The sequence below is a fragment of the Pleuronectes platessa genome, chromosome 13 (assembly GCF_947347685.1).
Source record: "Pleuronectes platessa chromosome 13, fPlePla1.1, whole genome shotgun sequence".
NCBI classification, from domain to species: Eukaryota; Metazoa; Chordata; class Actinopteri; order Pleuronectiformes; family Pleuronectidae; genus Pleuronectes; species Pleuronectes platessa.
In genome coordinates this window covers 22539085-22660980 of record NC_070638.1, presented here as the reverse complement: position 1 = coordinate 22660980, position 121896 = coordinate 22539085, and the positions used below count along the sequence as shown (strand labels likewise).

Sequence of the window (121896 nt, the reverse complement as noted above, 5' to 3'; positions counted from 1 at the left end):
TTTGATTAGTGTGTGACCCGTTCTATCTCCGGAGCCAGAGCTGCCACATAATGCACCAACTTTACTGAAAAAGTCTGAACAAGACTTGTTTTATTAATGCTGAACACACTCCATAACTTAACAGAGTGTATTCGAGTCCCCATGTGTGGACACACTGCTCGTTCTCATGTCTCAGCAGAAGTGTAGAAAGAACAGAACAGCTGGGAGGAAGGAGTGAAGAGAAAGAAGTGAGAGCAGAGAGACAGAACTGAACAGAGTGAGAGAAGTTTATTGACAGGTTGACAGTGAGACAGATGAGAGCAGAGGTCTGAAGCTACTATAAACAAAACAAACACACTGTTTTACTTTGCCTCCTTGGTAGAAAAGACGTTTTTAATTTGTGCTGATCTGAAATCTAATGACAGAAAAACAAACATCATAAAAACTGAAGTGAAGAAATTAAAACAACACCCTTCAACAAATAAATGAAATCAATCCCAAAAATAACCTCTGCAGCTGCAAGAAAGAACCACAGAGAAGTACAAAATTTGAAACACTAGAGGGGACCTCAGGTTTCGGTGCATCTCTGCATGATAAATAAGCTCACGGTGTCTGACTGGGAAGAGGAGGTTCTATTTATAAAATAAAATATTCTGCTTCTACAGGTTTACAACCAAGGTTAAACAAACATTGTCTGTAAAATTCATTGTTTGAAGACACAAAATAATCAACAGTAAAATTAGACCACAGACTAAAGGCGCATGTCCTTTGGTCATAACAGGTCTCCTTCCAAAAGAAGAGACCAAGACCAGAACCTCATATTTAAACCTTGTCTAAACAGAGAGCATGAACGCGCACCCTGTGTGTGTTTCTGTGTGTGTGTGTGTGTGTGTGAGGGAGAGAGAGAGTGCGCTCACAGCTACGGTTTAAAAAAAAAGAGAGGGATAGGATTTAGAACATTTTAGCTCCACCTTTGAGTCATCATTGTCAGTGTCAAAGTTATTTTGGAAGGAAAATTTGGGGAACAACGAATTGTCCTCAAAGCATCGAACTTTCCAGAATGCGTCTAAACATCCCAATAGAACAGCTACGACAAGGCATCATATAAATGTCCTCAGAGTGATTGTTTACAGTCACAGAATATCCTTAATCAAATTGGAAATTGCACCAAATACAGAATTAGTAGTTTATTCTACCTGATTTGAGGATTTATAAGTGCTAGCGTCCTCAAATTTCGGTTGCGTCTGAATATCATTTTAAGTGATTGTGTGTTGCAGAAAGCGGTTTTATTGTAGGTTCTCAAAATCCCTTGAAACATCACTACCTTCAAAATCCCTTGAAGGTAGTGATGTAAATAGCTCTTTGCAGATGGGAGGAGAGGATTGTGTGAATCCCACTTCAGTGAAAACACCACCTTCTTCTTTATACTTGTAATTTGGGGAAAATGTCCGAGGTTACGTTTGGAGGAATGATCCGCATAAAGAGGGTGTGTGTGTCAGTAACCCTGCCGTCAAAAACACACCTTTAAATTAAACAAAGGGGAAGAGGAGTTCAATAATTAATGACTTCATTAATTATACAAGAGGTTTGTGATGGAGCAAAGTTGGTGTTAGCCTGGGAAGAGAAAAAAGGTTTGGATCGTAAAACAATGTACAGAAAATAATCATTAATGGCAGAACTCAAAATTTGTTCAAGAAGACAAAATCTGCTGCCATGTTGACCGGTGAAAGAGAGTCCAAGTCCTTTTCATTACACACCAACCCTCACTGCTGGGTGTGGTCTGAAGTGCCACACCCAGCAGTGATGTCACGTCATAAGGACACACCCAAAGGTATACATTTACATCACAACAGCGAGGTGAAACGTTAAACCTCTGGAGATAAAGATCCTCAGAAGCTGCTCTTAAAGATGCTGTGAAGAAAAAAGCAGGGATTTGGACATTTAACAAATTGCCTATGGGCCAGGCGTAAATGCTACTTCCATTGGTCAGGAGTTTACTTTGTGTAATTTGGGTTTTCTGAATATTTCAACTGTAACTGAAAATTTGATTTCACTTGATGTGTAATATTATAATACTTGTTTTAAGGTTTAGGTGCAGTGCAAATAAACGGAACACATGGATAAGTGGAAAACAGTGGGGACTTCCTCACTCGTCAGGGATCTTGAAGTTGGGTGTGAAAGTTAGATGGTGGACTTTGAAAAGGAAACTTTTAGATGGTGATTCCCTCCCATGTCATAGTTGTGAAGATCCATCAGTGCTTGGATCGCCTCCTCAACTGACGTCATCTGGATCAAGGCCATCTTACGGTCCCTGGTGAAGGAAGAGCCGGACAAACAGCTGAGTTTTGTTTAAATATAATGTTTAGATTTTTTATCTGTGAGCATTCGCTTTGTTCAGTTTCTACTAAGGTCATTCCAGTGCATAACAAGGCAATTATACGAACAATGCACAGAAGAATAGGAGGGATAATAATAATTTGGTTTAAGAGAACATCTCTTTTACAATCTTAAAATCGTAAAAAAATATATATATTAGTTTATAAATTAAACATGTTTTTTGAGTCTTAACCAGCTTTATATGAAACTGAACTGGTCCTTACTGGAAGAACTTGAAGGCCTTGACAGTTCCTCCACTGTTAGAGAACAGAAGACGAAGATCATCCTCTCCAACACCATCCCTGAGCATTCAAAAAACAAACTGCTTATAGTATTGAAGCGAAGCAGCATGAAATCAAATGGACTGGTACGGTATTTGGCCGTACCAGTGTGAGTCTGAGTGTGAGAAAAAGGAAATCATTTGATGAACATGTGTACTGTTAAAATACCGGACATTGGAGAGATGAAGTGTCGAAGAGGGAGGAAAGATATTCTGGAAGTTCTTGGATCCTGGCTTCTTAAAGCGGTGGAGTGGAGAGCCAGAAAAATCTGTAGAAGAAAACAAAACAAAACAGACATAAGCTATATTATATAACATTATTATAATGAGTGAAATGTTATTGATGGAATATCATTAATATTCTGTTACTGTTATTAAACCCCAGACCTTAGAACTGTTTATTATTGCTGCTTTAACCCATACAAGGTGGAACAAACTTGGGATGAGAAAAAACTATCTCTCCTTAATTATCTGTCTCTGTGTGAGCGAGTAGGGGCAGGGCCAGCCTGTGACATGCATGCAAGTGTAAACTGTAAACGATGGGGTCACAAACAGTAAAGGAAAACCTTAAAAAAATCAATCTCGCCATTTTATGACTTGATATCAGTTAATTCTAATGAGAGCGGGAGGCTTCATTGTAAGTGAGTAAGTGAAACGTTTAATTACTCATCTAAGAGGCTTCTGCAATTCAGGGTCTCTAATCTTTTGTCACAATAACTTGTGTTTTAGTCCATAACTCTGGTAAAATGTCACTGTGTCACTTTGAAACAACTGAACAGGTTCACACCACCACCGACTGTGTGGTCTTCTTCTCTGGGTTTACTAGCGGTCCCTATTAAAACCTCTAGCTTTGCTCTGCTTTACTTTATTAAAATAAAATGTGGCAACAGCAGTACTCTCACCTTTAGTTAGTAGTTGATCATCCAGGCCTTCTCTGGGTAAAGCCACAGTTTGATGTTTTGACAATGTCACTCTCATCACTTTACCAAACACCTTCTGACCATTCAAATGGCTCATAGCTACAGGTGAGAGAAAAAGATAAGCAAGAGAAGGTAAGACGTCTAGAAGCCAGACCGTATTTGCTGATACAGTGCACCAGGTTGATTTATCATATCTCATCCATTTTATATATATCCACCTTAGATGGCCTACAGCCATCATGTTGAGCCCAGCATTGTAGGCAATGCAATTAGTTACCCTCAAACAGAAGCACCTTTGTTTTTGGAACTGGAAACCACACTCAGCAGCAGTAACGATGAAGTTAGGAAGCTGCAGGTGAACATTTTCTACATCGTATGCCTAATGTCATCATATAACATGATGTATTACTGTCTACATAGGCCAATATCGTTAAACTGAACAGACACCTTTCACATACATATATCTATATAACTGGGACCTGCAAGTGACGTCATCTGGACTTGAACAACCACTTCTGATTTGGGGAAAATAACAATTCAATACCAGTAAGGGATATGCATCATTCTCATTCAAAACTCACACAGCTGAGCCTGGTTGCCGTCAGACAGCTGGATCAGAGCACTGTCCTTTTTGTTGTAGAGGATCTTCACCCTCTGCACGTCGCCATAGACACCTGAAGGTAGAGAGAGCGCGAGAGAGAGAGGCAGACCGAGAGAGGGAGAGAGCGAGCAAGAGAGAGCAGGGTAGAGCAGAAGGTGAGGAAGAGGACAGAATAGACAGAGCAGGAGAGATGAAGCCGACGAAGATAAAAAAAAGGAGGTGTGAAGGATGGAAGGAAAAAAGTTAGTGCCAGAAAGACAAAAGAAAAGTTGGACTCTTCCGATTTGACTTCCACTAGAAACTCATTCAACTCTTCTGTGTAACCAAGTTGTCAGATTGGTGAGAAACGACAAGACACCTCAGCTTTACCACTGACACACGCCTGAAGCTGTTTGATGAGGATAGCCAGTCTGATTAGATGATTAAAAGTGTGAAACTACAGGACGGTGTAGGAGAAGGGTCATCTTTCACTAAACCTTCTCAGAGGAATGTACTAACCTCAGACAAAACATAATGCATGAGGAAACATGCACAGTAAATCACAAACCATAAAAATTCCTACTTCCACCTAAATATGTAAATATTGCTGTGCAGAAATTCCCAAATTTGATATCTCAGTGATTGTTGAGCAAGAGTATTTTTTGCATCAGTTTAGTGAATCTGGCATTTTACAAACAGTTTGAATTATTAAACCACTATCAGAACCAACTCCTTCTTCTTCTTCTTCCTCCTCCTTTGTTGTTTATTTAACAATTAAATCCCAATATCTTTCTGCCCTTGAATTAATTCTGTTGCTGTGCCTATTGATGTGGCTGTTTATTATAAAAAATATATTACAGCAGCTTTTATTGTGAGGTAGCTGTGAAAGTGCAGACCTGGCACTCAGTCTCTAAACTCAGTATCTGTTCAAATCAGTTTAATGCTACATCCATGCTAGTAAGTTGTTGTTTAAAATTGCCTCAACTCTGCTACAGATACATTCGCCACCCACACAAATCTGGAGCTTAAGAGACAATAAAAGCTTTGGAAACGCTGACGGCTCAGTTTTGATTTGAAAACTCGGGGGCTGCGTTTTAGTCTGAACGGGACGAAATTGAGACTTTGGAAATGATGTCACTCACAACCGCTTGCTGTTTGGGTCTTTTCGGTCACGAACAGCGTAGCCTGCGCTGTTTCGTCAGGCTCCTATCACATGACGCGGAGGAAAACAACCGGCATGCACATGCCCAGTGTATGCGAGTGGTCACGTGATATGAGTTTTCAGACGAGTTAGTATAGATGTGGAGTCGGGGAGTGATAAAGAGCCAACAGGGTTTTGTGGACAGGGATTGTTTTAGTTTGAAAAGGCCGTTTTCAAACTAAAACATAGTAGCATGGATGTTGCCTGAGTCTAGATCTGGAGTTTTCACAGCAAGTTCTCAGATTCTTTAAGATAAGGGAACTGAAGAAAGATTTCCAGAGCTATGACAAGCTTTTAATGATGCAGCTTGTTCAAATTTACAACATGCCAGAAGTAGAGGCTCCAATCCAATCTAACATCAATTGCACCTCAAGAAACACAATATGTAATGGAATATTGATTGAAAGCCCACCCTAGTAGCTGTGAATCTGATTTAACTTTTATGGGATTGGATTTAACAACACATAAATGATTTTGGTGTAATTGTTTTCATCCGTTAAGTGTAAAGCTGAGCAGACACATTATCTCTTCGACTTTAAAATGTAGAGTAGACAGAAGTAGATTTAACTCTGTAATGTACAATATGATCAAGGGAGGCTCGGAGACACACAGATACAGAGGAATAAGCGAGTCCACGACATCACTGTAGAAAGTGAACAAAATTGGATTAACAGAGAGAGATATACAGATAGAATAGTAGAGGTTGAACATACCGAAGAGGGTAAAGAGACTTTGAGGCGTGACCATCTTTAGAGAGAGAGACCGCAGAGCAGAGGAGAGGAAGAGGAGGAGCAGAGGAGGAGGAAGAAGGAGAGACGAAGGTAGAGATCAGACCGCCCAGCGTTGGACAAGGGGGGACGTGGTGGTTTCCGAGATGATGAGGAGTGGAGCAAAGATGGAAAATATCGGGGGGATTTGAGGAGTGGGTCATAACAGCAAAGCCAAAGTCAGGTTAGACCAGAATAAGAACAGTGAAGAGGGAGGAGAGGAAGTGGAGATGAAAGAAATTTCAGTAAATTGTGGTATATATACATTGGTAGTGTACAGTATTTAAGATATATGGATGGTAAAATGGAGAGAAAATGAGTAAAGGGAGGAGTAAAGGTAAGGGGGTCGGGTGGGGGAGGGAGAGAGGAGGAAAGGAGGACAAAACCAAAGCAGAGGTCAGTAAACAGCATCAGTGGGACATCAACGGAGTTTGAATGATGCTGGATTGTTTCCACACACACACACACACCTTCCAGTTTTGTTAACCCACATGCACAGACGCGCACGCATATACACACAAACACAATCACACTCCCTGCTGGATGCAATTATCAGTGAGGAAAATAAAAGAATGAGAGGAAGGTAGAAAATAATACATTAAAGAATGGATGGATGAAGTCTACAGGAATCTGAAGTTACCGCCACGCGGATGCACGTCTCACACCAGCCAGTCAAGCTGCAGGAAACACGGCCACAATATCTCCTTCTGTTCCTGAGTTATTGTGTTAAATAATGACCAGGAACATGATGTTGCAGATAATTATGATGCCACAGACGCACTGCTGTTGACCATATGGATATAAAATGTCATATGTCACTGTGTCCTATGCAAATGTTGTCTTTGAAATCACTTCATCGAAAGGCATTATGTAAGGTCACAGTGACTTTGACATGTGATTCCCCAAATCATTCCTTATGGACCGCTGAAAATCTGAGCCAGATTTTCACCAGCCATCTGAGCCAGATGTATCCATTTTCCATCATTCCTGATATATTGCATACCAAGAATGTGAAGTCATAGTCCCCATGACCACCTAAATTGACAGTGGCTGGCACATAGGTCCAATAAATAAGTTAATGAAAGACTGAGTGACAAGAGATATGGAAGCAGAAGAGGGCAGATGGAGAACTAGATCACATGTATCAAAAATCATAAACATCTGGACTTCCAAGATTCTTGTCATAAGTGTCACAGTGAAAAAGTTACAAAGGAAATGTGTTCCATTTGCACCTAGAGAGGTTTAGACAAAAGGGTCTGCAAAGCATGAAATATAAAGCATGTCTATGACCACTGCCACATCACACATGGACTGAACCATTTTGTCATGTCACGTTTAAATAAACTGAAACAATATAGTGATCATCATTACCAGATATTTCATTGAAAAGTTTCACTTAGGTCTTGGTCTTTATCAACACCGTCAAACTGGAATAAGCGAGATTAGTCTGTGTTTGGGGTTTCTAATGCTATGTGACCTAGAATAGGGTTCTGTATGAAAATGATTCAAATGTGCCACGGATGGAGGTCTGTCGATCTAAGGTCACAACTGAGAGGAAGACAAAGTAAATGAAAACCAACCCTTTGAGAGGAGTGGGTGATCCGGCCAAAAGATCACAAACTTTTTGAATAGAATCATGATTCACATCGTGAATCACAACTCTCCCCAAATATTTAGTTGAAGTCATATGATCACATGATGAGTTGTGCATTTGGTAACCTGGACACAAGCCAATCACTTCAACTCAAAAGGCCCAACTTGCAAATGTCTGTATCCTGCTACTGCTGTGATTTTACCCTGAAAGTCCACACTGGAATTTGTATGCATGTTTCGGCCGCTTTAACGTTTTGTTAACGTTTCTTTTAAGCCTAGGCTGCAGAACAAGGAGAACTGTGGCTAGCTGCAGATCGGGGGCAAGCTGTTTAACAACTGTAGGCTTTTTAGTGGCAAGTAATCTTTTAAAACTGATCAAGCACATTTTAATGACTCAATCTCTAAAATGAATCTGAAAAGTAGATTTGTTAAGATTGTCTTTGATCGAAAAATCTGATTGTCCACGTCTACTATCGGATTTAACTCTCACCACACTACTGATGGATCTTTAGAGAGATATATGTATGACGTTCCCATGACAGTCAGGATAAACGTGCTGCCACAAGACTCTCACAGAAGGGGGAATAGCTTTGAAACCCACCAATACAATATGAAGCCCCTCTTCTCAGGGGTGTGAGAGGGATAAAGACAGACAGAGAGAAGTGCTCGGATAGAAGGATGGAACATACAGAGACAGGTACAGTAAGTTTAGAGATAAAGATGACGGAGTAAGTTACAGTTCAATAAGAGAATAAAATGAAAACAAACAAGAGAAACCGAAATCCAACATAAAATCACAAAGCTATATGTAAAGGTTTGGCCACTGGGCAAATGTTCTGAAATATTTTGTTGATTTCTGAAGTGAAAAGAAGTAAATGATATACTCCAATAAGGAACAGATACTAAAAACTACCATTTATCCACCTTTAAATGTGTAGTAAAACTACAATTTGTTTTAACATTAATTCTGCACATCTGGGCTCCCTATTAAGGTGGTCTTGGTAACCACCTTTTATGATTTGTGTTATTCCATATCCACAGTCACAGTATAGCTTTAATCCATTTTAAACTTGGCCACACTATCACAATTAGTTTTCAGTGGTGTTTGTTCAATAGCTGTAATGAGTACCTCAACAAAGAGCTTTCAAATGCTCCTTCACATTCAAATTATATTGATGGTTAGTTTACCTCGTCATTTAAGTTGGAGGCTAACAGGACTCCTGACACTCCGGACCCAGAGAGAGCAACGCGACCTGCAGCTGCTGCTGCAGCGGCTGCAGCACTCAGAGGACTCATGGCTCCTTTTAGGAAAACACAAGATCAGAGAGATGCGAGATTAACTGCGATAGCGCAAAAAACACTACAGCTTCATGAAAAGATATATTAATATCTACAGGTAAACTGGCGAAGTTGAAATTGGTAGCAGTAGATAATTCTAGGGGGAAGGAATGGTCAGTATAGCTGCTTTAGTAATTTCAGTAGTGTGTATTATGTGCACTGTATTGTAGAGGACATTCAGTCTAAGCTGAGCATGAAGTTGGCAAACTCTTTTCTCCTTCCCGTCTACCACAACTATGTGGATAATGCACTCTCCCACTATAATTCAAAGCTGAATCTCATACAAGAAGCTGGGAAGCTTTCAGAGCAGATGATCTGTCATGTCACTGTGCAGGGAAACTGATATGTTTTGAATGCTTGGTTACTTAATTATAATGAAATGAATAATAATTTAAAAAAAATTGAATCATTTGAACAGCATTCACTTCAAGTAAAATCCACACATAATTATAATTCTGCGCAGAATGAAAGCGCCAGAGGAGGAGGAGTAAGTGTAATGTTAAAGGTTTTAAAGATTCTTTCAACTTTGTCATTTTTTATCAAACACCTTAATATAATTCATTAAGGCCAACAACTTCCATTGGACAAGTATAAAATATAAGAATGAATGACATTTAAATGTCATGGAATGACTAATTTCAGTCCAGTATCTGCCTGATACTTTGATAAAGCTGTAATATCAACCAACCACTATGGCCCTGGTACAATAAGACAATTACAAGGACATGAAAGACTGCAGCAGGATGGATAACAGCAGAGGAGGTAAAAAAGTAAATTTTGAAAAAAGAAAAGATTAGTACCTCCACCCTGTGAAAGGGAGAGAGAAGATGAGTAACCTCCTCCACTCGAGTAGGAAGCTAGGGCTCCAGATGGGGTACCTACAAGACAATAAAAAGTTCAATCATAAATACTCATCTAACCTTCAATTAAAAGATACCAGTCATCGCAAGAAACCAAACTGACCTGAGTAAGTATAATAACAGCAGTATTATATGAGTATTAAACATGATGAGTTGAGATCTAACCAACAGTGCACATGCAGTGGCTTTACAAAGGGGTCAGAGCCCACAAAAACAATTAGACACTTGCACTCCAATGGATAAAACTACCATTCATTTACCATTCACTCAATAACGAATAATAAAAAAGTGAACAACCTGTCCTTAGAACTGTTCATTTTATAAAAAAAATAAAAGCTCAAATCTCTCATTAACAATAAGCATTATGAAACTTTGCAGTGAGGTCATTTGCATCCTCTTTGCTTTATTCATTTTAAAGCCCTATGAGACAAATTGTGATTTTGTGAATATGGGCTATACAAATACAATTTGATTGATTGAATTATCACTGTGATGGGTCTACAATTGTACTGTACACAACTTGTTAGAGAAGTTTAGAAAAGCTACACACTTCACTGAGATGAGGCGCAACAACTTGCACAACAAGAGGACTTCACTGAGGACAGCAGGGACAAAACTATGACGACAAATCAGTTATAAGTGGAAGTCTGTTGCAAGTGTTTAGAAACAAAAATAAATCACTGTACATGAACTTCAAAGCCATCAAGCACAATATAGATTATATATATAAAAAAAATAAAAATATTTGCATTCGGCTATGTTTACCCGTTTTTCAGAGAGGAAACTGTTGAATCAAAGGCATCTACACCGTCCACTTAGTTATCTCATTTAGTATCTTTTAAATTGTTTAATGACTCCTACAACAGATGATAGCTTGTGACAGTTTGCTACAGGAACAGTTTGTCAGTTAACACAGCACCAGAAGCCATGGGGAAAGTGCCCATAAAAGGAGTGGCCCATGAGTGGCCTGGCAGACATCTGCACAACGCAGTGTCTGGCTGTTGTAGGATTTCTCTTTTGGAGCCTTTGAAATATAAACAATATGCATTACAAAGGTGATCTATATAAAATAAATGGCAGATTTCTCAATTGATGACATCCATGTTTTAAGTGCACATATCACTAAATTAATGTGAGGCTGATATGTGGAAACAGGAAACATGCCAGTGCAAAATTAGCTGGTAGCATCTGGGAATCCAGTCAGCCTGTCATCCTGAATTATAATCAGATACTGAACAGCAATACACAGAAAAAGGAGGAAATAAAAAGAACTGACATTTATCAAACTCTATAATTAATATTTTACTGGTAAGTTTGATGTTCACTTTCAATTTGGTATCTGGAGATGTTCAGAGCCCCTTTCATGATATTATGAGGCTGATAATCAAAGTGTGGCATAGTTAAAAAAAGTTCCTGGAAATGCCAGGAACAGTGCACCATGCCAATGTAAATCTAGGTGTTGGTTTTACTGAAAATTTGCTTTATTTCTTAATTTATAACACTAAAATTAAACATATGAACTATAATGGCAATGTGGCAATAGATTATCTAACCCACCTGCTGTGCACACCTTTAATTGTAAATCAACTCACACATGTTTTTTTCATGCTGCGCCACTTCTGATGAAGACTCACTGTTCAAGGGGCATTAAGTTCCAGCTACCCTCCTTGTTCACTGATTTGAGGGGAACATTTATAACAATAAACCTTTCATTCGAATGCACCAAAATAGCAGAAGTTAAAAGTTGAGTATTGGTTAGGATGGTGCTGAGTCAAACAGGAGTGTATATCCAGGGTGAACTGTCTTTGGCTTTAAATTGACTGTTTCATCTTAGCCTTTGAGCACAACTGCTAAGAAAGACTTTGAATGGGGACACAGATGTAACTGTAAAGTAGTATAGATACCCTGTGGGAAGATATGGAATTGTGGGATGAAGACAGGTCAACACATGGGTGTATTTACCCAAGAGTGAATGATCCTTGTTGGTTGTCTCTCCGTCCCCAGTTGGAAGGTCAGGTCTGGTGTAATCTCGACTCTTATCATTGTTGTATTTGACATTGAGGTTGACCAGTTTACTGAAATCTATCCGCAGAGTGCAACAAGAATTGTAGATGTTCTGTCCATCCAAAGACTGTGGGAGTGAAAGAGACAAAGGGAATCATAATGACTGATAATGTATTTTTAGGTCCACACTGATATTAATGAATTAAATATCTGCAAAAACCGGCACATTAAGACAGAAGATGCCAATTCATTGAGATTAAATCTAAACAGTAAATCACATGTTATACACCAGACAGGATTGAAATGTATAAGCTGCTTGCACTCAGGGACATGAAGGACAATGGGGATGTGAAAAAGTTTATATAAAAAAACAACTTATCATTAACCTTATTACACTGTTACTGTAGCATGCCCTCTTACATTCACATACATATGCACCTTGTTAAATGCTCAGAAGTCATAATAATGTAATGCAATCAAAGAAACATAACAGTTATTTAACAACTTTAATTGGTATAAGTAAGATCTTACCAGTTTAGCTTGCTGTGCATTGACAGGGTCACTGAACTGAAGAAGAGCTTGAAACTGGTTGTTCTTGGTGAAGGTTATAATCTTCATTACGGTGCCAAATTTGCTGAAGATCTGCAAGAGTCACATTAATCAATCAAACACACACCCTGAAAATATGCAGCATAAGTCAATAAACTGTAAAGTGCCCTGTCTCACCCTGTCGGATGGTCTGCTACCATTCATTTCTATCACCCATCTCTACTCCATCACTGTTCATTTTGTGATTTGGTCATTTTGAGTAAAGACAACTTTTGTAAAGTTTACACCGACCCTACCATGCTGAAATGCAGCTAAAGCAAATTGCAGTGGGTTGATTGACAACATTCGACTCAGCTCAGGATCTTGTCATCTTAAGATCAACTCAACAACTTTTCTGGAGCAGTCCTAAAAACAACTCCCATTTCCGGTCTCCTTTTCCCCCCTTAAAAATCAGTTTTGCTTCAATTATGATTTTTTTGTACCAAAGAAGATCAACATCATCAATCTGACTAGTAGATTTATGTTAAGTGTTCAGGTTTTACCTGTTGGAGAACATCCAGTGTCACAGGATAAAACATGTTGTCAATAATAATTCGCAGGACAGGGCTGGGGGGTGGAGCAAGGTCCAGAACTCCTGGGTCAGAAGATGGAGAACTTCCATCCTGAACTGCTGTCACTGCCTGCAGTACTGCCTGGGCCCTCTGGGTGGAATGACACAAATATGGACACATGATGAGGAAAAGGCATTAAATCTGAATCAGTCTAACCATCTTGTTCGGTAGAAACATATTGTCCACGTGTCTCTGTATGTGTGTATACCTGGTTTAGAGCAGAATCTGTTTTCAGCTCCTTATGGTTGGAGTACTGGATGAAGACAGGTGTGTTCCTGACCTAAAAACAGTGAGAACAGTTAGTAAACTCATAAAATAAGAATAATGTGCAACATGAATTGAGGATGATTCAGACATGTGGTATAAGAATAATGTGCAACATGAATTGAGGATGATTCAGACCTGTGGTGTGACAGCTGTATAGTAGTTCACCATCGTAATGGCTGCTTCCTCTGTACCCAACTCCAGAAACGCCTGGAAAAACACAACAAAAGTTTCAATGAACGAATCAGCTCCAGGACAATGCATCACTTGCTAATCTTGTTCAAGAAAGGAGAATATTAGGAGTGGGAATCTCTAGGCACCACACGATTCAATGATGAAATTCTTTGATCCATCTCAATGCATGTGCGACTGTCCTAACCCTGAATTGCGGTGGTTATAATTATGCAGCAACAGTACAATGCTAAAACCATGAACGTAGCATGAATCGATTATGTTCCGTCTCCGCATCGATGCAGAGTTGTCCACGTTTGCATTGCAGAAACAATTAATTTCCACACCTAATATTATTCATTTAAAAATTCAACACTGTTGTGATTACTTCAGTGTTATTCTATCATTTTCAAATCATCTCAATTGATTGGCAGACAGTCTAGACTTTCGTTATAGTGTACCTGGTTTTTCCCCTTGAGCATCAGAATGTTGGTGACCTTTCCAAAGGGGAGGCCCAAAGCAATGACTTCCGTCTCTGACACTTCACTGGGAAGTTTCCTTATGTGGAGAACTCTGGAGGGAGGTGATTCATCTAAGCGCTGTTTCTTACTGTCACTGCCATTCGCTGAATATGGACAAACAAAGACAAAAAACAAAACACCACAAGTCACTCTCTGGGGAATCTAAGGACAAGTGGATCAGTCTAAGTAAAGCAGTTCACATCTTGCATCAGAATGCTTGGATCGCACTTCCCTGCTCTATAAACATACGATCTATGCTGTTTGCAAAGACCAAATGCATTGCGGCTGCTTTTAGGGACCGTTCTGTTCAGATCCTAACAGCTTGTGATGAGTGTTGGTGTTTATTGTTAAAGTGTCAAGTGAGTGCAGGCTAGCAGGAGTGAGGACATCTAGACAGGAGACATTGACACGGTACAAGGAAACCGTTGCTTCTGCTCTGATCCTGATGCAGCGGCCTGTAAACATTCACCCTAGTACACTAGGACTTATTAGTCTTAGGGTTGTCGTTATAATATTCTGGTTTTTCAGGTCCCTGGTCTGTGCTGGTACGTCATTCACCCCTCTTGATTAATTATGACATATTACTACATTACAGAGGTTAAACAACAATAATGCACTTAAGTTGTCTAACATGTCCAAAGGTAGTCTTTTTTAAATGTTACCATGATCACACTTCCTGACCACTTCCTATTACCTAAATATATTGTGGATTAATGCTTCAAGTAATGCGGTTTGTGTTTTCTGCTCCAATCAGGGTTAAGGTGGAGCTTACCAGTCATGGAGCTGGGACTGCTACCATACATGTTGAGCTCATCTGAGCCTCTCTGCAAAGTTAAGAGAAAGAAAAACAGGAAAACTGTTATTTTTCAGCATAACAAATACACATAAAATAGCAAACAAAAGACAAAATTATAAATTAATCATTTTACTTTTAGCTTAATGACACTGTGGTTAACATCCAGCTCTTTAGTGGGTTATCTTCTAACTTTACATCTAACACTTATATCATATTGTTTTTACCTGCCACCAACTTTACATCCAGTCCATGGTTAAACAATATAATGCAGACAACGCAAATGTATGTGTTCATGTAAAATTAGTAAAGCAAAATTTGAAAACTTGCCTTCACACCAACCGCGACATCTCTGCCAATGGAAAGAATACATTGAGATGAAAAAAGGAAGAGAAGGAAAATGGTAAGAGCAAAACCTGGATGAAAATGTATCATAATACTTCAACCCAGCTAAGGCTTAAATAAAAACAAAAACACAATGCAGGTGTTAAAATGCTTATTTGTTTAGATCCTCGGTTCCCAAACTGGGGTACATGTACCCCAAGGGGTACGCGAAGTGGTTCAGGGGGTACGTGGGGAGAACATTTTATCTGCGTTTTCAAAGTGAAAAAGCCCATTACATTTTCAAACTGAGCTATAAATAATCGCGCAATATTAAATAGTCTGAATAGCCAACTCGCATTGCCAAAAATACCCATATTAGGCAAAATAATTACACTGCCAAAAAAAGTTACAGGTAGGTTAGTGACCGTTAGTCAAAACTAGGGATGGGCATAATTAATCGACAATCGATTAATTGATCCTTAAGAATTTCGTAGATGACATTATTTTGTCATCTACGATTATTATAAGTCCTGAAATCCCTGACAATTTCAAAGTTTCAAGTGTTATAGGCTGTATACGTGCGTCGGGGGGGGGTTAGTAGCTGGAGATTGAATGTCTGAAGGGGTACGAGACTGTAAAAAGTTTGGGAACCACTGGTTTAGATGACTGGTTCTATACGTACATAGAAGCACATACAGCCATTTAACCATTTTGCAGATACAAGAATTCAGAAATGTTTCAGAAAATGTCATAACATTGGTATTTATTTAACTCATATCTGCATCCTTCTGGTGGGGTCCTCAATAATGGTGGTAAAATTGTCTCTTAATAAAGAAATTGAAAAAATTTAATTTAGGATCGCAAAGCAACCAACATGAGCCTCAACCCAAATCACCAACTTTCAAAATGATTACAGCAAACTGCTACAATGTAAAATATTTTTAAAAAGTGGTTTAAATCCAAAATCTCAACATGTATAACCTGTCTTATTGTTTGAGAGTCATAAGCCTATTTTCCTCTGACCAACACCCACTATGAACAAATATTCTTCTGTTGGTCTGATAAACTGTCAGTCAAATCCTGCAAGGAACTCTGGGAAGTGAACCAGAACTCTGATATCGTTAGCATTCTTTAGTTACTGCTGACCACCGATACTTGTCTGGAAAATAAGTTAGCATATGCAGTACTGGCAGTTACCTTTCCCCCAACCAACTCCCCAAATCCATAGGGAAATTGCAGACACCCAAATGATCAACGACAGTCATACCAGCACTGCTCCTGTTGAGCCTGAAACATCTATTTGCATTACTGGCTTTATTCCCATCAAGCACCTACATCACCAAGGAACCTGTAACACACCCTCTGCTGACAAGTTTGGTTTGAAAAGGTGCGGCAGAAAAAGCGCTGTATAAATTCAAACAATTTACCATTTAGAAATATCTATCCGCACCCGTTATATTGGTTAACAGCATAACTCACAAATGTGTCTGGATTTTGTTTCAAATATGAATGTTCTGCTGAATCCAATTGGAATATGAACTATATGCCATTTATATTTTTGTTATTGTTACCTGTTCAACATTGACATATCTTTCTTTTAAATTTAATTTGTTCACTTAATTCTTTTTTTAAAGGTTACCAAAAATTACAAGTCTTGATTAGGATTTTTTATCTGTGTCATCCTCTTCATACACCAACTGTAATCATTTGAGGTCCTTGCAACAGTAAGAGGCGTGCTTTGGCTTTCGCTGCAGTTTGCCAATTTGCATTTTAAGGTGTAGGTAGTCAGCATAGCTCTTCGCATTGGAGTTTCTAACTTACACATGGCCAAAATGATGATCCTTCAATGGGTTAAAGACAAAGCCAACTGGACCCCAAAATCATGGACCATCAGGGAGGATTAAAAAAAAGCAGTAAGGTGAACATTCTTATCTGCCAGAAGTCCTGATGGGCATCTGCTTCATTTGAAGGCCCCTTTTCATTACCATGTTATTTGACTGATCCCTTACATTATCCTATTAAACAGGTGTTATAGTTAGCATGAGGAAGACAGTTTGGGTCGATGCCAATTTGGAAAAGAAGTTTGATCCCTAGTAGCACACATGGTGTTGAGTACATGTCCCACACCTGAAGAGACCTTAAGCAGCAGGTGTTCAAAAATTAAATGTGCATGCAGAGGGATCAAGTCTGTAGTCAGCTAGAAGTAGATCTGGTGGTGTATCATGATAGGGGAGAAGTGTGACAAGGGTCAGGCAGCCTGCACTGCATAAACAGCAGTCAACTAGTGGGCACTAGCAGAAATGCTATTTCCTTTATGGGGAGCAGCTTTAGTGTGCACCAATTCACATTTATTACATAGACTGTGGCCGCCCACTACTGTCTACCACAAACGCACAATGATCCACACTTCTCATAATGTCATTGCTTCTTTGTAGAGCTGTGTGCAGTGCCTTTTGCTCTGTTGTTGCATGCTCTCACTCTCAGTGGCCTGTCAAAATATCCCAAAAATGTTTACCATCCTCAGCAAGCAGGCAGAATTCAGCATAATATTGGTAGATACAGTTTTTTCTGTGCACATTGGCACAACAGGCATATGCACAGTTCTCAGCAGGAAGGCACAAGAGCCCTCTCTGTGCATCGGGTGCACATGGAATTATGCATGCATGTTCACAGGGAAATGGTGACAACCAACATAACTCGAATTCAGAATTATAAATGTAACTTTATATGTATAACTTGAGGCCTTTCGCTGGTTTGCTGGTATGTGCAAAGGACACTGCATCAACTGCAAACATTGCTGGCATTTGTCCTCGCCATATCTCACAGCCATTGCAGAAACTGTGCCATTATTGATAACAGATAAAGTACAACAATAATAAAACAAAGAGACTGGTATGCCCACCATTCATAAAAACAACAAGTCACAAGAGTCTTGATTTGCACAGATCCTAACAGAAGAGCAGCTGTCCGTGGAGCATTTTTCCATTTACCATGATCACAAAAAATCGAAAAACAGAGAAGCACAAAAGACTAAATATGACCCTACTATTTTGACTGGATACAATTTCACAGTTCTTTGCAATTTTAGCAACCAACACAATAATCGCAAACACAATCAATAACACATTGTGACAAATACACAATGCAGCATTCTCTTATCAGTTTGCTTTCCAATGCACATCAAACACTATATTGGAATTAACCTGCTTTAAACAACCCCTCACAAACTGGAGCATGAACAATATATACAGTAACAGCTAAATGTATAGTTAAACATTGAAACCTTGTCATCTATCTCAAGTTGTATAACCTCACATGCTGCTGCTGCTCTCTGCAGATTTCCAAACCAACGCTGTAAACAACATTCGCAGGTTGCGCGCAACATAGATTTGCTTCAGACAAAGGATCTTTACGAATTGACAGGTGCATAAACCACGTCGGCCATTATTTGGTCTATTTATAACACATGGGGCTGGTAGATGGTCCTAGCATCAATAACTGCTAAAACTGTGGCAGTGTTTCAAGCAAGATTTAATAAATATTAGTCTCACAGGCACTCTCGTTAGCATTCGTTGTACGGACAACAGAAGGTGATACAGTGCTAACTGTGTCACAATGTTTTGCCATCTCGTACATAGGCAAACTTAGAGGACAAAATGATGTGTGAAACGAGTAATGCTCCTTGGTAAATGTTAACGTCTCTGGGAGCACAGCAGCAATGAACCACCACGTTTATTGGTTGGGGCTCGGTATTGCTCGGTAGCTAATGTCAGTATCAAGGTTCGCGTCAGAGCTAACAGTTAGCATATGCTAAACTGAGTACGGTAAACAGCTGGTTGTGTCTCTGTCACACGCACAGATGAGAACAGTGCACATAGGTACTGGTGAAGTGAACACAGTTACCCGTCCATTGCAGCTCTTTGTCCTCTTCTGTCTGATAATATTTCAGCCCTTCTCGATGTACAGTGCGAGCAAAATGGGCGTTCTTCTTCTTCTCGTCTGGTGCCGGCCGCTGGAAACTGACAGTGACGTCAGGTGTATTACCGCCACCTACTGCCTAGGAAAGCAGATTCACGTGTCCTCTTCTTCGTACTCATTGTTCATTCAATTAATTCGAATTTATGATCATAAATCCCCTAGCCTCTGTAACCATGTCTTTCCACTGTTAATGGCCCAAATGGGATTTCCCTCCCATTGATTTGCTTCACCCACCCTGTTTCTGCCTCATTTGGTTTCATGATCCCAATTCCGATGCCACCCATGGTTGGTTGTTGACTAGAAACTTGTGCTGACAAAACTGGTACATATTCACGGATACTAGAGTGAGCATTAACAATAAATGATCTTGTGATACACATATTTAAGGCATATACATTATTTTTATTGCACCTACAATGACTCAAATAGTTTCACTTGAAAGAATAATAAATAAATAAACTGAAATAAATAAACTGCAAATCAATGAGGAAAAAACTATTATTGTTGAGATCATTCTTGACCATGAGGACTGTGAGTGTCAGGGGAATCCTCAGAGAAATGGGTAAAGTGCTAAGTTGCTCCTGAATGTCTCAGAATCCACTGCCAAAAGTTTGATGAAGGACATGAGTCAAAAACATTAAAAACATGTGAAAACTAAATTATCAGCTACTGTAAGGCCGGGATCATAGGTCCTTATAAATCTTACTTTTAAAAATGTATAGTGTATGCTGGAACCTCCATTTAAGCCGAGAATCTGATCATCTTTAATCAGATAGTGTATCCAAACTATTTTGGTTGAGTAAATCAGCATTTTCCCAAAGCTCAGAATAATGAGGCATTTGAAGCCATTACTTTAAGAGTTTATAGTTAAGTGACTTATAGTATAAAGCAATAGATATTCTTCAAAGATATCTGGAAGCACGTTAAGGCTCCAGAGTTTCTGGTTTTAATACAGAGCAACCAACAAATTGAGAGTGAAATCTATGGCAATAAATAAATATATGACAACAATTATAGCTAAATTTCATTTGAACAATGATGATCTAATCCTGACATATTTGCTTTTACACTTTTGTTCAGTCACAGGAGCTTAGACTAACATGAAGAGACTCTATTATGATTGGAAATAAAAACTCAACTTTCTGATGTCTTTAATTAGGAAAAAATATCCTGACAATGTTTATATTTCCCTTGATTATTGATGCACCTCATCATTAGGTCACATATAAAAAAAGCAGTACAAGCTGTTTGCTTAGTGTTTTTTGTTGTTTACATCTGTTGAAATGTTAAGTCATGAATAATAATAACACATATAAATGAGCGAGATGGTTTAAGAGGAGTAAGAAGAAGAAGAAGAGGTGCTACCCCTCTGGAACCCTCATGGCGACCTTTGGTTGTGGGGTCTTTTGTGACCTTTAATTGCATTGTTATATTGTTGTTGTTTCTTTTCTTTGTGCAGGTGACAATTAGAAAAGGTCCATTATAACTCCATTCAGTCAGTTAATGATTGTATGTTATGCTTTTGTTATTTGTGATTAGAGGTTTGATGTGTTGATGTGTGATGAGGTTGTAGATTTGGCCTCCTATGTCCAATTTACTTGTTTACTAAACTTAGATTAAGGTACTGTCAATCCCCTTTATCACACATGGTCCATGTGATTTTGGGTACTATTTTACCTTCATGTAAGGGGACGTTTGGGCCATGACAGTACTTTGGGCTCTACTGAGTGGTATTGTCGTTTTCCATGATTTCAAATATGATATCTATCTATTTTTCTGTTGAATTGAATTGTTGAAAGGTGTACTATGTGTTGGTTGTTTTATGATTGAATAAAACCTGAAACATGTCCCCCATTGGACTCCTGGTCCTGTTTGTGTCTGATAACTGGAAGAATCATATTGGCTTGTGTTCCTCTGTACAGATGGTTTGCTGCATCAGAAAACTTTTATTTAAATCACAAACTACACTGTATTAAAGATGCATTTCCTTTTACATCAGTACACTTCATATACAGTAGAAGTAAATTTGGTTTGAAATAGGCAATCATCACAACAAACACAAAGGAAAGTAGGATACCAACAAAGAAGGAATTACAATTGATAAAGTAATCTAAATCAGAAGTGAAGTTAAATTATTGAAAAATTTGTTTTGAGGCCTTTATGGTGACTATTTAACTCAAAAATGTTGTTTGCCTCTTTCTAGATAGCTAGAATTATTAAAATAAAATCACATGGTCACATGGAGGTGAAATAAGATAACAGGAAATTTACTCTCTCTCTCTCTCTCTCGCTCTGATACCCATATTGGGCGTCATCTTTCTGTCACTTTACATCATCCAAATGATAAATTAGATTAACAGGAAAAAATGTCTCAAACTGAAAATTTCTTAGCCATAAAACCCAATATTGGAATTGTCTGATCTCCATTGTTAAATATAAAGTTTGGATTTTTCTTAGATGGTACTAATGGGTACACCTCTCTTAGGTTGATAGGGTGTTTTCCTGGTAACCATCTTGATGCAGTCTATGATTGGACAGACGCTGAGGCACAGATTGCAGCCCGTACAGCTGTCATTCACAAACGGAAGGTGGGTATCTGGATCGAACGTTATGGCCTGCATGGGAGAAAATGGGTATTACAGGAATTAAGCATTCTTAAACATGCTGAAGGAAAGAGACAAAAATCCTCATGTAGCAGGCAGACACACATACCTGGTATCCTGAGTCATTGCAGGTCATGTAACATTTACCACAGTTGATACACATCTCTTCGTCTATCAGAGCCTGGACCTGAGAATACAGTTGAGGGTCAGGGTTGGGATCAGTTTACTTTCATATTTATTATCTCTTATATAAATATATATATTTACTACTCCATTTCTCTAACCAACCATACGGTAACATTTAGATACAGAAGACTCTAATATTTTTTACAAGAAAATAATTCGTCTACAATATAGAGAGCTTCTATTAGTATTACTGTAGAAGTATTTTACATATTTTGACTAAAACTGTAGCCTTAACATTGTGCTCTGATATAAAACTTAAAAGTCAGTGTGTCTGCATCACAAAGACAAAATAAGGTTGTGCTGCCTCTCTGTCTTTTCTAAAATTGTTCACACTGTGGTCATCTCGTCAAAATAAACTTTATTTAAAAGTACACTTCATGGCCGGCCAATGGATCTGCACAGTGTGAGCATAAAATGTTCTGTTTCACACAAATATGTGAGTTTAAATGTAAAAGATGCTTTATATTTTAAATATATATTGCAACCATATATTAGACAAACCTATCTCTGGTAGAGGTTCCCTTTACTGTGGGGATGACAGATCAATAACTAAAGGTGGACGACGTGTCCCCACTTTCTCCCACTGTACAATAATGAAGCCAAAATATTCCAGATACAGGTGCTGCCATCTTATACTGATGCCCCTATTTGGAGCCTTAGTCTGCACAGTGAAGGTGTGGTGTTGAGATCCTGCCGATACATGTGCTCAACAAATCACAAGTCAGTCTCAGATGTCAATCATGACGTGTCACCCTGTTTTCTAAAGCATCTCATATCTAATTATAACAAAATACTTGAACATACACCAGTGTGACATAACTACTTAATATTTGAGAAAGATTTATTCAACATGTACTAACATCATCATGATTTGTGATTTGGGAGCTATCATGTTGTCCATCTTTATAAATGTACATCTTTGTAGATGGTCTATGCTAAAGATGATTACTACTGTACATCATAAGCTCACACATTTCTATCTTATGATCATGAGAAGTCAGTTTTGGTTGTTGAGATATCAAGAATGTAAGAATACTAACTTATCCCTTCAGTTAATTTTAATGGCGACAAACTCACTTCAGATACACCTTTTTAATTCTTAGAACATAAGGAAGCCATTATATGTGAGATATAAACAGTCATACCTGCTCTATGTTGTCAAGGTCCTGGTATGCTCCAATGTACCGCAGCGCTCTGGCTATCACATCCTACAAACACAGCCATTACCACACACGAGCCCACACACACATACAAAGCACACACAAAGCACAGACGTTTACCCGCTTAGAAACATATTTCACAGAACAAAGCATTTAGATTAATATGATGAATGTGTATGTCTGTGTGTTTGTATGTATGTTTGCATGTTTGACGCTTCCAATAAGTGCATTCAACCATGAGGGTAAAAACCCAGAACAGCAAGAATCGTATAAGCTCATAAAAAAAGCCAAAGCCACCTTGACAGCAGGGACGGGTCTTTTGGGCGAGTCAACCCGAGGGACGTGGGTTTCCCCAACATCAGTTTGAACAGCGTTTCTGAGCTGTTTCTTGTAGTCAGCAAGGGCTTCTTCCTTCTGCTGGAGGTACGGACCAAAGCTGGGGAGGCTCTATACACACAAACAAACAAACCATCACACAAAAAACAACTGTTTAGAGGACAGATTAAATTTAAACTAAAAAGACAAGCGGTTTTTCGTGTTGCATGCATATTCAGCACCAAACAACCAATTACCTACTTCTGTACAGTTGTGGTTAAAATATTAATATTATAACAGTATAATTACAGAAATAGAAACATTCAGTAAATAGCGATACCTGTCCAACCAGTTCTTCTAGTCTGGGAACTGGTTTTCCTTTCTGGTGTCTCTCTGTTGGAGGGGACTGACCGTCCCAGTCCTTCAGCTCCATGCTCTTGAGGTACAACAAGGCCTTCAGACCTGGATTCATAAAATTACAGTGTTGTCATGATCTTATCCCGAACATATCTCACATATCTCACACATACACCAGAACCTTTTCAGGTTGGCGGTTAGTTCAGTAGGATTGAGAGCACTCAGTGTGTGTGAACATCTTAACACCTGGAAAATGTTATAACAGCTCTGTGAAGAGTGAGTAGCTTTACTTCTAGAACTCTGGTAGATATACTGGGCTCATCATTAAAGAATAAAGTGATTTTTCAAAAATACTAAAAAAAATGTTTTCCTTGAAGGTTAAATACCTAAAAAAAATTGCATTTTTGATAATTTTTCGCTTTGGGGTTAAATATATTGGGTAAGCTTGATGTTTTTTCACCAAAAATGATATATAGTATAGATAGATACATACCTACGCAGTAATCCTCAATAACTGTGAAATCCTGGTTCTGAACTGCGCTGCACACCTGTTGTAATGAGACACAGGGGGACAGATATGTGTTAACAAGAAACACACACGAGTGGATTTTATTTTTTATGAAAGGAATTGTAATGTTGTAAATACATATTGAGCCATTTGTATTATTTGGAGAACTGGAGCTTGTTGCTTCATTCTTGTCACTGCTCCAATTAAACCTATGTGTTACTTCTAAGCACGAGTGCTGTTTTGCAGAACTTAAAAAGAATACAATTTTTCATGTCCATCACAACATGGCCACTACTTCATTGTCATAATTATTGGATATTCTAAATCAGGAATGTTGTTTCCCTTTGAATTTAAATATAGTAACTTATACAAATTGCTAAGGACAACAAAATTTAACAAATATAAAGATAGCTGTCAGGATAAATATATAATGAATGGGATGGCTTAAATAATAGTACTTAACACATTGAATTCAAATATTGTAAAAAAGATAAACAATATTAGCTCTCTGTATATCAACATATTTTTCTTTACTTAACAAACTGCCTTATATTGATGCTCCCTGCACTGAATCATCAAAGCAGTAACAGTGATGTAAGTATCACCTGTAACACTGACGCTCCAGCGTGGAGAAACTGTAGTCCAGTCTCTGCTGAGTCAATGCCCCCAGTGGCCAAAATAGGGAAACCAGGAATTGCTCTGCCGATCGCTGATACCGCTTTAAGAGCTATGGGTCTGATGGCGTTTCCTGCACACAATAAGGAAAGTGCTCAATGTTTTGTAGTATCACCTATGATGCAGTATGAATATCATGTGTCAGGATAATCTGAAAGACAGTATTAGTTTATTTTCATGTCATGGACTTCTCCCAATCTGTGGTTTCAATTCGTTTAAATATTTTGTGAAGATCAGGACACTGAGCAATGATGGGTTTTTTAATTGGTCACTATTTCAAGTTTGAGTCAAAGTTATCTTCAATCACTACATGGTAAAACAATCAGAAACCTTTCCTTCATGAAGCTTTTAACCTGCAGCCACTAAGTGAAGGTATGGGTCTGTAGTGTGTACTGTGTATTTACTTGTCATCAATCCATAGGTACAGGTGTCACTGTACACCAACTGTCAATGAATCAATAAAACTGTATTTGTATAGCCCATATTCACAAATCACATTTTGTCACATAGGGCTTAAAACTGTATCTGTAAACGAGAGGGTTTTTATATTATTTTCTGTGGCTCTGGACTGAGCCGTGAGGGTAGATTTGGTTATTGTCTGCATGACCACAAATGTGTACCAGAAAGCCTGTGTTACAAGATTGTAAACATGGCTGTTTACCAGGCTGAGAGGCTCTGATGAAAGATGCTCAATAAGGGAGATTTACAAGCTCAACCACCATAATGGAGTAAATGTCAACACATCATAAACTCTGCTTTCATTTAGATAAATCCCCCTTTACTCTTTCCTTTTCCAGTCTTCCTGTACATTTATTGGCAGTGCTCTACAAAGATGTGTTCCCTTCACAGTAGTGATGATAGTGACAATAACAATAACAATTTCAAGGTATTGTATGTATGATTGTGTTTTTTTATGTGTCTTTACCTGACACGCCTCCATACGTGGTGCGTTTTCCCATTCCAACACTTGGCCAAGGCGAGCCATCTGCCTTCAGTCCCATCATACCTGACACTGTGTTGGTAGCAGTGACTCCATCTGCTCCACCTATGAAAGGACACAACAGTAACAACAGTCAAAATGTGTGCTAGACTCTCTTTACATACCTATATTGTTGAAGTGAATTAATATTCAATAAAAGAAATAGCAGAAATGACATAGAGGGAAGAAACAGAAGCTTGTGAGTGTGCTGAGGTGTGTTTACCTTCATGAGCAGCTTTGGCAATGTCAACAACGTTAGTCACGTTTGGTGTCAGTTTGGCAAAGAACGGAATGGGAGAGGCTTCACGTACCCAGCGACAGATGTTACGCACCATCACCGGGTCCTAATGACAAACACACATATCAAACAACAGGCTGTAAGTCTGTATGTGTATGTGTATGTGTGTGTGTGTGTGTGTGTGTGTGTGTGTGTGTGTGTGTGTGTCTGAGTGTGTGTGTGCATGCCCGCACCTGTCCACAGGCAAGTCCCATCCCTCTCTCTCCCATCCCATGAGGACAGGACAGATTCAGCTCCAGTGCATCTGCTCCTGAAGCCTAAACATAAAATAAATCTTTTTTTGTCTTTTTTTTACTAACTACACACTTGAAACATTTGATACACTGTTTAATTACACCATAATTATACCCTGTGTGCTCTCTGAGTGACATTATATTATCGGATAGTCGTTGATCTCACCACTGCCATCTTAGTTATTTCTGTCCAGTCTTCCTTGTTGTAACTGCACATTATACTGGAAATCACCACCTGGCAGAGAGACGGGGAGAGATTCATTTTCAAATGCTCACCACCACCCAGGCAACAACAGCAAATGTGATGTCACTGACATTGTTGGGGAAGTCCCTCTTCAGCTCAGCCACTGACTGACACCAGTAGGCTGCTGTCTTCTCACTGATGAGCTCAATGTTGAGGAAGGAGCCCTGGCCTGGTCCGTACACATGACCTGAGGTGGTGCCACGCACGATACGAGGAGACACGTTGGTCACCAGGTCCTGCAGAGACATGGGTTAAGTACGATGATGTAAAATGCTCTTTGACAAGCATTTAAAGGCCTCTTTAAAATACCTACAGTAGGTAAACTGATATTGAGCATAATGGAGGGAATATCCATGTTCTTTTGCTGATGGTGAAAGAAACATCTAACAAATCTCCTATAGGGTCTTTTATAAAAATCTACTTCTGGTTAAAAAAATAAACACCAAACATATCATTTTTGTGCACTTCCAAAAAATTTGATTGTAGTTTATCTCTACCTTGTCCAGTCCAAAAGTCTTGGTCAGAGCGAAACCCCATCCTTGTTCAAAAGCTCTTCTGATCATGGCTGTGCTGGTGGTGGGAGGAGCGGAGGCCAGTCCAAATGGGTTGGGAAACTTTATTCCACAAACCTCTACACTGATGTCCACCATATCGATAGCACTGAAGAACAGTGGTAGCTTTGGGACTGGGTCCACCGTCTGTCCATGCTGGGACTACAGGAGGAAGGGAGTGGAGGGCAGATTTTTAAATAACTAAAATTACATTTGGTCTATTTAGGTGTGATTTCACCTCCCATTATTCATGAACGTACTACTCAGACTTTACAAAAACAAACTCCATCTACTCTTTGTGTGATGCATTCACGTCCTCCTATGATGCATCTGTCATAAAAATCAACTACTGAACCAAATTTGACTCATGTCTTAAAAGTCGTAGTGGGTATGTTTACAACATGTAATCAATGTAAACATACCCAAGTGCAATATTAAATGGTCAATGGACTGCATTTATATAGCACTGTTCAAATCTTAGTGACCACTCAATGGACTTAACACCACAGGTCTCTCTCTCTCCCACTGACTCTCTGATTAGTGAACAATCTACTTTACCTGTTGAGCCACAGTCAAATGTCACGTATCAATCAGAAAAGGCCAAAGGCTCATGGCCTCACAGCTGCTGTTGTTGTGATTGTTATTATTATTATTCTTGTTGTTGCTGTTATCATTATACCTATAAATATCACGCATATAATTTATATTTTAACAGTTAGTCTTACAGAACTGAAATAGTCGTCAAATGTTTGTTTGCTTGCTGTGAGAACTGGGTTTCTCTATGTTGTTGTAAGGTCTTGATGAATGCATATTGTGTTATTTGGTGCTTTACCAATAAAAATGAATTGAAGTTGTCACCCTCATCAAGGCTTCAAACTCATAATAGCAGCTGAGATGCAGCACTATGATCAACTGACATCCCTGAGTCCTTCATTTTAGCTGAGATAGTGACAATGACAAGGATGCAGGTTGAAGTGTAACTGAGCAGGAAGACGGACGGGTGGAAGGACTGCTTGCTCTCATATTTCATGCTTAATCTCCAGAACTTGCACATTGTAGCTTTGATGATTTTAAATATTTGACAAAGACAAAATCTCCACTTGTACAGTACCTGTATGTATCTGTGAATGTGCCATGAGGCCTGTTTGCCATCGTTCACTGATTCCACTGAGGTGTTTGCCAAACCAGCGATGTCTCCACCCGCAAACACCCAGGGCTCACTGGTCTGCATGGTGTCTGTGTTGACCTCTGGAGTGCCCCAGCGGGTCATCTTCACAGGAGCCATGGCATCAGTCACTTTAAGCAGTCCAAACACAGATTAGTTTAACATGTGATAGCATGTTGGAAACCCCTTCAACAACATCTGAAAGTTCAATGACTCAGTATCTCATATGTAACAATGAAATGTATACTATCGCAGACATTCAATCAAAAAGGCAAACTGATGATCAGTTGGTGTCTTAGTCACCTGATTGGTTCATTACCTTGCTGCTCATTCAACATGGAACCAAAGGCACTGATGATGTAATCGGCCTTCAGCCTGACAACCTGGTCCTCATCTTCCAGCCAATCTCCTTCCTCGTTCTGCTCGGTGCGACACAACTGTAACCCGGCAACCCGGCCATTCTTCATGATGACCTCACGAGGAGAGAGGAAGGGCAGGAACTCACACTGCTCTTCCTTAGCCAGCTCCATCTGACAGGAGTAAAAAAAGAACACATACATTTAGTAATCTCCATGTATCCATCTGTTTATGGATCTGTCCATCCCACAGTCATACCTCTTCAGGAACAGCCCTGATGTTGGTGAATCCCTTTCTGAAGCAGACGTACACTCTCTTGGCTCCACAGCGTAGGGCAGAGGTGGCGCAGTCAAACGCAGTGTCTCCAGCACCCAAAACGATCACTATGCCTCTTAACTCCGGCAGAGAGCTACGACAATGGCACATACCTAGACAGAGGGAGACCGAGCCAGAGACAAATAGAAACACACATTCATGAGCGCTTCAAACTGTTTCTAGGAGGCAGTTTTTGCCATTTGTCAGATGATAAATAATGCCCCTTAACCTTTGTATGTATTTGGTGTAGTTGGATGTGAAACACGATTTATAATCTTTCTATGGTTTTGTGTCAATGGGATCAAATGACTCATTATGGCAGAGGCATCTAGAAATTTAGCCAGACTAAGAATGTGAAGTAAGGTGGGGCTGTATCACTCCTGTACATTTCAACCAACCCATTTCCTGTTTAATTTTCTCATTACATTACATGTCATTTAGCTGACGCTTTTGTCCAAAGCGACTTACATTTTTAGTACACTCAACATTTATGAAGGGCCAATTAGGGGTTCAGTATCTTGCCAAGGACACTTCGGCATGCAGATGGGGAAGAGCGGGGTTTGAACCGGCAGCCTTCATGTTGGAGAACACCCACTCTACCACCTAGGCCACACCGCCTTAATTAATACAAATTTATGTAAAATAGCTCTAGTGATGTCACCAGAAAATAATTGTGTGCCTGAGTGAGTGCGTTTGTTCTTGAGTACCTGTGAGAGCCAGAACTGAATATGAATAGTTGAGTTGTTAACGTGACTAATGATCTAATTATTATAATAATGATGCTCATTTCTGGAGAAAAAAAGCTTAAATGGTGCATTTATGCTTTACAATATGTGTACATGGAGACTGGTAATATCACCCACTGTGCTAGAAGAACATTGTAGCAGTAGTTAAAAGAAATAAGAAGAAAGTTAGATCCGATTATAGTGGAGGAGAAAAACCTCACGTTTTGACCATGTTCCATAATTTGTAGGCCTAATATATTGTTAATAACACTTTTTGCACCATGTTCTTTTTACTGTTTTACTGTCAGTTTTTATAACTTTTATTATTTATAAATCTTTTAATTTACAGGTTCAATTCAGAACTGCACAGCTGGCACCTGATTTATGTCCTGTCCCTGCAAGTATTACTGAATATTGTTATATAAGTCAAAGCATCTTACCTGACTGGCTTTCTAAGGGATATCTTTGTTTCAAGTTGACTTACCTGTCTTGCTTGCTAAAGCCACCATGGGCAGAAAGTCTTTGGAGGTGAAGAAGCCTTGATCCATGGTCAAATCCTTAAAGATTGCAGCTCTGTTGGCCTGAGGGAGACCTGAAGTCACACACACAAAAAAAACCTTACATAGATGTATACAAATGCACCGAGACACAGAAAAGCGACATATTGGAAGAAAATTGTTTTTGTTACAGTGACAATGTAATTGTTAAGGGGAGCTGTCTAATAGTTAAAATAATCCAATAGACCTTTGCAACTAGATTTGCAAGTGGCACTCACCAATGCCAATAAAGACAGCTTTATATCCTTCCTCCTTCAGGGACGTCAGAGTCATTCCGTTCACACCGAGACCCTTCTCGCATACCACCTGTACACATACACACACACATATTAACAACTGTGAGCTTGAGTCAGTAATACTGTCTTATTGCTAATATTTAATACATTTAACACAACAGTGTTGGGTCTCTACAGTTATAATTTTTCTTCATTTGATCACAGTATAAGCAATCTAAATATTCTTTAACATTTAAGGTCACTAGATTAAATGGAAGATGTGAAGTATAAAGTATTGCTTGTGGTGTAACTATGGATATTTATTTTTATAAATGATTTTTCTACCAAATCTTTAGTTTATCTGCTTGTATTACTTTATATACTGAGGCCATTATGACTATTTATAATCAAGAAATGTAGTGCAATTTTTAAAGATAAACAACCAACAGAGGACCTGATAATAGCTATTGCATCATATATTTCACTTTTTATGTAAAATAATGAACACTGCTACATAATTTCAGAAATATGCATCTGAACAGTGTGTGACTTCATACCTTGACTCCCAGATCTTGCATCAGATCTACTTCAAACTGGACAACCTCATAGGGAAGTCGGAACTGGGGGATTTCTGCTGAGCTGCATGGAAGAGCAAATATATATATTTGAACATTTGACCATTTTTATATGTCTCTCTTCTGGATTTTCCACAATGTAAATTCATAAGGCCAATTTGCGACGTCTCAAAAACAATACGTTTTGACTCAACACTCCCCAATTAATCCACTAATTAATTTGCTAATATTTTAGTATTGTTGTTTTGTTTTTTATTGTAGTTAATTAGCTTTATTTTAACCCCTGCTTTGTATATAATCTGTTCAGATATACCGTAGACAGATAATTATACCTTACCTCAGCCCTCCAATGTATTTCTGTCTCTCGAATATAGTAATATTTTCATATCCCAGACGGGCCAGGAAGGTAGCACAGCTGATTGATGCTGGGCCACAGCCAATCAGAGCAATGGGGCTGTGGTAAGACTCTGGCATCTCATCAGGCAGTGGGAGCTCAGGATTCCTGACCTGAGGGATGCCCATCTTACTGAATACCTGGGAAAAAATTAGACACATACATTTGAAATAATACCCTTGTCAATCTCTTTAATACACTGGATTCATGTCATAGCTGACTTGAGGCTATGTAATGAACAGTGGACACTGTGGTCAGCACTGGCAAGAAAAAAAGTTGCTATAGAAAGTTAAAAAGTTGTATAATGTTGCTTTAAAGTTTACATTATGTGTTCTACATAATTCTAAAACTCTGAGCCAAGGGCAAATAATTTACGAGAGATAAAAAACCTGATGTGTATATGTTTAGATGATAGTGTAAGAGTTGTGTAATGGTGTGTATTATGCCAATTAATAGATATTTGGTTGTCAAAAACATAATCACATATACGAACTGGACAGTCAATGGGTATTTGAGATAATGATGAACCAATTGTAAATGGCAGAAACTGACATTAGCTGAGTCATTTGAGTGGTTGGTTGTTATAAACTACCCCCGCAGAGATGATATTAGAAGTAAAATTCCAGAAACAGCTAATCACATGTTTTGTACCTCAGTGGCAAATTGCTGTAACCCCCCGATGTTGATAGGTCCTTCCTCAGATGCATACAGGTTACAGCCTCCTACACAGAGATCTGATGTGGGACAAACCATTCCACAGGTCAAACCCAGGGGGTTGTCAGATAGGATGACCCGAGCTGCGCCATAATAGTTCTGGTACACACACACACACACACACACACACACACACACACACGATTAGCATGTTCATCATTATTCTTTCTTTATTGGATTATTTTTTGCAACCATCATTCATGCAGGCAACAGTGTATGAAAGTATTTGATTACCTTATTAGAGATGCTTGTAATGAATGACTTGATGTCCAGGTTAGTAGGGCAGCTCTTCTGACAGGGAGCATCGACACATTTTAGACACCTAAACACATATTTTACTATTATTGGACAGTTTAAAGAAGTAGCTGGGATTAAAATATCTTGTTTCGATTCAGAAAAGGAATCAAAAACTATTGATGCAGAATGCATTCAATTGGCTGACATCCAAAGCACCGTTAGACAAGTGACCACACGAAAGCGTCATTACAGTAGGAGACCTTAAACTAGGTAATACCTGTTCAATAAAACAAAGTATAGGAGACCACCTAAAGAAGTCCTTGTATGTTCTGATCAGATACGTTCGAGTGTAAGAAACGTATGTAGAGAAACTGTTCTCTTCAAGAGGAATGTGATTATAGAAAGCTCTGATGGTGTTTGGTAGCTTTTTTCACCATCAAGGAACCCGAAACATCTAGACTGTGGCTTGTGTGTAGAGATGGCAGTTGGATTAAATGAGCTTAAAAGTTTAAGAAAAAATCACCAAAGTGATAAAAAGAATCCCAAAATATGGGTTTGAAAAATGATTATTGAAGTACAGCAATGTTAAAACATTTTGAGAGGCTGCAGAGGAACAGATCATCTTGAAAAAGGCTAAATAAAATCATATGCAAACATGATTATGTCTAACAGGTGTAATGTTTACTATGTTCACCATCTTAGTTGTTGAGGTATGGAATGCTGCTGTACGGCTAAAAACCCCAACTGTACTTTCTTTACCAGGCAATCAGGTTGAGCTGATAGACAACGCACTTGTCCATCAGTGATGGCTGACAGTCCCCCTGATGTTGAACCCAACTTTGTGACACCCCCTCCTCCCCGTAGCCATCATCATCACGATGTTTCACTACATTGTCCTTTACAAATTCAGTTGACATTGTGCAATTGTGTTACGAATAATACTATAATTCATTCTCACCTTAGTGCTTCTCGTAGAGCTCCGCGCTCGCTCAGTGTTGTGTGTTTGATGTCATCAAAGTTGTTCTCCAATGTCACACAAGACTGAGAGAAAGAAGAGAGGAGATAAAACAACAATGAAGACAATCATGTAGAATGATGAAACTGGGTAAAAAGGAGAGAAAATGCTATTTACTATATCATACAACCAAATTCTGGCTGTGTGTCTTTTTTGTGGTATATCTTACGTCACAGTTTCTCTCAGGGTTTCTTTTCCAGTGTTTCTTTTCTTTCTTCTTATCTGCTGTGGACATGATGTGAGCATGAGTGTTCACCCTGGGATTCAGAGCCAGGAGGCTCTGTAAGAAATTATGTAAAATAGATCAACACATCAGTAAAAATAGACAGAACTTTAACTCATGATTCTTAGACCCCCATCAAAAACGACCCAAGAAAACATACAACACCTAAAACGTTTCATTATGAAAGCCAAGAGCCGCCATGGTTACAACTTTATTTTTTATCTTGTTGTAACAAGATCATTAGTTGAGTATGTTGTTATTTTAGGATAGCAAAGCTATATTATTATGATAACGATACATTTCTCATTTTAAAAACAACTTTGCCAGATTCTCAAAACAAAAACGAAACAAACCACCAACTTGGAAATTGACCTCCATTGTTATGATTCCAAAAATGTTTGTTATCATCATGATGTTCACGTTAAGGAAGGTGAAGTTTATGTGTCTGTCAAACATGCCCCATCTTCGTATATCCTCATTTGGTCCATTTGGGATTTGGGAATATAAACATATATAACAAACACCACCTCTAACATTATGTAAATATCTGTGTATTGCTAATATCTTGTTAAGTCCATAAATCTAGTTAAGCAAATTGTATCCTTTTGCTAACTTGAGTTTTTAGAATTGTGGATTATGAATGGAAACTTTGCATTCATAATCCACTTTGCTCTCCACCTGTGAGCCACTGCTGTCATCTGTCTTGAAACATGGGAATCTGCTGGCAAAAACACTGATACCATGGAACATTCTAGGAAGGTTGCTTGTTTGAATGGTTTGTTGGGGTCAAAATGATAAGATAATGATGAGCTGCAGGGTCGATGCACTGACGTTATGTGACCATGTTGGATGAATATGTAACAGCTTTATAGTTTAAAATTACATAAAAGAGGTATAGCATAATATTTTGTCACGTTATTATAATTCTTTCTATATAGAAAAAATAGGGTTTTCTAAACATACAGATTTGAATGCATACTTTCATAACCTGTGTTGATAGAAAAAATGTCACATCTCTACACATGCATTTCTTCACTCTGACCGTACGTTACTGATCTACAGCTTCTTACGCATGGCACAAAACACGTGGCTTGTTACAAAAGACCATTAGACCACATCGGGTCAACATAACATGACGTTTTATCCTTTTAATCCTCATTGCTACAACACGTTAAAGTGGCAGACTAGCATATTTATCAAGACAGATCAGTATAGTAAAGGAAAGTAAGTTTGCGTGATCACTTGTAGGTCTCACAAAACACTTCTACTCCTCAGTTCTGGTTGTAAAAGCTGCTGTCAGGAAGATGTATTGTTGAAACCTAGCCATATAATGTGCGGCCCAACCAGGCTTATGAGCATACACCTTAAGACCCTTTAATATTCACTTTGTTACTAATATATTTGACTGTATTCATGCAGCTCATTTAATGATTTTATTATTTTCACTTACAGAGGAATGTATAATATTTCTTGTGATGTAATAGGCCTCTAGAGAAGTTTATACATTAAAGAAGTCATAGGACTATATCAACCCACCAAAGCACTACGCTCCCAGAACTCAGGCTTACTTGTCGTCCCCAAAGTCTCTAAAATCAGAGTAGAAGCCAGAGCTTGCAGCCATCAAGCTCCTCTCTTGTGGACTCATCTCCCAGTTTCAGTTCGGGAAGCAGACACCATCTGTACGTTTAAGAGTAAAACCTTTTTTTTCCTTTTCCTTGTCGGGGGGCACATGACACGTGGAGCTTCTCTTTCCTCTTATCCCTCTTTGTCACATTAATGTCTCATCAATACATGTTACTGACTTGAATCCTTCCCTGGAGTCCTCTTGATTTATCATTAGCAGATCCAAGATCACTACTGCAGCACAGCTTGGATCATGATGGTGGATTGTAGATCGTGATCATGGTGGCAGCTAGCATGAATCGTAATGGTGGATTGTGATAGTGGATTGGAATCGTTGTGGCTTATCATGGACTATGATAAGAACAAGACTGCTTGATATACAAATTGCCTACTCACATATTCTACCATTATTGGCAGACATTGACACACTTTTCCATTAGGTAAAAAACTGTTTCTTTTAATCAATGTTGTAAATATTGCAATTTTGTCAATGTGGTCAGCCTGTATCTTTGATAACAAGGCCATAACTCTTGATGACAACTAATATCTAAGTTATGTCCCTAGCATTTTGCTGGTGGCCGCTAACACCTGCTTTCATCTACTGATAGTCGATAACTAACTGGACATTTACCATCTTGTCCTATATTCTAAAATCTACATCGAAGTTACCCAGATAACAGTGGGATTATTTTTTATTATAACTTCGGAAAATTCAAATCAAAGCCACTGTAGACATTACATAATCGTTTCACAGTCCGAGTAGAACTCGTGACAAGTAAAATGAGAAGTAGAAGAACAGTGCTTTTCTACTATCCCATGAATAAGATGCATCACTGGTCTTTGCACTTATAATAAAATGAATTGAGGACTAATAAAGATGATTTGAATTTTCTTATCAACTAATTTATAGTACTCTGTAATGGTGTGGTATTTCAGCAGGTGCACAGATTTATACTTTTTCTTTAACAGGCTGTAAAGTAATATAAAAACCCTGTCAGAGGAGTCACTCTGTCATCAGACACAATCAAAAAGGGTTAAAGGCTTCATTAAAACACATGGAGACTTGTGTTTGTGTTGTATACATCAAGGTAAATATAACCAAAGACTGACCTTGACCTTCATTCAGGAATAAAAAAATGTGTATTCCGAACTTCCAAGAACCATGATGTGCACTGATAATTTTACCCAAAAAATATTAAAAGCCTAAATGTATGTTTTTATTGTAAATCTGTTGTGAATACATGGTATATTTATGACGACATAGACATCTGAAGAATCCTGCTGAGAAATTAGATCAAACATTCATTCAATAGTTTACCTCAATGTCTGGAAGGTCTTTACTCAACATGATGCTTCTGTCCAATTTAAGATTGAAGCCCTTTAAATAATCTTCAGGAGATTCTTGATGGTCTCTGGATTAGAGGTCCAAAGCACTGTCCGGGACAGCTCTGCTCCCAAATGGAACTATGTGCGAGCTCCTCCTCAGCCTGCGTCACTTACTAACAGAGATTTTAGATTACAGGCTGACCTCTTAAAATCACCGAACCAAATTGTCTTTTTACCGAGAGACCGGTCGATAAGGTCGGCCAACAAACAGAGCTGTTATCAGTCTCCGGGGGTTAAAGTACCGCAGAGCTGGGCAGCGGGCAAGTTTTGTGGGTGTTTTGCAGCTTAGCTTTCTATAAGTAAAACCAGTAAAATCTGTTGGGTCCAAATTCCACTTCCTGTGAAGGGAGTGGAGCCCTGCATGCCTGTTTCTTTTCTAATGTATACATAATTCTCTGTTTAACTCTTTCCTGTCTGTCTCAAAGACAAACCAGACAGAAGTTAATACACATGTTGTAAAAAAGTGCAAAGGCAAGGAGAAGAGAAGAACCAACTGCACTCCCCTAGGTAATGTGTAGAGAATTTCTTGTCACTGCAGAAGCACTGAACAATGATTAGAGAAAAGCTACAGAGGGCCTGGACACTGAGGCTAATTTGCTCCTTTCTGGTTACAACTATCATACCCACTCTCAATGTGTTGGGGCAGAATGCATGCAAGTTGGAAAAGGTAATTTCTATGCAAACTTTAAACAAAAAATAAAAGAACCTGAAACAGAAGTGGATTTCCTACAAGGTTTTGGTACAGTGCAAGTGTTTGTCTGTGTGTGTGTCTGTGTGTGTGTGTGTGTATAGATAAATGGCAAAAGAAAAATACCATAAATCATACTATTATTACTAACTGAGTCTTTTGTTTTAGTCTAGTGCTAATCTTATGATGTTAAACTAGATCAGATTATAACATTTATATAGGTAGATAGATTGTTACATAGAAGTGACATTAACTTGTTTCAACAGAGAAGCTGTGACTGTACATCTACAAGCCGTATTTGTCACTATACCTACAGAGGGAACTGTTATTACTATCATTGCTTTCTTCTTTTCCAATAGAATCAGAAAAACACTTGTTCAGAACAAATTCACTTTATTTTGGTATGTGTTTATACATGTCAAACATCATTGAGATAAAGCATTGAGGCAGCAGCGGCAAGTACGGCGGCAGCAGCAGCTATGGCAACACCTGGACAACACAGAAGAGAAGTATCAAGACAGTGAGTGTACAAACTCTGAACTCTTTCTCACATGGCTTGTGGTTTCTGTATGTGCAGCCACACAAAGTGCACAACAGCTGGATGAAGATGAATATGGATGAGAGGGAGTGGTGTCTAGTAAATACACTCTCAGCCTATCATATCACTAGATTACTCCCTCCAAAACAACTGGAACCATCAAACTGATCCATGATGAACACAGCTTGACATGTGAGTGTATGGAAAATTCCACTGATCAGCGTCTTACTACTGTTCTGACCTTTATCTGTGCACCTGGGTGCTGGGGTTGATTCCTCTTTCTGTAGCAGTAATGCCAGACGGCGGGTGTTTCCTGTCTGATTTCTGTTTTCTTTCCTGTGTATCAAATTGTATAAAACTTTCCTTTTGAACTACTCATGGTTCTTTGCTGTTAATGTGATGTCATGAGACTTTTCTTTTAATACTAGTCTGGGTGGTGAAGACAGATGCAGCAGGAAACAGGTGAAGCTGTTTCCTCAGTACAAAGTGTTTTACCTGTGAAGTTGTTTCTCTTGGGCTCCAGCACTTTAGCAGTTTCCACCTTGGCCTCTGGAAACACATTAAGCACAATAAATCCATATGAAAAAACTGATCTAAATATCCCATTTCCAACCTTTTCATGCTGCTGGTCAGTGAAAACTTGAAATTTATGTTGTAAGGTCAAAAAAGTCTGTTCTGAGAATCATGACCCCTCTGTCCGGCTGTAAATCACATTGTTACTTTTACTGCTACTAACAGTGCTGTGCATGGTTCTGAAACAAAAGCTACACAATATTCCCGTGTATCTCAGCCAAAAGTTTTGTCGATTTTCCATTTTTCGATAGATACATACAAGCTAAACAGAGGGGGCGATAAAGGAGGTGCCAAATAGGTGCTGGCTGATTCCTGAAGTCCCAGATCCTGTTCTAGCAGAATCCAACACAATTTACCCCCGAAGTTATCGGAAAAAAACCTCCATACACCAAATATTTAATTCATCATCTCAACTTAATCATCTTGATTTTTACAATTCATATACAGTGCATTCAGCAGTTTCATCATAAAGTTCGTCTCCATTCCCCTTTAAAAGAGATTATTGACTACTAGGACCTTAGTACAGTTAAGTGCCAACATGTCGTTGATGCAAGTATATACTGTGTATGATTTATAACCAACATTATGGTCATATTTAATACCAAAACCCTTCTCAATCCATTCAATAAGCAATAAACAACTCAGTGATGAGAGGAAAGATGATTCAAAATGGTACTTTGATTTCAATCTGCTCTTAATATAAAATATATTTTGTTGTGACAATACCACGTTACAGATTTAATGCACATGATGCACACGATAAACAACTTTCCTGACCTGCTTTAATATTGCTCTCTCTGAGTTCAGCAGTCATCTCCTGCCTGGTGTCTAAGTCTTCCTCAACTGCATCTATGTCCAGCATCTCCTTCAGCCGGTCAGTCATCTCACACAGGCCCTCGTCACTGAACTGGTAGTCACAAACACACACCAGCCCAGTCGCTTTTACAGGACAGAAGATACGCCGAGGGAAGCCGAATTGCTCTGAAAGAGAGACACAAAGGAGCCGAGGTTAAACATTTAGTAGATATTTAGGAAAATTATGAGATGGAGCTTCCACATTTGTTGCCTAAGTTTTTATGGTTATCAATAAAAAAGATGGCACAAGTGGCAATTAAAGGAAAATAGTTCATTAAGTTTCCATTTGTTTCCAAACAGGTCCAGGGTTCCCCCAAGCAACAGTGAGGGTTGGTTGATTATGGAGCCAGAACAGTCTCAAAAGGATTAAATGCACACAGAAATGAATACATGCGCAAAAAAGACCCACAAATACATTTTCAATGCACACACAAATATGTTTCATTCCATATATAAGTAAAAAAAATTCACATGTGAAATATAAGATTCATAAACATATTTCCGATGCACACACAAATAGAAAAAAAATTCACAAATATATGCATGTAAAAGTATTTGCAATCTTCATCAAATACATATTTGGAGCTTGTTACATTCATATATAAACTGTTGGACCTGCATTTACAAAGTGCTTTTAATTTGTAAACCTCGCTGCATTTGTGTGTGAGACTTTTGAGACTTTTGAGACTCCCCTGACGCGACTCTGTTTCACGAATGCATTTTTTTCTAGATGTCTCACTCCTGTACAGCCAATCACGTGAGTGCCATTACACGACGTCATTAAAACGCCCGCAGGCAGCCTGGAGGTTTTTAGCCCGCCAGCCAATAGACATAGAATTAGTAGACGCTGATCCCCGGCTCCTCACACACAGTGAACGATGACAACAGAAAAGGGCTGTTGATGACTCGACAGTTTTGCTGAAATAAAGTGACACCCAGCGGGTCAAAATGCTTATGTTATCGTGTCTTAACGCAGCGGTTCCCCGGTCTTGTTTCCAAACTGCGTTGCTAATTCAACAGCTGCAACAGCTTGAAGCTACACGGAGGCAGCTAGCTTCCCCCCAGCTTCCACACAGGCTGTGAGGCTGTTTTTCGCAGCTCGCATGGATGCCTTTGGAGATCACCACAGATGTATGCTTGTAAATCTTCGTGATTAACTAATTAATATTTGTGAACTGTTATTTTAACTATTGCTTGAAAGAGTGGCTAGGGACTGGGCCAGATACAGATACAAAAAAAGTGGCCTCATATACACTACCGTTCAAAAGTTTGGGGTCACCCAGACAATTTCGTGTTTTCCATGAAAACTCACTCTTTTATTTTCAAATGAGTTTCAAAATGAATAGAAAATATAGTCAAGACATTGACAAGGTTAGAAATAATGATTTATGATGATTTTGTTCTTCAAACTTAGTTTTCGTCAAAGAATGCTCCATTTGAAGCAATTGCAGCATTGCAGACCTTTGGCATTCTAGCTGTTAATTTGTTGAGGTAATCTGTAGAAATTTCGACCCACGCTTCCTGGAGCACCTCCCACAAGCTGGATTGGCTTGATGGGCACTTCTTGTGTACCATACGGTCAAGCTGCTCCCACAACAGCTCAATGGGTTTAGATCTGGTGACTGCGCTGGCCACTCCATTACAGACAGCATACCGGCTGCCTGCTTCTTCCATGAATAGTTATTGCATAATTTGGAGGTGTGCTTTGGGTCATTGTCCTGTTGTTGGAGGAAATTGGCTCCAATCAATCGTGTCCACAGGGTATGGCATGGCGTTGCAAAATATAGTGATAGCCTTACTTATTTAAAATCCCTTTTACCTTGTACAAATCTCCCACTTTACCAGCACCAAAGCAGCCACAAACCATCACTAGCCTCCACCATGCTTGACAGAAGGCGTCAGGCACTCTTCCAGAAATCTTTTCACCTATTCTGCATCTCACAAATGTTCTTCTGTTTGATCCAAACACCTCAAACTTTGAACATAACACTTTTTTCCAATATTCCTCTGTCGGATGTCTGTGTTCTTTTGCCCATATCAATCTTTTCTTTTTATTGGCCAGTCTCACATATGGCTTTTTCTTTGCCACTCTCCCTAGAAGGCCAGCCTCCCGGAGTCGCCTCTTCACTGTAGACGTTGACACTGGCATTTTGCGGGTACCATTTAAAGAAGCTGCCAGTTGAGGACCTGTGAGGCATCTATTTCTCAAACTAGAGACTCTGATATACTGAGTTGTGCACCGGGGCCTCCCACTTCTCTTTCTTCTCTGGTTAGAGCCTGTTTGTGCTGTTCTCTGAAGGGAGAAGTACACACCGTTGTAGGACATTTTCAGTTTCTTAGCAATTTCTTGAATGGATTAGCCTTCATTTCTAAGAACAAGAATAGACTGGCGAGTTTCACATGAAAGTTCTCTTTTTCTGGCCATTTTGAGAGTATAATGGAACCCACGAATGCGATGCTCCAGATACTCAACTAGCTCAAAGGAAGGCCAGTTTTATAGCTTCTCTCACCAGCTAAACAGTTTTCAGCTTTGCTAACATAATTGCACAAGGGTTTTCAAAGCTTTTCTAATCATCCATTAGTCTTCTAAGGCGATTAGCAAACACCATGTACCATTAGAACACTGGAGTGATAGTTGCTGGAAATGGGCCTCTATACAACTCTGTAGTAATTTCATTAAAAACCAGACGTTTCCACCTAGAATAGTCATTTACCGCATTAACAATGTATAGTGTATTTCTGATTAATTTAATGTTATCTTCATTGAAAAAAACAGTGCTTTTCTTTGAAAAGTAAGGACATTTCTAAGTGACCCCAAACTTTTGAACTGTAGTGTATATAGAGAAACTTTTGTAAAAGGGGTGCTGTTTGGCTGTTGTTTTTTTATTAAAATAGTTTAGTCAGGTAGGTTATATTTTCTCAATTAGAGATATTAATTGAAAAATTAACTAGAGTCCAATTTGGGTTATATTTGTCTCTTTGAATTTAATTAACCTGTTTCCTCTTTTCAGTTTACCTCATTTGTTTGTATGCACCAATGAATGTGATCTCCTTAATAACTTTTATAGTAAATATAATGATAAACCTAATAAAGTAGCTTTCTTTTGCCAAAACCTCTTCATGTTGCTTCTCCTTACGTGCTGTGTCATAGGAAACGTTTGTACTTTATCTCTCTGATTGGTGTGTATGTGTGTCAGTGTGTGTGTGTGTATGTGTACCAATCTGTTGTGAGTCTCTGCTGCTCTTGCCCTCCTCCTCTGATGTCAGCAGCTCCTCCAGGAGCATTTGAACCCTTGTGCTCACCGTAGAAATCACATCTCTCTTCAGCAGCTGCACACAAAGAAATATTTCATGATGTTGAGGAGGAATGTTAGAATATAATCCAGATTTGACATTATCTGATGTACTAACACTTTACCTTTTCAGCCAGCTTGGCCTTTGGCTTGTTGCTGTGTACATACGCCCTGCTGTGGATGGTTCCTCTGACTGACAAGTTGCCTCCACACTGTTGGATCACATCTGTTTGCCTCCGTTCACCCTAAGACACACAGGAAGTCATAATCTTCCATTATGAACATCATGCACAATGGTGTGATGACCAACAAAAACTTTCTGTGGGGGGCTGATTAGGGCCTGTGTCAGTAAAGGCTGTGTAGTATGAATGCAGCATTTTGTGTAGTCTTACCGGTTTGATGAGCAGTTGAGCTGAGCACTTCTGTCTCACGTTCCTCTTCTGCAGCGAAATGTCAGACACAGTGGTTATAGAATTGTATTATTTCTCACAGTGAAGAACATTTGTGAAATTCACTATTGTATTTGCATGTAGTTCTTCTAGTTTGTTGTAGTTCAAGAGACTAGACTCTTCCTGAGGGGAGTGAGATCCTGTTTTCCAACACTCACAATTGCCACAATGAAATGATGATGATGTGTTGTAGTGTTCTGTTGCAGTTTGAAATAATAAAAGAGTGGTAAAATTATAACAGTGGAAAATAGCACCAGTTGTATATTCTGTATAGAAAATTTACTTAGAGGCCTGCCCTGCTCTTATCATTAGTATCCTTTTTTTCTATCCAAATGTGACAGTTGAAAAGCTTGGCTGGACCCACTACTGTCTAAGTGCCTTGCTCAAGGGCATCTAAACAATGTTTTTTGAGGAAGAAATGTTGTCACTGATGTGTTTTCCTAAAATAATTTCTCAAACCAGTTGTGAGATCAAGATTAGGACGTAACTCTGCCTTTATAAATTGGGTCTGCATAAGCCATTCAAAGAATAATACTAATGATAATAATGATAGAGATGATTCTGCTGATGTTGAGGGAGAATTTGATCCACAGTGTAGAAGCTAAAACCATAAAAGAATGATAGCTCTTTGTTTAAGCCTGGATCGTGGGACTTTTACCAGCGTTTGATGCTCTGATGTTAGGGGTCTGGGAGCAGAGTGAGGGGTAAACAGTTCTGAAGCATAAAGTGGAGCTAGACCATGTAGTGATTACACAGTGATCAATAGAATCTTAAACTGAATTCTGAAGTGGTTGTGGAGCCAGTGCAGTTCTGCTAGGACTGGAGAGATGTGTTGTCTACATCGAAGGTTTGTAATTAGTCTTGCAGCTGCATATGGACCGACTTTAAATGGGAAACTGCAGCTTCATTTAGATAAGTGAGTAATGCATAAGGACCATGTTAAAACTAAAAAAAGGTTTTAAGTTAGATCCACACTAGATATCCAACCATAGTATCCAATATACAATCCAGGAAGGATGAAATCAAGGGAAATATAGGGAAGAAATCAAACAAAGCAAAAAACTTAGATTAAAAAGATGAACAAAGAGATATATAATGAGAAGTACAGAAACCAAGAGGAATGGAAAACATGTTGAAGCATGCAAGAAGAGAATAAGACTACAGCGATGTAGTGGACGGATGGACAGTAGGGGAGAGTGGAGTTGTATTTTGGGTAGGACAAGACAAGCATGTTCCTTCAGACAGAATATTAAATCTTAATCTAGGTTAATTTATGTTCGTGAATTTTCAAATTTATATTATTAAAGTAAACTTAACGTTAAATGCGTGAGTTTTGGGGATACAAAAGTTATTCTTTCTCAATGATCACATTATCAACAGTAGAATTACTGCATTTGTGTGATAAAGTAACAGGAATGTACATGAGCACTTTTCAACTCTTTAATGAATATTTGCTTGGCCACTGCTGTGTTGTCTTTGTTTTTGTAGCTCTATAATCAGTCCATATATAAAAAAGGACATAAATTATATATTTGAATCCAACTATTGCTGCCAAAGTGCACTTGAGCAAGACTCTAATGTGTTTTTGTTTGGAGCCTTCCTGGAATAAATACGCTCAATGTATTACTTTATGCAGTTTTATAAGTGTTTTTTTTTTTTATGATACAACCTGTCCTGCTGTAAACTCTGTATCCTCAGGTAGCTTTTTTCCATCAAACAGACAGAATCCACTCTTAATCTGGTCCGCCCACGCCTTCAGTCCCTCCTGCAACAAATACAGACCTGAGAAAAGATCCCCTGAAAAATCCTAAAAAAGACTTATTATTCATGTGATTGTGCATGTATGTTTGTGTGTGTGTGCATGTGCTTTACCTTAACACATAAATCCATGTTTTCTGTGCTAGTTCTATTGTTTGGCAGAGGTAACAACATGTCCACATTTAGACAACACGACACCATGGACCAGGAGGAACATACACCTGACTGGTACTTCCAGTCGGCAGGCTTGGCCATGCTCTGTAACAGAGAATGATAATTATATAACTGACGACACAACACTGGGATCATCATGACTAAATCTGATTGTAAGGTCTAAATTGGGACCTTGGTAAGTAAAAACAACTAAAATTTGAGCACGAAATTTGAATCTTTAATCCGAGTCAATTGATTTGTCCTCAGTTGAACTCAAACCAAACAGATGGGAAATCTTGAGGCCATTCAAAATAATCAGAATGGATCTTTGGAGTGTTTCTATAAAAGAGCTGATTATTCATTACCTAAACATTTCAACATTCCTTTTTGCTGTGGGTAGATCAGTGACGTTTGCAGCCTAGACATTACCCATTTAAAGTACTACTTTTGGGTAATATGTCATATGCTGCTTTTTGAAAAATGAAAGATAAATTCTGACCTTGGGATCTTTGACGTCAAAGGTTCTGCAGACGGTCCTGACATGTGGGGTTAAAGAATATCTGCACACAGTTTCTGGTGGCTACATGAGCCAGTGAGAACACTGTGCTAAAGGATACTTTCTAGTTTTGGGGTTGACGTGAAGTGTGACGCATTCTGTGATGTCATCAGCTTCAGGGGTCCACAGATGCTCTGAGGAGATCAGGTTCTCAACAGCAAACAACAGCTGCAAACAGACAATACACAAACACACACATACACACAGATACGTACACAGGGATCAGATAGATAAAGAGTCAGAGCAACTTTGTGAGCAAGGGAAAAGGGACAGCTTTGTGTATGTCAGCTGATTTTGATGTTTTTCTGCCCCTTATTGGCCAAAAACTGGTAATGCAGCATAAAAGCACCATACCAGGGGTTTTGTTTATTTACACAACTGACACCCATTTAGCAATTATATATATTCTATATAAAAAACAATATTTCTAGGGGCCCAATGGTTTGAGCTAATTTTAGTAAGCTATCAAAATGGAGACTTGAAACCTACTCAGCCTAAATGCAAATATTTTGATAAATATAGGCTATATAATAATAAACACTTCACCGCTGGATTCTGTTCTGGCAAAACATCAGAGAACTTAAATCTCCCCCGTGGAAAGTATACAGAGAACAAAAGACTGTTTTAATAGCTGAATCAGAACTAACCTTGGGTTATAAATGTGGATGTCTGTTTTGACAGGTGAATCGATGCATTTTGATGATAATTGGCAGGTATTAGAAAACTAAAATATAGCTGAATGCATAGGCAAAAAACTGTGGTTACAAACACGCAAAACCACAGTGGTAGTGTTTGAGTGGAACTCACCTGTCGGAGTGTGGTTAATGTGTCCTTGTTATCAATCTCAGTGATAATGAAGACTCCCAAGACAGACAGGCCTCCAGGCAGCATCCTGGACACCTTAAAAGATCAAACCAGTAGCAAATGCATACTACATGTGACACACATGTGGTTTACAGACACTGGCATTAACACCTTAACTGTTTTGGCAACCATATTTATCATCTCTTGGAAAATAGTTCCATATATTTCATTCTACAATGAAGTTATTGGACAGTTATGTGTATTTTACAACTACTCATGCATTGACTGTTTTAGCTCACTGTATCAACAATACAAACAAAGTATGCTTTCTAGATTCACACTATTAAAACCATATAAAACCATTCTAGATGCACACTTAATAAAAAAACACTCACATACTCAAGACCACATGCATGTGTGTACGGTTAGAAGTCCCCTTAACCCACCTGTCGGGCGTGCTCAGTTACCCACTCCTTAACCAGGAAGTCTCCAGACGCTACAGCAGACTCCTGCTTATAGGGTGTGCGAGTCGCCATGACGACAAAATCCCTTTGGGCTGAGCTCTGAAATGTTAAGTAATTTTCATCAGTTACTGTCTCTTCACTGCACATACACCTCATGTCATGTCATGATATGAGATAGAATACTACAAAACATCCAACATATGTTTTGTGCATCTCCATAAATTAGAACATAGTGAAAAAGGTAATTTTTTTTGTCAATTACGTGAGAAACGGAACATTTTAATATATCCTACACTTGTTACACATTAACTAAAAGCATTTATATAATTTTGATGCCTACAGCTAAAACAAAAAGGAACTCAAACCATTAGAATATTTAACGCTGAGTTTGATAAAAGGACTATTCATTCAGTATAAATACCATGTATCGAAGCATTTTCATATTTTCATGGAAAGCAAACTGGAAGGGGAAAGTGGGGTGGTCAAAGGTGCAAAGGCAACAGACCTAACATGACAGCAGCTTTGAGAAGATTGTCAGGCAAAGCAGATTCAAGAACTCTGCATAGCTTCATTAGGAGGAGACTGGAGTCAGTGCATCAAGAGCCACCACGCTCAGGCGTCTTCGCGAAATGGGCCAAAACTGTTGTATTCCAATTATTAAACAAACCCTTAATCATAGTTGTCAGAAACATCTAACCTGGGCTGAGAAGAAAAAGACCTGGTATGTCGCTCGTTGGGCCAACGATGAAAGTAAATTTTATATTTCATATGGAAATCAGGATCCCAGAGTCTTAAAGGGAAAGTGCAAAGGCATAGAATCTAACTTGCTTGAAGTTCTGTCTGCTGACAAGCTTCATGGAATTGAAAATACTAGGGTTTAATATTTTCACGAGATGTAAACCGTAACTGTTGAAACTAAAACAAAATTACTAAATAAATATACTAATATTTGGGGGGGGGGGGGCGGCTGTGGCTGAGGGGTAGAGTGGTCGTCCTCCAACCTGAAGGTCGGTGGTTCGATCCCATGTCTGAACCATCTGCATGCCGAAGTGTCCTTGGGCAAGATGCTGAACCCCGAATGGCCCCCCATAGAATAGCAAAAGTGCTGCAAGTAGATGCACTGTATGAATGTGTGTGTGAATGGGTGAATGTGAAACTGTAATGTAAAGCGCTTTGAGTGGTCATCAAGACTAGAAAAGCGCTATATAAATACAAATCCATTTAGCATTTTAATGTTTTACTTAACTTGTAACCAATCTAGAAAATATGAAAGTTTCACTTTATGAATAAAAAAAACCTTTATTATTATGTTTTATTATCATGTATATGATATTAGCCAGTAAGTCTACACTCTGAACAGACATAGTACATACTGCTTGTGTTGTGCTGAGCTTTATCTTAGCAGATCCAGGATCACGGTCACATTGTGGATCGTGATCGTGAAAGGGAGAGCGTGGCCTAGGGGATAGAGTGGGTGCTCTGCAACAAGAAGGTTGCTGGTTCGAATCCCACTCTATCCCATCTGCATGCCTAAGTGTCCTTGGCAAGATGCTGAACCCCTAAATGGCCCCTCATAAATGCTGAGTGTTCTGAAAATGTAAGTCGCTTTGGATAAAAGCGTCAGCTAAATGACATGTGATCGTTGGATCATGGTGGCATCTGAATGTAGATTAGGATTACCACTAGATTTCCTATATAATATGCCTACTCATGTATACTACCATTTTTGGCAATACCATGATCATAACAATTGTCGCTGTCAGACTTTTACTTTTGTATAAATACTTTAATCATTGATACACAACTCCATTTACGTAAGCCACTGTATTTTCTCACGAATGTTGTAAATGTTTTTATTTTAATGTGCTCTGTTACAAATGGCCTCTATTGAACTTCTCTTCGTCCTTGGAGAGGGACACCCTCACATGTGACTGAAGTTTCAAGTTTTTTTTCCTGTTGAAAGGTTTTTTTCATTACTCTTGTGAGGGTTAAGGGCAGAAGATGTCATACCTTATTAAGCCATATAAGGAAAATTGTAATTTGTGAATTTGGGATATACTGTACAAACACATCCCAGTTACATTTTGACCAAAATGTGTTTACTATGACTGACACATGTATATTTGAATGTTGCACAGTTGTACACGTACCTGTCCAATCAGCAGCCCTGTGAGTGGACCAGCTTGCTGTCCGCACAGGTCAGACAGATATCTCTCCACAGCATCTTCTACTAGATAACCACGACCCATTCTGTCTGAGAGGGTGAAGAAAGATGTCACTTTGTTTGTTCATCACGGAGTCGCACAACAACAACAACAACAGCAGCCAGCTAAATTATGGTTTAATGAGAGTTTACAAGTTTACTTCATAGTCACTGTTATCTACAATTACACTGTTTCTGACTGATTGAAAAGCAACAAGCAGTTAAACCTTTGGTTTAGTTACAAGCAGTCTGCTCCTGCAGCTAGCTGAACTTCACTAATAAACATAGACTGGAAGAGCTGTAACTATGAGCAGTGCCACAGTGGGAGCTTGAAGAACGTGTCCGTGTACAGCGAGTAAATACCTACAAGAAGTCAGTGGATTAAATGAGAGGCTGAAGACAACTTTGACAGCGGTGGTTCGTCAGCAGAGCAGGCAAAACACAATGTACCAAGATGCTTTGCGCTGTGACGTGTTTCCGTCGCACGTCTTTGTCGTAGTCATAGGGGTCGTAGGAGATGATTGAAGGCAAACTAGTCAAGTTAGTCAAGAAACTAACGGAGCAGTGTTCATTTAATATCAAGATAAAACTTCTGATGGAAAACAGTAAAACTACGTCTTAATTCCAGACACCTGTATTGCACTTTAACTAAAGCATGCTAGCTTTTGATATCAACTAAATGAAGGTGCTGAAAGTACAAACATTAGCATTCCCATTATGTGTAGCTTGTAAGAAACTTACAGCTTCGCACTTCTGTCTGTGGTGAAACTTCCTGTTATTCAAACTTAGGATATATTGCATATTTAAATACAGTACACAATGAATAGAAGAACACAGACTTCTCATAATAAGGAAACGTGACGTTGATATTTTGTGATTATAACATAATCAGACACATCAAGCAAGACAATAAAAGCAAAAATAGATATGCATGCAGACAAAAAGAAAAGATAAAATGGTGTATGAAGATGTCTACATCAATATATGGTGTAATTTTTATTAGGTTATTACAGAGTATTAACCCCACAACTTTGAGAGGTTATATTGGCTTTTTATTTATTTTGGAAATGGAGTCATAGAGAAGATGAAGTTCAAGTGGTGATATGGAGCACTCTGACTGTATAAGACAGATAAACTGGAGAGCAACGTGTGTAGAATAGGAGTCAGTGCTTATTTTAATTTGAAAGATTGGAGCGTAGTTCCGGTCTTCCTGTTTGAGGAGGTTGACACTCGCGCATTGTCACCGGGTTCGCGGCGAAGAGGCATCACCGAGTTATTCCACCGGAGTTCGGTGTCGGTTCTCTATTGTGTTTGTCGGGGGCAAAGTTGGAGATGGCGGCCGTGCTGCTGCAGGTCCTGGAGCGGACGGAGTTAAACAAACTCCCGAAAGGCGCCCAGAACAAGCTGGAGAAGTTTGTGACGGAGCTGCAGAATGCTAACGAGGCGCTGAAGACACTGCACGAGCGCTTCAAAGCAGACAGCGGTGGGTAGCTGTGCTTTTCAAAAAGAGTTTACCCAACAACAGTATAAACTACGAACTGTAAAGTGACAGAAAGTTATTGTCTAAGCTCATACATGCTGTGTGTTGTGTTTCTTAGAGAGCTACTATCAGGCGGCTAACTAGCCATGATGTTGTGCTAACTGGTGAAAGAGAGTGATGACGACTTTTCTTTTTAACTGTACCTTTTATTCCCAAAACTACTGACTTCTGTGTTGGTGTGTTTATAGCTGCTAACAATACAAGTCTGGTTGAACGGTTCCTCAATACAGCAGCTCTCACATGGTCACAGTTACGAGTTCTGAATGAAACATGTGGTCAGTTTAATCCATGCTACGTTATATATCACAGCACACTTCCACTGGGAGCTGTCCCATTGTTTGGCTGAGGAGATACATTACTGATCATTCAAAACATGCAGCTGCCTGTGGATGAGATCTGAATGTGTATTAAATGCTTATTTGTGACATATATGAGATAAAAGTGTGCAGGCTCATCTGCACACTCAAAACTCATTATTTTCTAGTCTTTATGACCGCCCAAAATTCTCTGAACACATTACTCAAACACTGCCAGCACAGCCGTCAGGGACAATTTGGGGTTCAGTGTCTTGCCCAAGAGGGACACATGGAATCGAGGAGACTGGTATTAAACTGCTGCCCCCTTGGTTAGTTGACGACCCACTTTATCTCCACAGCCGCCTGCACCCCTTAATTCTGCAGCTGTTTGCAAATAGTGGTCTTTCAATGGACAGTATTTAGTAACAGTGTTAGGCTTAATTGCTGTCCTGCGTACTCATGTGTTCCTGTTTAATGTCCTCCACACCTACAGAGCAGCAGTACTTTGACGTCGAGAAGAGACTGTCAGAGAGCCAGGAACAGATCCTGTCAGCCACCAGAGACTTGCAGACCCTGAAGGAGGAAAATAAGAAACTCAGTGAGTTATCACACGCATATACAAACCTTAAATCTTTTTTTCCAAATTTGATGACGAGAGTGAATGTCGGTAGCATTTATTGTCAAACCCAATCTGAAACTCTCAGTGAGAGCAATGTTATAGACTTTTGTACTCTCCTTTTCTCTTCTGTGTCTGACTGTCTCAATGCTTCTCCTGTACAGATGAAGAGCTGAGTACCCTGAAAGGAATAGAGGGCGAGACCTTTCAAGATAAAACTCCACAGCCGGTAAACATACACCAACACCTCACCAGAAAATTCAGAACTTTATTGTTCATCCAAGGGGCAATTCAAGGAGAGCAGGAGAGCAATCAAAAGTGCACACACAGTTAATCCAGTCACATAAAGACAAGACTAAATACTGACAAATTATTTAGAAAATACAAAAAGATAGCAATATATCAATATAATGCTTACATCATGAGGATGGACAAGGTTGTAGCTGAAGACCCCTAACCCCACCCACCTCTTCCAAGCATGAAAGAGAATCTCATGGTAGCCATCATTTGTCATAAAATCTCAAAAGGTGTTTAGTTTGTCTGGTCTAGGATACTGTAAAAACATGTTGGCCTCTATTGAAAGGACCCAAATTCATTCCTGTATTGTTCGGTTGTGATGGTGCTAATGGAATACATGGCTTCAAAGTACTAGTTTAACATGTTTCTCTTGATCACTTTGCACAGGCCCTTTTATTGTACACATTTAATTGTATTCAATTTTGACATTAATAACACAGTAAAATGCTAAGAAAGTTTGTCTAAAACAGAATTGTGATTTCAGTGAATGGTCTGGATTAGTCGCATTTAATTTTGTAATCTCAAATAATACGTTTTTGTGCTTTTTTTGTCTGTTTTAAAAGTGATGAGCAAATGTCAATATTATTCACTTTTATTTCGCATAAAAAATAACATGTTCTTAAATGTAGGCAGTGTCGTCTGATACAGGAAAAGTGCCAAAATTAAGACTTTTCCCACAACTTCTGTCAACTTGTTTTTATAGTGAGAGAGTAAATGACAGTAATGGGTCTTAGAAAGCTTTCAAAAATGTTTTTACTTTGTCATTTGTTATTGATAGTAGATTGATGGGCAAAATGTATATAAAATGTGTTTGTATGTGTGTTTGTGTGGCTACAGCAAACAAAGACCAAGTATGAGATTGAGGCAGAGAAGAGGGAGCTGGCGAGGTTGCTGGAGAAGAGAACACAGGAGGTGGAGAACCTTACACGTAAGATATTTGGACCCCCTCACACTCACACACTCAGAAAAGGTCCAGTCACAAATCTGGAAACATTTAATGTTAAATCTGCATTTCATATTTACATAAAAACACCTGTTTTTCTCTTTAGACATTTTAGTTACATTTTGATAACTGTGTGTGTGGGCATGTGTGTGTTTTTGCAGAGGATGTGAATCGTCTAAACGAGAAGCTGACTGAGACAAGCAAAGTGAAGATGGAGCTGCAGTTGAAACTGGATGAAATACAATCATCTGCGACGTCGCTACAGGTACATAAATGAGTTCTGTGTTAAAGCTCACATGGGACGCAGCTTAAGACGCATTTTTCTCCAATGACCCCATAATAAAATCTTAGATTGCAAAAAAGGCTAACCAATGTTGTGTGTTGCAGCATCGGGAGAAGCGTACGGAGCAGGAGAAAGAATTACTGGAGAAGAAAATTGAGTGGTCAACCACAGAGCTGAAGAACAAGACCGATGAACTGCTCAACACCAACAGAGAAAAAGGCAAAGAGATACTGGAGCTTCAGAGTAGTCTGAAGAACACCAAGGAGCAGGTAACGCACAATAACAACACACATCCAGAGTTAAAATTCACTTACTGAGCAACTGCAGCTCTCACTTACCTCTGATCCTACTGACCTGCATATACTGCTACTGCGGTAGGAGGTAGAGTGGGTTGTCCAATCGGCTGTTCGATCCCCCATTCACTTGCCATTCCACACTTGTGTGCTTTGAGTAGTCATCAAGACTAGAAAAGCAGTTCTTCTAAGCAATGTAAATATAGATTTACCATTAACCTTCCATTTATCTGCACGTAGCTCTATAGAACCTTCAGTGGCGTCACATCTTAGATTACAACATGACGTGATGGATTAATAGTCACTTTAGAAAGTTATTCTCACATCTAAAGGATAAGTAAAGCAAATGGGTTGTACCAAAGCAGATGATCTAAATTCTTCATTGAGAAATTTCAGTTTTGGATTTCTTTAAAAAAATATTTGTGAAAACATTTGTCATCCTTTTATATATTTAAAATTAGGGCTGGATACTGATGAGTGTATTCACAATGAGTTAGCAACTGCCATCCTGAGTCACGGCAGTATGTATAGACTATAGACTAATTCGATTGCATGTAGTTTAAAAAACTAATTTCCACATTTAACACATCATGCAGGCCAAAGTGAGCCACTTACCAAAAGTAACCACGACATACACAGAATATTCAGCACAGATGTGCATGTATTTATTCAAATCTCTTTCTGTGGTTTCTGTTTTGAAAATAAACTGAACACGTTTCAATACTATTTTTAGGAAGCATTTAAACTTTCACTCAAATAAAAAACAAAACAGACATGATATCTTGTTAAATAGCATTTCTCTTTAACAGGTGACCACACTGGAAAGTCAGCTCATGTCTTTGAAGCAAACCAGTGAAAGCCAAAGTAAGAGAGCTGATGACCTCAACAACAAACTCAAACAGGTAAAGTAAATGTAGCAGTGTTTTCTCCACCTAGGAAGTTCATGTTATTTCATGTTGTTTGTTGGGAATATGATCTTTGTGTCTCTTCAGGCTAAAGATGAGCGGAGTGCCATGGAGGAGAAATACCGCAATGAGCTCAATGCTCATATCAAGTTGTCTTCACTGTACAAGGTGGGAGTCACTGCAGTGTTCAATAATTAAATTTATATATTTTTTATTTGTACTTTGTTAAAAAAACAAGACATTTTAGTATGAGGCAGAATCTTTCCAGTGTATTGTTATGTGACTCTTGTGGTTCTCCTTATAGGGGGCAGCAACGGATATGGAGACAAAAAATCAAGAACTGTGCAGAGCTGTGGAAGAGCTCAGCAAAGTTGTTAAACACACCGGGGAGGGTACGACTCTTGGTTTTTGTGTTCCAAACATGTTGGATGTGCATGTCTATTAATATCATGAAAGATTGCTCCCATTTTCTCCTGGGTATTTTGTCTTGCAGCCAATAAGACTCTGGAGAAGAAGGTGTCTGAGGGAGCAGAACTGAAGACGCAGCTTGAGGCAGAGCTGAAGGAAAAAATCAAGAAAATGGAGAAAGAGCTGGAAAATGTAACAATGAAGGCTTCTGGGAAACACTGCTGTAAGAGCTCTCAATCTCTTTCTCTCTCTCTCTCACACACGCATGCACACATGCTCCTTCTCTTACAACCTAAACTGAAGCTTTAAATAAAGGATTTAATAGAAACAAGAGCAATATGATGATTTTTGTGTTATTCATTAAAATACATTGTTATACTATATTTTAGGTTTAATTTACACACATGCAGAAAGGTATATTTACCTTCTCTTGCTGATATAGAAATAATTTGTATTGAGGCTCTCTGCTGTGTGGAGATGACTGTTTGTTGTTTGTCCCTGCCACCTTTGTTTAAGCATATGTGTGTTTGGCTCCAGGTGTACCATCTTTGACTGATGAGCAGCTGGACCAAATGTGTCCTTCAGCAGCTGCCATTGCTGCAATTGTAAAGCCTGGCATGAAGTTCTTTGACGTGAGTAGATTTCGATGTATTACATCACTGATATTGTTGATATTAAGTTCACAATGATAATAATAATATTGTCAAGATAAGGATAAAAAGTACAGTATGTTGTCAGTGCAGGGAACCACATTTTAATGTTATACAATGCACAGGACAACAATCGCCCTTATGAAGCAACGTTTAATTTTCAATAGTAATAGTAATTTAATGATGACACAATTTACTGTATCACTAAAAGTCAAACTATATTATTGACTTATTGTTCAGCTTTAACAGTAAACTGGGGAGAGTACTTTAAAATCTCTATTAGATTTTTCAATGAGTGCCTCACAAAGCCAAAAATATATAATACTAAAGCAGAGGTTATGTATGAAAGAAATACATACATTTTGTTTTATAACAGAACTCCACAAGACGCATTGAACGCCATAAATTCGAAGTTTAGGGGAACAGGTCTAAAGTGTAAAATATGTTGTTCGACAACCCGCACACATCCTTCATGATCAGCTAAAGTAACTGTAGTCATTAGTAACAGAGTGTTAAGCCTTCATCCTCTGTTTTTGTGTTCAGCTGTATAATGCCTATGCAGAGTGTCAGACGCATCTTCAGCTTGAGAAACAGGAGACCAACAGAGTGAGCCGAGTGCTGGATGAGATCGTCCAGGAAGTCGAGTCCAAAGCGCCTCTCCTGAAACGTCAGAGACAGGAGTATGAGGGCATGCAAAGGTCCATGGCTTCCCTGTGCAACAAACTGGAACAGGCTCGAATGGTGTGTGTGATAATATATATACTTTTATGCAATACATTTATTCACCTTAACTTGTTCTGTTATTTAACACATGCATGTTGTGTACCACTTTTTAATCAGGAAATCCACGGTTTGCAAAAAGAGAAAGAAGAGACCAAGCAACGCTGTGAGGCCTTGGACAGAGAAAAACTGAGGGTAGAAAGACAGTTAGATGATACATCTACACAGGTAAACACCAGTACATCGATACTTTACTTACAACCTGGAAGTCTGTGGTGCAACTAATCATCTCCATCTGATGTTGCCTGCCATGTCACAAGAATTTCACTGCTCCGATGACGCTGTCATTGGTGCATGTGACAATAAACTTTGATTTGATCTGATTTGATCTAAACTCATTCATTCATTAATTTATCTCTGTACAAGGTGTGTGTTCTTCTGGCCGAGCTTGAGGAAGCCAGAGGTAATCGGGTGATCAAGACTGACAGCAGCTCTGCCGACATTTCCAGCACTTCTGAAGTCAACAACCCACGCCAGTTGTCTTTCCGCAGTGTTGAAGAGCTGCAAAAGCAGAACCAGAGCCTTCTGGGAAGGCTGAGGGAGCTGGAGCAGGAGAAGGACAGAGAGCAGAGCCGTGTGACTTCAGCACGGTAAGTCCAGCCAGTCTTACCTATAGAGAACTGTGCTGGTTTTCTGCTTTTGAGCTCTGTCATGATGAAAGTTCTGGTTACTTAATAAATAATATTGCTGTTATAACTGTTAATACCATTGTTAGCATTAGATTTAAGGAATATTAGGCCTCATTCACAAACAGTGCGTATGCATACATATTTACTTAAAGAGTGCTTAGGAGTGTTTGACGCACGAATCTGGAATTCATCAACATGTTCTTACTTAACTTTTTACGTATTCTGCGAACATATTTAGAATTTCCTCAGACCATGCGTACACACAAATGATGAAGGCCTGGCTGTCCTAGAAAATCTTAACACACACCCTTATAACTAAATGCATAGTACAAGACACCTTTCCTTCATGTTCATTGAGATAGTGTATTTGGTGCAAAGGTTAGAGCAGAGAACTTATAACTTTGAGTGAAGTGTAAATCTACTGATACGCGTGTGACTTTTTTCTACCGCTACAAATTACACTCATAGTTGGGTCGTTTGTTTTAACATCTTCATACTCTTCATCATCATGAAGAGTAAGAGTATCATCATTCAAATGTTTACTAACACCTACACCATTTCATTTGTATAATAGATCATGAATATGACTATATAGATCATGGTATAAGATACCATGACACTATTCTTTGCAACATTAGTCATTGTCTAATTCCTGCTGTAGTTCCGGTGAAGTGGAACTCTGATGAGCACTGAACTTGTATGAAATGTAATTAAGACATAAGCTTTGTCTCTATGGTTCCCCACAGTGTGTCTGAATTGGAGGCCAGTGTGGATAAACTCCAGAAGGAGGTGGAGCATCTCAGAGAGCAAAGGAACCAGCAGAAACAGCTGGCTGACTCCAACGCCAGACAGAGAGACATGTACAAGGCTCTGTTGACTCACAGCACTGGCTTCAGCCTGCCTCCTCAAGGTAACCCAAAAATACTTGCATACAGGAGCCTCTATCATGAACTTTGGTGAACAGTTGGTTAAAGTTCTTCGCAGAATAAGACAACATTTCAATGTGTGTCTACAGGTCTAGAGTCCTCATCCCAGCCCGCAAATGTTCGTCCTTCAGCCCCAGGAACTCGCTCTACTCCACAACGAGCTGCGGCCGTCGAGGCAGCACAGAGTACTCAGGCTAAAGCTGCTTTAAAACAGGTACATTCATACAAACAGCGACTCCAAGCTGTATATCCCTTCATATTTGCTATGAAAAAGGGGTAAGGTCTTTTAAAGTAAACAAAAAATGTTGTGATTGAGTGTTTATTTACACACTTCCAGCTCAACGATGCCTTCAGTCTGTATAAAAAAGAGAAGGCAGAGAACGACAGGATGCTGAATGAAACAAACGACAGACTGCAGAGCCAGATAACAGAACTCAGCTCCAGTCACGCCAAGCTGACTTCTCAACTGGAGTTCAGCAACAAGAGGTGTGTTAAATGAATGTTGTGATACTGTGGCATATCCTCATGTGTTTGATTCTGCCTAGTTTTCTTTTTGTTCACGAATGCTTTCTCACCCACTGCTTCTGTATTTCCCTCATGACATAATTTTTTACTGTGTGTGCTTATCTTATGTAACCTTGTTGTCAGGTATGAGATTCTCCAGGAGACTGTATCAGCCTACCGCAGAGAGATCACTGCCCTTCAGGACAGAAACCAAAAAATGTCTGCTACGGCCCAACGACACGAGCACATCATCCACACAATGACCCAGGACATGCGGCAGGCTAATGAAAAACTGTCACTGGAAGAGGTGAGGAACTTATGTAATGGGAAGAACAAAGCGAAAGATTGCGGGTAACAACTAAAATATATCGAGTCTGCTGGAATCAATAGTGGTGAAATCAGATGAATACTGCTATCAGTGTGGAATCATATATCTGTGTATGATAATTACCTTTTACAGTAATTCAAGATATATATATAGTTTTGCAAGTTGTGTAATGCTAACTTGACTTTAGCAGTTTTTGTAAAGTCTATTTTACTTTAGTATGTAATCGACAGCATATGGAAATTTGTTCGGCATATACATATTTCTGAAAACCTGCTGCCCAAACTTAAGTGCTCCTTTCCCTGTGAACAAGCATTCCGTTTTTTCCCATCCATTCATAACCTTCTCTCTTTTTGTAGGTGCGTGTAGTGAATGTGACCAAAGAGAAAGATATGTTAAGACAGGCAGAGAGTCGACTGACTCGAGAGAAGGAAGCAATACTGGCTGAGCAACGTAACCAGAACCTACTGCTCACCAACCTCAAGACAATACAGGTACATATACACTCATAAGACCTGTTCCAGTTACTCCCCGTTAGCCCTACCACTAGATATGAAAGTGCCATACAGAGTCATAAGGGGTAGGGTTAGAAAATCCTCCACTAGGAGTTTTGGACACAACTCATCACCAGCAGACAACCAACGTTAGTACAGTGACGATTTAAAAAATATATTTTAATTACATCAAAGATCACATAATATATTACATTTGATCTGCCTACGAACAAGGACGCAGTCTGATATCCTCTGTTAAGGCCTTGCTAACCCTTCTGAAGTCTACACAGAAAACCAAAGGAGACAGAGCCTTTGCCGTGAGGGCCTCTATACTTTGGAACAATCTGCCAGAAAAGATTATATTTGCAGAATCTTTTGATATCTTTATCTCTATAATTATAGTTTTTATACTGATAGTTTATGAGTTTCATATTGTTTTTTGTAAAGCACTTTGTTATTGAAAAGTGCCTTACAAATAAAATTTTCATTATTCTTATTATGAGGCAAAATCATAGAAAGCCAGAGTCCTGCTTAAATTCTTAAGCATTACAGTAATTATCAATTATATTTTCACTGGCAGAAAGTCTCGATGTTCAAAGGTGTAGGGTCATTGTATCCACATTAATACAGCTCAGACAGTGGCTCAGTTTCCAAGTGTTAGAAGTTACCACACCAGATGAGCATTTAATTAATTTCTTCTCATGATTCCTCACATTTTGCCTGCCTTCACATTTGTCCAGTTGACTATGGAGCGAGCAGAGACAGAGACCCGCCAGCGACTGAACAACAAGATCGAGCATCTGGAGGAAGAGCTAGCTTCCATGAAGAGCAGGATGGACCAGGAAGTTGCTCAAAGACATTCCCTCGGACGAACTATGGATGTATGTAGATTAAATATGTTTACTGCTTGAATATTTATATATACAGCCAAATGAGGCTTGTTTGGCTTGCAGTCTTCTTTTCATAACCCTTATTCCTCTGTCACCTCTGCCTCCTGCAGGCTCAGCTGTTAGAAGCCAAGAAGCAGCTTGAGACCCAGAACATCCTGCAGCAGAGAACCAGGGAGTTGTTGCGCAGCTCTGAACAGCAGGTGGCAACACTGAAAACACAGCTGGCTTCTGCTTCATCCTCTGAGGCTGTTACCAGCTCCAGCAACACCACCACCACAGCTACCAGAGCTGCACCCGTCAGAGCTCAACTGAGAGGTGAACAGCGGCTCAACAAAATGTTAACTGTCAATATTCTCTTTCTTAACCTTTAAAGTTATTAAACTTGATCCGCTGTCCTTTGACGGGGATGAGTTATGATTTCTGATTCATCTCTTTGTTAAAAAACAATCTGACTAATCACAGTTATGTTGCATCACAATATATTTATTCCTTTGTGCACACAAGCATTGAAGATCAGCCAAACTTACTAAAGTAAAACAACAAAGGGATCTGTCAGTCAAAAGATTATACTGTCCCCCGTCTATTCATATCCAGCCACCGTCACTCAATACTTAACAAAAGGGCAGCAGGGAGGGATATAAATAGTAATGACTAATATTCTAAATTATATTTATGTATTCAAATAGTTGAATTAAACTATTATTTTGTATTTTTAAATAACAGAAAATCCATTAAATCAATATCAAATTAAATTGCAAACTCCAAAAATACTGATAGGCACAAATATTAAACAAGTCTCACAAGAACAAGCTTTAAAAGATGTTCAACAGTAAGACCAGTACTATATCTGTAAGTATTAGAATCCTTAACAAATGTTCTCGCTTTTAACTCCTAGTACGCCCTCAAGCGCCAGCAGCCTCCCAGCAGCCTCCCAGCCAATCAGAACAGGAGATTGCAGAGGTGAGAGGTCTTCTCCGTACTGCTGAGGAACAGAACAGTGAACTGGCAGAGCAGCTGAAGAACGCCAATGCTACTGTGGATCAGTACAGAGCCGTGGTACTGACTCTGGAAGACAGTCTGAAGAAAGAAAAGGAGGTAGGAACTGCCACTTATAAACTCCTATAATTCTCAAAAATTGCATTTATTTGATTTTAATACTCCAGTAGTCAAACGGGGAGCTTCTCAGCGAAGTAATTTTGATATTTTCAACCAAGTCATTTATACTGCAGCTGACAGCAGTTATCACCTTGCAGTTACCAGAACAACATTTTAATTATTATATTCTGCTCTGTCTTACCTGTTATTTTTTCGCCAATACAGGAAAAAATATCCAAATAAATATTGTGAATGATTCAAAACAAATTGTCCAGCTCTTGAAATTGATTTGTCTGTTCTGAGTGTTGTATTGTTTTAGTTTATCTTTTAAAAAGAACTTTGAAGAGCATTCAATTTCAAAAAGATGTACAGATACCCTGTGTAAACTAATTTGTCACCTCTTCAGTCCCGCTCCCCCCTGGAGATCCGTCTGAAGGAGTCGGAGGAGGTGCAGAAGCAGCTGGAGAAGAGGATTGTAGAGGTGGAGAAGATGAAGCAGCGGGAGCAGGATGAGGGGAGGAAAGCTGTGGACGCGGTAGAGAAACAAGTAAGCCTTTTCACACACAAATTTACTAATGAATATTGGTGAATTTAGACTTTATTTTATGTTTCTTTTACAAAGGTTCATTTGGACTTTGAAACTTTGTGTTGAATAACTACCCCTGCCTCACAGAAATACCACACCTAGATTTTAATTTCGTATAAAGATTTTGTCTGCAGAAGTACGCATAAATTGTGATCAAGATTAACCGAAAGCCGCTATAATCAATATTCTAATATGTTAGGGCTATTCTTATAAAATGTCTATCTATGCTGCCCTCCCCTACCCAATCCTATTGCACACAAAAATGCATGAATGTTTAAGTTTGGGCAAACAGCTGGGCCACAAAAGATTGAGTATGTCTTGGTCCAGGCAACACGGTGGGAGGTTAAACATTGTTACAAATCTTCATAAACTATCGATATTCTAACAGAACAAAGTGGGTCGAAAATCAGTGTCATTACTGTTTAATGGTTTAAACAAACAAGACGGGAGTGGAGTGATGACACAAAGCTCTACATGGCCGATGTCCCAACCTAACAATAACACGTATGTCATTTGTGTTAGTTAAGACCAAACAATGTTGTTTTGAGCCAGTCTGAGTTTACAGATGTGTCTGATGTAGGGCTGCTCGATTAATCGAAATTTAATAGTGATTTCGATTATTGGGTCAAACGATCTCCAAACTACTATAATCGAGTTGAAACAATTATTTGGCATCTTTTTCGAAAGAGTCGCGGATGCGCCATTCAGCGGCTCAGCTGACTGGCACTCACTCTCAAGCAGCAGTAAAGTGAAGGAGGCGAGTTGTGTGTTTGGTGACCAGCGGTGAAAAAAACAGCTCGAGTGGAAAAGCAGGGAGGGCAGCAGCAGACCATGTAGCGGCCGCGCAGTGCACCGCTATTCTCAAGCGCGCTCCCGCCTGGCTGTTCAGACCGGTCAGACCGAACCCGCATTTCTCGGCGCCGGTCAGTCGGTCAGAGAGTGTTAGGGTGGCCATCATTAAGGGTTTGAATAACCGGGCACCGATATCCTGGTGTCACGGAGGAATAAAACACGCAGCCGTCATCGGTGTCTACCGGAACCGGAAGTGATTAACAAAATAAAGCATAGACTTCAGAATAAGGCCACATATTAATAATCGTTTAAATAATCGTGATTTCGATATTGTCCAAAATAATCGTGATTTTTTTTTCTTCCTAAATCTAGCAGCCCTAGTCTGATGTCACTTTTTGTTTGTGGCTGTGTCGGCATGAGAGCGAGAGGAGTCAGGAGGCGCTGAATGATTCTCTAGCGGCTGCAAGATTTCTCCAATTTAAGAAAAGTATCAGTCATGTTGTTGTGGTCCATGTTGGTATTTTGTCCAAGGCCACAAACAAATCAGCGTATGGGCACAGATAAGAGAAAAACTGTAGTGGGTCAGAGGGCATCAGCTGAGAGGTCTGTCCTTCATATGTGACCAAGGACCCATTCGCATTCACACTGCTAAAAGAATGTGGACACATGGCCCAGACCACCTTCGAATATGGTCTGGTGCGATCCGATCAAACCTGTACTTAGAGCTGGTGTACGGAGTGTATATTCATATTTTTCCTTGCTGTCCAGGTGTTTGAGCTGCAGCGCAGTCTGAAGACCAGTCAGACGGAACAGCAGGAGGCGCTGGAGAGAGCAGCTGCTTCTCTTACTCAGGAGCAGAAGGCCACACAAGACAGTCTGCTGCAGGTTCATGAACACAAGTGCATGCACGCACGCACACAGACCCACACACAGTTACTCAGTTTTTAACAGAGCTTCATATTTGACATGCTCTGTTAACCTGTGTGGGATTTAAAAAATCAAACGCATAGTTTTTTTCATAATCGATCTCTTCTCACTGTCTTTGACACTTTCAGACTAAGCTTGCTAGTGAGGCGCAGTCTAAGTATGAGCGGGAGTTGATGCTTCATGCTGCTGATGTGGAGGCTCTGCAGGAGCTCAAGAAAAGAATTCAACAAGATGTGGCCCAGAAGAGGGAGTTAGAGGAGCAAATAAACAAGACGTCCTCCCTCCTGCAGGAGAAAACTGCTGCATTGAACACACTGGAGAAACAGCTCAAGGTATGTTGACGAACCCAAGAGAGTTGAGAGAAAAATATGTACAATCATCCAATCACACTATTATTAATCAATCATATCCAAGAAATAAAATTGTATGGGCTTAGAATTTTTAATTAAAACTTCAAGTTCTACATAAAGTTTGGCAGTGAATGTGATTGATGTAGGAAAAATCATAATTTAGAAGATTGTGTTTGTAATCTAATTCGAATTCTAACCTCTGACTCTTCTTCAGGATGACCTGTCCACTCAGAGTCGGCGCTGTGAGGAGCTGGGGAAGCAGAATGCTCTCTTGCACCAGCAGATGGATGACATGGCCTCCAAGAGTCGTCAGCAGCAACAGCAGCAGCAGCTCGACCTGTCATTCAGTGAGGAAGGAAAGACCACTGAACAGATTCTAGAGATACTCAGGTGATACTGCAACACCACCGGTGACTGTGTGTTCGCGTTAACGCCAAAGGGCTTGAGGCTGTTGACCCGAGCATCATAGAATTTTGTAGAAATGAAGGCCAAAATAAGTAAACCCTTACTCTCCATAGGGATCATTACAGCTTCAATTCATTGACTTATGTGAGACTGAGTTAAAACTTGTGCTTGTCATATAGGTTTGTGCGGCAGGAGAAACAGATAGCTGTGGCTCAATGTGAGGTGTCGGAAGGAGAAAGTCTTCGTTACAAACAGCGAGTGGAACACCAAGACAGAGAACTTAAGGAGCTACAGGACACCCTGAATGCTGAGAGGCAGAAAATGCAGGTAGGAAATTGAAGGATGGAGGGATGGACGACTGGAAGAAGTTTGAAAGTGAATTTAGAATGTGGCATCTGACACCTGATGTGCCTGGAATTTGTTGGACTTCTTTAAAATTGAGAGGACTTTCTCATCTTGTGTACAGAAGTTTACAACTGAAGTAAGACATAGATTATAGACATAATCTACGCATTATATAAATATTTCCATTATTGACTGCGTGACTGTAGAAACTGTCCCTGTTTCAGGCTGTGAAGGAGGGAATTGACTTCAGCAAGCTAGTGAGGCTGAAAAGTAAAAAAAAATGGCCCAAGAGAATATTGTGGATATAATTGGTCTGCTTCTGGTCCTCAGGCTACAGCTAAGACTCTGGTCCAGCAAGAAGAGCAACTGAAGAAGATGAGCACTATCAGTACACTACAAGAAAACAACAGGATGCTGAAAATGAATAGAGATAAGCTGCAGCAGGAGCTGCAACAAGCGCAGGCTAAAGTATGATCCAAGTTTTTGAATGTCCTGGTTTGTTCTGTGTCCCTGTCATTGTTAGCTCTGAATGTACGTGCAAAAAATCACGTAAAAATTAAAAACGTGCATTACTTTAAAACACGAGGCTGGTGAGTTTGTGGTAGCTTTTCGTGTCATTGTTTACACGGCTATCGTTAATCAAGATGCCTCAATTAGCAGCTGGATGCTCATTAAAACATCCTTTTTGTGCACGTTGTAATAACATGGTTTTCACCAAGTTAACGTTTTGGACATCATGCATCTGAAGCTGTTTTGTATCAGCCATTGAGTCAGACTGAAGCCGCCCTCACAGAATCTCTTCTCTGTCTGTCAGGTGACAAAGCTGCAGTCAGACATCAGTCCACTGCACAACTCTCTGTCTCTGCTGTCAGAAAAAAATGGCTCCCTGCAGGCTGATAAGAGGCTTCTGGAAGAAGACCTCAAACACTGGAAGGCCAAAGCACAGGTAATGCTAGGTGTGTGTCTGTGTGTTTGTCTCTGTGTGATGTGAAACTGTTTTACTTACACTTGACTGTGTGTCTCTGCAGCTGCTGGCCAGCCAACGGAAAGATGGAGATGTTGAGGAGAAACAAAAACTGACCAATGAGAGAGAAGCTCAGCAGAGACGCATCGCACAGCTTGCTGAAGAGACAGCCAAGCTGAAGACTGAACTGGCCAGGTGAAACATGCACATCTAAAGCTTTTGAAAATGTAGGAGAATCAATCACCATTCACCTCTTTTGAACTAAATAACTTACAGTGAAATTTAACTGGCTGTAACAATAACTTAAACATTTGTCGGCATAGCTCTAGCAGTACATTGATAAAGTGGATTGTGAGGAAATGAAACCATGTGGGAATGTGCGAAGCCGTTGCAAATGCATCAGAACGTGTAACCTAACTCAAAGTATTATGTGGGATTCAGATCCAGTGCCAGCAGTAACTCAACTCAGTCTCAGCTACAAGGCATCAGAGACTCTGTGGCCCAACAGATATCAGAGAAAGAAAATCTGAAGAAAGACCTGGAAACAAAAAAGAATGAGATCCTGGAGAAGAACAAGACAATCACCCAGGTGAAGAAGATCGGACGACGCTACAAGACGCAGTATGATGAGCTCAAAGTCCAGCATGACAAGGTTGGAATATGGTTTGGATAAAGGCTTTAGTTAACATCCAGATGAGAGGGGATATGAATAAGAAAACTGATATTTGCGTCTATGTGTGAATGTCTGTGTGTTCCAGCTGGTTGCGGAAACAGCATCTAAAGCAGGGAGCGAGGCAGGTCCTAGTCAGGAGGTGCAACAGGAGCTGGCCAAAGCTCAGGAGGAGCTCAATAAGGCCAGAGAGGAGCTGAAAACACTGAAAGAAGATGTGCAGAAGAAACAGCAAGAGGTGAGCAGGAAGATAGACCTTTTTTAACTCAACCATCAAAAATTGAATTTATTGTCTTTCCTAGTTTAAATACAGTAAAGGCCATTTCACAATTCAGATCTAAGATTAAAGTTGGCAGTAGTGAGAGAAACAATATATTTGGCTGCCAGATTTATTGACATCAAAGCAGCAAAACTAACGTCAACCCAAAAAAACTGTAGATACTGTACTTATGATCTGACACATAAAAAAGGTTTTAAATTATCCAGCTAGCAGACTGGGACATATATTAAAAACACAAATTTCAGTGGTCTGCTTACACACATACATTTCTTTAGTCCTTTAGAGTTTAAACCAGAGTATGGGTTAAGTCTAAAAAACATTTTGTGTGTCCAGACCCAGAAGGCCCTGCAAGAGCTTGAGGAGGCGCAAAAGGAAAACCAGAAGACCAAGGAAAAGTCCCAGGAGGTTCAAAACCAGATTACAAAGAACCAGAACCAACTCACACAGGTACTTACTTCTGTATTTGTTTTTTTCAAGTTTGAAGAGATACGTTGTTGAGTTTTTGTTGAAACCAGGGGAGAAGCTTTCAATTGAAAACCGAATAATAGGGACTGACTGAGAGCAAATGGCGAATTTACGTTGCATTTCAAGTGAAGCCACTCTCTGAGATTGATAAATTAGAAACACTTGAATTATTTTTGCCACCTCTTTGCTTTTAAAGTTGCAGTCCCAGTTGTCGCAGACCCAGTCTCAGCTTCAGCAGAATCAGAACCAGCTGACCCAGAGTCAGAAAGAGCTTCAACAAGCCAAGAACCACACCCAGCAGGTGAGCAGCACGGCTATCTTGTAATTTCATCTCGTATAATTATACACACTGTCTTGCTTGATACATAAGTGACATTTTAATTGTTTTTATTGTTGATACTCATTGGCATGAATGCCTGTTACTCCAGAACCAAAAGTAAAACACCCAGTAATAACAAGCCTTACTGTCTTTTAAAATCACAGATACAAAACCAGTTAAAATCAGCTCAAACTCAAGCTCAGGCCCGTCAGAGTCAGAATCAGCTGCTCCAGAAGGAGCTCCAGCAGGTCAAAGAAGCGCTCCAGCAGAGCCTCGCCAGTCAGAAAGAGCTGCAACAGACTCATCAAACCAATCAACAAAGCCACAACCAGGAAGTCAACAATCTCAAGACCACTCTAAGCCAATCAGAGGGCAAGGTGAGAACCATTCCCTCCCTGTAATAAGCCTAAAAAGGTATTTTGTTAATAAGTTTTAACTATGCGTGATGAAGAGAATGCATTATTCCTGTTTAATAGGAATACAGTTTTGGGTTTATCATAATCCGATTTACCCTTTTTCATTTGCAACTCAACTAGAGCAAAATATTTTGTTTGAATCACACCGTTATTGGTCGTTTTGTTAATATTGTTTCTATTTTATAGATGAAACTCTCAATTAATAATACCTAAATATGTTTTTGATGTACCTTAACATCTTAAAGAAAGACTTTGATTCAAGGCCAAATTTTCAGGGATGTTAGATGTTTTTGTTTTGGCTTCTTCAGATCTTGAGAGGAAAAAAACTCAGTAGCTAGTAGTAGTACTCGCAAAGCTCAAGCTGATGGAATTTCATTACTTTTTTGGTTTAATTCCTTTCATCCCATTTCATGTTGATCTTAAGTGGTAAACTGAAGGACCCATATTGTCTACACAATATTTTAAATTTGTATAAATATTTCTGTTTAAATGTTATATTTATTTTGTACAGCTTCTAAATTTGTGCTCCCTTCCAACCAGGCGACTGAACTCCAGGGACAGCTGGACAGTCTGCAGAAGGTAGGGAAAAACTTAATTTTTTTGTTTTGTTTTAGCTAGAATTAGCAATTTACAGCTACTGTGGTGTAATGTATGACCATGTGTTAATAAGAACTTGAGCTAATCTCGCTTTTCCTTATAAAAATGTAATTACATATAACATGGCTTTTAGTAATGTCAATGTATGTCAATGAAAAGCCTGTGAGTTAATAGTTTAACATTGCTATTTACATAGAACTATATTTGTTTGTTTATTTATATATATATATACGCATACAATCTGTACTTCTCCAGATTTCCTCCAGCTACTCTACCTTCCCCTCATTCTCTTTTTATTGTTCCATCATTGCCCTTGTAATTTCACAAAATGTGTTGGCCCTCCCTTAATATTCCTCTGTACCAGACTGTTGGTGAGCGTGAAGCAGACATCAAGCGTCTGCAGGAGCAGCTGAATGAAGCTAACCAGGCCAATGATGCTAGTCAAGCATCACAGGCCAAGAGTTTCCAGGCCAGTGATGCTAACACAGGTGGTGACACCAACAAGGCTCAACAAGAGGAGGTTGCTAAACTCAGACAAGAGGTACTTCTAAAAGTGATCTTATACTTATCTGCTAAAGCCATTGTAGATTTAATTTGATCTCAATAATATAAATGTGTTTACTTTGTCCAGTTTAGGCTACTGTATAAAAAATGTCAGCCTCTGTAGAGAGGACCCTCTCCCGATGTAAATATAAAGTCTTTAATTATAAAGGGCCCATTCTAGGTAAGATGGTGGTGGAAAAATACATTATTTGAAAACCAGTTTACAGAACAAAAACAATGTTATTAAGTCTGATAACAGACCAGTAAGGCTGTATTTGTATCCATAGCCTATGACAAACTAATAAACCATTTGGATAAATAAAGTTTTCCAAAGACCCTAATGTATTTTTGCCGTATCAAGCCCTAGTAATGTTATTCACTACTTTGAAAGCCCTTTAATAGCAGCACTGATCATGTTATATTTTTTTCCTACAGCTTTTGGATTGTAAGAACAAAGAGGAGCAGCTGAGACAGCAGATTTCTGATAAAGAAGAAAAGACTAAGAAGGCCTTCATGGGAGCTAAGACCAAAATCAGCCAGCTCATCAGTCAGTTTCTTCTGCACTTGCACAGTCACTGACATTGAATTGAAAACATGCAGACAACAAACAAGTACTAAGAAGCTAATCTGTTTTACTGGTTTAGGAGTGATTTGGATTTGTTTCCTCTGTATGTACATTTAGATGCCAAAGAGCAGCTCATTAAGGAGACAGAAGAACTGAAACAGAACAAGGAGGAGCTGGAGGGGAGAGTAAACGCCCTCAAGTCTCAGTATGAAGGTCGAATTCTTCGCCTGGACAGAGAGCTGAGAGAACTGAGGGAGACTCAGTCACAGTCTGAGCCCAGAGAGGAGCCACAGGAGCAGAGTGGCTCTAAGGTACATGCCTCCCGGTCCATGGACAGTGTGTGCCAGAAAGTCATATATTCTGCTGCCGCACTGTGTTGTTACAGGCCCATATCTTTTAACTCGACATGAGTGGCATCGATTGAACCACAGCCAAGAACCTGCAAACAGGTCCGTTCCTGTAGACGTCTCTGTGACCCCTCATTAATGACGGATCATAGAGATTCCCAGATGGCTCCTGGTGGGAGATTGTGCTGTTTTGCAAATAAACACCCACAAACCTAAAGCAGCGCTTCTAGAGAAAACAAGGCAGCGCCAAAATTCCTTCTTTCTTCATCTTCGTCAGCTTTTTCCAGTGCCGAGATTATATTTTTTCTCAGCGACACCTGTCGTTAAGAGAGTAGCCTGCACAGTCACCATGCCTCAAGTAGTTGTGTTGTCACAGTTGGCTCACGCATGGTGCTGATGGGTAGTCATTCGAATTAGTCTTCTGTGTCATATTTGTGTTGTGTTTTTCAGTCATTACCTTTTTGTATCTGTACTTAGGTGATGGATCAGCCGAGATCTGCAGACCAGAGACAGATATCTTTGAAGAGTCCAGCCCAAGACAGAGGAGGGTAACTAATAAAGACACACGCACACATATACACAGACACACTCTTCAGTCTGTTTTATATGATGTTAATAGCCTTTTTATGGTTACTTTATATAGCACTTCTCATATTTTATTCAGTGATGTAACCAACCAGAAATCCAATTCATGTATTGAACAAACGCAACAAATAAATTCTGATATTAACTTCACTTTTTCTCCATCAGCTCTAGTCTGTCTGATCCTCCCACTGCTAACATCCGCCCAACCCCAAGTACTCCCTCTCCTAGCAACAAGCCCAGCCCCTCCCCTGGCAACAAGGCCACCCCCCGGGCCAGTATCCGGCCTATGGTTACCCCGGCAACCATCCCAATCCCGACACCTACTGCCACCGTCATGCCAACCACACAAAGTGACAGTCAAGAGGGTGAGAGAAAGACTAACTATAGTATAAATTTACTTGCACTGGACTTTTCAAACATAGTTACAAAGTGCTTTATAGAACAAGATAAAATACACAGTCTTGATAGAAAACAATATCAGTTGTGAAATTATGTGTGTGATGTGACTGACTGTATTGTTTGTCTGTATAGTGCTAATTAGTACAGGAGTCGCTGTACACTCCACCACCTCCAGTCTGGTGAGCACACCCAACTCTATAACTCAACCAGCCAGCTTACAAGCCACAGCTTTTGTCCAGCCAACCCAGCAGCAGGCAGTCAGTCAGGAAGCAGGTTCCAGCATGGACACAGAGCGTCCATCCACGTCCTCTTCTCTGATTGGTGCAGGTAAAGAGAACCGTGTCCTAAACCCATCCAACCTAAAGTCACTGCAGTTTTGAAATCTGGCTTTTCTGCCTCACGCTTCGAGTAAACGTTGATATCTGGCTGACTTGATAACAACTACAGTAATACACTGTGCTAACTGATATCCTCTGTGTATGTGTGTTTGCGTGTTTGGTGTGACCAAAGCAGGTTCAAAGCGAGCCAGAGAGGAGGAGGAGGAGGGACAGGAGGAGGAAGAAGAAGAGGAGAGCAGACCGGAGAGTTCCCACACATCACCGACCACTAAAAAACTACGACTAAAACCATCAATAGCACTGGAGGTAAACATAAATACAAAGAGGGGAAAGTCAACCAATTGCATTCTCAAAGGCTTCTTTATTCATGGCTTTCAATTCCCTAATGTATTTAAAGCTGCATGAATAGGTTGCAGGTTGCCAACTTGTTATATTATCTAATGCATTGTTTTTCTCCTGCTCATTTCCCCCTGAAACTACAACTAAAACATTGCAAAAATTAAAGTAAGCAAATTAATGAAAAGGGCTCTGATTGGCTGCTCTCCGCCACCTAATCAACTTACTAACTACAAAAGTTCCTCACCACACCTAAACATCCTCCTGGTATAATAACAGGTTGTCACTTGATGCTAAAAATATAAACACAGAACATTGCCAGTTTCTAATATTGACCCAAAATTTACATTGGATGCAAGCTGTGCTTTATCTTTGCATAAATCTCCATATTTTAAATCCACTTGGACCTTTATCCCCGTCTGCCAGCTCTACTGTCAGCTGCACAGTTCTGGGGGAGCTGAAAGACAGAAACTGGGAATTTTATTTTTTACCAGATTTTCACATTAGATTTCTTTTTTTTTAATAAATAATATCTCACATACATTTATGTCTCACACATTACTTTGGCTACATCTTTGAATACACACAGTAAAACTGAGAGCCTTCAATTCAATCTTATATACAGTAGTTCATAAATTCACAATAAATAGACAACAGGAGATTGGCATGACTTCAGCAGGCCTGACTGACAGAGTTCCACTGTGATGGTCGTGCCTCAGGCAGGCTCTCCAGGGACGTTCTTGCCCAGTTACTCAGTTTATGTGAGTTAATTCAAAGAGACCATATCGCAATTGTTGATACAACTGTTCTCCAGTGAACGCAGAACAAAGCTTTATTAATATTTTTAGACCGTCGCTTTGACCCATGATCCACCCTTTTAGTCCCATGTTTATCACAGATGTCTACAGAGAGTTTGGCTTTTTTAACAGTTTGTTTGGCAAGCATCACTGTTTTTGTCATTAATTTGATTTATTTCTATATGTTGAAGTACAGCTGTCTAACCTTTGGTGTTTCAGATGGAAGGTGATGAGGAGATGGAAGGAGAACTGAGGGATGAGGGGGAACAACAGGATTCACCAGACGACAGTCAGGTCAGACACTAATGAATCAAAAAATATTCTGTTTTTCATTGCACTGTTGAAATATAAATGTAATAGTTAATTTAGAGTTTGACTAGCGTGGATCCCCCTAAAAAATTCTGAAATTATGATTGTTTTTTATTACTAGCTACAGTGTTCTAAAGAGCCTATGATGGGTGTTTATTTGTTGTGCAGGAGCTTCCAGAAGAGGGTTTCCCCATTTTAGCTGAAGATGAGGAGGACATTGAAGAAGAAGGCGTGTCCCAGTCTGTCCCCTCTTACCAAATGTTGTCTCAGGGCTCCGCTATAATCCGAGATGTCATTGTTATCGACACAGACAGTGAAAGCCGAGAGAGCAAAGATGGGGAGGAGAAGCGGGAGGACGAAGAGGATGAGGATGAAGAGGAAGGAGATGAGGTGCTGCCTTCTTACTTGAAATGTTTTCATCCTATATACATTGTCAGTAAATAACCAAGCATTCTGTGGCTGCCTCAGTATAAGGAGGAAGAGGAAGATGATGAAGATGAGGATGATGCTGGTGATGGTGAGATGAGGGGAGGAGATGAAAGTAATGAGAGGAGCGGGGCTGAAGATGAGGGAGAGGAGGAAGATCCATCAGAAGCCACCAACGCTGAGGAGGATGTGTGTGGAGCGTCGTCAGACTCCCAGCATGCCTCTGAGCCGCAGCAGAGCAGTGAGCAACACCTGTAGTTTGTGAAGTTAATTGAATCTTCCTTCATTTTGAAATAAGCTCATGTGAGTCTCTCGTTATCTTCCAGGTGAAGGCAGCAGCAGCGCCACATCAGAGTCTGACCCTGTCCGAGACCTTGTACACCTCCCCCCAACTTCCTCCTCTATATTCTCACCCTCCTACTCCCCCCTTACACCCCGCTTGCCACACCCCCGTAGGCCCACACACTCCCTCCCACCAAGGCTTTACATCCAACCACCGCCTCCAGAGCTGGGACCCCCACACATGCAGGTACACACAAGCACCAATAGTTTGATCTAAACCAGGGGTGCCCACACTTTATAGGCTTGTGAGCTATGTCGGTATCCGCCGCCACGCCCCACCGGCCCTGAGCGACACATCACTGCTGACACACATTGACGGCAGTCCGCCCTGGTCGACGGCCGCAGCACTGTCCAGGGCGGGGGCGTGGCGGTGGTAAAAAAAAAAAAAGAGGGGTTACTTAGCTGGAGATTGGATGTCTGCAGGGGTATGGGACTGTAGACGGCACTTGTAAGTGTGGTGCTAAGGGCAGGTACGTAAATGGGCGCGTTCGTAAATTAGCTCTGAGAGCGCCGGAGGATCCACGTGACTGCCTCTTTTCCAATCGAGCATGCATGATGCCACTACCTTTTGTGATCGACCAGTAGATCGCGATCGACGTATTGGGCACCCCTGATCTAAACAAACAAAATTACCTGTCTTCATTCTACAGTGAGAAGCAGAGGCTAAAAGTGTGTTTATGTGTCAGGCAAAAAAACTATATTTAATCAAAATCACAAACTAAGTCATTCTTGAGCAAGAATCATAAGTCTAAGTTTTACCCTCTAACGACTCTTGTAAGTACTCAATTTAACTATGATGCTGTGTCTTCGTTCATCAGAGACAGTCCTCTCAGCTCCGTAGAACATCAGTAGGACGTGGACTTCAACTCACCCCTGGAATCGGCAGTACGGTAAGAAGTCTAGTGTATACTCAGGAATTTAAAGATATTTGATTTATTTTGTTTATCTCTTTTTATTACGTTGTTGTACCATGTAAATATTGAAGCTGAGACTTTGTGTTTATATTGTTGCAGCAACATTTCTTTGATGACGACGACAGAATGGTTCCCAGTACTCCCACTCTGGTGGTCCCACATCGCACTGATGGCTTTGCTGAGGCTATACAGTAAGATCCACATAGTGTGAGATTATTCAGTCAGACCACACAGTGAAATACATAACATCCATAAATCGAATGATTGCTCAAGACCTACAATGTCAGATGGGTACGTTTACAATGGTTTACTCTCCTCACCAGGAATTTAACAACCTGCATTATACGTTATTACTGATTTTCAATCCTAGAATCCCTGCATTTTCAAGAAGAGCAAAGTGAAACCCATCTAGCTTTTATTTGTTCATACATGCAAATGTTTTGTTCACAATATTTACACAAAATACTTCAGCAGTCCAAAGAATAGGAAAAAAAACAAGACAAAACAATATTTCCAAATCAGGTTCTTAAATACTTCTGGGATGATGGAGGAAAATAATGATCACAATGAACACAAAATATGATCATTTGAGGATTTCTGTTGTGTGTATATTTGACAATTATGGTTAATAATAAAATGGTCTGTATTGATATAGCGCTTTTCTAGTCTTGATGACCACTAAAAGGTGTACCACTTTGGACTCTGGGAGGGAGTTGAAGTACCTGGAGAATACCCATGCAGAGAATATGCAAGCACATTTACTGCTCAAAAAAATGTTATATCAATATTTAATTTAGATATGAGTGGTAGGATTAAAATCCCAGTGATAACCTTCCCTGGTTGCTTGACGTTTCAGCCTCACTGTGCACTATTTAACCCCTTTTTGAAAACAAACTGGGCTATGAACCTATTCAGGATGAATTCTGAATTGAAGCTTCATCAGAGCTTTGTGTACCCCCCCCCCCCCCCCCTCCCCCTCCTTGTCTTCTCTCTATCTCCTCAGTTCTCCTCAGGTAGCAGGTCTCTCTACCAGGTTTAGATTTGGTCCTCCGGAAGACCTGCTGCCTCAAACATCAGCATCACACTCTGACCTGGGACAACTGGCCTCTCAAGGAGGTACACACACACGCGAGCATAGTATCACTTGATCTACACTTTTGTTTAAATTTTTCAATTTCTTAACACTTACTGCTGTGTTGTAGGTTTGGGTATGTATGAGTCTCCTCTGTTCCTTGCTGCTCATGATGAAGACGGAGGAGGAAGGAGTGTCCCTACAACGCCTTTACAAGTGGCTGCCCCAGGTAAGACACAAACACACACACTATTTACAATATTACAGTTCTACAGTATCAGTTTCAAATATAGATGCTACATCATATTCCCTGACTCTCAGTGACAGTCTTCACCGAGTCGCTGCCTTCAGACAGTGGTGACAACATGGCCTCACAGTCTGTTCCCATGGTCACAGCCTCCACGGGGATGGCTTCCGCTGCAGAGGATATAGATGAAGTGTTCGTGGAGCAAGAAGCAGAGGGGTGAGCAACTTATGAGCAGTCAGGCCAGAGATGTCCTTATAAACCAATGAGACTGACATCATAGAATTTATCTGAAAAATGAATCTGTGGTTTTAATACTAAAGAAACAACAATGTAAAAAAGAGGTGTGCGATCACTAATTAGGAGATAGTTTTTTTTTAAAGTAGGTGACAAACGCATTAATTATCTTCATGGTCAGGTGGATTACAGGTTAAATATTTAGTGTTGTCAAACTACTAACTGAATGTTTGATTCCAGATGATGATTTTTTTTTTCAGGAGAAGGTCTCATCTAATCCTGTTTGTTTGTTGTTTTTAGACCTGGTATTGAGTCGTCTTTGGAAAGCCAGACAGACATGGAGTCAACAGGGCAGCAGAGTGATGATGCATCACTGCCATCTACCAGCCAAGACCCCGGTAAATTCTTCAGTTTCTTGCCTCTAGATTTGAAACCAACCACTTGAATAACTTTATAAATCAATCTTTTCCTTCCAGTGTAATACACTTCAGTGGCCATGGTCACAGGACTGTGTTGCATTTTTCAAACTCTACCCTGTTTCCTTTAGTGTCAAATGGACTTCACTGAAAAGGGGGCATAACTAATGATCCTTTTCATCATCAGTTAATCTGGATAATTTCTCAATCAATCATTCCTCTAAAACATGAAGTTGTAAAACATTACTGTTATCCAGGTTATTACATGACCCAAAAAGTAGCCCACTATTATGTTGATATGATCTTAGACCTCCACCATCCTTTTAGGTCTGTTCAGGAGGTCTTTCCATATGCAGGGATCTCACAATAAATGTCTGCACCTTTCTGATGCCCTCACACTTTTCCTGCTTTTAGATTGAAAATCTTGTTTTAACAGTTTGTCTTGGTCATGCTTGTGTCATATCCAGTCTCATCTCTCATGTCCGGCTTTGTTCGTAGACACCAGCAGTGTTACTCAGCGGCGTATGATGAGCAGCCAATCCCCGATCAGTAGCTTGTCAGGCAGAGGGACCAGAGGAGGGAGGGGGGAAGCCAGGATGTTTATCAGCCGCAGAGGTAAGACACACAAACGGTCCTGGACGACTGGACTACAAACATCTCTGAAAAGCTTGATGATCCCTGATTCGACACTTAAGCATCTAGAGTAGACTGTAGTCACTCAGAATGTAGTGCAATAAGCACAAAGCAGCATTATAGACATTGTAGGAATAATATCATGAGTAGAAATAAATTGCTCTTTAAATCTGCTTCTGTTTCTTCGCAGGGACTTACTCTCGGGGAGGAAGGGGAGGAGCCATGGGCAGAGGAGGCATTGCCTAATGATGATGTCAGCCGCCTCAGTAATCTCATCCAATGACAAAATGAAAAGAGGCCTAATTCCCAGATTTATAATCCTTTGTTTATCTTAAATCATTTGCTACATAAATAAATGTTGTGTCCTATCAGAATCAGCAAACACTCTAGTAATCAGAGACATGACAACTTTCTTCATGTGTGTATATGATCCTCTCTCTGATATGAGGTCATATTGTTAGTGAAATCCAGAATTTTTAATTGTGTTTTGATATTTGTGTTTTTATGTGTATTCCTTAATGCAGCTTTTGTCTTCTGATGTTACTTTCTCCATTTGTTCTATCAGGGCTGTTAATACACTTGTTTAAATAATAAAGTTGAATATTGAGTAGCAGTGATACTGGTTCAAGTCATTAGTCATGAAAGATTAGCTGCTTATATCAGTTTTACATTCTTGTTAATTGATTCTCTTGGTTGCTAGAATGAAATACATCTTTAAGATGTTGGCTTGGGTTATGGGAAATTGTGATGAGGATTTTTTGCTATTTTATAGACTAAAATATATTATACAATTTTTTATTAATTGATGGAGAATGTCTTTTATGTGTTTAACCTACAACACAACTGGCAAGAAAACTTTTATAAATGTTTATTTCCAGTAGAAGTTACTTCTTGCACTAATGAGCCAAAACAGTATGACCACTCAGAGATGAAGCAATCAATATTATCTCTCAACAGCCTATGTTAAGGTCTGGAATTTATTGAAATGGAGGTAAAACGTTGTTTCCTTTTCTGTTGTAAAGCTACGTTGGAGCTGTTGATGACAATGTTCAGAGTATTTTGGCAGCTGAATGGTGATAAGATGGTGTTTGGTTACAAAAAAATGCACATCTGGGAACTAAATGTGGAAGCAAAATTTGCAATTTATCAACTTTAAGCCAGTAGTTTAAGAGCTGAAGCTTGTTTTTCAAGTGTTTTTTACTAGAATTTCCGGATTAAGTATATTTAAAAAAATGTTCAACTATCTCTTAGAGAATAGTTAATTGATCTTGATGCAAATTCAAAATGGCACAAAAAATCCCATTCCCATCAGAAGGAAACATTTTAACTATAACAACTAGAAATGCATAGTTACACATAGTTACAGTTGTAAGGGAATATACATCTTATACAAACTGGACGAGGTCAATAACACAAACATCAGTCTGTCATCATACTGTTCCTCCTCATTCACAGCTATGCAGCTGTGAATTCTGCACTGTATAATAAAACATTCTTTAACAAGAGCTGTACTGAAATAACATGTCTCAGACACACACAACATAAACACAGGTTATCAAAACACAGGCCTCAAACTCAGGGTCATTTAAATCAATTACGTAGAAAACACACACACAAATTAACATTAAGTAGAATAGTTTATCTGAATCCTTACCCTTCATAATCCTTATTATCCTTATTACCATTATTACAAAAATCCCACAATCCTGCTAAACTGAATGCAGGCTGTTTGTGTTTGAGATGCCGGTGAGAGATTTTCAAATTACAGGGATGCAACAGAAAAAAAAGAACCTTTATTCAGGTGAAAGGTACAGACTGAAACAACACAAGGTTAGAAAATAGCATTATTTGGGGCTATTGATAGATTATATGAATATATAGCAAACTAATGTTAATATCAAATGTTATAGGATGTGATTTTAATATTTGCAGAAGCAGAAAATACCATTCAGCTCCAGAATATGCTGTAAAACTGTTAATGAGGTAAACTTTTATATAAGGAGGGAACGGACGTTCGCACAGCTTTGTTTCCTGTCGGACTTTTTACAAGACGAACTAAGTGCAACAGTGATAGACGTCTACTTTATCTCTTTATGTAACTGTATAGGACTTGTTTACAGTTTCTTTTAAAATAAGTAAATATAATAAGTTTAACAGGAAGAACTGAAACAACCGAGACGGAGGCTAAGCTACGCTAACGAGGTGAACTAACTAGCGTTACCCTCATGGACAAGCAGCAGTGTGTTCAGTAGCAGTGCTAACTCAAGTTTAGCTAGTATTATTGTTGCTATCCGTATGATTTCTTTTAACCTCTTTGCCTCTTTGCCTCTACTATTATTTTTAGTCTCTGTGTTATTTAAAATGTCCCTTTTCAGCATACTGCTTTGACCCCCTTGTATGAAATGTGCGTTATAACTAGAAAGAGATAAAAGTGAAAAAATATATATATACAATAACTTCATTTATCAATTCAAAATCAAGGAAATAAGCACTGATAATATTTTCTTGTACTGACAGAAAAAAGGGTGATTTTTCTCTTTCAATGATTAACTCACACATTTTTGAAGCAAAAATCTTTAACAAAATTGAAACACAATCACACAATGAATCAACACAGACACGTAGGAAGAAAACTAGACCATCTTTCCTCTCAGGTTTGTTGTATCCAGTCTTTTAGATACATAGACGTTTGTGGTCATACTTCTGAAAACAATCATGAGGGATGTGATTTACAACAAATCTACACGTTTGCTCCTGGTAAGAACAGACAGATGTGAGCTCTCTTTGTCTCTCTTTGCAGTCATGATCCTGGTGGACCCCGGTCTGTACATTGGCACCGCGGCTGACCTCAATGACAGGCAGGCACTGGCTAATGCTGCTGTCACTCATGTCCTGTCTGTGGACTCTGTCGACCCCACCCCTCAGCTTCCAGCTGATGGTGCCTTCCGCATGAAGTGGGTCAATGTTTTAGACGAGGTGACCTCTGACCTCCTGAGTCACCTGGACGACTGCTTCCTGTTCATTCAGGAGGCTGTGGTTGGAGGTGGGACTGTCATTGTTCACTGGTAAGGGTCAGAGGTCAACCGGAAGACCTAAAGTTTGGCTCTGTTGGTTTTTACTCAATAATGTATTTTTGTATTCCTTGATCTATTTCTAGCCAGAGTTTTTTGTGGTGACATATGTTAACAAATATCAATAAAATATGTCCACACCACAAACGTTTTAGGGAATTGAATTAAAATACTCCATTATAAGGAAAAGTCCTGCTTTTAAAATGTACTTAAGTAAGCGTACCAGTCACTTTCTTATACAGTTATGAATTAGTTTGATAAATATGAAAGCCATGCTGCATGGCAGATGTTTTCAACCATTTTCTGGTAATGCTCAGTGAATGGAAGTGAAATAATAATACATTATCTATCACTAGTTATCAAAAGGAGATGAAATAGAACTGCCTGAATGTGTGTGATCTCCTTAAGTTCAGAGATACAGTAGCTTTGGGATATTTTACTGTTTCCAACACTTTCTCAGAGTTAGAAATGTATTAAAAAAGACCCTCAGACAAAAGCTTTGTCATATTATATGAAGTCCCAAGTTTTGTCAAGCAAACAATATTTATTTCTCTATCCACCCAGAAATTAAGCGAAACTAGGCATTTAAACTAGTGTGGGGTGAGTAAGTGCCTTTTTCCAAACTTTGTGATAGGGGAGGCTCACAGCCTCAAACTTTGAAAACCCTGCTGTATGGTAAACAAAAAACCAACAAGGCCTTTGACTGTGTGTGTGTGTGTCTCAGTCAGGCTGGTCGAAGTCGCAGTGCCACCATTGTGACTGCTTATCTAATGAAGAGACACCAGCTGGGCTTCATAGAGGCTTATCACAGACTGAAGAGTGTCAAACAGGATGTACAGTAAGTGTGTGTTTCTGTGTGTCAGCACTATCTCATTAATTAGCTTAAATCACTGATGTTTCATCCACACTACTCTACAAATCACCTTCTGTACATTTGCTTGTGTGAGTGTTGTTAGTCACCATTTGATTATCAGAGTTGAATGCAAATCCTTTTAACAGCTACTGTCAGTAGCAGCTCCACTTTGTGGTTGGTCCAGGAAAAGAAAATCCCAGCTCTTACTTTTTGCCATTGGTGTTTTTTATTCATAGTATTTTGTATTGTGTAACTGTTTCTTCATAACTACTCTGGCTAAAACTTTCGTCTTGACAGAGATCGTATTAGAACGTAATGGTTTTAATGTGGCCTGAAAGTTTTTCTGTTGTCTGTTTTTTCACTTTCAGCCTTTAAGTGATCAAATAACTTGGGTGAAGAGAGTTTTTATGATAGAATTGACAGAATGGTTGGACATGTCATTATTATAAGAAGCAGATGGGGACATTGACAGCGGCTGATGTATTTCAGGGTCAACAGTGGTTTTGAGGAGCAGTTGTATCTTTATGAGGCCATGAAGTGTGAAGTGGACGCCTCCAGTCCTCTGTACAAACAATACAGACTGAGCAAGATCACTGAGAAGTTCCCTGGTAAACGCACACATTATCTTTCATCATTATTTGATTGTTGAAAATGTGCATTGTTTTTTAACTGTGGGTGTGTATATTTGTGATTTTGTTTGTTTGTTTGTTTTTTTAGAGTTGCAGCAAGTTCCCAGGGAGTTGTTTGCCGTTGATCCTGCCCATTCCAACTCCTCTGAAGTGTCCTATCGCTGCAGGAAATGCAGGTGACAAGTGCAAACATTTATACAGTGGCTGAATGTGGGGAGGTTTTATAATGAAGGGGATTCATGTTGTTTAGGAATATTTAAAGACCTTAAATAAAAAACTACTGTATTTGTCATTTTCTTCCTGAATTATTAGGGTGAAAATAAGGGCTTCAGATTTCATTTGTCATCACTACAGCATTTCTCACAGAATTATTCTAAACTATGGCTGTAATGGAGAAGCATGTGCATGAAGGTCACTCATGCGCAACAGATTCAGAGTGAAAGAGAGAGAGAGAGGGAGAGAACTAAATTTTTGCCACAACTGCAGCTGAAACTATGAGGTTGTGTGACTCTCTGCTGTCATTAGCGTCTGTGATGCCTCCACATAAATGTTACATGTTATTGATCATAACTCCCAATTTCATGGCATCACCAGGAAGATTTCTTAATGTCATTATGATTAATGTAGAAAAAAAAATAAAGGAGATTCATTATGAAACTGTGGTGGATAAATTAACATGTTTCGAGCTGACACAGTCTAGATGATGAATGAAAACCACTGCAGCGTGTTAAAAGGAATAATTTAATATTATGGGAAATGCACAGCCTGACTCCAGCTCTCTCCTCTGCAGACGAACTCTGTTCCGTGGCTCCAGTATTCTCAGTCACCCAGTAGGACAAGGAGCGTCAGCCTTTGCTCACAAGAGGTTCAGTAACCTCACTGGTAAGATAACACCTGTTGATACACTCAGAGGTAGACAGACAGCATGAGGTGGAAGGGACAGGAGCACGGAGGTGGTCTGAAAACCAAGCAGCAGCAGCAGTGGCTGTGATGTCATATCTGAACACATAGACACGATGCACACATTTTAGTGTTCAGTGTGAGTTTCCACGTTAAGATTTCAATTAGCAAATAAACATCCATGACTCCACTTAGAAATAGAAGAAGAAAACACACTCATGAGAAATCCAGGACTGTTGTTTAGGTTTCTTCAAATCGTGCTGATTAGTCAACGTGCAAACAAATCTGGAGAGGGAGCTGTGGGAAGTCTACTGAATTTGGCCGTAGCTCATGGCTACGTTAACCACTACTAGAGTTGCAAGACACTTTCATCAGATGAATTATTATGTATTCGTCACGGCCCCATCACTTCACCCTCCTCTAGAAGGAACAAACAGTGTCAACCTCCAGCAGTGAATGCAACACGTTTAACTCATTACAAGGGTTGCTTACTTTTCAGTGTTCATGGTATCTTCTGTATCTAAGCAACCCTCTGCGTTCAGTTGACCCCCACACACACAACGACCAGTTGATCGTCATGTGATGTGCATGTTGATATGGATGGAAGTTGTTTCTGATAAGCAGCTAGGACTGAGATAGTTTACATTAATGACCGCACAAATACGTTTAAAAAAGAAGATAAACCAGTGTGAACGTTGCCTCAGAAAAGAAACAACAGTGACTCATGTGGAAGCATCAGAGGCTCTGTTTACCCAGTCTAAAAGTGAATGTCAACCTGAGCAGAGTCCAAACTGTCAAAATACTAAATATAACAATAATATTTGAAAAATGATATTGTAAATCAATGTAAGTCAGTTTTTCACTTAATGGTGTCACACGGGGAAGTTGTAATAAAGAAATAAAATGTGTTGTCTAGGAGACGTCCAGTGTACATCTTACTTCATTGAACCAGTGCAGTGGATGGAACAAGCTTTAATTGGGGTGATGGATGGACAGGTACACTTTCTCACACACACACACACACACACTCACACTCACACTCCTAAAACTAAGTCTTCACCCTGAAGAACTTACTAGAATATCCTTTGAGGGCGTGGATCCACAGATCCACATGTCCCAGTTGGTTTTGTGATCTGTTCGTCGCTTCACAACGATTATCGTAAATGTTAAATCAATTCCATGTGAGAAACAACAGTCGGCTGTTTGGACAATGCAAACACAAGAAGCGGCTGGCTTGACCGCAGTCTCTCAACCATGGCTTCCCTGCTCTGCTGCGGTCAGAGTAGCAGTCAGTAGTAGCAGACATAATAATGAGAAACTAATTAATAAAAATAAGACAAAGTCATAACAATGAGATACAGGATATATTTTTTTTTCTTCATCATAGTGGTGGAAATTGGCTTCCATACATATGTGAGTGAAACCCTCTCCCCAGACTCAGGTCGTGATCAGAGACAGGGATTGGCCTGTTAGCTCAGGTGAAGACGAGCAGGCAACAGAAGCTGGAGTGACGAGCTAACGTGACGTCACCGATCAATCAAGTGATACTGACCGTTTGCAGTTTCTCTTCTCTCTCTCCCTGTGTGTGTTTTTATGTGTGTAGCTGCTGTGTCCTAAATGTAGCTCTAAGCTGGGCTCTTTCAACTGGTGTGGGGATCAGTGTTCGTGTGGCCGCTGGGTCGCCCCCGCCTTCCAGCTGCACCGCAACAGAGTGGACGAGATCCGACCGCTGAACATGCAGATATAAGAGCAGGTCTTCACCCCTCAAACAGCCTGTGAAAGTGTAGAAATCATGTCGAAATGTCAAACTCTCCTCACAGCCACTCAAACCAGTCCCACATACTAGACGATTAAACTAGCATGTACACACAAATTAAAAAAAAAAGCAATTAAAAACAATCTGTTAATTCTAGTTTAAACAAAGGGAAGTTTTGTACAACTTATTTTCAAGGGCACTTTAGCCTTATGTTTTTTAATGTCTGGTATAACGTGAAAGTTTTGCTTTACACACATTTAAATAAAAACATCTGTAAATATCCATAAAATAATATCACAAAACTGCTCTGTTTCTGTTACTGAGTAAATTCATGTGGAGAATTATTTCAGGATCATTCATGTTAATGCTCAATATATAATTGTGTGTGTGTGTGTGTGTGTGTTTGTTTGTAGGGCATATCAATATTTCACAGAGGTCCCGTAAATATCAGCTGTCTTTTAAATATCACTGAGTCAGTTAACATGTCATTAGCATTTATAAGTTCTTTCTGATTTATTTTTAAATTCACATAAATCACACTGTTAGCGTGGCTTTACTGAAACTTCCTTCTAGTTATACAATAGACAAACAGAATGTGTTTCTTAATCTACTCAAAGACTGTGGTGGGGAATATGAGCCCTGTCCGTGACGAGTGTGCTCTCTGCTCCCTAGCTTAAAAAAACTAAACAAGCACAGACAGAACATTAACCATGGGCCAATTGTGACTAAAGTCCGTAATGGTCCCAGTCAAGCCCCAAACTACAATGTAAATGTGAAAGTGCATGGTCTTAATAAATCAGTCATGTTGAAAAATAAATGTATAACTATCAAACATATGTAGCGCCTTTAACCCTGATGGAAGAAAGCAACCCACATTCCCCTAGGTTCAGAAATCTGGACTCTTACTGGAAGTTGAACAGTGATCATTTATTGCCTTGCCAACAATTCTTATTTTGCAGTGCAGTGAATTAGGAACAAACAAAAATAGAGCTCTTTCAATAAAATAAAAAATAAAATAAAGTTCAAAGAAAAGTGTCCTTTCTTCTATATCAGAAGATGGGGTTTTAACCCTGTGTACGTTCTACTACCCGGGTAGGTTTTATGGTGAACGTTCTTATCTGTATCAAAGGAAAGTGAGTAGATGTCTTTGGTCTTCGGAGTGGATCCCGATCTCCGTCTGCTGTCAATCGCCTGGCTCGCCACTGAACCACCAAAGGTTCAGAATACTGATCAATATCTGATCTAGCAAAAAAACAATCGGAGTTCAACAGAGGCTTACACGACTGAAGCAGCTCCGCTCTCTCTCTCTCTACACAAAAAGCTCTCTCCCAGGTTCGTCAGCTCACTCAACGAGTGGCACTCACGGTCAACGTCTCGGGTGTGGCTCAGGACGAGCACGCGCTCTGTGGTCGTGACCATGAATGCAGGGCTAACGCGCCACCTTGTGGTGGGGCTCGGTAAACTCTCTCTAATTGACATACATGGGTCTGGTATCCATGTGGGTTACACCCTCCCCTCTTGAATCTGCATGAGTCCCTTCATGAGCTGATCTCTGGTTCATATGGGGGCTATCATAGTTACTAATGGTGTTTAGTGCTTGGTTAAAGCTCTGTAAAACACTCTGTGCAAAAGACATCCAAGGTTTCCCCAACTGGATGTAGTGAAAACGGTCAGGGGGTTGTCGTGACCTTTCTGACCTCCGTGTGGAGTCATTTGTGTTTCTATCTGTCACAGTTTCACTTCCAGTTTGTTTGTCAGACGTTTCAGATGCCTGAGTGCGGTTTGGCTCAGCATCGTTTAGAACCTCCATAGTTCCTCCACGTGCAGGGTTCTCCTCCTCATAAGTTTCATTTGTCATGTTCGGTTCCTTTCCATTTGCCATATCCGTGTCATTCGTCATATCCGGTTTGTTGGTCACATCCGTTTCGTTTGTCTTATCCAGTTGGTTGGTCACATCCGTTTCGTTTGTCATATCCAGTTCATTTTCTTTGGTCACGTCCGTTTGTGTACTATCCTCTCCAGCAGAGGGCCACTCAACCATGACCTCAGGCCCCTCTCCTTCTACCAACTCAGGAGGTGTTTCGACAGGTTCAGCCGGGGGATCGCTGTCTTCAAGACCATCCCGAGGCTGGGAGGTCAAGGAACCGGATGGCATGGCCAGCAAGCCTCCATCTTCTGGATTTGCATTGGGTTGCTGCCTCTTCGGAATTTCACACACATGCATGAACCCTTCTTCAGGAGCAAAAGAGGACTGGGCAGGGTAGATGAACAAGTCGTCCTCAGATTCTGAGAGTTCCTCTAAGAGTTGAGGGTGACTCTGCTGAGTCCTTGGTCTGCGGACCTTAGGTTTGACTGGTTCAGTTTCCTCCGCTTCAGATAGGTCACCACAAGAAAGCAGCAGGTCCCTATGTAGAGTTCGGATGGGACCATCACCATTGACGGACTGTACTTTGTACACAGGTAGGTCTCCCACTTTTCCCAGAACCTTGTACACAGTGGACTCCCACCTGTCTGCAAGCTTGTGTTTACCCCGGAACCTCAGATTTTTCACTAACACTTGATCTCCTTGCTCTAGTGTCGACTCTCGCACTGCCTTGTCGAACCGGCGTTTGTTCCGGTCAGCAACCTTTTGTGAGTTCCTGGTGGCAATCTGATAACTCTCCTCGAGGCGTGCTTTCAGGTGTTTTACATACTGAGAATGGGATTTGGGAGATCCATCTTTCACAGGTAAGCAGAAGGCAATGTCCACAGGTAATCGAGGTCGACACCCAAACATCAATTCGTATGGACTGAAGCCTGTGACATCGTTCTTGGTGCAGTTATAGGCATGGGCAAGTGGTTTTACAAAATCTCACCAATGACTTTTCTCTTTGTCCTTTAAGGTTCCCAACATGCCTAACAGGGTTCGATTAAACCTCTCTACGGGGTTTCCTCTTGGGTGATAGGGCGTTGTGCGCACCTTTGTGATGCCTGCAAGGGCGCAGATTTCTTTGATGAGTTGGGACTCGAAATCCCTGCCCTGATCACTTAGCAGCCGCTCAGGAAAGCCGTAGTGCACGAAGAACTGCTCCCAAAGGGTTTTGGCGACCGTCGTAGCCTTCTGGTCTTTTGTCGGTATGGCAACCGCGTATTTGGTAAAATGGTCTGTGATGACCAAGATGTCTTTAGTATTGTGACTGTCCGGCTCTAGGGACAAGTAGTCAATGCATACCAATTCCATGGGGCGAGTTGTATGGATGTTCACAAGAGGTGCCGATCTTTCTGGTTGCGTCTTCCTCCTGACACAACGCCCGCATGACTTTATCTTTTTCTCCACATCTGCGGCCATTTTCGACCAATAGAACCTTGTTCTAACCAAGTCCAGGGTCCTTTCCAAACCCATGTGTCCCATATCCTCATGTAAGGACTTGAGAATGGAAGCACAAAGAGACTTGGGGGCAACGAACTGGTAAGTCACATCATCTCCTGATTGACGTGTTCTGTACAAAAGACCATTTCTCATCTCCAACCTTTTCCTTTCCTTGAGCATCAGCTTGAGCTCTAGGGAGTCGGGAACGAGGTTGGCCTCATCTCCGCCCTCCAAAACTTGGACAACCTGTGCAATGATCGGGTCAGATCTTTGATGTTCTCTGAGTTCTTCCGGACTGTAGGTTGGTATGGTAGAACAACCTAACACATCATCAGTCGCATAGGTGTCTGGAATCGCATCAGGGTGATGGAAGGTAGGTCATCGTCTATCTCGGTTAGAAGACGGTGTTGACACAAGACTGCGACTGCTTCCACAGGTAAGTCTTGTTGGTCGGGAGACAAAGAAAGATGGTGTGAAGTGAACCTTTTGATTTGCCCCTTCTCTTCAAGAGATTCATGGTCATCAGCCATACTGTCATGTGGCCGTCTAGAAAGGCCGTCAGCGTCCTGGTTGCTCTTCCCAGCACGGTACTTAATGTTGAAATCGAAAGTGGAAAGGGCAGCTAGCCAGCGATAACTGGCAGCGTCTAGTTTGGCTGAGTTCAGAACATATGTCAGGGGATTGTTGTCCGTTATGACAGTGAATGCGTTTCCGTAGAGATAGTCATGAAATTTCTCCACGATCGACCACTTAAGAGCTAGAAATTCAAGCTTATGGGCGGGGTATCGCTTTTCACTGGATGAAAGACCTCTGCTCGCATAAGCGATGACTCGCATCTCCCCATCCTGTTCCTGGTACAGGGCAGCCCCTAGACCTGAAGTGCTGGCATCTGTGTGGAGCACGTATGGTAGTTTTGGGTCAGCATAACCAAGGACAGGTGCGGAGGTGAGTTTTTCAATGATCATATCAAATGCCTTTTGGCATTCCGGCGTCCACCGCTCATTAAAGGGCTCTTTGGGGTTGAAGTACCCTCCAGGGCTAGATGTTTTTTTACCCTTCCGATAAGGTGGATAGCCGCCGGTAAGATCATTCAAGGCTTTGACTATTTTCGAATAGTCTCGGATAAAGCGGCGGTAGTACCCCGCAAAACCCAAGAAGGACTTAAGCTCACCAAGAGTTTGGGGTCTAGGCCAGGTGTGGAGAGCACTGACCTTGTCTGGGTCAGTCTCTACCCCCCTGCTTGAAACGATGTGGCCTAGATATCGCACAGAGCTCTGGAAGAAATGGCATTTTTTGGGTGAGAGTTTCAGGCCATTCTCTCTCAGCTGCTGGAGGACATGCTTAAGCCGGATTTCGTGCTCCTCTAACGTGCTAGAAAACACAATGATGTCATCTAAAAACACCAATACGTCCTTAAAATTGATGCTTCCCATGACCCTCTCCATCAGTCGTTGGAAAGTACTGGGGGCATTTGTAATGCCTTGGGGCATGCGATTGAATTCGTAAAACCCCAATGGGCACACGAAAGCGGTCTTGGGCTTATCACATTCCTCCATCTCTATTTGGTAATATCCGGATTTTAGATCCATTACTGAAAACCATCTGGATCCGGCAAGAACTGAAAAAGCTTCTTCAAGATTGGGCAGTGCGTATGCGTCTCTGATTGTCAGCAAATTCAATTTGCGATAATCAATGCAAAGACGGACCTCTCCATTTTTTTTACGAACTACTACAATTGGGGAAGCGTAAGGGGACTCTGACTCGCGAATCAGCCCTGCGTCTAACAGTGTTTTCAAATGCTCCCGCACAGCTTCGTAGTCGTTTGGGTGGATTGGTCGGGGCCTTTGTTTAAATGGTGCGTCGTCTTTCAGATTTATATGGTGTTTCATTCTGGTCGCATGCCCAAAATCAGTCTCATTGCAGGCAAAAACATCATGATACTCATGCAAACTACTTGTCACTCTGTCTTTCCACTCTTTTGAAAGGGGCGAGTCACCAAAGTCAATGGTGAAGCCTGACTGGTCTGGTCCTTTGGCTGGTTTGGGAATGCCAGCACAACATGTCACAGTGTTATCGGATTTGTCTGAATCAGGTAAGTTGTCATAGATCTCTTTGGGAGTGTGAAGCTCAGCAATGACACAGTTTGAAGGAAGTGTGACATCATGCTCATTCTCATTTCTCACCCACACTGGTAATTTGTGAGGACGGTGTCTGGGCAGAGTGACAAGGCAGCACTCCACAAACAGCCCACCAGGTAAGGCAGAGGATTGAGGCTGCTCCACTATAGCACAGTCACTGGGGGTGTCAATCTTCACATACCCTTCTAGACAGAATCTCGTTTGAGCAGGTATGACCTGCTGCACCTTGCCCTTTAAAGTTGCTAATCCTATTTCCCCTGTAGAGTTAACCTTGTTTCTAAGCTTGAGTACACAAATGATCTGTCTATACTCATACACAGAGGACAAGTCATTTGGGTTTTTATCAATACAATGCTCTGCATATAAAATGTCGAGTGCATTCGTGCCAATGAGTACAGGTAAGTCACAATTACTATGGCGGTCCAGTACCACTAGGGCTAATGTCGAAACTTCAGGCTCAGCATCAACAAACTCTTTTGGGAACTTGAGAGTGATGGGTACATAGCCTAAATAGGGAACATTTTGACCGTTAGCACCTTCAACATTCAGGGCTTGGAAGGGCTGGATGGGGTGCTCTGACAGGTGAGTTTTGGAAAAAGAAGCAGTTACTGTGGTCACCTGGGACCCTGAATCAAGGAGACACCTAGTATCAACCCCTGATGCACTAACATCTGCTATACATTTCTGTCCTACGAGCCCTCGAGGAAGTTTAGCTTGGGGCTCTGCTTTGTGGGATCGAATGGATGCTTTTGTTGTAGATTTTAGATTGGGACTGTGATTTCCAGCTCCAGTTCCTGGTAGTCCCCCGACAGGAACTGCATTCAGTTTAAATTCTGTTCCCAGACTTCTTGTTTTTTCTTTAGCTCTCTGCGCTTCTTTTCAACCAACTCAGGATTTGCCTCATTGTTACAGGAAGGCGCGATATGGCCATCCTCGCCGCACCTGAAGCAGTACCATGGGCGGGGCTTCTTGTTGATAAATTTTGGTTCTGGAGATAGCGAAGGATGTTCTTCAACAGGGGCTTTGGGCTTAGCCTTCTGTTTCTGACCTAGCTTAGCAGACGCTTGGCTTGAGCTTAAAGATGCTTTCAAAGAAGCTATTTGGGCTTGTAGCTTCGCCATTTGTTTTTCAAGTTTTTGCGGATCATAGGGGGCAGCTGTTGCTACTTCATCATCAGTGGCATAGTCTTCCACTGAAAGTGTGTTTGACTGGACCTTTGTTCTGTTTGCTCCAAAATGCTGCTTCATCCTGATGGATTTAGCAGCTTGTCTGTCCTCCTCAGAATGCACCCAAAGGAGTAACTCTGAAAAGGGAGGTGGGTTATTCTTCATCTGTTCAAGCTGAAGACTGGTAAGTAGACCATTATTCCAGCAGCTTCTACAAAAACTGCTTAAGCAGCTGACGATCTGAATCACTAGCAGTCAAACCACCTCTCTTGATGACCTTGCTCAAGACTGTCTGCAATCGCTGCAAATAGCCTGAAGGCTTTTCTCCAGGGTCTTGGTTTGTGTTCAAGAACTTTGCAAAAAGCTCATCGCCGTCATCGATGATACCATAAGCAGAGTCAAGTAGGGCAAGATATTCATGGGGAGAAGCGTTGGGCCCAAGATGTTTGACCATGGTGGCGGCAGGCGGGAAAAGGCTCTCAACCATTCTCCTGGTTGTATGTGCGGCAGACATGACAGGGTCTGCAAGGAAAAACTCAACGTTGCTGCGCCACGTGTCATAATCAGACTCTGAACTGGGACAGGGGATTCTGCCTGAGAAGGGTCTGAGTCGGGTGTTGCCATGATAGTGGAGAGGAAAATCACTGGTCTTGATGACATGCTCAACCACTACTTTTTGTATCTCTGGAGTGGAGAAATGTTCAGAAGGTAAGTACTGGGTCGGGTTCCTAGGAGGGGATGACACCGCTGCACCTATCTCGAGTGGTGGTGAGTTACGTTCCTGGGGGTGAGTCTGATTGTCACCCAGGCTGATAGGAGTTGCATCCACTATGTGTGCAGGGCTAGTGTGTTGAGATTCCTTATTAATTGTTGGTGCATCTGGTTCAGTTGTCTTAGGTTTGGTGGATTCTTGAATCCTAGCTAGTTCATCTAGCAAAACCCTTTCAAAATCTGCTCCGCTTAGCTGAGCAACATCCTTCAGTTCACTTAGGTAAGTCTGAGTTAAGGTGGAACCTCTGTCGGCTGTGTACAGCTCAGACAAGAGCTCAATGTGGTGGACAATGTTCGGATTACTGGAGGGTCTATCAACAGGTAAAGCCTCTTTAAGATACCCAATAGCTCCACCTGAACTGTATTCCACTATAGCTGTGTGTTGGAACTTAGCTTGACTGCTCGTAACTTTGATTACCCTTTCAATCTTACCATACTGTCCCAAGTAGTCAAATACTTCATTATCTACATCATTACCTGTTACACCACTTACGAGCAGTGCATTAGGCACTTTAACATTTTCAGATATCACTGTATCCATGTTGTATTGTCACCACAGTCTTATGCAAGTTAAATGGCGTCACTGTTCACAGAAAATACAATAAATTGTCACACTGCTCAACCTCACGTTCAAAGGATTTAAACCAACTCCTGGCTGGCTCGCCAAGTTTTATGTAGCGCCTTTAACCCTGATGGAAGAAAGCAACCCACATTCCCCTAGGTTCAGAAATCTGGACTCTTACTGGAAGTTGAACAGTGATCATTTATTGCCTTGCCAACAATTCTTATTTTGCAGTGCAGTGAATTAGGAACAAACAAAAATAGAGCTCTTTCAATAAAATAAAAAATAAAATAAAGTTCAAAGAAAAGTGTCCTTTCTTCTATATCAGAAGATGGGGTTTTAACCCTGTGTACGTTCTACTACCCGGGTAGGTTTTATGGTGAACGTTCTTATCTGTATCAAAGGAAAGTGAGTAGATGTCTTTGGTCTTCGGAGTGGATCCCGATCTCCGTCTGCTGTCAATCGCCTGGCTCGCCACTGAACCACCAAAGGTTCAGAATACTGATCAATATCTGATCTAGCAAAAAAACAATCGGAGTCCAACAGAGGCTTACACGGCTGAAGCAGCTCCGCTCTCTCTCTCTCTCTCTACACACAAAGCTCTCTCCCAGGTTCGTCAGCTCACTCAACGAGTGGCACTCACGGTCAACGTCTCGGGTGTGGCTCAGGACGAGCACGCGCTCTGTGGTCGTGACCATGAATGCAGGGCTAACGCGCCACCTTGTGGTGGGGCTCGGTAAACTCCCTCTAAATGACATACATGGGTCTGGTATCCATGTGGGTTACACATATATTTCACAAATGGCTCAAACACAGAAACTTCTAGCTCCTTCCACCTGATGGTGTAGTTTGATTCAGATCCAGGCTGAGAGAAGAACTGATGGATCCGACACAAAGATCACACAAAGAGATTTGTTCTGGACTCAACTTTCTGACAGGCAGAGAATTAGAAGACAGATTATATTATTCAAATGACAGTATTTTGTAGGACTGTGGCCACAATAAACTGACATGAACCAGTCAGAATGATTAATTCTCATATTATCATTGACTAATCACATGAATTCAAGGCTATTCATTATTTCTAATGTTGAATAAATCATGTATACGCTGTAATACACTGTTGTTTTCAGTTGAGATATCGAGGGAAGTTATACCAGTTGTTAAAAGCTGGAAACAGGCTGTGATAAATTGTGTTTTCCAATCTAATATCATTTGTAATAACATATGTGCTCCACAAGATAGCAGCTCGGCTCAGATTAAAAACATCTGCAGCTTTTTACAGGAACTTGAGGCAAAACTTTCCAAAAAAGTGAGGCCAGAGGAGGACTTTTAATATGAAAGAGATGCAGGCAGCATCAAGATAAATAAGGTTATATGAACAAATGAGAAATCTAGTCATAATCGATACAACATTTGTGGATTTGGCAACAATTTAAGATTTCACATATTTCTTTACTTTTATTTTCCCAGGTGAGGACTCTTTGCTGAAAATAATATAAACAAATAGCTGACAGATTATAGTTTATACATTATTCTAACAAAGTAAAAAATTGTATCGTGGAATAATTAATATTTATAATACTGTTATGTAGGATTTCATGAATAGTTTTTACAGATTTGTTTGAGTGGAGAGTGTTAATGGTCCTGGAAAATGTGATTTAAAATCGGAAACGGTTCGTATTACTGTTGTGTCGGTGAATCGTGTATCACGTTATTCATCTGTTTAACCCACCAAATATCATTTGAGTGTGGCATCCGCTGTTTGTTTATTTACAGTCCTACACTACAAACAACCTTTGGCTTTGGACAATATTTCATGCAAAGCATCTTGCACTGTTACATTCAGCGACATGAGTGAGGCTGTTCCACTGTAGCTCAGCTGCCACCGTCCAACTTGATGTCGGGAAAACTGGAGCACACACTGGAAATTTAACAGAGAGTTATGTAAAAGAGGTGAAAAGAATGGATTGAATAAGGTGAAGTGAAAACTTGTGAAAACAAGAGAGACTGAGGTGATAGGTTTTCCCTTTCTCTCATAAGAACTTGACTGGTAATTGATGACTGGTGACATCTCTTCCAGTTTTACAAACTACTCTTTGTGTGTGTGTTTAACGTGACTTCCCTTGCATAAGGTGCTTGATGATGTCAGTTGATTTAATTGCTTTTGGTCATTTCTGTCATTGGACACAAGTAATTTGTTCTCGACATATCTACCCCCTCTCCTCGGCTGTGGCTCAGGGGGCAGAGCGGGTCATCCTCTAACCAGACGGTAGTTGGTTCAATCCCAAGTCTAAGTGTTCTTGCCTACAGGGATAAATCCCAGATTGTTGCCAGTGGCGTGGACGACCAAAACGTCAGTGGGACTCTGCGAGGAAAACTCACTGTAGTAAGGGGGACGGACACCCCTCCAGCGCATGCTTACTTTGCCAAACCATTTAACTTTGGCATTAATCCATTAAATCCATTTAAAAATTTTGCCAAAACCCTCAAAGGCAGCAAACTAAGTGCGACGTCTATTTTATTTTTAAATCTACCTGTGTATGTCTAGTACACAGTTTATTTTAAATTAGTAAAGAATAAGTTTCACAGGAAGAGCTAATACAACCGAGACGGAGGCTAAGCTACGCTAACAAGGTGAACTGCCATTATCCTCATGGACAAGCAGCAGTGTGTTCAGTAGTTTTAAGTTTAGCTAATATTATTTTCATTGCTAGCCGTTTGATTTATTTTTACCTCTTTGCCTCTTTTAATCTACTATTCTTTTATTTTGCTTCAAAATTGTATAAAACTGTGCTTTCTGATTTTGATTGAAAACTGTTTTTCATTTAGTCTCCGTGTCGTTTAAAATGTCCCTGTACAGCACACTGTATTTACCACTGTGTATGCAATGTGCAGTATAACTTCAAAGAGACAGAAGAAGGAAATTATACATATATATATGTATATATATGTATAATATACGGGCGTCTGTGAGTGAGGGGTAGAGTGGTCGTCCTCCAACCTGAAGGTCGGCGGTTCTACCCCAGTCTGACCCATCTGCATGCCGAAGTATCCTTAGGCAAGATGCTGAACCCCGAATGGCCCCCCATAGAATAACAAAAGTGCTGCAAGTAGATGCACTGTATGAATGGGTGTGTGTGAATGGGTGAATGTGAAACTGTAATGTAAAGCGCTTTGAGTGGTCATCAAGATTAGAAAAGCGCTATATAAATACAAAACCATTTACCATTTACCATATATAATAACACCAGTAATCAATTCAAAATCTAGGGAATAAGCACTGCTATTATTTTCAGTGTTTTTTAATTCCCTTGCACTGATAGAAAAAAAAGAGATAATTGGATTTTTCCCTTTCAATCTTTAACTCACACATTTTAGAAGGAACTATCTTTAACAAAGTTTAAACACAATCACACAATGAATCAAAAACAGACATGTAGGAAGAAAACTAGACCATCTTTCCTCTCAGGTTTGTTGTGTCCAGCCTTTAAGATACATAGAAGATGTTTGTGGTCATATTTATGAAAACACAATGTGATGGAAATATGACCTGGTGAGACTTCTGAAATGAAGAGACTAGAGAATCTAAGTCTTTTAGGTATACTTTATTCCTTTGAAGGAAGGTCAGACAATCTTACTTGTGTCCTGTCTGTGGACTCTGTGGATCCCACCCCTCAGCTTCCAGCTGATGGTGCCTTCCGCATGAAGTAGGTCAACGTTGTAGATAAGGTGACCTCTGACCTCCTGAGTCACCTGGACGAATGCTACCTGTTCATTCAAGAGGCTGGGGTTAGATATGGGACTGTCATTGTTCACTTGTAAGGGTCAGAGGTCAACGGGAAAACCTTAAGTTTGGCACTGTTGGATTTTCTTCAATCATGTCAGGGATTTGGGGAAGCAGTAAGCAGTAGGACCCAGACGCAGAGTATAAACAAAAATAGTAATTTTAATGAAACAAGTTTCTTAACAAACAAGACAACTAAAGCACTAAAGGGGAAAACTGGATAAACACTAAACACATGGGAGAAAACGTAAGAGAAAACACAGGAGGTCAGAGGTCACCTCATCTAAAACGTTGACCTACTCCGTAGATATAAAGAACACATTTTTTAAAAACCCGAGCTCCATTGAGATTGACCACCTCGTCGATAGCTCTGCAGACTCATTACGATTGACATTAGATTCAATAGCCCCTCTAAAAAAGAAAAATGTCAAACATAGTAAATTAGCTCCGTGGTATGATTCCCAGACAAATGAGTTAAAACAATTATCAAGAAAACTAGAAAGGAAGTGGTGCTCCAGCAACCATGTTGAAAACCTCATAGACTGGAAGAATATTGTTAAAGAATATAAAAAGGCTCTCCACAAAGCAAGAGCCGCCTACTATTCAAAACTAATAGAAGAGAATAAAAACAACCCCAGGTTTCTCTTCAGCATTGTAGCCAGGCTGACAGAGAGTCACACCTCCACCGAACCCAGTATTCCTCCATCCCTAAATAGTAACATCTTTATGACCTTTTTTAATGATAAAATTCTAACTATTAGAAATAAAATCAACCATCTCCTGCCCTCAATTGGCACTAATACCCTCCCAACAACAGAGATCTCAGAAACGGCTGAGAATCCTACCAATTACTTAGACAGCTTCTCTCTGATCACCTGTGATCAGTTTACCAAATTAATCTCAGGTTCTAAACCAACAACCTGTATCTTAGATCCCATTCCTACAAAATTACTTAAAGAAATTCTGCCCCTAATTGATAGTTCGTTACTTAATACAATCAATCTGTCATTATCATCAGGTTATGTACCACAGTCTTTTAAAATAGCTGTCATCAAACCCCTACTCAAAAAACCCACTCTAGACCCAGAGGTTTTAGCCAATTACAGACCAATATCTAATCTCCCCTTCATGTCTAAAATCTGAGAAAAAGTGGTAGCCTCGTTCTGTTAGATCTCAGTGCAGCATTCGACACAATTGACCATCAAATTCTATTACAAAGACTCAAACAGTTAATTAACATTAATGGAACCGCCCTTAACTGGTTTAAATCGTACTTTTCTGATCACTCCCAATTCGTGCAAATTAATAATGAGTCATCTGTGCGCACCAACGTAAACCATGGTGTTCCCAAGGGCTCTGTGCTCGGACGAATTTTATTCTCATTATATATGCTTCCACTAGGAAACATTATCAGGACACACTCGGTAAATTTCCACTGCTATGCGGATGACACCCAGTTATACTTATCAATAAAACCTGAACAAAGTAATCAATTAACTAAACTTCGAGCATGTCTCAAGGACATAAAAACCTGGATGACCCGCAATTTTCTCTTATTAAACTCAGACAAAACAGAGGTTATAATACTTGGCCCCAAACACCTTAGAGATGCATTATCTAATGATAGAGCTGCGCTAGACGACATTGCCCTTGCTTCCAACAAAACAGTCAGGAACTTGGGAGTGATCTTCGATCCTGATTTATCCTTTAATTGTCACTTAAAACAAATTTCTAGAACCGCCTTTTTCCACTTGCGTAATATCTCAAAAATCAGACATGTCCTTTCGCAAAAAGATGCAGAAAAACTAGTCCACGCCTTCGTTACATCGAGACTGGACTATTGTAATTCATTATTATCAGGCTCCAGCAGTAAGTCGTTAAAGACTCTACAGCTTGTCCAAAATGCCGCAGCACGTGTCCTGACGAGAACAAAGAGAAGAGAGCACATTTCTCCAGTATTAGCATCGCTACACTGGCTTCCAGTTAAATCTAGAATAGAATTTAAAATTCTCCTCCTCACCTTCAAGGCCCTTAATAATATGGCGCCATTTTACCTTAAAGAGCTGTTAGTACCTTATAAACCCACTAGAGCACTCCGCTCCCAGAATTTAGGCCTACTTGTCGTCCCTAAAGTCTTTAAAAGTAGAGTAGGAGCCAGAGCTTTTAGCCATCAAGCCCCAGGGCTGTGGAATAAACTACCACTTTCAGTTCGGGAGGCAGACACCATCTGTTCGTTTAAGAGTAGGCTCAAAACCTTTCTTTTTGATAAAGCTTATAGTTAGAGCTAATTAATGCGGCAGAACATTACTTGTTCTATTTTATGACACATGACACACAGAGCTTCTTTTTCCAGCTTCTCCTTCCTCTTCTCCATCCCTATCCCCCTTCCCTGGAATCCCTTTGCTTTATCACCCGCAGATCCAGGGCCTCTGTGGCCGCACCATGGATTGCGGTTTGTTGATCGCGCACCGGGGGTCGCGGTGGTGGATCCAGTGTGGCGGATTCTGTGTCGTGTGGGCTGATCGTGGTGGTGGTGGCGGACCCTGTGTCGCGTTGGCATCGGGAACGGGCGGTGGACCAGGACCGCGGCGGCGGCTCGTGGTGGGTGGCGGTGGACGGTGACTGAGGACTGGAGTGGCGTTCTGGTCTGGATGGTGGATGGTGGTCCTGCTGGTTGCTGACCATGGACTGTGATTGCAGCGGGACTGCTTGGCATGTCATGTTGGGGTTGTCCTCGGGATGCTTACCCTCATCAAATGCTGCTAGAGACTTTAATCTTCAATCTTGAAGACTTTAATCTTGATGATGTTTTCCTCTACACTCATCTATTGCACTTCTGTCCGTCCTGGGAGAGGGATCCCTCACATGTGGCTCTCTCTGAGGTTTCTACGTATTTTTAGTTTTTCCTTAGTCTTGCTGAGGGTTAAGGACAGAGGATGTCACACCCTGTTAAAGCCCTATGAGACGAATTGTAATTTGTGAATATGGGCTATACAAATAAAATTTGATTGATTGATTGATTGAGGAGGCTTACACAGGGAATGCAGAGGTGCAGAGGCCCAGGAGGACAGGACACAGAGAACACGGGAGAGCAGGACAGGAGAGTAAGACAGGAGAGCAAGACACAACATCACCTTGTTACAACAAACAATCCGACAAAGGACGAAGGGGAGCAGAGAAACTTATATACAGACACAGGGAAGGCAGGGGTAGTTAAGGCCAATTTATGCTTCTCCGTTTTGACGGACACGGACAGATAGGACCGCCTTCTTTGCCGTGGAACCTCCTCTCCGGGCTCCACGGAGAGCTTTTCTTGCAGCTCTGATTTTTCTAACTACACGTCGGTATGGCGGAGAGCCTACGGATAGCCCTTGGCTGTGATTGGTCCGCTAACGACAGTATTTCGAAACAACATAATTTCCGGACCTCAAACTTCCTGTTTCATTTCCTATATCACAATAAACCCAAACACAACTACGATTCTACGATTAATGTGACAAGTGTGTTAAGCCAGCGGAGTTGTCCGGCTGACGGTGGCTGGTTAGAGCCCTGACGGCTGTGTACTGTTGTGCAATAGTGCTTAAAAAGTGTTACCATAGAATGGTGTGCCTTTATGCACTCAATAAATTTGGTTATCAAAATAAAATATAAAACTTTAATATTTAAAATATTAATATTAAATCATAACTTTAATTGGTTAAAGTTCTCGCGAGGCACCACCCTTCATAGGGAAAAGATAGCCAATTAGGGTTAGGGTTAAGATCAGTCTCATTTAGATCTAGTTCAATTAGAAATCTCAATATTTACCATTAAAGATTATATAATGAACAGGGAAGGTTATGGAGTTCTTAACAGTGTTACTGTTGGCAAAATTCACTTATGCAATATTAATGAAATAACAATTGTGAAAGAAGAACATTTATTATGAACATAATAAAGTATAAAAACACAAATTACTAAACAATCAAACTAACTAATGACTAACTGACTAAATATGAGTGTGTGTGTGAATGTAAATTAGGGGCCTCCCAAAATGGCTGACCAAATTTCACACCTTTCTAGAATGCTTTCAAAATGGTAGTTTATCCTCTAAGATAAGAGCCCCCCCCCTTCTTCTGAGGTTTCTTTACGGGGGTAGGTTTAACTAGGTGGAGACTATGCGTGTGTCTGTGTAGATGTTAATCAGATAATGCAAGAGTCAGAGAGACCTACAAAGGAGGCCTGTGAAGGGCCTAACTAACAATTACTTTCAAATAACTTGTTGCCACAATATCACAACACATATCAAACTTATAAACACACACCGATCAAATAAACAGTCTTGCTTAGCGTAGTATAATTAATAAGGCCAGATTATGTTACCAGTCCGAGGGAAAGGGGAAAAGAAGTTGCAGTCCAGTTGCAGTTCTGTGACGTCTCCTGGGTTTGTGGTCGTAGAGTTCTGCATTCGCGATTCTGTCGAGCCGTGTGCTCAGATGCTGGTTGAAGTTCTCCTGCAGGACATCGCGTCGCTACGAGGAGTTTTGTAGAGCTTGAAGGGCGAGGAGATTTCCTTGAGAGGGGTGAGCTGGGAGCTGCACCTCTGACCTCCGGTTGTGGGTTGGATAGAGAAGAAAGCTGGATCAGCCAGGCCCTTGGCGATGTAGGAGAGAGAGGCTGTAGCAGCCTTCCGTCCTTGGAGGGATGAGAGAAGAGAGAGAGATTTTGGAGAGACCTCTCCTTATATTGGCCCCGGTGACCTCACAGGTCTTGGACCAGAGTGACCAATAGGAGTTGACCCTCGCGGTTCTTGACACCTTTGTGTGACATTGGCCAGATCCCAGGACATGCAGCATCCTGTTACATCCTCTGGGAGACTGAGTTCCTTGACTTTCTAAGATCAATGGAACCTGCGGCATCTTGGGGGATTGAGTCCACTCCAGCACATGCGGCCTGTTTGTTTCAAGTTTGACTGAAAGGAGGCCTGTGGTTTGCAAAAAAACCATGTCCCAACAGTACGGTCACATACGGTTATAACGAACTTTCATAACGGCGCTAGCGTCCTAGCCACCATGCTAACTGCGGCGGTAACTGTGCAAAAACATGCTGTCACGACTTTAATTCCACGGCTATCATGACACTGTTTCTCAAACACCGACAGGTTAGAAGCAAATACTTGGTAGTAGTTAGTTAGTTAAAGACCAGATGTGTCCTCTGACTTCAGGGTGAGTAAAACGTGTCTCAGGTTCCCACTGACTCAATGAACCACAAACACACTTTGAATGGAGCTTTGTGGCTGATCCTGGACGTGTGTTGTCATAGAAACAGAGCCCAGCGTCACCGACCATCTGGAGGGAAAGAACCTCATTGGCTGTCTCTGACAGTTGTACAGTTCTAACACACAAATGATCATAAAGATTCAACTCAATTAATCTGTCAGATTATTTAATCCATTTTTAATCTGTGTGAGACATGTTGATGGTCTCATAAGTGTGTTGTTGAATCAGCAGCTGGATCCATCAGTGGTCTCTCTACACCCGAGGCAGCTGTTTCCTGAAGTGTGCCAACTCCCTCTGGAGAATAGTCGACTGCTGCTGGAGTCAAGGATGATCATCAAACTCTGCTCTGTTCAGACTTAACTGGAAATAAAAAGCTGATTTAAAAACTGACAAAACAAACTGAGCCCATGTGAAACTTTTATGTCCATTTACACTCAAACTGGTTTGAAACGAGTTTAATCTTCAGATCCAGAGTCTCTTTAATATGTGTGTGTGTGTTGAGGTCAGGATCTATGTTCCCTCAGGCTCTGAGTGAGTTTCCTCTGGTTTCACACACCCGGTCCTTTCAATACTTTCACTGACACAACAATACAAGTGTGTCCTGTTGTACATCACGTTACAGACAATGTGTGGCCTCAATTCAAACCTCACATTAAAACACTGTTTTCACTGAATGATGCTGCAGTAAAATTTGGATTTGAAATGTACATGTTCTCCTTTGGTTTGATGATTTCACTCAGTGCAGATAAAGAGTCTGAACTTCATCAAACATCTTAATGCAACAACACTGAGTTTGACTAAAGTCTCAATAAACTGTAGATTAATGACAGTCTCTCCTCAGGCGACATGTGATCTTAAATTCACTGTAAAAATATTTTTCATGGAAGTGAAATAAATTCATAAAAGCACATGTGATTGTCTCTTTTTCTTCATTCTAAAGATGAGAAATATAACGAAATGACGAGGAAACTTCATTTTCATCTGACAGTTTGTTTATTCAAAGAGAACACATGCATCTTTTAAGTTTCAATCAATTATCTTCCGACTCCTGCTCCGCCTCCCGCAGCCAGGTGAAGAAGGCTGTGACAGACTCAAGGGCCACGCCTTTACCCAGCTGCTCGGCCGAGTCTTTGCAAATCCCCCAGCTGTAGAACGGGTCCTAGGAGATGACATCCCCGTCATACATACAATCAAAGAAAATCCGGAGGCGGTCTGGAGAACAAATACATGTCAGTCATCGTTTCAGCTGTGACGAAACGGAAATAAATCACAGTTTTCTGTGAGGTGAGACCAATTCCTAATGTTATCAATTCAATTAATGCGATTTGTAAATAGATAAGAAACAAAAAATGGATGGATTAGACATTACTGAAGAAGGGCATTGTGTTTTGCAAAAGTGATTTGGAGTCGGAGTGATGTTCCTCGAATGAACAAATCAAGTTAATGTCAGTGGAGAACAAATTTGAGATACAAAGTTGTAATCCAAATTGTTCCAAATGTCCTTAAGGTAAAATAGAAGATCTACAATTCCCTATAACAAGGCGAAGTTCCTCTGCTGATGACAATCATGTGACAAGAAGCAAAGCTCCAGAGAAAATGGACCTTTTAGTGAGATTTAACTATTACACTTGTTTGATCACAGCTGAGAAAAGGATCATGTGTGAGTTTCATTTGGAGCGAACTCTGATGCAGAACTTACTTGGAGGCTGATCGAGGGTGACGATCAGCGCCTGAAGTGAGTGAAGCGCATGCAGCTGTTGCTCAGCGTCTGAGTTGCGGTACTTGAGTACAGGCAAACTCTTCTGAAAGAGTGACATGTCCACTCGACACTTGGTGTTATCTGCACAGTGAAGCAGGAGGCAGAGTAATTCATTCGCTCGGCAGACAATAAATATTGTTATCAGCGGTGCGATTTGAGCAGAGCAGAGGAGTCTCGGCACCGGCTGGTGGAGAGCTTACCTTTCGCTGCTGCCTCGCACACAGCCGTCATCAACTCTCTCAGGAAGGGAGACGAGCTCATCCTAGATTCATCCAGGTTCTCCTGAGAAACCGAACAGGAGGAGGAGTAAAAACACAGCTCCTGTCAAATTCACAAGAATCAGCTCAGAAGTGATGACACCGAAGAGCAGTAAACACGAAGCCCTTTTCAGAGAGGATCTGAGCGCGAATGGCCCAATGAAGGGTTACGGCCCAATGAAGAACCCGTGGAGAGAATTTGATAAAGAAATGAAGTGGAGATTTAGAAAAGTACTGTTAGAAGACAACTGTTTTCTATGAGTGTGTAATTTGGTTGAGCTTGATTGAATTTAGGGAGACTGTTGGGCCTCAGAGGAGGTACGTGCTCTACTGAGTGCTTCTGGTTTTAATTATTATTTATATCTACCTGATATTTGTGCAAGTTCAAAGTATGTAGATGTGTAATGAACGTATCTCTGGTCTTAAACTGGAGCTTATGATTATATTTGTTTAGTTAGTTTGTCAGCAGGATTAATCAAAAACTACTGAAGTGATTCCCATGAACGTTTGTGGATCCAGGGAGGAAACTGTAACATTGTGGAGGCACAGGTGGATCCAGAATTGTATTGATGAGATCTTACCAACAGTCGTGGACCAACATTAACTTCAAGGTCCAAATTATAATTATATTCTGTTACTTTACAACGAGGTGTAAAGGCCAATGATCAAAGTCAAGGTCCAGTCATTAAGAGGAAGATGCTTCACCTGACTCTGTATACAGGATATGCTGTAAGTTACTGTTTTATATCAGGGTTTCATCAAGTTAAATTTAAAACCTTTTTAAGAACATAATGAAGGAAATTCTCGTAAAATGTAATAGATATACTATCAGACTCCCAGATTTCTAACAGGCTTAATATCTGAGATGAATCAGTGACAACTACAGCTAAACAGAGCGGAGCAGTTGAAACATTGTGAAGTGTGTGACACCCTTTAATCGTTAAGTGTTGTAGTATGAACTCCAAACAATTACAAGACTCCTGATCAGCAGGTCATGTAGTGTGAACTGCACATTGATCCGACAGCTTTAAAAGTCATGTGGTGTGACCTCACCTGAGTCACTGGCCTTGGCTCTTTCACTGCTAGCCTTCACCAATGTGACTTGAGCCTGGGGGCCAAGCTCGATCTTCTCGTCAATTTAAGGCTGCAGAAAGAGAAGCGATTATGATCACTCTTCAGATTTCCAGCATTAAAAACTACAGATGACAATAGCAGAAAATCTGAAAGGGAAAGTCTAAAGGTTTAGACTGAAATCTACAGTTGGTTTTGCACTCTTCCTTGTTCTCAAAATGTCCAGCAGAGGGAGAACTAAGCTTCTTTCCATAGCACTGTCTGATTTCTGCAATGCCCAATGTTAATCAAGGACAAGTCCCAACCACATTACTGCATCCTTACCATACGTTGTATTTTGTAAACATGAGGTGACCCATCGGCTTAGTGAACAAGTGTGCTCCCTGTTCTACACTGAAACATGTCAGAGTGCATCCAGAAGGCAGAGATCCCACAAAGTCTGTTTTCCTTCTATTCTTCAGTACCTCATGGATCCTTTGTGCCACCTTTGCACTGCCGAACATGTAAACTACAGGGATGCAGATCAGATGGGAGCAGGGAGAGTTTGTACAAACAGCCCGGTTGTTATGATTCCAAGGATTAATCATAAACAGTTATGGGACCCGAGTTCTCCAATCCTAACCCTATGTATGGTTTTCCAGCTAGAGAACAGAAACTACGGTCGAGGAAGTCTGAGACTAAAATGGAAAAACATTTAGATCGGCTTCATTAAATGTTCAAGACGAACTTGTCACAACACGAAGAACGATCTCACCACTTTATCTTAATTAAAAAGCTGGCGATGTTCGACCAAGACAGAGTTTTCAAAACAGCCTCCAGATTCAGCACAGACCATCAGGCACAAAAGAATTAGCCACACAACGTTTCACGTTGTCTGTGACCAGTTTCTACCCAGAGGTCACTGCTGATTTCACAAAATATACTATATTCAACTTCTCTTGTTTTGATACATTTTTACAATATTAAACTCATTATACAAATCATTATGTAAATTGTTGAATTGATTTACTCTGAGTTAAGGGCGTAAAATCTTGGGCGTGATGAGGAAGCATGAACAAATCGACTCAAATGCCCCTGTTATGAGTGTACGAGTATGAGACAGAGGAACCCATGAACGAGTCACTCAGATCCACCAAGTCTTCGAATTTCCGTGCCTGAGCACGGGTTATGGCACACACGGGAAACAGGGGAAACGAAACTGGCCCTGCTGGGTCAGAAACACACATATTTACAGTCGGTTTTCGATTACCTCGGGGGTTGGGAAAACTTTCCCTCCTGCTATATCATTACCGAGGATAAAATCCACCCCCGCTATCGGTAACTCAGGATGCACGGCAATCTGGAATTCACCTGAAACAAATTGCGAATGTAACTGAACAAAGTGCAAGGGGGCACGAATAACACTCATTTTCAACCCCCCTGCCAACACATCCGACCCACAGTAAGACTGCGCAGAGAAGGGAAGGATGCTGCCCCGAATGAGTGACTGCATAGCGCCGGTATCTCGCAGGATAGTGATCGATACGCTCTGTTTGTCACCGACCAGAGAGCACGAACCGTCTGAAACGAATGGCCTGAAAACAGAGTCAATTTGTGGTTGTTTTGACTTCACCACCTTCATGCTTTTGGCTGATGGTGGTTGAATTTGGATAAGGTTAATCGGAGACGGTGTTTTGGTTTGTCTAATTTGCGCTTTCCTTTTAAGAGTGGGACAAACGCTGATAAGATGTCCCTGCTCGTGACAGAAGAAACATTCACGGATTTCACGGGCAGTAGTTGCGGCAAAAGTATTTCGACGAGCACTATTAGGGGATCTTACTCTTCGATCAGTATAGACCGGTTCCCAACGGACTGGGGAAGAAAAAACAGTTATGTGCGTTAGAGCCAGCACGGCGGCATCAGTCAAGGTTATAACTTTTTGCTCATTTAGATAGATCACAATCTTATCGGGAAGCCGATTTTTAAACTCTTCCATTAGCAAGAGCTCACGCAGGCCCTCAAAGGTTTCAACTTTGCAGGCTTTGCACCATTTGTCAAACAGAGCACCTTTTTCCCTCGCAAACTCCCCATATGTTTGGGTGGCACTTTTTTCACACTTTCTGAATTTTTGTCTATAAGCCTCTGGCACTGATATGCACGCAGCACGGTGGCTTTCTAACCTCATAATTTAAGCTGTCCTCAATTGACAGCGACGTGCACACTTCTTGGGCTTTATCCACGAGCTTACACTGTAACAGAAGAGACCACACATTTTTCGGCCACTTCAACGTAGCAGCGATGCGTTCAAACGCGTTGAAATACGAGTCCACTTCAGACTCTCTAAATGGTGGAACTAATGCGATGTGCCAGCTCACATCAAAACTGTCCTGGGGGGTCGGGGAGGGTGACTGTGGTTGAGGGACGGGCCGCAGCTCCCTGCTCCATCTCAAGAGCCCTCAACCTAAGATGCATGGCCTCCACCTCCAACTCCCTTATGCGCAGAGTCAATGACAATTCCTCTGCAGACATACCAGTCTGTATGGGGAGGGCATGGAGTGGGGCAGGAGTGCCAGCCAGTACACCCTGCTCAGCTCCCACTACAGGAGCTGGCTCCTCCAACAAGCCCCTTTCAGTCAGTTCATCCAGTAGGAGCTCCTTTAACTCCCGCTTTTTAAATTTGCCTGGCACAGCCACCTCAAAAAACTCTGCAATCAAAATTAAATCAGCTTTCTTACATTTTTTTAATGTCTCAATCGACGGACTTAAAGTAAACTCTTCCAATTTAAACTCCATAATTGCCACCCCCCACAAAAGAAAAAACTGCCAAACAAACAAGCAGAGATGAGGACAAAAAGAACAATCAAACTCACCCGATTCACGACGACGATCGACACAGAAAAGAACGGACGAGCCCCCAAATCATGTTACGCCCCTGGTCTAGGGGAAACCAGAGACATAACATGTGGTGTTTCTCCCATTCTCCCACTCCCAAGCAGGCCAGTGTCACAAGGTATTTTAGGTTAAGGGTAGCTTTTTATTTTAACTTCAGAGGAAGAGAAGGCCAACACAACAAACAAAAACAATCGATTTCCCTACCTTCCTTCTACAAACCAAAAATGTTAACAAAAAGACAAAAGCTTACCTAACACTTCTATTAGCAAAACACAGGAGAAAAAGGGTAAAAGAACATAGCTTCTCCCTCCTACAGGGCTACCACACACAGTATTTCTATTTTTATACATACAAGACACAACAATAATTCAGCCTGACACTGGTCCCAGTTGGATCTGGGAGAATTGGTGGAGAGAGGAAGACTGCAGTCAGTCAGTGGCTCAAGTAGGTTCCTCTCTTCACCCTGGCCAATCCTGGAGCATCAATCAGGCGGCTCACGCCAATCAGCAGGTCCAACCTGCTAGCAATCAGGCACCCACACACACACACACTCACTCAAGAAGACTGCTCACACACTAGGAGGAGGAACAGAACAGTAACATATATAGACAGTAACACATATAGACACCCAGGGTCGTAACAACAGGAAATACAGTCAAACGGCTGTGAAAGTGGCAGACAGAGTGACATCTCTGACTGTTTCTGTGGCATGCTGCGTTACAAGATGAAATATTATAGCTCAGCTAGCAGATGGGAGGGAGTGAGGGGGCTTCCTGTCCGCTGTTGGGAACAATATCATCTCTGCAGGCTACAGGGATAGGAGGTCTACAGACTGGCTTCCTGAGTCACTATAGCTGTGTCGATGTGATTCTAAGCCTTAAAGAGGATTTAGACTGCAGGCCTGACCTGGCTGTCTTTTGGTCTCTTTGGAGAGGAGTTGCTGCTGCATTTTTCTCGCCTTCTCCTGCTCTTCAATCTTTGCCACCTTGTGGCTCAGATCAATGGTTTTTTGGCCCCGGTCGGATCCTGTGGACACCCAGTTGTGCTGAAGAAAAAAATTTTTACAGCACCACAATGACTTCAAACAGTCAGACAGATCTGTAGTGTAAAACAGATTTCTTTGCTCTTTATCTTTGACAGATCAGAGAATTTAGGAGCAGGTGTGGGTTTTATCACACAGTGCCAGATACATTTTGGCATAAACAGAGGAATCAGTCAATCACAGAGGAATATTCCCTGACTGGGGACACACTGATGAATTCATTAAAGATCAATAGTTATCACGTCTTCCTCAGGTTTCTTCCATTTTTCCCTGTTCATTGTTTCTATGGAATTTTCTTACATTTCTTTGCCATGATCTATGTATCTATCTTCATCAGTCCTTCTAAAAAGCGTTAGATCTCTTTAACCCTTGTGTTGTCCCTGCTTCCCCATGCTGTTGGCTGTGAGCTTTTGGGTACTGATTGAACTAACCACACTCACACACATACACGTACACACACACGCGCACGCACACACTCTGCCTCCGAGTGCCGCGTGCTCAGGAGCACCACGTTCCTGTTTTTCTTCCTCGGGACGTAAGACACCAGAGTGGCGATGAACGAGAAGGCGAACACGGAGGAGAACGCCGCTCGTCCCTTGACCGAGAGCAGCCGGAGCGGGAGCTCTGGCTTGTTCTTCCGAACTGTGCCGACCACGGTGACGTTCCTCTCCAGGAGCTGCCGCGCGAGTTCGTAGGAGGTGAAGTAATTGTCGCACGTGACGTTGCGCCCGCTCAGTCCCTCCTTGACGTCGAGCACGACCCGCAACCCCAGGTTCCTCTCCGGGCGCCCGCCGCTCGGCTTTCCGGTGTAGACTTGCATCTAATGCGTTTTAATGTTCTTACAAGGACTCGGGAGTAACGAGTCCTCTCAAAGAGAGATTCGTTCATTTTCTCGTGGCTGCGTATCGGGACTGTTGCATAGGCTGATGCAGGTCACGTGAAAAAGGATCCAAAGACTCGTATCCGGCAGATGAACGAATCACTGATCCGAAGACTCTGTTGGCAGAAGAAGGAAACACTGATCTGAAGACACGGTCGGGAGGTGAACGATTCGTTCATCTGCCAGGTATGAGTCTTTGGATCATTTTCTACGTGACCTCCATAGGCTCAGAAGAGGAAACAGTTACCTCATCCCCTTTCGTGTGACCGCTGTTAAAAAGCAGCCATGACTGACAGCTTTTGTGTGGCAGATCATATATTTTTTAAGAAAACCTCCTCTATTAAATACAGTAAAACATGACAGTTTGTATGGTTTTAAATTGTCATTTATTGTCACACTGGCATTTAATTATCACGGGAAATAATTACACTGCACTAAACTGTAAGTGTAAATGACCTATAAATGCCCTATTGCTTTTTTTTGATACGTTTATTTTGAAACGGTTTCTTTTATTTTGAAAAGGCACTTCCTGGTAAATACGGAAAAGATCGCTGGTTCGTGGTTGAATGAAAAGTATTCTTTTGTTGTTTTTAAGCACCTGGCTGAGAAAGGCACAAGTTCTTACGGTGTGTTCATATGTCACGGATGTGTGAAGAGAAAATAAAGGATAATGAACCATCAGTAAAAAAGAATCCGACCATCATTCAGCCGGGGACGCTACAGTAAGAACTTCACCTCATCGGTCACCGCCGCTCTGATCGACACCGGGATTACGGCGGAGGGACTTGATGTGATGGTATAAGTTTGTGGCACCTTTTTTACAAAATGGAAGCATCTGAGGAATCACCTTTGGACAACACGGACTCAGACCAGCTGACGGAGGTTTGTCAGCCTAGTGAAGAGGAGAATCTCCGCCGCTCTGGTCGACAACGGAACCCCACGGAAAAGATGCTTGCATTTCAGAGAGAGGAGGCTCAAAGAAAGGAGAAAAGGCTTGTCCACTTTTACGAACTATGGAAAATCAAGGCACGCAAAGTAAGAGAACAGCTCAAATCTGACATTTCTGAAAGCCAAATGGTAACTCTTATAGAAACCCTGGAGAAAGGTAGGGATGATGTTACCAGTATATATGTGGAAATTAGAGATCACATTACTCCATCTAGAGAGATAAGACGTCGTGTTGATGCCTGCGATGCAGTCACAAAGGACATTGTAAAAATTGCATATGAACGGATATCAGGTATAGATGGAGAATTTAACAGTGATGTATTAAAACAGCGTCTCCGTGAGCTGCTTAACAGAGACTATGCTCGCTCCATCTATGGATCCACAGCCTCACCTTCAAGTCACAACTTTAGTAGCAAATCCAGCATCCACTCTGTGAGCTCCATCGTAGCAGCTAAAAGAGCTGATGCTGCAGCAGAGTTAGCAGCTAAGGAAGCAGAGTATGAGGTGTTATTGGAAGAGGAAAGACAAAAGGAAAGGATCCAGCTCCTAGAAGAACAGCAGAGGAAAGATCTGGAAGTTCAGAAGCGTGAGCTGGAAAGACTGAAGGCAGAGAAGGATGTTAGAGCTGCACGAGCAAGATTAGTGATTTACAATCAGGAAGTGATGCAAGAGGCCAGTGTGTATTCTGATCACAACACTAAGAGACAGCAGCATGTGTCTCAACAGCAAACTGTGTCTTCAACTCCCATCCAGCAGTCTGCTCATGTCCCACAAACTGCTTCACCTTCACAAACAGATGTGTCATGTCTTGCTCAAGCAGTCCAGGATTCTATATCCCTGAACAGGCTCCCAATGCCAGAGCCGTCTGTATTCACTGGTGACCCCATTCAGTTCATTGAGTGGAAAGCTTCATTCATTTCATTGATAGACAGAAGGAACATTTCTTCAGCAGACAAGCTGCATTATCTGAGAAAGTACATTGGAGGTCCAGCTCGGAAAATACTTGATGGCATATTTTATAGAAGTGATGATGAAGCCTATATGGATGCATGGAACCGTCTCAACCACAGATACGGTCAGCCCTTTGTTATACAGAGAGCCTTCAGAGAAAAGCTGACTAACTGGCCAAGGATCCAACCAAAAGATGCTGAGGGATTCCGGACATTTTCTGATTTCTTGCATGCATGTCAAGAAGCCATGCCTCACGTTAAAGGCCTTGATATTTTGAATGACTGTGAGGAAAATCATAAATTGGTTCAAAAGCTGCCAGACTGGGCAGCATCACGGTGGAACCGCCAAGTCACCCAAGTTATGAGAGACAGGCAGGAATTCCCAAACTTCAAAGAATTTGTTTACTTTATGGTGATGGAAGCAGAGGTCGCCTGTAATCCTATAACGTCATTCTATGCTCTTCATTCTACAGAATCACCTAGAGAGAAGCGTTATATCTACGAAAGGCTCAACAATAAATCTAGTGTTCTACATACCCAAACAGTTACAGAGACAGAAAACCAAGTGAAATCAAGGCCAAGTGTAAAACCACCATGTATGCTCTGTAAAGACATTAACCACCGTCTGCACAGCTGTCCTCAGTACATAGGGAGATCACTGGAGGATAAACGGAGATTTGTGAAGGAAAAGAGACTCTGCTACGGCTGCTTAAAGCCAGGCCATAGTGCCAAAGATTGCCGTTACAGACACACATGTGACACATGTAAGGGAAGACATCCAACCTGTCTCCATGATGACAACCACACTAAAGCCAAACAAGTGCCGGTCTCAAATCACGGCATCTTAGACGAGTCAGCAACCACATTGTCTCTGAGTGTGGACACCAAGGACCAATCTGTAAACACTTCCATGATTGTGCCAGTCTGGGTCTCCTCCATCAGCAATCCAGGTTTGGAAAAGCTTGTTTATGCCATGCTGGATACACAAAGTGAAACAGTCTTCGTTGACCAGGATGTTAGCCAAGGCTTACAAACCAAAGCACAACCTGTGAGGCTCAAGCTAACTACCATGATTGGAAAGGAGGCCTTAATGCACAGTGAAAGAGTTTCAGGCCTCAGAGTGCGTGGATACGACTCAACAATCCTCATTGATCTTCCTCCGGCTTACACCAAGGACTGCATACCAGTGAATTGAAAACACATTCCTACCTGTGAAACGGCAAGGCACTGGAATCATCTCAGCATTATAGCAGATGAAATTCCACCACAACTGGAGTGTGAAGTTGGTCTCTTAATAGGCTACAACTGCTCAAGGGCACTGGCACCTAAGCAAGTAATCATGGGAGGTGATAATGAACCTTATGCAGTGCGCACAGATCTAGGTTGGAGTATCGTGGGATGTTCATCACCTAATCTCGAATTACCATCTATCGCTAACATGTGTCACAGAGTTGTCGTCAGAGAACTTCCACCAGTTACCCCATCAGACGCTATCCGGGTCTTAGAGTCTGACTTCAAGGACAATAAGGAGGGCAAGGCTGTTTCTCAAGATGACATTCTCTTCCTAAATATGTTAAAAAATGGAATTCAAAGAAATGCTCATGACCATTGTGAGATGCCACTCCCCTTTAAGGAGAGACCACACCTTCCTAACAACAAGCAACTAGCCATTGTCCGGCTCGGTCATCTGAAGAAAAAGCTTTTGAAGGATGAAAAATATAAGGAGCATTACACGAAGTTCATGAATGAGGTTATTGAGAAGGGTGATGCAGAGGCTGTTCAGCATGAAGGGAAGGAAGGAGAAAAATGGTACATCCCTCACCACGGGGTTTATCACTCCAAAAAGCCAGAAAAGCTCTGTGTCGTTTTTGACTGTTCAGCAAGGTTCAGGGGGAGCAGGCTTAATGACCACCTGCTATCAGGCCCAGATCTGACAAATAATCTAACTGGTGTCCTCATGAGATTTAGGCTGAATCACATTGCACTGATGTGTGATGTAGAAAAAATGTTCCACCAGTTCCACGTGTCTGAAGTTGACAGAGATTATCTACGTTTCCTCTGGTGGAAAGGCGGAGACCTGAGTGCAGAGCCACAGGAATTCCGTATGAAGGTTCATCTATTTGGTGCGACATCATCGCCAGGATGTGCCAACTATGGACTAAAATATCTTGCCAAGGAAAACGAGAGCCGGTTTCCTCTCGCCTCACAGTTCATTATGAGAGACTTCTACGTTGATGACGGCGTCACAAGCATAGCAAGTGTAGATTAAGCTATTCAGCTTGCAAGGGAAGCTCAAGACCTCTGTGCTACTGGTGGTCTGAGACTTCACAAATTTGTGACCAATAACAAGTCGGTGCTAGAGAGCATTCCCCCCTCTGAGCGTGCCATTGAAGTAAAAGCACTTGATATCGCCTTCAATGATTCAACGTTGGAGAGAGCCTTAGGGATTCTTTGGCACATTGAATCTGACACTTTCAGATTTCACATCTGCATTAAGGATCAGCAAGCAACTCGTCGTGGCATTCTATCCACAGTTGCCTCCATCTATGACCCGCTGGGGTCTATTGCTTCCTTCGTGCTCATTGGGAAAAGAGTGCTTCAGGAAATGTGTAGGCAAGGTACAAGTTGGGACGAACCTCTCCTCAGTAAATTAAAACCAGTGTGGGAACGGTGGCTGAGTGACCTTGCAAATCTGGAGAAAATCAACATACCTCGATGCTACGTGCCAGTTGATTTTGGATGCGTTTTCAGAAAAGAGCTACACCACTTCTCTGATGCGAGTACATGTGGTTATGGTCAATGTTCTTATTTGAGACAGGTGAATGAAGATGGAAGTGTTCATTGTGCTCTCATTACAGCAAAGTCTAGAGTAGCTCCTATCAAGGTTACAACTATCCCCAGGTTAGAGTTGGCAGCTGCAGTTGTCTCAGTTACCGCAAGTGACACCCTAAGGGAGGAGCTAGGTCTCACAGACATTGATGAGTACTTCTGGACTGACTCCAAAGTAGTTTTGGGCTACATTAACAACGAGGCACGACGCTTCCACACGTTTGTATCAAACCGGATACAAAGGATACGTCTGAGCACAGCTCCAGAGCAGTGGAGATATGTCCCCACAGACAAAAACCCTGCAGACCTGGCTTCGAGGGGTTCAAGTGCAGGTGAGCTTCTCACATCAAACTGGTTCACAGGACCTCAGTTCCTATGGGAGAAGGATTTACCTCCAGCTGCTGATGTCATCACAGAAATACCGATTGGAGACCCTGAAATCAAAAGAGTTCAGATACTGAACACAGACCACAGAACAATCAAGTCTCTTAGACCGTTTGTCTAAGTTTTCGTCATGGTATAAGGCCACTCAAGCTGTAGCACGTCTCATCCGCCATGTCAAAGGAAACAAATCTACAGACCACAGTACTGTCCAAGAGCGAGAAGATGCACAGTGCATTGTCATAAAGGAATTACAGAGACAAGTGTACAGAGAAGAGATTAAGTTGCTCAGCAAAGGGAATCGTCTTCCATCTCAGAGTAAACTATATCAGATGGATGCTTTCCTTGACCAAGATGGAATCCTCAAGGTGGGAGGAAGACTAAAAAACGCATCTCTCCCTTCCTCACAGAAACATCCAGTGATAATCCCAAAAGATCATTCCATTACCAAGATGATAATTGCACACTCCCATGAGCACGTCAGACATCAAGGAAAGTGTTTTACGATCAATGAGATCAGATCTAATGGGTTCTGGGTTCCTGGAATAAACAGAACTGTTGCTGCATATATACGTCAGTGTGTTAAGTGTAGGAAACACAGGAGAGCTGCAGAAGAGCAGCGTATGGCAGATCTGCCGCCAGACCGTGTAGATCCATCACCACCATTCACCTATTGTGGAATGGACTGTTTCGGCCCATTTTACACCAAACAGGGACGTAAGGTGCACAAGCGATATGGACTTCTTTTCACGTGCCTTTGCTGCCGGGCTATCCACATTGAAATGTTGGACGACATGTCAAAAGATGCTTTCATTAATGGCCTTCGTTGTTTTGTTGCCTTAAGAGGAGCAGTACGTCACATACGGTGTGATCAAGGAAGTAATTTTGTTGGAGCTAAAAACGAACTGAGTGAGGCTCTTAAGCAGGTGGACTGCAATCGTCTGACAACATTTTTGGCTGAGAAGCAGTGTGACTTCATCATGAACGTTCCACACTCAAGCCATGCAGGAGGTGTATGGGAGAGACAAATCAGAACGGTGAGGAATGTTCTTCAAGCCACTCTCTCATCCTCATCAGGTCGGCTGGATGATGCCTCGCTGCGCACATTCTTCTATGAAGCAATGGCTATTGTAAACAGTCGTCCACTCACAGTGGACAATCTGAGTGATCCGAACAGTCCCGAACCATTAACGCCAAATCACCTGCTCACCTTAAAATCGGTTGTAGCCTTACCACCTCCTGGCAGCTTTATCAGAGAGGACATGTATGCTCGCAAGAGGTGGCGTCACGTTCAGTATCTTGCAGAGCAATTCTGGAGCCGTTGGAAAAGAGAGTACCTCTCGAACATCGCCACAAGACAACGCTGGCATGCTCCGAGGAGAAACCTGTTGGTCGGCGACATAGTCATGGAGAAGGCAGATGGTATGCCACGCAACGAGTGGAGATTGGCCAAAGTTGTAGAGACAGTGACTGATTCCGATGGACTGGTAAGAAGAGTGAAGATTCGTCTTGGAGAGGAAAAAGGGGAAAAGGAAGGACGGCGTTCTGGCAAGCCTTCTATCGTTGAACGCCCAGTTCAGAAGCTGATCCTGCTACTAGAGACTGTTTAACCATCCTCCTCACACCAAACCTGTATCCTTTAAAGTATTGAAGTCATTATTTAGTAAATCATTCGTGTTTGCATCCCATATTGTTCTGAAATTCACTCGTGATTTGGTGGGAGTGTAAATGACCTATTAATGCCCTATTGCTTTTTTTTTTATACGTTTATTTTTAAACGGTTTCTTTTATTTTGAAAAGGCACTTCCTGGTAAATACGGAAAAGATCGCTGCTTCGTGGTTGAATGAAAAGTATTCTTTTGTTGTTTTTAAGCACCTGGCTGAGAAAGGCACAAGTTGTTACGGTGTGTTCATATGTCACGGATGTGTGAAGAGAAAATAAAGGATAATGAACCATCAGTAAAAAAGAATCCGACCATCATTCAGCCGGGGACGCTACAGTAAGTGTAAATGTAAAGTGAAAATAACTAATAGGGCTGAATAGGGCTGAACGATTAAGATTTAATATGCGATTCTTTTATTTTATCCTCTCTTTCCCCCCCAAAAAAATAATGAATGATTTAAATATGACCAACACAATATTAGATACTGTACAATATTCTTTCCCACATTTTTATTTGAATGCGGCATTGTTATAGTCAGTGGATCAGCAGCAGATTAAGCTCTGTGTCCGCGGATGCGGCGGGCCAGCTGGATGTGCTGGCAGCGTGCGGATCAGCAGCTCCGTAGATTCCCGTTCATGTCCGGGTGGACGTGCAGCGGTATGGAGGCTTACGCCCAAAAGCAGGAAAAGCAGGAAATGACTCTGCTGAATTATGTTGAATTTCATTTAAAACAATAATAAACAGACAAATTAATTTACATGACAATTGTTTACAGTGCGGGAGTTACACTCCAACAGACCGCATCACACTCGCGCTGTGGGTTTTACGCGGTGTCATCGCCGCCGGTCTACGGGGAGTATAAAGTGAGCGGAAGTTGCATCTGCGCAGGACATCAGCTCCTGTGGGAACACACGAGCAAAGCGATGACGGAAGCGACACTGATGGGATCGGCCCCAGAATTTCCTCGTGGTTAACTCTTTAGCTTCGGGGGGTCGAACAACAAAACAGCAAACACAAAACACCTGAAGGGAACAACCTAAACTTAACTACTGAAATTAATGGAACCAAAAGACATGTTCCTAACCTGACTCATCATCCAGAAACAGGAGAAAAAATGGGTTCAGCTCAAATGATACCCACCCCCAAACCGGGCTGGGACATCAACAACAGATCTTAAGACACGTTACAAGTGTAACGGGGTCAATTCTTAATACAGTTTAAAGTTTTGGCAGTGTTATTTTTCCCGTTTTGCTGATATTTTAATTTATCCGACAGGACAGTGATTCCTATAGGCTGCGGGGATTTGGCGACGTCTATTAAGCGACACCGTAGCGCTCCCTCTCGCCCTCTCTCTCTCTCCACTGCCGGTCCTGTGTGTGTGAGTAAAGCCTGAAACATGCTTCTGCGACTGCGTCTTTTCACGCCGCTGTGGCGCAAGACTCGTTTTCATTCATGCTTCCCCAACCGTTGCGCGTCTTACAAAGCAATTCCGCGCCAGAACACTAGGCGGAGTAATGCTTTTTGTCGAAGGCGACCTGAGAGACGCCTTCTTTCTTCTTCATCGATTGTTTATTTACATAGCTACTGCGGCTACTTGTAGCCTTTTTCAGGCGGACAAATACGCCGGTCAGTGACGGGTTATACAAGTGGACATACTTTCGGATCTCTTCTGCCAAACGCTCTTCTATTTGGTCCATATTCATTCTTCTAAATCTCCCGTTGTTTCTGCCTGTATTATGGGGCATGAAACCGGAAATGCAGCTCCAGAAGGGATGTAGAGCAGACCAATCACAGCCTTGCGGGCTGAGTGAGCTTGCGGAGCTTTGCCGTAAATTTTAGAAAAGGGGGTCGACACCCGTCAGCACGTAAGGAGGGATACATAAGCACGTAAGGGACCCGGAAGGTACGGTGGCCCTGAAAGCTCAACGAACGGCAACTTAAGAAATCACATGCAAGTTGACAAAACACCTGCCAAAAGAGAAAAGCGCTGCAAATACCGGAACGAGCTGCAAAAAGAGAAACGCGCAGCAAATACCGTAACGCGTTGCAAAAAGCCAAACGCGCAGCAAGAAGCCAAACGCGCAGCAAGAAGCCAAACGCGCAGCAAGAAGAGGCCACAACACAACGGAAGTGTTTCCAGGGGACAGCTAAAAGTGATGGACACTGCTGCCACAAAAACGTCCAATACACCATAGAAATTCGGTTCCACACAGGGTTCGGCCACCCGCGGCTCTTCGGCCCCTCTGCAGTGGCTGTACAGTACAATGTTGTGCATATGTTTAGCGAACGCTGAACTTAAAGAATCAGTTTTCATATTATTAACGTGAACGTAACGATGAACGTGAGTGAACGTCACGTACATTTTTTAAATCACCACCGTATCAGGCCATCATGAAATACCAGGAGCGGGCAAGTGTGTGTGTGTGTGTGTGTGTGTGTGTGTGTGTGTGTGTGTGTGTGTAGCGAGTGCTCCGGTCCAGGGCATAGACTGTATATAGGTCCCGGGTCCCGGGGCTCCGACCCCGCCCACTCGCTCTTTTGATAGTAAAGGTTTTGTACCCCTGCACACTATGTACAATATATTGCCTCACAAACAGGGGCTTGCTTGTTAGCGCTGTTTATTCAGTTTAACAGGAGAAGACGACATGTCTCTAGATCGGATCATCTTCCGTGATCAGATCTCACTGTGGCTCTCTCCGAGTGAGTGGGCGGGGTCGGAGCGCCGGGGGACACACGTACACACACACACACACACACACACACACACACACACACACACACACACACACACACACACACACACACACACACACACACACACACACACACACACACACACACACACACACACACACACACACACACACACACACACACACTGGCCCGCTCCTGGTATTTCATGATGGCCTGATACGGTGATGATTTAAAAAATGTACGTGACGTTCACTCACGTTCATCGTTACGTTCACGTTAATAATATGAAAACTGATTCGTTAAGTTCAGCGTTCGCTAAACATATGCACAACATTGTACTGTACAGCCACTGCAGAGGGGCCGAAGAGCCGCGGGTGGCCGAACCCTGTGTGGAACCGAATTTCTATGGTGTATTGGACGTTTTTGTGGCAGCAGTGTCCATCACTTTTAGCTGTCCCCTGGAAACACTTCCGTTGTGTTGTGGCCTCTTCTTGCTGCGCGAGTGATGTCAACGGAGATCACTCAGAAAACGTTCCGCAAATATTAACCTTTATTCTGTCCCTAGAGCCAGCGTACAGCTGTGTGTGTGTGCGTGAGGGTGAGACGGTATCAGCGTCGGCATAAATGCGCGCTGTAATCTTCAGTCATAAGAATAATACTTGTAAGTAATGCGCCGGAACAATTACCAGAGTCTTCACTATTGTGTCCGTGACGTTAAGTTAAGTTGTCTTTTCCTGTTTTAGTAATTGCTCTCAAGACAATAAGGACGGCGTGGGTCCCTGCTTTATTTTAAATGAATTAAAGGTATGACATAATGATTTATGTTTGTAAATGTTTTCAAACATTTTGATAAAATGGTTTAAATTGTGTGAACTAACTACAACATGTTTGTACTATAGGGCTGCCTTATTTGACCTTGTTTAAATTGAGTTTCTTTCTGATTTATTGGTTTGATTATTGTGCTTTTTGTTTTATTTTATTTTATTCTATGGCAATGTGCAATATGGTTGACTGGTACGTATTAAATAAATTGTATATTTCTGAAATCACAGCCTCTTCTGCTGATGTTTTAAGGTTCCTGACAGGACGGTGATTCCTATAGGCTGCAGGGAGTCGGCGAATTCTATTTAGGGACACCGTAACTCTTCCCTTCTCCCCCTCTCTCTCTCCCCACTGCCGGTCCTGTGTGTGTGTGAGGAAGTGTAGCGTGGGCCGAGCAGGGATGGATTTATAAAAGAGTGCGTAGGATTCTTACTAAAGTGTGCTTACGCCCAAAAGCAGGAAATGGCGTACGCCAAAGCTAATTCCGATTTATAAAACCGTGCGCACGCAAAACGTGAACTCCAAATCCTCTCTCCACACGCCCAATTTCTACTATAAATGGTCAATGCAAAGCACGTCACGAATATTACATTTTGAAGCTGACCAATGGGTTTCCAGCGTGAGTCCTGACGGAGGCACGGCATCAAGCGATGTGAAGAGGAAGTGAAACTTTCAGACGCTGACATCGAGGTGTTTGTTAGTGAGATGGAGGTGAAGAGCGACTTTATGGGACAGCTGTGATGTCACTAATAAAGAAAATACACTGACACTCTGCTGCTTTGGATAACACAATGTGTGAGATTAGAAATCGCTGAACCCTCGCTTCCTCCTCATCCTACCATTCGCATGCACACATCTGCGCAGGACATCAGCTCCTGTGGGAACACACGAGCAAAGCGATGACGGAAGCGACACTGATGGGATCGGCCCCAGAATTTCCTCGTGGTTAACTCTTTAGCTTCGGGGGGTCGAACAACAAAACAGCAAACACAAAACACCTGAAGGGAACAACCTAAACTTAACTACTGAAATTAATGGAACCAAAAGACATGTTCCTAACCTGACTAATCATCCAGAAACAGGAGAAAAAATGGGTTCAGCTAAAATTATACCCACCCTCCAAACCGGGCTGGGACATCAACAACAGATCTTAAGACACGTTACAAGTGTAACGGGGTCAATTCTTAATACAATTTATCCGACAGGACAGTGATTCCTATAGGCTGCGGGGATTTTGCGACGTCTATTAAGGGACACCGTAGCGCTCCCTCTCGCCCTCTCTCTCTCTCCACTGCCGGTCCTGTGTGTGTGAGTAAGTGCAGCGTGGCCGCAGCAGGTGCGGCCACAAATTGATTGTTGCGGTGAGGTTGCTGAAAGTAACTTTAATGTCAACGGAGATCACTCAGAAAACGTTCCGCAAATATTAACCTTTATTCTGTCCCTAGAGCCAGCGTACAGCTGTGTGTGTGTGTGTGAGCAGGGGTGGACTGGCCATCTGGCATACCGGGCATCGTCCCGGTGGGCCGTTGACCCAATGTGGGCCGGTCTTGTCCGCTATGTTTTTTTTTTCTTTTTTTTTTTCTCTTCTTCCTCTCTAAATTCCCTCCAATTGGGCCGGCCAATTGGCTACAGAGGGCTGGCAGTGTGTTGCCAGCATCGACACATATTATTGGTCTATTGTTTGTCATTGTCAATCAATCATGGGCTAACAGGCTCAGAGAGCCCTGACAGTGCTGTCAATCACAACACAAACCAGGGTGGGGCGGGACCTCACGGCATTGGCGGGGGGAGTCGCGGGACGGGATGCTGCTGAGACAGAAACTTAAAATGGATAATAAGAGTTAAAAACGCCCGGGTGGCGCTGAGAAGCATCGGAAAAAAAAGCTGAAGTCTCTGGAGGTGGAGGCTGCTAAATGTGCCAAACTGACGGACCTGTTTGGAGCCGGGTTCACCAGCCCAGCAGCAGCAGGTGCGCCGGGAGACGAGCGAGGAGGACTCGACAATGATGAGCGAGTGGAGGCAGACATGGTAAGTAACATTTTTGAGACATGTCCAAAACAAAGTAGAAAACGTTTTTGATTTTGTTTTAATATGCCAAATTGTGATATTATGGGTTATTATTGTTCAGATGATTTAGCTAAGCTAGCTAAGAGCTGCTAACGTCGTTTACTGTTGCCATAGCAACAGTAAACTTTCTGAGCTGTAAATAGAGATGAGAGTGCTTATGTGTTGATCCTTAATGGTGTGATCATGTACACTAAATGATCAATTATTCTCCATTACAGGTTGTTGTGATATATTTGAGGAGTCGTTCTCCCTTTGTTTTATATGTGGACATTTGGGACCACTGTTATAATTTGGTAAGTTTATCATGTATGTTTTAATGTATAAATTCATACTTCATAATTATAATAATTTTCAAAAGGTTTTAAAAGAAACACACATCCAAAAAGTTCTCAACTCTAGGTGCAGGACAGAGGAAACATTTTCTTTATTTTTCAGACATTATAATGTATCCATGTCCTTCTCAGGTTGACCACTTGACATGTGAGAGCCTGAGGAGTTGTTCCCCCTCTGTCCATGTTCGAGGACTTGCTCTCTGTCTGCCTCCACTCTCTGCCTTCACTGTACCAAAGCAGTGTTAATTTTGGTAGCTATTTTTGATTTAGTCTTAGTCTTAGTCTTTTGACGAAAATGCATATTAGTTTTAGTCACCTTTTAGTCATTTTAATCCTTCCTAGTTTTAGTCTAGTTTTAGTCGACGAAAACAAATTCCATTTTAGTCTAGTTTTAGTCGACGAAAACTAATTCCATTTTAGTCTAGTTTTAGTCACATTTAATAGCCACATTAAACTCCTTTTCTATAAAAACATATAGCTGCAGCCTAATAGCTTAAAAATATATATTTAATTTTAAATGTGAAAACAAAAAGGGAGAGCAGG

General features: G+C 41.0%; 5 protein-coding genes and 1 long non-coding RNA gene across 9 annotated transcripts; 3 read left to right on the top strand and 3 right to left on the bottom strand.

Annotated features, from left to right (window-relative positions):
* Positions 1-339: 339 nt before the first annotated feature.
* LOC128454391 (polypyrimidine tract-binding protein 2) lies at positions 340-14910 on the bottom strand. Its single transcript, XM_053437787.1, has 15 exons — positions 14787-14910; positions 13955-14118; positions 13461-13532; positions 13267-13338; positions 12990-13148; positions 12430-12540; positions 11857-12025; positions 9835-9912; positions 8885-8997; positions 6050-6083; positions 4137-4229; positions 3538-3654; positions 2805-2904; positions 2580-2657; positions 340-2290 (listed from the first exon to the last, which is right to left on the bottom strand). The coding sequence occupies exons 1-15, from the start codon at positions 14815-14817 to the stop codon at positions 2161-2163; spliced, it is 1521 nt and encodes a 506-aa protein (XP_053293762.1). The 5' UTR covers positions 14818-14910; the 3' UTR covers positions 340-2160.
* A 6103-nt stretch (positions 14911-21013) lies between these two features.
* On the bottom strand, positions 21014-36964 carry dpydb (dihydropyrimidine dehydrogenase b). The gene is made up of 25 exons (XM_053438554.1): positions 36652-36964; positions 33657-33767; positions 33431-33513; positions 32470-32557; positions 32173-32334; positions 31465-31661; positions 31110-31191; positions 30556-30643; positions 30265-30372; positions 28999-29168; positions 28703-28913; positions 28330-28514; positions 27165-27380; positions 26739-26903; positions 26590-26658; positions 26364-26447; positions 26116-26236; positions 25839-25958; positions 24844-24986; positions 24224-24278; positions 23714-23835; positions 23356-23505; positions 23044-23106; positions 21822-21899; positions 21014-21724 (listed from the first exon to the last, which is right to left on the bottom strand). The coding sequence occupies exons 1-25, from the start codon at positions 36679-36681 to the stop codon at positions 21563-21565; spliced, it is 3063 nt and encodes a 1020-aa protein (XP_053294529.1). The 5' UTR covers positions 36682-36964; the 3' UTR covers positions 21014-21562.
* An 816-nt stretch (positions 36965-37780) lies between these two features.
* On the bottom strand, positions 37781-49535 carry odr4 (odr-4 GPCR localization factor homolog). 2 transcript variants are annotated; one of them, XM_053438783.1, is made up of 14 exons: positions 49421-49535; positions 49001-49104; positions 46833-46949; positions 46390-46482; positions 45644-45750; positions 45526-45562; positions 44988-45131; positions 44785-44880; positions 43059-43106; positions 42792-42911; positions 42592-42703; positions 39296-39499; positions 38441-38494; positions 37781-37896 (listed from the first exon to the last, which is right to left on the bottom strand). In XM_053438783.1, the coding sequence occupies exons 2-14, from the start codon at positions 49097-49099 to the stop codon at positions 37826-37828; spliced, it is 1302 nt and encodes a 433-aa protein (XP_053294758.1). In that variant the 5' UTR covers positions 49100-49104; positions 49421-49535; the 3' UTR covers positions 37781-37825. The 2 variants fall into 2 exon arrangements, with proteins under 2 accessions (XP_053294758.1, XP_053294759.1); XM_053438784.1 differs by having other exon boundaries at positions 49417-49505.
* A 717-nt stretch (positions 49536-50252) lies between these two features.
* On the top strand, positions 50253-77156 carry LOC128454462 (nucleoprotein TPR). Of its 2 annotated transcripts, none has more exons than XM_053437871.1 (55): positions 50253-50536; positions 51383-51487; positions 51670-51734; positions 52640-52730; positions 52907-53010; positions 53133-53297; positions 54131-54223; positions 54314-54394; positions 54531-54618; positions 54720-54857; positions 55172-55266; positions 55828-56025; positions 56125-56232; positions 56431-56654; positions 57440-57603; positions 57709-57833; positions 57957-58105; positions 58268-58430; positions 58808-58942; positions 59683-59823; positions 59943-60147; positions 60728-60927; positions 61334-61474; positions 63074-63190; positions 63361-63564; positions 63797-63972; positions 64167-64314; positions 64663-64800; positions 65147-65278; positions 65361-65491; positions 65738-65948; positions 66055-66204; positions 66580-66693; positions 66908-67012; positions 67195-67407; positions 67987-68025; positions 68408-68584; positions 69022-69133; positions 69269-69462; positions 69976-70046; positions 70249-70448; positions 70615-70809; positions 70996-71126; positions 72173-72247; positions 72431-72652; positions 72731-72929; positions 73015-73217; positions 73849-73920; positions 74044-74135; positions 74948-75060; positions 75147-75245; positions 75338-75479; positions 75798-75895; positions 76412-76528; positions 76737-77156. In XM_053437871.1, exons 1-55 carry the CDS (start codon positions 50386-50388, stop codon positions 76790-76792), a joined length of 7575 nt encoding a protein of 2524 aa, XP_053293846.1. In that variant the 5' UTR covers positions 50253-50385; the 3' UTR covers positions 76793-77156. The 2 variants fall into 2 exon arrangements, with proteins under 2 accessions (XP_053293846.1, XP_053293845.1); XM_053437870.1 differs by having other exon boundaries at positions 70993-71126.
* A 1432-nt stretch (positions 77157-78588) lies between these two features.
* Positions 78589-84787, top strand: dusp12 (dual specificity phosphatase 12). Of its 2 annotated transcripts, none has more exons than XM_053437829.1 (8): positions 78589-78748; positions 79347-79611; positions 80342-80455; positions 80960-81078; positions 81188-81275; positions 81890-81981; positions 82916-82995; positions 83603-84787. In XM_053437829.1, the coding sequence occupies exons 2-8, from the start codon at positions 79349-79351 to the stop codon at positions 83744-83746; spliced, it is 900 nt and encodes a 299-aa protein (XP_053293804.1). In that variant the 5' UTR covers positions 78589-78748; positions 79347-79348; the 3' UTR covers positions 83747-84787. The 2 variants fall into 2 exon arrangements, with proteins under 2 accessions (XP_053293804.1, XP_053293805.1); XM_053437830.1 differs by lacking the exon at positions 83603-84787 and adding an exon at positions 83435-83533.
* Positions 84788-120765: 35978 nt separating this feature from the next.
* On the top strand, positions 120766-121590 carry LOC128454151 (uncharacterized). The gene is made up of 3 exons (XR_008341602.1): positions 120766-120982; positions 121240-121314; positions 121486-121590. It is a non-coding gene; the product is annotated as an uncharacterized LOC128454151 (long non-coding RNA).
* Positions 121591-121896: the final 306 nt, after the last annotated feature.

Bases quoted from the DNA above. Each gene is read 5' to 3' on its own strand.
- LOC128454391 (XM_053437787.1), bottom strand. From the start codon at position 14,817: ATGTATGGTAGCAGTCCCAGCTCCATGACTG. The intron at 13,149-13,266 runs GTATACACACAT...CATTCCACCCAG, and splicing joins CAGATTCTGCTCTAAACCAG to AGGGCCCAGGCAGTACTGCA. The intron at 9,913-11,856 runs GTAAATACACCC...ATTGTCTTGTAG, and splicing joins CAAGGATCATTCACTCTTGG to GTACCCCATCTGGAGCCCTA.
- dpydb (XM_053438554.1), bottom strand. From the start codon at position 36,681: ATGTTGAGTAAAGACCTTCCAGACATTGAG. The intron at 32,558-33,430 runs GTGAGAATGAAT...ATATGTGTTTAG, and splicing joins GCTCTACGAGAAGCACTAAG to GTGTCTAAAATGTGTCGATG. The intron at 24,279-24,843 runs GTGATACTTACA...TCATTACAACAG, and splicing joins CTGGAGCGTCAGTGTTACAG to GTGTGCAGCGCAGTTCAGAA.
- odr4 (XM_053438783.1), bottom strand. From the start codon at position 49,099: ATGGGTCGTGGTTATCTAGTAGAAGATGCTGTGGAGAGATATCTGTCT. The intron at 46,483-46,832 runs GTGGGTTAAGGG...TGATCTTTTAAG, and splicing joins TAACTGAGCACGCCCGACAG to GTGTCCAGGATGCTGCCTGG. The intron at 42,704-42,791 runs GTAAAGTGTTAG...CTTTGTGTGCAG, and splicing joins AGGCCAAGCTGGCTGAAAAG to CTGCTGAAGAGAGATGTGAT.
- LOC128454462 (XM_053437870.1), top strand. From the start codon at position 50,386: ATGGCGGCCGTGCTGCTGCAGGTCCTGGAGCGGACGGAGTTAAACAAA. The intron at 58,106-58,267 runs GTGTGTTAAATG...CCTTGTTGTCAG, and splicing joins CTGGAGTTCAGCAACAAGAG to GTATGAGATTCTCCAGGAGA. The intron at 60,928-61,333 runs GTAGGAACTGCC...TCACCTCTTCAG, and splicing joins GTCTGAAGAAAGAAAAGGAG to TCCCGCTCCCCCCTGGAGAT.
- dusp12 (XM_053437829.1), top strand. From the start codon at position 79,349: ATGATCCTGGTGGACCCCGGTCTGTACATTGGCACCGCGGCTGACCTC. The intron at 79,612-80,341 runs GTAAGGGTCAGA...TGTGTGTCTCAG, and splicing joins GGGACTGTCATTGTTCACTG to TCAGGCTGGTCGAAGTCGCA. The intron at 81,276-81,889 runs GTGACAAGTGCA...TCTCCTCTGCAG, and splicing joins TATCGCTGCAGGAAATGCAG to ACGAACTCTGTTCCGTGGCT.